The sequence below is a fragment of the Meleagris gallopavo genome, chromosome 15, assembly GCF_905368555.1.
Source record: "Meleagris gallopavo chromosome 15, MGAL_WU_HG_1.1, whole genome shotgun sequence".
Lineage (NCBI taxonomy): Eukaryota > Metazoa > Chordata > Aves > Galliformes > Phasianidae > Meleagris > Meleagris gallopavo.
The window spans coordinates 9,588,236-9,710,131 of record NC_139418.1 but is presented as its reverse complement, the minus strand read 5'-3'; the positions used below and the strand labels follow the sequence as shown (position 1 = coordinate 9,710,131).

Below are 121,896 nucleotides of genomic sequence, written 5' to 3'. Positions count from 1 at the left end.
GACCCCTGCGTGTCTGTGTGGAGCAGCAGGGCTGGCCTGCCCTGCCCGGCTCTGGGGCTGTGGTTGCCCTCGGTCTTCACCTTACAGTTGCCCCCTGCCCCCTCGTGCCCTGTGTTTCCGTGTGGAAACATCTCCTACACTCTCTCAGGAGAGAACAACCTCTCCTCTTGAAGCCCCAAGCAGGCTACAGGGCATCCATGGTACCTGCAGCATGGCATAGATTATGCTGGGGGGCATAGCCCGGAGAGCCCCAGCAAAGGCACTGGGCTGTGCTGCAGTGCTGCACAGCACAGGCAGCTCAGCCCAGTGGCCACAATATTGCCATCTGGGACTTTGGTCCTGCAGCAGCTGCAGGGTCTGTCTCTGTGCTTTGTGCAAGAAGTTACTCACGTGCATGCAGGGGAATTAGCATTTGCTCGATCTCTAGCAAATCCAGCCAGGGTGAGGTGGCACAGATTGCTGGTACTCACCACTGAGAAGTCACCCATGGCTGTAAGAAACAGTGGGGATAGATGGGGTGACCTGGGAGAGGAGCGGAGCTGAGTGCTCCTGGGTTGCAGACACCAGCCCTGGGCGTGCAGTTCTGCCTTTTTTTATTCACCGCCCTGCAAAACCCTGCGCTTCTGGAAGTACCTTGAGTTCAGACCCAGCAGCACAGCCCTCCATCCCCCATCTCTGTCACAGCGCAGTGGGGTGGCTGCCCCGAAGGTCCCTAGGAGCCGTGCCGGATCAGGGCAGCCAGGAGTCTGCGGAACGCAGCGCGGAAGTCCCTGTTGAAGACAGTGTAGATGATGGGGTTGAGGCTGCTGTTGCAGTACCCGATCCAGAAAAAGAAGCTGAAGAGGGGCTTGGAGACGCGACACCCCTCCCCGCACACAGCCTCCAGGCTGTAGGTGAAGAAGAAGGGGAACCAGCAGAGCACGAAGGCCCCCATCACCACAGCCAGCACGATGGTGAAGCGCCGCTCCCGCACCCGCAGTAACCGCCGGCGGCACAGCGACACGCTCTGGTGCTGGCTCCGGTGCCGCCGGCTCGGTGCTGCAGCCCACGATGCCCTCCTGTTGGCATCCCCAGGGCACGGGGCCGAGCCACGGCGGGCGGCGAGCACGGCGGCACTCCGACGTGTGGTGAGGCGGTAGATGCGGCAGTAGACGGTGACCATGACGAGGCACGGGGCGAAGAAGGAGGCGATGCAGGAGGCCAGCACGTACCACGTCTCGTCGATCAGCTCGCATTGCCGTGCCCGCGGCCGGGCCTTGAAGAGGGGTGGCAAGGCCACCAGGGCGGCCGCGGCCCACACCGCCCCGATCATCCCTTTCACTCGGCCAGGGCTGCGCCGCAGGTTGAGCCGTGCCGCCCGCGTGACAGCCCAGTAACGGTCCAGGCTGATGGCACAGAGGTGCCCTATGGAGGCTGTGCACAGCAGCACATCCAGCGCCAGGTAGAGGCTGCACCACAAGCTGCCGAAGTACCAGTAGCCCATCACCTCTTTGGCCAACGAGAAGGGCAGGATGAGGACGGCCACCAGGATGTCCGCTGAAGCCAGGGACACCAGGAAGAGGTTCTGCGGGGCGCGCAGAGCCCGGCTGGTGGAGACGGCTGCCACCACCAGCGCATTGCCCACCAGTGTGGCCAGCAGCACGGCCAGCACGGCCAGCAGGATGAGCCCGGTGGCCGCCGGCGAGTGTGGGGGGCTGCCAGCCTGGCTGCTGTTACTGGAGGCGTTGGGCAGGGTGATGGCAGCCTCCATGCTGCACTGATCCCTCCGATGACCGAATCCCCATGGGGCTGCCCCCCGCGCACGCCCTGCTCACCGCCGCTTCTTGCTGCTCGACCCTTCCATCACCCGACCGCTGCGGCTCCTCCCGAGCTGACCCAGTACCAGTGGGGCCGACCCGGTATCAGTGGTGCCAAGCCGGTGTCTCCCTCGCTGCTGCCTTCGTGCCGTCCCCGCGGCGGCTGCACCGTGGCTCTGCAGCAACCCCGCTCACTCGTCCCAGCCTCAGGGAGGAGGGAGGGCGGGAAGCAGGGAGGGAGGGACGGCCGCTATCGCTGGCAGGAGCCCAAGCATCTGTGGGCAGTGGGAGAAGTGGTTGTAGCCAATGCTTAAAGGGCTCCTGCCGGGGTCACTGGGGCAGGTGAGCTTCCACCGTGGTGTTGGGGCACTGTGGTGCTATGCTGTGCCAACCCAGTATTCTGCTGAGCCCCAGCAATTACACTCTGCCATGACACTGAGTGGAGTGGCACCGACCTCATCCGTGCAGCTCAGCTCTCCAGGGATGAGGGATGCAGTGATACTGCCAGCAGGGCAATGGCAAACTGCAGAGCACAGTACGGGTTTGGCTGTAGCATCGCTGTGCCGCTGTGGTGCCAAGCATTGTGCTTGGTGCTGCCCCAGTGCTGGGCAGCATGGGCTGCGGGGCAGTGCTGCATGGACACACAGCAGTCAGGAGTTGCAGGACAGAGGCTGAAGATGCGCAGCTGGGACACAGGTGCTCAGCCTTTATTAGACACTGGGGAAAGTGGAAATGGCTAAAGGCGGGTAGCACTGTGTGGGGCCAGGTGTGGGGAGCCCACCCGCAACACGGGGCTGGGCATCTCCTCAGGGTAGGAGAGCACAGGGTTGTCCAGCCCCAGCCTGGCCTTGTCACGGGCAGCGGCCTCACGCTCATCCCAGCCTTCAGGGCTGCGGCAGCGGTCGGTGCAGCAGAGCGTGGCACGCGTGATGAGGCTGTCGAGCGGCTGCAGCGAGTGCATCCAGGCTGGGAGGAAGTCCCAGCTCTGTAGCCACTTGGGCAGGCGGCCAGGGCTGCGCGCCTGCAGCACGTTCACCAGCCCCACAAAGAAGAGGAGGCCGAGGAAAGGAGCGCCCACCCCCACCAGCACCCGCCAACCCGCCATGGAGATGCCGAAGATGAGGGAGGGCAGCAGGAGGAAGCAGATGATGAGGTACAGCACGGCAAACCAGCGGTACTTGGCCGTGCGCTCGCCCAGAGCCTTGGCCATGCGGATGGGCAGGCGGGTGAAGGGCAGCGGATACCACAGCAGGATGCCGGAGATGTTGAAGAAGAAGTGGCAGAGGGCAATCTGTGGGGACGGTGGTTGTGTCAAGCTGGGCATGGGGGCACATTGGCTTCTCCATGTCTCCTCACAGCCCCCAGTCCATACCTGGAAGGAGCTAGCCAACTTGTCCCCAGGGCTGGCCAGCGCGGCCAGGATGGCGGTGGTGGTAGTGCCAATGTTGGAGCCCAGGGTCAGCGGGTAGGCACGCTCAATGCTGATCACCCCCAAGCCTGTGAGAGAGGCACCCCTTGGAATCGCAGCCCTCTGCCTTGAGGCACATGTCCGAGCACCCAAGTACCCATGGGCCATTGGGGCAGGGACTGGCACGTGTCTGGGGCTGACCGATCAGGGGTGTGATGGCTGAGGTGAAGACGGAGCTGCTCTGGACCACGAAGGTCATCCCAGCGCCCACCACCATGGCGAAGTACCCGGTGAGCCAGCTGAACGGGTGTGGAAGGTCTGCCATGGCACAAGACAAGGGCACAGACATGGACATGTCAGCTGGGATTGGCCCAGAGCTGCTACCTGGTGCTAGGGAGAGCTGTGGGATCGGGTTCTGGGTATAGGGCCAAGCTTGGAGCTGCAGGAGTCTGCTGGACAGGATGGATGGATGGATGGGAAGGGGGTGTGGACACCAGGAGGATGTGATGGGCATAAATAGAGCAGGGAGCAGGTAGGAATGGGGCCAGGAGTTCATGCAGGACTGGGGGTTAGAGGTAGGGTTAGGATGGGGGATGACAGGGTCAAACAGAGAGGACTGGGGCTGTCAGGGTCCTATCCCACAGTCCCTGTCCCACTCACCAGTGTTGATGACCTTCTGGATGGCTTTGGCCACCTGCCCCTTGAGCAGGGAGTTGAGGATTTTGACCAGGAGGATGAGGCAGGTGCAGAGCACGATGAGGGACCCGGCCAGCAGAACCAGCCCCACGGCCAGATCCGGCAGCGGCGTGTCCGTGAAGAGGTGCTCGCCTGCCCCACAGCACGGCTGGGCAAGGGCCTGGGACCTGCCCAGCCCCGCTCACAAACCTGTCCCCATCAAGCAGCCCCACACAGCCCCACAGCATCACCCGGCCCTCCTTCAGCCCTATGCCCAGGGCTTCCAGACCCACAGCACCCCCAGACCTACAAGCACCCCCTCCAGATCCACTCACACTTTTGCCTGGTGATGTTGTGGAGGATCCCAATGCCATTACTGCTGCAATGTCCAGAAGCCGTGCAGTTTGGAGGCTCCCCTACCTCACTGGCAGCTGTCTGCAGGGAGCGGGCAGGCTGTGGGTGAGTTCATAGCATCCTCACCAGCCTCAGCCCATTGTCCTCCATAGGTTTCTTCTACGGGGGATCTGGCTGTCCAGCCTGCCCCCCCTCAGTGCCATAGCAAGACCATGAGCCCCTCACCTGGGGAGGTGCAGGGTCACACCACATGCGGATGAGGCTGCGGTTGCGCAGGCTCTCATCCCCTGTTGCGATGCCTGTGATCACCGACTTGTCCAGCTGCAACAGCACATTGGAGGGGATGGCACTGTGGGGCTGGCAGCATCCCCAGGCTGGGGATATCTATGTTGTGATGGGGACCTTGCTGCCAGCCTTTGGCAGAACTGCCACTGCAGGGACACTGGTGCTAGGGACATTATTGCTAGCACGGTAACACTGATGCCGGGGGACCACCCCTGGGGACAACACAGCCAACTCAAGGAGACCTGGATGATGAGCTTGGTGAAGGGCTCCGTGATGATTTTCAGCAGGTCAGGGGCATCCTTTCCACTGCGGATGTTGAAAGTGGCTACCACCAGGCGGGTGACGTGGTGCAGGTACCCGCTCACCACCTCCAGTGGCAGCAGGACCAACACCGACAGCCAGTTGAAACAGTCATGCACAGTAGCACCAGCAAAAGCCCTGCATGGAGGAGTCTGCGTGTCAGTGTGGGGCAGCCCTCAGCCCCTCCAAGTCCCTTTGCCCCATCAATGCTCACCTTTTGAACTCACTGCGGTCACCAGCCTGCATGAGGGCCACGATGGTGTTGGTGACTGAGGTGCCAATGTTGGAGCCCATGATGATGGGTATGGCAGAGCGCACCTCCAGCACTGGTGGCAGAGAGATCTGCTAGCCCCACGTCCTCCTCAGCCATCCTGCCCCCAGCCCCAGGGAGCCCCACGGGTGCACTCACACCCCGAGGAGACCATGCTGACAATGATGGAGGTGGAGGTGGAGGAGCTCTGCACCAGCACAGTCACCAGGATGCCCACTACCAGCCCGGCTACAGGGTTGGAGAGGATGGCGTTGTCCTTGAAGATGTCCCCCGCCACTTTGCCTATGAGAGAGTGTGAGGGCAGGGCACTGGAGCCGGGGTGCTGCTGGCTGCCCTCTGCCCACGGCCGTACCTCCGGCCAGCTGGAAAGCAGAGCTGAGCACGTCCAGGGAGCAGACGAAGAGGTACAGGAAGCCAAACATCAGAGGCACCTTGAGAAGGGAGACACAGATGGACTGGACCCTCACCCAGCAGCCCAGCTCTGCGCAAGACAAGAGAGAGTGTTACACGCCAGGCACATGTCCACATGCCCGGCCGTGTTCGTGGGTCCCCTCCACCTCCTTCTGCCCTGCCTGCAGCACCACAGGGCACTGAGCATCTTCCACACCCGCTGCCCTCCTTGCTGGGTGCAGTGCTTAAGGACCTCACCTGGCTTCTGCAGCTCCTCCAAGCCCAGGCGAGGCCCCTGCCAGGGCAGTGCATCCAGCTCGTAGCGCTCCCGACTCTCCACCAGCCGCCCCGGGGAGCCAGGGCACAGGAAGCCATGGTCAGGGCAGGTCACTGCTCCCACGGTGAAGGGGCAGGCGTGGGCACCCGGCAGCCTGTGCAGAGCTGGATACAGGCATATCCAACAAGCATTATGGCCCTGTCCTCTCAAGGTGCTGGGCATGGAGCCCGCTTGGCTTGGGAAAGCAGAGCTGAGCTCTGCATGGAGAAGAGGGTGGTGAAGAGGAGGGCTGGGAGACCTACCTTGGGGGCTGGGGCAGTAGGCAAACGGGGTCCCATGCACCATCCTTCCTCCCCGCACCGGGCAGCGGGGCATGGCCGGGCTCTCCCTCCGGTATGGCAGCATCGCTCCGGCTGAGTCTGAGCAGAGGCAGCCACACGTCACTGTGCTGGGGCCACGTCTGCACTGCTCCAACCACTGCCACCCCAAACCAGGCAGTGGTGGCACCACTGAGGAGCACTGTCCCAGTGGTCCCCTTGGCCACCCGGGAGCCTGTCCTGCCCTGGGATGCTGCTCACCTGGTGCTGGCCAAGCACTCAGAGCAGTGCCATGTCCTCATGCCAAATCCACGCGTTCCTCCAGCAAAGTCGCCCACGGGGCACCAGGGCCCTTTATATGCACGTCAAGAGCAAAGTCTAAGGAGCCCAGCGTTGCCCCTCGCCTCTGCTCACTGCTCACCTCCTCCCCAGAAATTCCTGCAGTTAATGGGTAACCCCACAGCATCCCACGTCAGCTGCAGTCCTGGGGGTGGCATGGGGCACACATCCCAGGGTATGGTGCCTTGCACAACCTGTGCACCCCACCTTGCCTGCCTGAGGCTCTGCATCATCACTTCTAAGGCAGCCTCTCACCATATGCTTTATCCCCTGCAGGAAAGGAAGAGGATGTCTCACTGTTGGATATTCCTGAACTGGAGGTGAGGCTATACACGCACCCACTGGCCTCACAACCCCAAGGGGACAGCTCTGCTGGCCTGGCCCAAGGGTGGTTGCAGTGGTTGCATCAGCACTGCAGCAGGATGCTGCCAGCAGGACAGGCACTGGTGTGGTCCCCATGTCATCAGTGATGGTGGCATGTCACCCATGCAGTGTACCACAAAGAATGCTTTATCTCAGCATGCACGATGCCAGGTCGAGTGGAAGGGGAGCAGTGCCAGTGTGCTTGTCACTGTGCCTCAATGCTGTTTATTATTACCCCTCATTTACACACCTCCGCCAAGTTTCCATCCACCCACGTGGTGCCTGGCCAGCTCATGCCTGAGGCAGCCAAGGGCAGAGCTGGGGCCAAAGGCCCCTCCAGTACAGCTGCAAGGGAGCGGGCACAGAGGGGCTGCAAGGCCATGCTGCTTCTGTTCCTCTGGAACTGGGTCCAGCTGGTGCCAATGGCTGCTGCCCACGAGTGCGTCAGGGCATCCACTGTGTCCTGGACTGTGCCTACTGGGGCATGGAGCACTGCATGACCTGTGCTTGGGTCACCCTGGCGGCACGTGCTGCTCCCTTGGCGCAGCAGGGTCCTGGGGACACGTGTGGTGCTGGACGAGATACCCTGGGCCAAGCAGGGCACCCAGCTGGGGAGTAGAGCTTCGTCTCCACCAGTCCATGGGTTCTTGCCATGGCAGATCTGGAGGGGACAGTGACGCCATGCACCAGTGCTAGCAGTGGGATAAGGTTGTGTGGGGAAGTCATTATTTGCAGAGAAACATGGCAGCTCCATAAGCACAAATAAGCTAGATGCAATGGCTTGTATGGGGACAAGGGCACCCAAGGTGCTGCCTGTGCTTGGGGGCAGCCTGTGGGTAAGTCTGCAAGGGACCTACTGCCCCTTACCAGGCTGTGGTATGCCTCTCCAGAACAGCAGGGGCATGGAAGTCCCTTGGCCAGGGGCTGCAGTCAGGGAGCACCCGTGGCCCCTGTGCCCAGCTCTGTCAGTGGGGGAGACTGGTGGCCGCATGTGCCCCGTGCCCAGAGGATGCGGTGGCTGCTGCCTGGCTGTCCCCACAATCATTAACTTGCAAAGGCCCTGGCAGCTGGGCTGTCACTCATTGACAGCCTTGGGGCTGAAGTCCTACCAGCCCCACAGTTTCCCCTGCACCATTAGCAGTACAGGGAAAACAGGCTACTGGTGCTGTCCCTTCCTGCAAGAGCAGGATGGGCACTGGGCAGAGTTGTGGGGAACAACTCTAGTGGGCTGTGTGGGTACTGGGGTTCAGGAGAGGGGATGCTGCCAGAAGCTACCCCAACATCCCTCAAGAGCTGAGCACAGTATGGATCCCCAGCAGATAAGGAAGGGAGGAGAGGGAAGCGATTCCAGGCAATGCTCTTTATTTCCCCTGGTTTCACACCACAGACAGGACTGAGCAGCACCACGGAGACACATGGGGGCTCTGAGCCAGCCCTGGGGGCTGTGACACCTGCCTGGGGGAGCAGGAGTCTGCCCTGGGCCACCCCTCTGCCTGTGGCTGGGCAGTGGGGACTGAGCAGTGGCCCAGGGCACTGCTGGACACGCCTAGGGCAGGCTGAGATGCTGAACACTCAGAGGCGCCACACTGATCCAGCACCTCTAGCACAGGACAGACTTATCCCCAAGGGCTGAATGTCCGCAGCTCCAGCAGGGACGGGGCAGGGGCTGTGGGTGTATGCCCTGAGGGCCGTCTCTGCAGCCTCCCATGCAGAGTCTCACACTGCTGCCGCTGGGACAGGGCTGGATCTGGGCCAATGCACTCTCCTGTCTCTGCCTGTCTACAGCACTGGGGCCGAGGGCTGGCGCCTGCTCTGCCACCCAGTCTGGCCACGTCCTCTCTATCCTGTCCTCCCTTGGGCCAAAGGCTGTTTCCTGTGGGTCTGCACCAGACTGGTGCAGGCAGGATTCTCCCAGGGGCAGGATTTGCCTAGGGGCAGCCCTGCTCCAGGGCAGAGGCACCAGGCAGGAATAGCGCCAGATGCATGTGGGATGCTGCAAAGTACTTTGCAACAGGGGTTTGACCTATATACAGGACTCCCTTGACGTGTACTGGGGTATGGCCCCACCAAAGGGCATGGCAGCTGTTGAACCACTCACAGCAACACAACATGAGGCTGGGACAGGACACGGACGGATCTGTGGTCTGGGCAGTGTTGGCAGCTCCACACGCTGGCGCAGGTGTGGAGCAGGGCTCACCGGGGCTCACGGTCAACGGCAGGCTGAGCCGGTGCAGGTTTAGCAGGAATGGGGTGGCCGTTCCCTGGGAGAAGGGCACTGGGTGGCTCTGGCCCCCGGCAGGTACCATCATCCTGCCCTGGCAGCTGGAGGAAGTCAGGCAGGACCAGGTCCTCCTTGGAGAGTAGCCCACGCTGGTCATTGGCCCGGCAGCTCTGCGCACGGTTCAGCAGCTCTACCAGACCTGGAGAAAAAGAATGACATGGGCATCAGCCACCCCATGGGGATACTGCACCCATGGGACCTCACATCCATCCCTGGTGCAGAAAGGACCCGCCTCCCCTCAGCCCATGTTTTGCCCCAGTCCAGAGGATTTGCGGTATGCCAGCTTTCACCTTCCAGGTCGTATGTGCGGCGGTTCAGGTTGCTGGCAGCTGATGACCGTGGCCTGGAGGTTGTCCCCCATGGTGTGTCAGGCTCTGCTCCCATCGGGCTTTCCTCCTGCAGGAAGCAGCCATGCCTCAGCACAGGGGCAAGTAAGTAGTGCTCTCTCTGCCTCTGCCTCCTCCCATGGCCCACAGTGGGATACAACTTCCCCACAGGCACTCCTGCAGTGCGATCTTGGACTCACCTCACTCTGGAGAGGGGAAGGGGCGGCCGCAGCCTCAGCACTCTCTGTCATTCGCACATCTGCAACACAGAGAAGAGCAATGCTCTGTGCTCACCTAGGGAGCAGAAGCTACCGCCAGCAGAAAGCAGCAGGAGGGGCTGGGGACACTTCTGGGGGCAGTGACATAGCTCATGGGAGTGACAGTGCTTGGGAGGAGACAGCAGACGTTACCTGCTGGCATTTCCAGGATGAGTTTCTGTGCGGCCACTGTGCTAACCAGCTTGTCCATGTCCAGGGATGCCTGCTCACCTTGCTGCAATGGGGAACACCAGTGTCATACATGGCACGTAGCAAAGGTGGCCGGGCGGAGGACCTGTGACTATAACATCAGCACTCACCAGGTCGGGGGCTACCCAACATGGAGCACCCCCCAATGCTGCTGCCCACTCTGGCCCTATACAGATCACTGCCCCACCACCCTCACCCGCCGCAACAGTGCCAGCTCCATGTTTATGCTGTATTTCCCCAGCACAGGCTGCAGCGCTTCCCGAATACGCTTGGTGGACTTGGCCGTGATGCGGATGGTCTTGTTGAGGGAGGAGATTTCCAGACTGCAGAGAGAAAGACGACACTGGGGATCTGGGTACTGTGTGGAAGTTGGGATGGATGATGTGGAACAGATATAAAAAGGAATCAGTCCTGAAAATGACACTCACTCAAAACTTATCCTGTTCTCCAACTTCACCTCCTGGTCTGCCAGCACACAGCACTCCTGGTCCAACACCAGTGCTTTCTGCAAGAGCCAAAGTATCATGATGCTCCCGGCACGGACACATCCATGCCACACCAGCCTTGCTGCCAGGAGCTCCCCTGCCCCATACCTGCTCGTTCCCCACCAGATAGACCTTGATGTCGGAGGGGCTGAAGCCGCGCTTCTCGCATATCCCAGCCAGCATGTCGCGGATGGAGAGACCGGGCCGTACGGAGGCCAGTGAGGCCGTGCCATCAGGCAGGTAGACGCAGCAGTACTTCATGGGCTTGGCCTCAGCCTCGCTGCCCCCCAGGCTCTTGCGGTGGCCCTGTGGGACAGGAGAGCCACCATCAGCGTGGGCAGTGGCGGTGTGGGGCTGGCACAGCGAGGACTCACCTCTGCCCAGGGGCTGGGAGCTGTGCTGGCCGAGGAGAGGAAGCCCAGGTCCAGGCTGGCAGAGGAGTTCAGGGAGCCCTGGGACTCCCTCCATAGCACAGCGCTTCCGCCACCTTCTCCCCCATCTAGGACAGACAGACAGACATGGTGGAGATGGCACGAGGACAGGGACACCCAGAGCTGCCCTGCATGTCCCCTACCTGCCCAGGAGGGCTCCCGTCGCTCGCCCTTGCGGAAGGAACGGCGAGGGCTGCGGTTTGCACCACTGCCAGCTGTCTCCACGCCCAGTGGTAGAGACTTCCCCAGCTTCAGCTTTGACTTCTGGGGAAAAGAGAGGAGGAAGCTCAGCATGGGGGCTGCCCTGTCCCCCACTATGTCTCCATCCCTCGGGCTTATGACCGGCCCCGGATGGGTCTGTGTCTCCTTGACACCCCACGCACCTTGCTGAGGTCTGGGGGGGGGCTGCTGCTGCGGGAGTGGGGCCGCAGGTCTGGCAGGGGCTGCCCCTGGCTCTCAGCCGTCAGGCAGGCTTGGTAGAGTGGGGACTTGACAAAACGTGTGTAGCTGTCGAACTTCATCAGATTAAAGATCTGAGGAGGGAAAAGCTACCTGCTCAGCATCCCAGCCTGGGGGTCTGGCTCCTGCCTCACTGCTGGAGTGGGATTGAGGGTTTTTGTCTCACTTGAAGCTGCTGGAGGCGGAACATATCTGGTGAAGGAGTTGCCAGCATGTCCTCCCCGATCCAGGCCTGCCGGTCGATGTTGACGGGGCTCACCGAGTGGCTGGAGAGGAACTCATCGTAGATCCGCCGCGCCTCCTGCGCCAGCTAGGAACAGGACTCAGGATGGGGCCACAGGCCCCACCTGTCTGAGCCCCTGAGGTCTGGGGGCTGAGTCCCACCCAAGGCAGGACAGGCACTGGCCTCACACCCAGTACATCTCAGTGGAGGAGTTACCCGGCCCTGGCCCCTCCTGTCCTATTCCCTGTATCTCTTTTCCCATCCTTGCCCCTGGCAGCAACACCCTCCATCCTCTTGCTGCCCCAGAGATGGAGAAGCACAGCCTGCCCTGCGCCCACTTTCTTGTACCAACGAGACCCCATCCTCCCTACTAGCAGCCATATAAGCACCCAGGAACACAGTGACATGATTGCCACCTCCACATCTCAGACCACATCTTCTGCATGGGGTCAGTACCTGCTGCGTGTTGCTGGCTGGGATCTGCTGGAAGCGCTCACATGCCTGCCAGAAGTAGACATTTTCGGCACTAAACTCCTTCTTGAGGAACTCCTGTGGGGCAGAGAGCTGCTGGCCTGGCTGCACCCAGGGCATGGGGTGCTTGAGGCCAGGACTGCAGCTGTAGTCACCACAGAGTGTGGGCTGAAGCACTCACAGTGAAGTAGGTGACAGCCACGCGGTCTTGCAGCAATGTCTCAAAGGACTCGGCCCAGCTGACAACAGAGCTGTGCGTATTGCTGCTGAGGGACTGCACTGCAGGCAGGCTGTTCACGCTGTGGTTGCTGCCCCTGGCTCTGGAAGCATTTAATTCTGAAAGAGAGAGAAAAGGTCAGGTCCGAGACCCTGGGCACCATGGCCACTCTGTGCATGGGCATTCAGCTGGAGCTGAGTCAGCCCCCAAAGAGTTGCTGTCTGCAGCCCCCATTATCTGCCCCAAGTCTATCTGTCCCATCCTGGCTGCTCCACTGGGCCACTGCTCTGCGCATCACATCAGCGTCACCATTGGACTGAGCACAGCGATGGATGGCACAAGCTGACACCTTCCGGCGTGACAACACTCCCTCCCGGGGCTGTCACCTCACTCTGCGTGTGACTCATCTCCCGGGAAACAAAGCTGGTGTGCGGGGAAGGCACCCAGTGGGGAGGGGAAGCAGGATGGCAGGAGTAAATGGGGGGCATGTTTCATGGAGAGAGCATGGAGGATGGCTGGCAGTACTCCCCAAAAACCATGCCTCTGCAGTGTGCTTCAATTTACCTTCTCCATCCCTCCATCCCTCCATCCCCTAATCCTGCAGTTACCCCTGGTGAGCACAGCTGTTGGACTGGGAGAACCAGCAGCAGGAGGACAGGGCATGCAGGCAGGAGCAGCAGCATCCCGGCTGCTCCCCAGCAGGGAGGAGGCAGCTTGCTGCTCTGCCGGGCCCTGCTGTTCTCGATCAGTCCAAATCAAGGCATGACTTGGCAAACAGGCAGCATCCCCTCAGAGCACTGGGTTCAGCACGCCCCAGCCAGTGTTGCAGCTCCCAGCACCCAGGGGCCCAGTGGAGAGAGGGATGGGTGGGACTGTGGGGCTCCCCGTCCCCTGAAGATGCCACCAACCTCGTCCCAGCACAGCAAACAGCCTTACCTCCATCTGACACAGCCGGGCCCTGCAGGGTGGAGAAGAGAGGTGAGGGAAGGCAAACAGCTAGAGATACCGCCCCAGTGTTATCTACTACAGCTGGAGCTCTTGCCCCATGGTGGGGGCAGGACGTGGGACCCCCTCAGCACAGCAAGCAGGGCTGTGGGTCTGCAGCGAGCACACTGCTGTTCTCCCACCTGCGTGCCTCTGCCGCCCTGGGCTCGGCAATTAGGAAAGGGCAAATGCTGTCAGATGTGACTCTGCCACTACGCAAGGAGAAGCAGCTTCCCCAAACACAGGAAGAGCAGGGGAGGAAGGAGAACCACAGCCCCAGGCAGGCACAGTGCCCGCTGCCTCCTGCTTTGGGGGCCGGGGCTACTGGAAATCCAGCACCAAGGGGCTGGAGTCAGTCCGCGCCCGAGCTGCTGGCCCAGGGCGTCCTGCAGCATCCCCCAGGCCGCCCCGGGCAGCTCCCGCAGGGACGTGGCACCCAGGAGGATGGGCAGGGCCTCACGCTCATCCCCAGCACAGGGGTGGGCAAAGCGCCGCACCGCTTGGCGCGGTTCCCCGGGCCCGGTGCCCCCTGCCAGCCCCACACCCACGGAGCCGCCCTGTGACCCCCAGCCCCAAAAGCCCCACAGCATCCCCCTGCCCGGCCCCGCCGCAACCCCGCACTTCCCACTCCCGCACCCACAACCCTTCTCCACCCATCCCCGACGCCCACCCCTCGTCGCCCACCCCGCACACCCCATCTCCGCACGCCCCAGGCTCGCACCACACCCCAGCCCCACCCCTCCTTCTCCCGCATCTCCCGAGCTCGGTACCCAGCCGGACCCCGCTCACCATCCGCCCGTTGAGGACCGGCAGCAGCTTGCCCTTGCCCTGCATGCCTGGCACGGCCCGGCCCGGCCCGCCGGGCTACCCGCCGCCCCGCAGCATCGCGGCCCGGCCCGGCCCTCCCGGCACCCCCGGCCCCGCCGGCACTGCCGCTTTCGGCTGCCACAGGAAGTGTCGCCATGGGAACCGAGACCGCAGCCGGGGGGAGCGGAGCCGCCCTCCCTCCCTCCGCCACCGCCGGTAGCGGCTGCCCCGGGTCCGCTCAGCGCCGGGCGCCGGGAGGGCGGCGCTGCCCCGGGTTGGCCCCGCGGCGTTGGGGTGCCGCGTCCCGGCGGTTCAGCCCAGAGCGCGGGGCTCCGACAACCGCAGGGAAAGGGTGTTTTGGGGAGGGTGTTTTGAGACGGGCCGGGAAATGTGAACGAGTGCCGGGCGGACGGCAGGGCGCCGCGGTAACGGCGGGGCGGATAACGGGATGCGAGCGGGGCCGGTGAGCGCGGTGCTGAGCCGGGCGGAGATCCACGCGTGGCGATGGCATCGAGGTGCTCGCAGCTCCCCCTCCCTTTGTCGCCGCGCTGTTTGCCTTGGCTCCGCACTGCGAGTTATAAATAAAAACTGCTCACCCAGAGCGCGTGAGTCACCGTCCTCCCCGCAGGGATAACTGCGTGGAAACACGAGCCGGGCGTGTGAGAAGCGAGCGCATGGCTTGGTTAACCTCATCCGATTGGCTTTGGGACGAGCACTGGCCCCGTGTGGGGCAGGGTGGGCTGCGGGGTGCCCACTCCCTGGAGGTGCCCAGTGCCATGAATGGGCCCCATGCTCCTGATCTGGTCTGGGGCAGCCAACCTGGGGCAGGCGTTGGGGCTGGGGGGCTTTAAGGTCCCTTCCAACACAGGCCATTCTATGACTCCATGATTCTATGAACATCCCTGTCCTGCTCCACAGCCCGTGTCTCCCTTAGGGTGACGTGGCTCGGAGCAGCCATACCTCAGTGTCACCTCCTGTCATGCTCTAGGTTGAAGGGTGAGGAATCCTGGCCACACTTTGCCCCCTGCACAGCCAGCCCTCAGCTGCCCTCTTTTGTGTGTCTGACCTTGCCCACGGCATCCCTTGCTGGTGACTCCAACACAGTGCTTGTGGTGCCTAGGTACTGCGTCCTCCTGCTGTGCTAGCATCCCCATGAGTTGGGGAGAGGGATGTTCTGTGCCCCCCATTTTACCTTGGGGGTCGGGAGCGGGAAGAGGTAGTGGATGGGTGACAGCTGGCTGGGGGATTTACTGAGGGCATTACTTAATGCTGTGAGTAAATGGAGAAACAGTAGCTAATTCGGGAGCCCATAATCTTCTTCCTCCCCCAGGGATGGAGTGTGCCAGTCACGCAGATGCCAGTGCCCCAGGGATGAGCCCCCAGCCTCTCCCCGGGTCTGCTGTGAGCTGCAGCTATTCCCAGACCGTGGGTGATGTGCAAGAGGTGGGGGGGAGGGTCTGGCTACATCCCTCCTGCCCTGAGCAGCTGCACTGGCACCAGTGCCCGGCTGGCAGAGCAGCACCAGGGCTTGTCCCCTAGCCTGCCAGGAGCTGCCTGGGCTCCCAACGAGGGGGACAGACTGGGCGGATCTTCGGTGGGGCCACCCTGAACCTGTGCACCTTGGAACAAAGTCCCAGACTTTGCTCAGGCCACAGACATAGGGCACCCATGGACAGCAGGGCACCCAGCTCCCCACTGCAAAATGAGGGTGCTCTGCAGCAACCCAGCACCCTGCAGGACTCTCCCAGCTCTCCGCATCCTCGGGGGCTGCTCTCTGTCATCCAGAGGCTGAGAGGTTCCCCAGGGCAGGAGCTCCGCATCGTGCTGCTGGGGCTGGACAATGCAGGCAAGACCACGCTGCTGAAGCGCCTGGCATCTGAGGAGGTCAGCACCATCACTCCCACCCAGGTACACGCTGCTCTGAAGCACGCGCATTGGGAGGGAAACGGGTCCTGTCTTTCTTCCCCTGGGGTGATGCCAGAGTTTGTTTCCCCACACAGGGGTTCAACATCAAGAGCGTCCACTCGCATGGCTTCAAGCTGAACATCTGGGACATCGGCGGGCAGCGCGCCGTCCGACCCTACTGGAGGAAGTACCTGGGCAGCACTGACCTGCTGGTGAGCCAGGGGCCATGCCCTAACAGAGCTCTGCAGCAAGCAGAGGGCTGTGATATGTGAGGAGGGGCTGCCTGCTGTTCCTTTTGTCCCCTCTGGCAGATTTATGTCATCGACAGTGCAGACCAGAAGCGCTTTGAGGAGACAGGGCAGGTATGAATGGTCTGGGAAAGGGGCGGTGGTGAGGTCCTGGGGACAGAAGTGGGGAACAAGGCTGTTTTCTGTGGGCTATTCCCCATGGAAGTTGAGTTGTTCCCCAAGCTGTGTGGGAAGGGTTTATGACCAGGGCCTCAGCATGCAGGTCTGTCCCACCCCACAGCAGACCTGCCCCAAGCAGCTCTGCCCATCCTACCCTGCTGGGGATGATGCCCCAGGGACATCTGACACAGGGTGCCTGTCTCTGATACAACCATATGAGAAAGCCATTTACTCAGGTAGTGAACTGGGAGATGTAAAAGCTGGAAGGCAAAGCAGAGAATGGAAGGTGAGACAGAGTCAGCTGAGGCCGTGCTGACACCAGACTGCCAGGAACAGAGGCGTGGGTGCCAGACAGTGTGGGCTGGCAGCAGCTGCCCTTTGCCCAAGGTGCTCCGGGTGCCAGGAGTGTTCTGTCCCTCAGGCAGTGCTGAGTGTGGCTCCAGTTCTCCTCAGGATAGATGTAGCTTCAAGGGTTCCCATCTCCCCCTTGGGTCATGGAGACCTCATGGCAAATTGAGACTCACTGGTGCCTGAGAGAGGAACACAGCTCTGTGGGAGCAGAAGCATCCTAGGAAGGGGTCCTCTCTTGGCAGGAACTGGCGGAACTCACTGAGGAGGAATCTCTGATGGGGGTCCCACTGCTGGTATTTGCCAACAAGCAGGACCTGGTGACAGCAGCACCTGCAGCTGAGATCGCAGAAGGGCTGAGCCTCCACAGCTACCGGGACCGAGAGTGGCAGATCCAGGCCTGCTCAGCCCTGTCTGGAGAAGGTGTGCAGGTATGGAGTGAGCGGCTGCCAGCGCTGTGGGTGTGTAGCAGCAGGCTGTGCTCATACCTCTCTTCCCCTCAGGATGGAATGAACTGGATTTCCAAGCACATCATGAGCAGGAAGAAGTGAGAGCTGCAGAGTGACAGAGCTGCGGGTCACTAAGCCACAGCCAACCTCTCCTTCAGTCCCCACACACCCCAAAGGCCTGACCAGGCCCTGAGCCTCCAGCTCACTCTCTGAGGGGTTTTCCACATGGTTGTTCACCACTCATCCTCCCTTCTCTCCTCATCTTCTGGACCTCCATGTATCCTGGGTCCTCCCTGGTGGAGAGAAGCAGGGCCCACAGCGTTACGGCCTCTCACACCTCCCAGATGGGCACCGCTGCGCCTGTGGGCACAGCCCACGCACAGACAGCGCGGGATGTGGCAGTGAGGGATGTGGTTCAGCGATGAGACCCAGCGAGCTAACGTGATGCGGGGACATTGTGCTGGACCGGCAGGTCGGGCAACACTCAATAAAGCAGCCCCTGAGCTCCGCACTGACCCTGCCGCCCTTCTGTGCTGCGCTCCTCTGTCCTCCGCGCGGCACGGCCCGCGACACCCCCCACCATCTTGTGAGACGTTACCGTGGCAACGAGCTGCCGGAGGGCGGGGCGGGTCACGTGCCCCGCGGGCGGCACGAAGCGGGGCGGAGCGGACTGCAGCTCCCAACAGGCCTCGCGCTCGCGCGGCGCACGCCGGGAGGCGCTACGCTGCCGCTCCCGGATCCGGACTGCCGCACGGTGGAAGTTGCGGCCTCGCTGGTCCCGCCCCCTCCCCTCCCATAGGCGGGCTGGAGTGACGTCACCCCGCGGGGGCGGGAGCGCAGCGGTCTGGAGGCCCGTGATTGGCAGAGAGGGCCGCCGCTGCGGGGTGAGCGCGGCGCGGCGGAAGGCGGAAACGGAGGATGGCGGCAGGCGCGCAGCTGGTGGCGGTCGCGCTGTTGCTGCTGGCGGGGGTCGGCCCACGGCCGGCCCCCGCCGAGCTTACGGATGGCAACAGCGAGCACCTGAAGCGCGAGCACTCGCTGATGAAGCCGTACCAGGGTGAGCGCGGGGCGCGGCGGGCGGGGGCCGGGGCCTGGCCGGAGCTGCGCTTCGAACCACGCTCTCTGCCCCCGTCGCAGGCGCAGGCTCCGCCGCGATGCCGCTGTGGGACTTCCAGGGCAGCACCATGGTTACCAGCCAGTACGTGCGTCTGACGCCTGATGAACGCAGCCGGGAGGGCTCCATCTGGAACCGCGTGGTGAGCCCCGGGGCGGGTGGCTGGCTGGCCGTTCCCCGTGCCGGGCTGACACTGAGTCTGTTCCGCAGCCCTGCTTTCTGAAGGACTGGGAGCTGCACGTCCACTTCAAGATCCACGGCGCTGGCAAGAAGAACCTGCACGGGGATGGCCTGGCCCTGTGGTACACGCAGGAGCGCCTAGTGCCAGGTAGGTGGCAGCCCAGAACGGCGGCCATATCCTGGGCTGCATCAAAGGAAGCGTGGTCAGTAGGGTGAGGGAGGTGGTCCTGCCCTTCTGCTCTGTGCAGGTGAGACCGTATCTGGATTACTGCATCCAGGTTTGGAGCCCTTAGCACAGAAGAGATGTGGACCTGTCAGAATGTCACTGCAGGAGGGCCATAGAAATGATCCAGGGGATGGAATGCCTCCCTTGTGAGGACAATCTGGGAAAGCTGGGGCTGTTCAGCCTGAAGAAGAGAAGGCTCTGGGGAGACCTGACAGCAGCCCTTCAGTATCTAAAAGGGGGGCCATAAGAAAGAAGGGGACAGACTCTTTAACAGGGTCTGTTACGTTAGGACAAGGAGAAATGGTTTCAGACTAAAAGAGGGGAGATTGAAAGTGGATTTAAGAAAAAATAAAGTGTTTTACACAAAGCATGGTGAGGCACCGGCACAGCTTGCCCAGAGAGGTGATGTGTGTCCTGTCCCTGGAGACATCAGAGGGATGGGAGTAGATGACTTTTAGGAGTCCTTTCAAACTCAAACAATTCTATGACTCTAGATGTTCAGCATGAGCCCCATGCACAACCTGGGTTCAGCAGTGCTTGCACGTGTCCTGGAACAGCCTTAGAGCTAGCTCTCTGCAGAGCAGGTTTTGAGCTCCTCTTGGCCACCCCAGTTTAGAGAGGAGTGCTCTGCTCTGTCCATCCTGACCTGAGAGCCTGCAGCAATGCTCCAGATGAGCGGTGCTTCTCAGTAGCCATTGTGTTCTTCCCCTGGGGGTTGTGCGTAGTCTGCATGGGCAGGCCTGGTCCTGTCTGCTGTTCTAGTGCAGATTCTGCCTCTTTGGGCTGTGCTTTGAGGTGAAGTAGGGCTGTGCTGCTTGTGCCAGGTGGAAGAAATCTCAGACCTACAAACCAGGGCTTCAGGATGAGGGTACGGAACAGAGCCATCCGTTTACTGTGTTCTGCCCTATTCCAGGTCCTGTTTTTGGCAGCAGGGACAATTTTCATGGGCTGGCTATTTTCCTCGATACGTATCCCAATGATGAAGCAACAGAGGTGAGTAGTTTAGGGAGCTCACTCAGTGCCCAGGAGGCTGTTTCCTCGTGGCTTTGTGCTGCAAGTGCTTCATACCTGGACTGAGGAAAACTTTCTTTATGCAAGAACAGATTGTTGTTCTTCCTGTCCTGTGAGCTGGTAAAGAGCAGAGGATGTATGTACATTAATGGGGACAGGTGCTTGCTCCATCTCATGGTGCCTCAGCCTTTCCCCTGCTTCTGATAGGACAGTAGACATTGAATGTGAAATCCATCTGAAAATATATTAATCCCAGGTGTCATTTCCTGAACTTCTCTGACCGTCTCACATTGTTTCTGGCCTTATTCTCCATCTCCAGCCTGTTTTTCTAAAAGAGAAACTCCTGTGCTGGCTTTCTTCTCCAGAATTTCCCCACAGCGGTTGTTGTTAGGCAGAACAAGCTCTTGTTCATTTTAGGGCCAGCTTTACATGGGAAAGGAGCTTTGATTTAATAGTTCAGCTCTCTGTACTCACTTTGTTGCCATGCAGTTGCCTTGCTGTTGTTCTGGTCTCACTGAGGTTTCTGAGCTGACAGGGGAAGCTGGCTCTTGGGTCTGCAGCTGAAAGGCTGCTGCAGACTGAAGGCACTAACATTCTCCCTGCAGCGTGTGTTCCCCTACATCTCTGCTATGGTGAACAACGGCTCCCTGACTTATGACCACAGTAAAGATGGGCGCTGGACGGAGCTGGCAGGATGCACTGCTGAGATTCGGAACCAGAATCATGACACTTTCCTGGCAGTTCGGTACTCCCGAGGTCGCCTGACGGTGAGATGTGCAGGGAGCCTTGTGCCTTCTGCAGGGCACCTCGTGCACGTACAGCAGGGTGGTACTGGTGGGTGGGTGGTGCTGTGGCAGTGTGTGGTTTGTCACGTTCAGCCTCCAACCTCTGGCTCCAAAAGAAGTGCTGGCTGGGCAGAGGGGCAGCCAGTGTTCTTGGTGTGACTCCCCTGGTCCTACAGGTGATGACAGATGTAGAAGACAAGAACGAATGGAAGAACTGCATTGACATAGCAGGGGTACAGCTGCCCACTGGCTACTTTTTCGGTGCTTCTGCAGGCACTGGAGACTTATCTGGTGAGTGGGCTTTGCTTGGAGGATTATGCAAGCTTGGTGCTTGGAGTATAATGCAATGGATGCAGTAGATGGTGGCTTCTTGTTCATGGGGCTTTTGAAACTGTATTGAATCAGGACATGTGGCCTGAGAAAGGAGGCACCTAAAAGCATCTCACATTATACCTGGGATGTGAGGGTTGCTTGAGAGGGAAGGAGACCTGCACCTGGCAGAGCACAGAGCTGGGGATGCCAGCGTGGGCATTTCTCAAGGCTTCTGACAGTCCTCAGTGCTGACGATTGCTTCCTAGACAATCATGACATTATTTCAATGAAGCTATTCCAGCTCATGGTGGAGCATCCCCTAGAAGATGACACTGTTGATTGGACAAAGATTGAGCCTAGCGTCAGTCTCCTTAAATCTCCCAAAGGTGAGTGTCTGGGCTTCCCAAACCTTCGGTGAAGGATTAGGATCTTGGGGCTGGGCACCTAAAAATCTGGAAAAGTCTGCCACAGTGTGCCTGCCAAGAGGCAGGTGCCTGCATTATGCATTGGCATTCGGTGGTTGCTGCCAGCAGCAGCAGAAAAGTGCACTTTGTGGGGAAAATATCCATCTATCACTTGAGCACTGTGATCTCCCTGTTCTTAGCAGTGCTCCAGCGTTGGTTTTTCCAGCAGCTTCCTGCTCAGCAGCAGGGCAGTGTTAGAACTGAGATTCCCCCACTCTCAGGCAGTGGTGGAGCTGAGGCTTGGTTAGTCTCTTACTACTTCTCCTTGCAGACAACGTGGATGACCCGACGGGGAATTTCCGCAGTGGGCCCCTGACAGGCTGGAAGGTTTTCCTGCTCCTGCTCTGCGCGCTGCTGGGCATCATTGTGTGTGCTGTGGTGGGAGCTGTGGTCTTCCAGAAACGCCAGGAGCGGAACAAGCGTTTTTACTGATGGAAGAACCGGGCTGCGGTGCCCGACCCGTCCCTTTTCTATGGGGAGCTGTACAAACTGTGGTTTCTAAAAGCTGTTTCCGAGAAATACAAGAAGTATTTTCTTAACTGTCCCTGTGGCTGTAATCCTGCTGGACACTTGCTGTCTAGCGGGCTGGACTTGGGGGTTGGGGATGGGGGGCGGGGGGAGGGAAGGTTTTTAATTAGAGCCCACAGCTGCTGCAGAGGCACTGCTCACCCCGACAGCCGCGGTGCTTCCTCTGGGCACCCCCAGGACCCGCTGCGCTGCCCGGGGCGGTGGGTATGAATGTAGGGGTTTGTTGGGGCTGGGGCTGTGAGTGGGGCATTAAAGGACTGACACCATCCGCGGCTCTGCCTGTGACTGGGGCTCTGCTGGGGAGGGGTCGGGTGGAAGGCTGGGGGGGAGGGCTGAGCTACGTGACGGGAACGGAGAATGGAGGGGAGAAGAAAAGGGGGGGGAATGGGTCCTAGCAGGGGGGGCAGCGGGCGCGGGAGGGTTCCAGCACGGTTCCGCCCCCGCCGGGCGGAAGGAGCGGAGCGGAACGCCGGTGCCGTGGCTTTGTTTCCGGGGGAACGGCACGGCACGGCACGGCCCGGCCAGCGTGTCCCGGCGGCGGGACCCGGGTCCGCCATGGGGCCGGGCCGCCGGAGAGCCGCGCTGCGCCTGCGGGGCGGCGGGTGAGCGGGGGCGGTGCGGGGGGACGGGACGTGGGGTGGGGAGGGGGAAGGGGGACGGGAAGGAGCCCCGCTGACCGCCCGCTGTGCCCCAGCTCCCCGCAGCTCCTGGGTTTCCTGGCCGGCAAGTTCTCCATCTTCCAGCTCTTCTTCCTCGCGCTGCTGCTGGGCTTCGCCTCGCTGCTCTGGCTGCAGCTCAGCTGCTCGGGCGAAGCGGCTCCCCCCCGGCGCGGGGCCCCCCGGCCGCCCTGCCCGCCCGAACCCCCCGCCCCGCCGGCCGACGACCCTTCGTGGGGGCCGCACCGCCTGGCAGTGCTCGTGCCCTTCCGCGAGCGCTTCGAGGAGCTGCTGGCCTTCGTACCCTACATGCACCGCTTCCTCAGCAAGAAGAGGATCCGCCACCACATCCTGGTGCTCAACCAGGTGGACCACTTCAGGTACAGGAGCTGCAAAGCCAGGGGGTTCCGTGTGGTGCGCATGCAGAGGGCGGCGATGTGAACCCGGTTCCATTGCAGGTTTAACAGAGCGTCGCTGATCAACGTGGGCTTCCTGGAGAGTGGCAATGACACGGACTACATCGCCATGCACGACGTCGACCTGCTGCCCCTCAACGAGCAGCTGGACTATGGCTTCCCCGAGGCCGGGCCCTTCCATGTGGCATCCCCAGAGCTGCACCCGCTGTACCACTACAAAACCTACGTGGGAGGGATCCTGCTGCTCACCAAGCAGCATTATGAGATGGTGAGCTTAACCCCCCTCCTGCTTTGCGGTTGGGTGTACAGTGAAATCTTGGCATGTGTATTGTGCCCAACGCTTTGAAAGAGAGAAAAGGAATCTGTGGTTTGAGCTGATGGCACAGTGCAGGCTGCAGCCGTGCTCGGGGCTGGGGGTGGTGGTGGTGTTTGGCTGCTGCAGGAGAGCAGTGCGGTGCCGCTCTTGTTGCAGTGCAATGGCATGTCCAACCGCTTCTGGGGCTGGGGACGGGAGGACGATGAGTTTTATCGACGCATCAAAGGAGCTGGTCTCCAGGTGAGTGTGCTCGGGGGCCTCCTTGGCTGAAGATGCCCTTCTTCTCATCCTCCTTCCTGTCCCCTGCTGCAGCCACCAGGGCTGGCACGAGGGGCAGGTGGCTTTCCCACATGCGGGCAGGCTTTCAGGAGCCGTGTGGAAGCGTTTTTCTCCTCCCAGGTTCACCGTCCCTCCGGAATCACAACTGGGTATGAGACATTCCAGCACCTTCACGATCCAGCCTGGAGGAAGAGAGACCAGAAGCGCATTGCTGCACAGAAGCAGGTGAGCTGTGAGAGATGCAGGCTGTGATTGCCACGTGCTCTGAGTCCTTCCCTGCCCACTCTGCTGTCTATCTCAGCAACAGATGCTTTGCCCTGAATGCTCTTTCTTCTCCTCAGGAGCAGTTTAAGGTGGATCGGGAGGGAGGTCTGAACAACGTGAGATACCGGATTGAGTCACGGACTGCTCTGACTGTGGCAGGAGCCCCCTGCACTGTCCTTAACATCTTGTTGGACTGCGACATGAGTGAGACACCGTGGTGCACGTTTGGCTGAGCTGTGTCTCATGCGCCAGCATGTGCTGTGCTCATGTCAAGACGCCAGGGCTGCGCCGAGCTGCTTTGGAGCAAGGCAGAGTTTTGCAGCAGGCCAGCACGGTGCTGCTGGCAGGACCCAGAGGAGCAGAAAGGGCTGAGTGCTTGAATTTGCTGGGATCAGCAGAAGAGGCCAAGAGCAGGACTCCATGGCATTGCTGTGAGTGATGCTGCTGTCTCCCAGGGCAGGTGCAGGAGGCGTTTTTCCTGTGCTGGGTATGGCTGAGCTGCCACCCAGTTCAGAGGACAATAAAGAACTATCAAGGCATCTGCTCGCAGTGGCTCGGGGACCTGCTGCAGGCAGCCACAGGGAACAGAAGCAGGAGCAGCCCGTGGGAGGCAGCAGATGCACTGCCACTGTTTGCTGGGAGAGTATCCTGGGGCAGGAGGTAGGGAGTGAGGGGGAACATCCCTCCCTGGCTGCTGGGAAGGCACCCGGGGCACCCCAGATTGGATCCAGGAGTGGGGATGCTAGGAAGGTCTCTCTACCCCCTGCCAGCTCTGGGTTCCTCCTGCATCCTGGCCTGACCTCTGCTTGTGCTGCAAGGTGAATTGCTGCCATGCTGCTTGTGCTGGCACACAGGTGGTGTGGGGCCGCTCTGGGGCACTGGCACGTTTCAGGTGCTGCTGTCTCCTAGAGCACTTCCTTTGCTGGGTGCCTGCAGATGGAAGCTGTCGCCATCCCAGGAAGCCAAGTGGTTCCTGTCTCACGGAGACATGGCAGCTCCTGGTAGGAGCCCTGGGTTGAGGGAAGTGGCAATGCTGGATCTGAGTGCAGGGATTGTGAACCACAGGGAGCAGATTCTGGTGGCTCCTGCCATCATCTGCTGCTGCAGAGGAGGAGTTGGTGTTGCACACACCAGTGTGGTGCCTTCATGGAAGGGTCAAAGCTGTGATGAGGACCAGCCCTTGCTCCTTGCATCATCCCACGCGCAGGCAGTATGAGCTCCTCCCCAGCTCCAGGCCTGTCCTTGCCCCAGGGCAGAAGGGGATGTGCCATCCCAGAGCCTCGAAGGCCTCTCCACCTGGCAAATCAGTCTTGACACCCAGTCGCAGCCATTTTTGTTCTGCATGTAGCGCACAGGTTGTTTCCAATGCATGCATGCAGGCATCCCCAACCCCCACAGTGTCCTTTGCTGAGGGGAGGGAAGGGGAAGATGCCAGCCCATCATCACCTCTAGAAGGTCCATGGCATTGCAGCTGCCCCAGCCACTTTCCATCGCTCAGATTTTGGGATCGGCTGGTGTCCATCAGCTGTGTGCCATGCCAGAGCACAGATAAAAGTGTCTCTCCACGCTGTTCGAAATAGATGGCACAGTTTCACAGAGCTGTGCAGAAAGCAGCGAGCATATGTGCAGCTCGTACTTCGCTCAGCGCTGCAGGCTCCTCTCCCGCTGCCTGGCAGTTATTTCGCAGCTCTGCTCGCAGCCCCCTCATCCGCCGGGTGCTTTTGTGGCAGAGGCACCTCGCTGGGGACCCGGCTTCCTTTTATAGCCCTGAATGCGTTTCGGAGGTCGCTCGGGGCCGCTCTCCCCACGCACCGGGCTCTTAGCAAAGGCGCAGCGGGAAAGGCCGAGGCCGTTCCCCACCGCGTTTTACAGATGGATGACACCCCGCTCGGAGCTGCCCGCCCGGGAGCAGCGCCTGGCTGCGCTCCCAGCAGCCCCGGGGGGGTCGGGGCCGCAGCCCCGCACCTCGGAGGCCACGTGGCTGCAGGGAACGCGGCGAGAGCCTCGCCACCGCACCGAGCGTGCGGGGACGGCGTGTGCGTGTGGGTGAGCGCTGGCAGCACGCACCGAGGGGGAGCTGGCAGAGAGCAGGGCGGATGTGGGCGGCCCCGAACCTCGGCTGGGGACGCCGCGAGCGCCAACCCTCCGCGGGAGGGCGGGCACCGAGGCGCCGGGATGCGGCACGCCGCAGCGCTGCGGGTCACCCAGCCGGAAGGCCGAGGGACGCTCCGTGGCCTCGCGGTGCCGCACGGACACCTCGGCGGCGGCCGGGGCACGCGGCGGCACGCGGGGTCGAACCTCGGAGCTCCGCTCCCGGGGAGGCCGCGGGGGACCGCGTCCGCGCCGCCAGGCTCCGCCGCCCCTCCCCGCAGCCGCCCCGCCCCGGCGCCTCCCGCCTCCGCGCCGCGATTTGCCGCTGCCGGCTCCGCCCGCTCCCCGCGCGGCCGCGGCCGAGGGGCGCGTTCAAACGCGGCGAGGGAAGGAGCGGAGCCGCGCGTGGACCGCAGCGCCGCCGGCATGGTGAGTGCGGCCCGGCCCCGCCGCCGGTTCCCGCTCCGGTGACCCCCCAGAGCCCCCGGACGGTGCCCCGGTGCCCCGGTGCCGCCCCCCCGCCCCTCCGCGCGGCCGCGGCGCTTTGTCCTCGGGCTGCGGCGCGCCTCGGCCGAGCGCGGCCCCGGATTCCCGCGGGATCCGCCGAGCATCGCCCCGTGCGCTACGCCGCGCTCCGCTCCCCGCTCCCGGGGCCGATGGCGCTGCCGCCGCCGAGCGCCCGGGGCGCGGAAAGGGGCCTCGGCGGTGCCGTGCTCCGGGCCGGGGCCCGCGCCCCCCCGGGTTCTCCCCGCCCGGTTCCCCCCTCTCCGCGCCGGCGGTGCCCGGAGCAGGTGCTGAGCCGAGGGAGGGAGGTGACAGCGCAGGCCGGGAGCTGTCAGACAGGTTTGTGCGTGGCAGCAATTAAAAGCGGGGTGTTTGTTTACCCGGCGTGTGTGCTGAGAACCAGGGCAGCTTCCTGGGTGAGGCCCGACAGACGGGGCCTGGCGGGGAGCCTCGGGCCCCCCGGCCCTCATTCCAGAACCGAGGTTCCCCCTCAGGCTGTAATTTGAGGGTCGGGGGCCTGAAGATCCCCAGCAAGCCCTCCCCGCTGCTCGAGGATGAGGCACTGAGGCCGAACTCTTGCTGCCCGCCTTCCTCCCCCAGGGTCCGGCCACCTGTGCAGGAAGCCTGCATTGTCCCATCTGCGTCCTTCCCCTTCCCGTCCCATGTCCGGCTGTGCTGGGCTGCGGGCTGATGTGCACGTCTCAGGGAGAGGTTGAGCCAAAAGGCTGGGACCACCTCAGGGTCATTTGTAGCAGCATCCTCCTCCAGCCCTTGAGAAGGGATGGACCGGGGGTCTTGGGCAGCCCTAAGGCCGGTGCTGGCCCTTGGTAGCCACGGGTATGGGGAGGGGGAAGACCGGTGCCATATAGGGGTTCCCGGGAAGGGGCGGCTGGGTGCCGCCGGGCCGAGGCTGGCGCCAGGCCCAGGCAGGTGCTGCCGGCTGCTGAACTCGCCCTCCCGAACAGGCTGGGCGGCAGGTGCCTGTTCTGGTGGCAGCCCCGGCCGCGGGCGGGAGGTGGGGCTGGGTGTGGGAGGGAGGCGCTGAGCCATGGGGGGTGGCAGCGGGGAGCCCCCACCCCTGCGCTGCCCCGTGCACGACAGAGCCCTGCTTGCTTGGCCGCCAAGGGGGGCCCTTTGGGGTCCCCCTCATTTGAGTGCTAGGATGTGGGGCTGAATGGTCATCTCCACACCTCTGCTGCAAGCAGGGTATCTGTGATGGGCCTGCGGTCCTGTTTACACCGCTGTGCTGACTTTGTCTCTCCTTCGGCAGTGCTGGTACCGGGCTTTTCTCTGATTCTCCATGGCAGCAGCACAAGGCCCTGTGAGCTGTGAGCCCGACACCCGCGTCCTCGGCACCTACCTCTCCTCTGTGCCCGTTGGCAGCATGGGCAGCGTGGGCAGCCTGGTGGAGAAGCAGGACCTGTCCCCCCTGGAGCTGCGGGCCCCGCTGGGGGGCACACGGGGGCTTCGGCAGCCTGATGGCTTGCTGCGAAAGGGGCCGAGCCAGCGGGAGCTCTTCGGATACCTGCACGGAGCCAAAAAGGAGACACGGTCGGAACGGAAGCACCAGGCATCAGGAGCGTGCTACAAGCGGGACTACGAGAGTGACCGCGAGAACCGATCCCCTGAGCGCTGCTCCCGGGAGCATCACCGCGGAGCTGACTTCTCCAAAAGCTCGCTGCCTGAGAGGGGCCGCTTCGACAAGGTGAAATATGAGACTTGTCCCTAAAGCGTGTCCTGCTCTGGGGTGGATGGGGCTGGAGGATGAGCTGAATGTGCCAAGAATGGGAGGTGGGACGTGGGGATTTGGATATTTGGGTGAAGGGATGAGGCTGTGAGCGTGTATTTTCTCTGAGTGGAGCTGGGCATGGTGTGTGCTGGTGGGGCCCAGCCTGATTTCGCTTGTGTTTTCCAGTGCCGCATCAGGCCCTCGGCCTTCAAGGCAGTGACTGGGAAGGGGCTGGTCTCCATGCAAGGCCTCTCCTCATCCAAGGGGCAGAAGCTGTCCAAGAGCAACGGGAGCCTGCACACGCTGCTGTCACAGAGCACCACGGCGGCCCCACAGCATGGCCCACTCCGCACCCACCTGCTCCACGCCATCAGCCTGGATGAAGCCTCTGACTCCAGCCACAACTCCATCCAGAGCTTCCCCTCCTATGGCTCCCGCCTCAAGCCTGCCCAGAGCCAGTTCAGCGCCTCCATGGGCCACATCAACCACATTGGGGGTTCCCTGGACAGGGTGTCCCGGAGCCCCAGGGACCCCCTGGCTCCTGAAAAGGCACCCTTGTCCTGCAAGAGCATGGCCACATTGAGCCGGCTGCAGAGCCCTGGGGAGCCCCCACCGCCCTATGAGTTCACCTACTCCCTGGAAGATGCGGTGAAGCAGCTGGAGGATCGGCTGAAGGAGACTGGGGGAGAGCTGCGGCAGCTCAAGAGGAGCCTCAGTGAGACCGAGGACCCCTTCGCGCAGGTGAGAAGTGGGGCGGGCGGCTATGGGGAGGTGGTGACTGGGTGGAAGGAGCTGTGAAGGACCTGGTGCCCTGCCATGATGGCTGGTGGGTGCTCAAACATGAGAGAATCCACTGTCATGGCCCGTGGGGCAGGAGCATCTGCAAAATCAGGCTGGGAACCTGTTACTGAAGCTCTGTTCCTTGGGTCTAGCTGGGGACGTCCTGGCAGTAGGACCTCCTGGGATCCTTCCAGGCACTGTCCCACACAGGGGCAGGATGTGGACCCTCACCAGTGTCTCTCTGTGCTGGCAGGCGTTTGAGGACAAGCAGCGGCTGTGGCTGGACGAGCTGGAGGACCTGAAACAGATGTATGTGGCCAGGCTGCAGCAGGTCACACAGCAGGCACAGCGCGGCCAGCGGGCGCTGCAGCTGCAGCTCTACAAGGCACAGCAAGAGAAGAAGCGGCTGCAGGAGGAGCTGAGCATGCAGCAGTGCCAGTGCGAGGAGACCAAGCTCCGGCAGTCCCAGGGTGAGCGTGTCAGCCCCAAACTGGAGGAGACCAAGTGGGAGGTGAGTCCCCTTCTGTCCCTCTCTGTTGCCGCCCTTCAGGCTGTGCGGCCAGGATGGGGCAGTGGTTCTCTGCTCTATCACTTGTGGATGCAAGATGGGGGGAAGAGCCAGGCATGATTCTCATGGTCTCCCAGTGACGCTGTGTTGACAGTCGGGGGTGCTGCCTCCCCTGAGATTCCACTCCTTCCTCATTGTTCACCTGTGCCTTGCAGGTGTGTCAGAAGGCAGCAGAAATCTCCCTGCTGAAGCAGCAGCTCCGGGACACCCAGGAAGAGATGGCTCAGAAGCTGGGTGAGATCTTCAGCCTGAAGACGCAGCTGCGGGAGGCCAAGGCGGAGGTCCAGGCCAGGGACTCCCAGCTGGCACAACTGGCTGATTCCCTCCAGAGCCCCGCGGAGCCTGGCACCTCGCTGCCGCTGGGCGATGACCCCATGCCGGCATGCCAGGACTTCCCTGGCTGTGAAACGGATGACTCCAAGTGCCGGGGCCTCCACAGCGACTCAGCGGAGCCCCTGGAGCGGCAGGTGGAGTGGCTATGGGCAGAGTTGCTACGGGAGCGGCGCCAGGGCCAGCTGCAGGCTGTGAACTTTGAGCTGGAGAGGAAAACCTGGCAGGAGGAGAAGGAGAAGGTGCTGCGGTACCAGCGGGAGCTCCAGGCCAGCTACATGGAGATGTACCACCGGAGCCAGGTGTTGGAGCGGGAGCTGCGGCAGCTGCGTTCGGAGCCCAGGGATGTTGGGGCTGACTCGCCATGGATTGAGCGGGTGGAGTCCTCCAAGATCTGAGCAGCACGATGCCTGTGGGACCGTGAAGGGGGGTCTCTTGCTGCTGCAATGGATGATCTCAGGGGCTGCACAAGGACTCGCCACTCATTGCCGCCCTGGGGAGAAGGACTGATCACCACAAGGGAACTTTTCCTTCTTACAGTGCTTCGGGCCCATCAGGGGTGTTCGCTGGAGGGGGGATCATCTGTACCAGGGGTCTTGCATGTGCCCCGTGCTCTGACTCCGGGATCATTTGCCCTGCACTCCCTTCTACCATTGGGGGCATAAGACCGAATGCCCTGTGAGCCATTCCCCATCCCTCCCGCTCTGTTCCCCTTTTCCCTTCAACCCGTAACTTAATAATCATGCTAAGGGAGAGGCTCGAGCCCTGTCCCCATCCCCACGGCCCTTTTGTGGGTTCCAACGGGGTCCTGGGAGCTCTCAGTGCCCTGGGTCTGGCCGAGGTGGTGCTGCTGCTGCTGGGAAGGCCCCGGAGGAGCTGCATGCAGGGAGAGGGGGAGCTGCTCCAGCGCTGCAGCTGGGCTCTTTCCGTGTCGTGGGGCTGCTGGGGTAAGGGATGGTTAATGCAGCTCCCCCGCACGGAGTCCTTGGGCTGGGAGGAGGCAGCGCCACGGGAGAGATGGGAGCAGGGATGGGGCACCCCCGTATCTCCTCCGAGGGCACGGGGAGAGGCGTAGAAGCAGCCCTGGGCCGTGCTTGTAACGTCCTCGGCCTTTCCTGCAATAAACCTAGATTTCGCTCCTCCGGCTTCTGCTTCCTTTGAAAGCCGCGGCTCTGCAGCCCGGGCTTCGGGCCCCGCTCCCGGTGGTCGCCCCCGCTCCGCGGCTCCCGCCCGGCTCAGCCGGCGCGGCAAGGAGGGAGGCGGCGCGGAGCGAGCGGCACAACCGGTTCGGGCATCGCACAGCGTTGACTCACGGCGGGGCCGGGGCCCGAGGGACCGACCGAGCCCCGCGGGGCGGCTCCGGGGCCCCGCCGTCGGGACGGGCCTCACCCCCCGCCCCCAGCAGCGGCCCGCGACGCGCGCGCGCGACGCCGCAGGGAACAACAGCCGCCCCCAACTCCCGCAGCGCAGCAGCCGGCCCCGGCACCACCCCCTCACGCCGAGCGCCCCCTTGCGTGTGGCGGACCGGCACCCCAAAGAGCACCGGGAGCGGTCCTACAAACATCCCAACAGCTTTATTCACATTCAATCAGCGCTCCCCACCACAACGGTGACCCCCCCCCCACTCCCCAACCGTAGAGATGGCGCCCCCGGAGGTCACAAGGGCAGCGGCAGGGATTCCACCTCCCCCAGGCACTCATCGTAGGCCTCCTGGTACTCCTCGTGTGGCTTCAGCAGGATGACGCAGGTGGGTCGCTTTGAGCCGGCTGCGGCCCCGAGGTCCTGCAGAAGCAGAAGGCTGTAGATAGACACACCCTGCTGGGACACGGGAAGGTGGCCCCGCAAGCTCCTGAGAGCAGGCAACTCAGAATAGTTGCATTGGAAGGGACCTTAAAGCTGATCCAGTCCCAACCCCTGCCCTGTGCTGGCTGCCTCCACCAGCTCAGGCTGCGCAGGGCCCCATCCCACCTGGTCCTGAGCACCTCCAGGGATGGGGCACCTGCAGCTCTGGGCAGCAGTGCTGGTGCCACACCAACCTCTGAGTAACGAATTTCTTCCTAACATCTCACCCAAACCTTCCCTCCTTAGTAGAAAGCCATTACCCCTTGTGCTATCACTGTTAAATCATGTTAAAAGTTGGTCCTCCTCCTGCTTATAAATCTCCTTTCAGGTACTGCAACAAGGCCACCCCAGAGCCTTCACCAAGTGAAATAAGCCCAGCTCCTTCAACCTTTTTTCATAGGAGAGGTGCTTCAGCCCTTTGAGCATCTTTGTGGTCCCCCTCTGGACAAACTCCAACAGCTCAAAACCCTTCTTGTGCTGAGCGCCCCAGGTCTGGATGCAGCATGTGATGCCTAATGAGGGGAGGGCAGAGCAGAGGAAGACAATCACGTCCCTTGCCCTGATACCACCCTTCTGCTGATGCAGCCCAAGAAGCCATTTCCTAGTTTTGCCCAGCAGGGCTGCCATGTGCCATTAAGTGCCTGACATCGGCCTCTTGTGTCCCACTCCTCACCCGGAGCAGAGAAGGCAGTGACCACCTCTAACCCTTGGTCTGAGCAGGGAGGGACATCTCCCAAAACCACACCTTGGCCAGTGCTTCCTTTCTGTATGCATCCAGGTCCCAGTTCAGAACTAAAGGAGAAAGAAGAGATCTGTCCTGGCTCTGCCCCAGAGAGCTCCACTGGGGCAAACAGTTCTGGGGTCCTGTCGCAAAACAGCTCTACATCTGGGCTGTGGCTGTTCGCCCCCCTTATGCTCTGGCACGACCCAAGCACCGGGTGCTTTGCTAGGCACCCCACGTATGCCTCCTTCCCCAGCACAGCCCTGGCACAGAGCAGCCGAGCTGCAGCCAACCAGCACGGGCTCCTCCTTACCGACTTGGAGGGGACGTAAGCGTAGGGCAGATTCCTGTCTTCGCACATGATGGGGATATGGCAGTACACGTCGATGGGCAGCGTGTCGCCGGCCAGCACCGTGATCCTGCAGATAGAACCCGTGTCAGCGGCCGCCCCGCGCCGTGCCATAGGGTGAAGGCGTGGCTTACCCCTTTTCGCCTTTGTTGATAAACTTCTGCACCTCCTTCACGCCCCGGCGGATCTGCTTGTGCTTGGCCGCTGCAAGAGAGGCACCGCGTGAGGAGCTGCGCGGCCCCGGCCAGCCCCTCCGCCCCGCTCCCGGCACCCACCACACCTTTCCTGATACACTTGTAGAGCTTGCGCGTCAGCTTGCGAGAGGCGAGCGGCTGCGCGATGGGGTTCAGGTGCTCGAGCTGTTCCCGGTACGAGAACTCGGGAGCGGCCTCCGCCGCCGCCTCCTCCTGCTTCTCGCGCGCCATGCTCACGACCCGCCGGCGGCCGCTTCCACTTCCGGGGCACGCAAGGCCCGGCAGAGCGATTTACAACCGCTGCGTGACCGCCAGCCAATGAGCGCCGTTCCCCGTGCCGCCTTAACCAATGACGAGCGGCGCCCGGCCCCGCGCCCCGCCCCTCGGCCCGCCCCGACGCCGAGCGCTGGCCGCTGCCCGGCCCCGCGGCGCCCCGCTACCTGCGGTGCTCCGAGCGGAGCAGGGCCTCGCCCAGCATCTGCATCTGCTCCAGCACCTCGCGGCGCATCTCCAGCGCCATGCGGTGCACGTGGTGGTTGGCGGCGTTATACATGATGGCGTTCTGGAACATGAGCATCAGGCTGCACTGGAATTGCGCCAAGGAACGGATGTGGCCCTTGGCCAGACCCCTCTTGATGCTGGTCAGGTCCATGGGCCTGCAGGAGGGACATGGAAGGAGAGCTGAAGGCACTGTTTGCGTCACGGCCCTGACAGCACAGCTCTCTGCAAGCAGTTTTAGCGCCTGGGGCTAAGCGGGGCAGTGAGGAGTGTTTGTTTCATTTCAGTTAGACAGAGTTCCGCCAGCGTGGTACTTGTCATCGGGCAGCCTGGCAGGCCATCAGCTGTCACTTCTAACAAATGTGATGAGGAGCTGCGGGGAATTCAAGAGCGAGCCCATTAGTTCTCATGAAGTCAGCCCAGGTCTTGGTGGAGAAAGAAAAGTTGCTAAAATAGGGATCTATTAAAACCCCTTAAAATCAAATGGTGCCGCTAGCCAAAATAGCACTGCTGATAGGGGAACGTGACGGGGAATAAATATGACTTCTCTTATTTTGACACAATGAGAAAATGAATGGCTGCAGAGAGGATGACTGTGACCAGAATAGAACATGATTCAGCTCTGAAAAATGCCCTTAATCTATCTGGGAAATATTCTTATAACCTACTTCTCCACTGAGACTACATTTGGGGAAAAAGCAGAATGGATACTGACAGAGACACCGGTTTCCAACATGGAAACTGCTGGGCTGCAGAGGCTGAATCCCCAGCTCAGGCAGGGGGCACAGCTGCAGACCTGATCTGCAGTACATCAGTCCATGCAAGGCCAGCAAAGGGCAGGCACAGTGCATGTTAGCACCATGGTCACTGCAGACTTCCAGGTCCTGGTCACCTGGAAGGGAGTTTTGATAACAGAAGTCAGTCAGTGGGAGATGCTGATGGCAGCCAGAGTCGGTGGGACAGAAGGAAGGAAGCAGTCCCATTAGTGTTTTGGAACCAGAGATGACCCGAACCAGTTGTTGGGTGCCAGAGAAGGCAGAGAAAACAGAGAGAAATCAGCTAGTGAATAGTTCTTCCACAAACTTACCTCTTCACCACCTCACTGTACCCAGGAGCTTGTTTGTCTGACACTGCCTTCAGGAACGGGCCACTGCATCTACAGGGACAAGCACAAAAAATGACCTCTGTCTGCCCTTGAGCAGGGGCTAAAGACAACATGGCAGCAGGACCAATGCTTGCCTCTTACTCATGGCCATGAGGGCCACAGCTCATCAGCAGCTTCTGGTGTTCAGCAGCCGGCACAGCCAGGCATGGGAGGAGGCTGAGCCCCTTGCTGAAGCTGTCTTTGCCAGCTGTGTAGGAAGCAACACTTGGACTCTGGCATGTTACACAGAGGAAATAAATATGCAGTGTTCTCTCAATCTTTGCAGCACACAGCTGTTCTTGTTGCAAGAGCAGCCAGAAGCAAAGCCATGGAGAGACACACCATCCTGTGGCGGCTGTTGTGGAAGGGAGGACAAGGTGACATGGGAACTGGCACATAATATAATGTCAATTTGACCCTTTGCCCCTACATACCTGTGACTGGCTATCATCTTCCAGATGGACAGGACAGTTCTTTTGAAATGAGAATGCTGCATGGGGTTATCCCAGCTCAGTTGCATCCTGTGGAGAGTATATAATGCCAGATTGTTACGTTTGAGACAAAGCATGAATTGGTGCACCCACCACATCCAGATGGATAAAGCCCAGAGATCTTTTTTCTTTAGCTACACAAAGCAATGGTGGAAGTGTTCTGCATCTGAACACACAACTAAGCATCCAGAATGCAGGAAGATGCAGGGTGACATGCTGGAACAAGGATAGAGCTGCCCAGCTTTAAGGGGCAAGCTGGACAGAAAAGCTCACACTACTCTGAAGTTCAGAGCTTTACATTTTTAAACTCAGATTCCTATCCCATGAAATTACGGTATTCCTTCTAAAGACAGCCCAGGTAATCATACAAGTGGTAAAGCCCATGTGTGACTGACAAGCCTGTGCTTGCTTAAAGGTAATGCCTCTCTTAAGAGCTGGACTGGACATTACCTAATAAAGCACAATGCCAAGCTCACACAAAGCCTCGCTGCCTTGAAGAAACATGTATTTTCCAGTTAACCTTATTTAACCACTATTCTTATTACTTACTTTTGGGATAAGTGCTAAAAAATACTGGCAGACCCATAGGGACAGTACAAATTAGCTCCTTCCCTCCTGCTCTCCACGGGTATTTCACCTTCTTAGAGGTGACCTGTGCCACATACATCTTCTCATGTGAATCAAAGGAAACAGTTGTTCTGGTACACCTGCCAGAGTGCAGACAGACTTACAGCTGCGGGTTGGCAGGGCTTGTGGAGCCCAACATGGGGTCTGCAGAAGTGCAGTCGCTATCATCTTGGTCCTGGGCTTGGTTAATCTCCTGTGAATCTGGCTCACACAGAGTTTTTTCTCCAGGTGCCTCTTGAGTCTTGTCCTGAAGAGCACAGAGGAAAATGGAGATCTGGTTAAAATGGCAGCCCACCATTTGAATCCCTTAAGCAGAAACCAGCCTGCAGCATATGCTCTTAGTGCATCCAATTTCAGATAGGAGCTACTTCTCTCTATATTATTCTAGAAGATGATGTTTGACCTTATTCAGATCTTCATTGTGCTGGCCAAGACTCCAGTAACAGTTGGGTTTGATCTCTTGGATCATAACCACCTCCAGCTAACACAAACACTGTGGAGATGACTGGTGCCCAGAGGTGTGTCTGTCTTCTTTTCTGGGAAGAGTCATGGATATACAGAGGGCAATCAGGAGCTGAGGTAAGACTGCCTCAGGCTTGTTAAACCTCAAGACACAGAAAACAGGATCCCCAGGAGTGCACAGAGTTGTTTCCTCAAAAACTCCCACATGAAAATGACAGAGAATAGACTCAGCCAAGAAGGAGAGTTGTGCTGTTGGCGCAGTGATTTTCCAATAAAATGGAAAAGGAGATGCAAGGAAAGAGGATTTCTGGAGTCCAGAAGTGGGACTCTTGAGAATTGCCTAACATGAGATCTGAAGCACAGAGCAGACTCCTCAGAAGGAACACAGACACTGCTATGTATGGCTTTGACCACTGGGCAGATCACAAGGGAACTGTTCAGAATAACCCTGTTCAGGCTTAACAGGTGAAATGTGAAACCCTTAGTACAGAATCACAGAACCACCAAGGTTGGAAAAAAACCTCCCACATCATCTAGTCCAACCATCCACCTATCACCAATACTTTCCCATTAAACGAAGTCCCTTGGTACAGAATCACAGAAAAACCCTGGAAATAATTTCTGCCTCCAGTGTCTAAGTGTGCAAGGCAACAAACTGAGTACTGGATTGAAAAACTGGGCACTGTTCTTCCACTGCTGTGGTATTATAGCTTGTTCCAGCAACACCTCGCAGACTGGTGAGAGCTGAGTGTCCCCCAGACGCAGGATTAGTGCAAACACAGGCTAGACAGTGCCTGCTTCCAAGACATGATGGTCTCCTGGGGCAGATGGTTATTGGTATTGCTTGTACATCCACGTGGGCCTGAAACCAGCCAAGCTGTGTGCTGCATAACACAGTAATTAGAACAAACCAAGTATTCCAGTCTTGCATTAAACCTGGGAGCAGACTGCCAGCTCTCATGAGTCACCTTTGTATTGCCAAGGAGCAATTCCTCCAACTCACATCTGAGGGTTTGATCTGTAACAAGCTTCCTGTTCATAAAGATGCACATCCATACACAAAAACCATCCTTCCCCTCATACATTTCCTTTGCATTCACCTCCCTGCTGTCTCCTTGTCTGCGTTCCTCTCTCCCCAGCTGGAACATGGGACTTCCCCATCTCTGCTAGAGATGATTTCCTTCACCATCTCATCTCTCTTAGGACCACCTGTCCCCTACCTCTCTTCCTGGGAAGTGTTCTTTTTCATCTTCTGCTAGGACATGTGGCTGACTTTCCTCTGCTCTTGAGACAACTGTCCTGGTGGTCTCTTCCTGGCATCTTAGATCTTCCCCATCATCCTGCTTCCCAGAGCCAGAATAATCCCATAGAGTCTCTGCTGAATCTGTGCAGCTGACACGGAGAGGTTCCAGCAACTGGGTTATCTGTAATGCAGAGATTTATTGCTTCAAATTGTGAAGGCAAAGGGAAGAAAAAATAAGCAGCACAAATACTATTTTTGCTTTCGCTCACTCACGTCTTTCCATTTTTAGGAATCCTTGCAAAATCTTCTGATGAAGCCCTGTGTTGTTATTTCAATGTCAGCTCAGTGACATCTCTGTGCTTTAGGGTGAGCTGTGTTTTGGCAAAGCAGCTGCCTGGCTGCTGTGCCAGCTTTAAACGAGAGCAAGGACTAGGCTTGGAATAGGGAGCAAATTAACTCTGGGCACCTGTATTTCCCCCAAAATATTTCTGTTGTCAGAATGGTGGAGAGACTGAAAACTCTACTTATTTCAAGGCCAGAACTACGCAGCCCACTTTGCTGTCATCCAAACAGCTGTACCTCTGAGAAGAACTGGAGAAGACTGTCATCTTCGTATTGCCTCTCTGCCTTTTGGAAGTCTTCGCTATCATCCTCCCAGAGAGGATCACTGAACTCCAGCCTGCTGTCTGTCTCTTGGCTGCTTTCCTCCGGCTTCCCTATAGCCACCTCTTCGGTATCCCTCCAGTTTCCCACTTCCAGATCCAAACTTGAATGCCAGCTGAGAAGAGATTGTAAGTCACTGTCCTCTGACTCCGACTCAGAACTGCACCACACCCAGGGATGGCCCATCTGCAAACAAACACAAAGAGAGAAACAGCAATTTCTTTGTACCCTGATCCAGAACTACGAAGTCCAGTTCATTTCCTTACTCAGAGAGCCAAAACACAGCAAGAACTTTGCGAGGCGAGCAGCCTACTCCTAAGCCCACACTTAACAACACATGGCAGGGCTGTAGCTCTGCAACACAAACTGACATTTCAGAGCAAGTGAATTATGATTTTCCAGTGCTTTTGCTGTGCTCTCCCCCAGCTGGTGCTCAGGGAATGCTAAGTTTCTTTGGAGCATTTGGCTTTGTCTGATGCTACACGTTTGGGCACTGATAACAGGCAGCAGCAAGTTCAAAACCAAGTCATGCTGCTGACAGCCGTGAGCCAGCGGTGACTCCAAGGGTCATCCACTCACTGGAAGTTCCCTCACTGTACCATAAGAACTTTTTACGTTGGAAATAACTTATTACAAACACTACAGAACCTTTGTGCTGAAAACGACAGCTGTGATTTAACTGGATGGTGGTGACTGGTGTACCTGAGCCAGAACTGGAACCAAACACACTCATCCACTGATGGATCAGTTCTACACACGTTTCATAAAGTTAGCATTTCTTGTAAGATGGAAGAAACCATTCCTTTCATCTCCACTCATTAATCCACGCCTAAGTCTCTTCCAGAGTATGAGTCCAACATGATTTCTCTGCAGTCAGGGGAACTGGTTGCAGAATCACTCTAACAACAGTAAATGGCTCTTAGAAAAATCTGTATCTTGCTAGTGAACTCAGCTGCCTGGATGAGAATGCCATGGAGAATTCTACATATTCATTAGCAATCTCTTTAGAGTTTTCAGTTAATTATGTACAACCTAATCTTTCCAGGGTCTTGAACAAGCACATTTCTCACTGACTTCCTTTCGCATTCTCAGGACTGCTACCACAGCAGCAAACGCAGCCTACGGTGCATAACTGGGAGAAATAAAGAATCCGATGGGTTTGGGATGAGCATATTTGTTTTTCTTTTATGCACTTACAGTGAGAGCTGGGATCTCACTGGCCTCCCTTCCGAAACCTATTTCAAAGTTAACAGCAGCAGGAGCAGATAAAATTTGATGAGGCAGGAGATAATACTACCTGCTCTCAGCTTCCAGCTAAAGGAGTTGGGCAAACTGTGATTTCATCTGACGACTACCAGTGCCCAAAGCACTGCACTGTGGGCAGAGCTGGCTGCACACGCATAACCAGTCACCACAGCTCTGCCAAGGAACAGAAAAGCCTTAGGCTAGGGTAATCCAATCGCTTGTGATCATCTTTCTGTACTCCAGTCCAGAGGGATAACCATCTAAAACCAGGAAGCCTAGGTAACTTGGGCTTAAGCACTGATTAAAAAGATCTTCGGCCTTATGTTCAGCTGCACTAAATCTTGGAAGACTCAAGATGCCGGAGAGCTGAACAGCAGCATTAGTGTGAGACAAGCGGGATGAGTGAAGTAATTACAGCCTGCTTAGTTCCACACCAGTTTGATACAAAAATAAGGGATGAAAGATTGGGAATTCAACCTCTAATTAAGGACTGCCTTGCGGACTTTACATAAGTTGCCAACAGGGAATCGTTATCAAACGGGAAAGTTTTAGTTCACTTTGCAGAGATCAGACGCTGCGCAACGCCTGCTGATATAAGAAAAAGCTGTTAGATATAAAGAAGATGGACTTTGAAAGGAATTTACATGTCAAAACAAGGAAAATGATAAAAGCCCGCTCTCCAGCAAATGAAACGTAGAATCCACAATAAAGCAGGCAAAAAAAGAAAGAAAAAAAAAGAACAATTTGCTGAAGACATAAAAGCAAATAACAACAACAAACATCAGAAGCAGAAAGCTGCCAGATGATCAGTGGGGGTGACGCACCATCAGTGCCAAACACCTCAGTGGGAAAACAGGGTCAGTTGGAAAACCTGCATTAATCGTAATTATCAGCTGTTGCCACAGAGGAAATCACAGAAGTCCCAGAGAGACTTTCTCTTGAGATAGAGACTATTTCTAATTAAAATGTCAGCAGAGGAGGTTTTAAAACAGTTGGAGGGGGGGAGTAAGCCACAGAATGACTTGGACTCGTGAGTCCCTAAGAAGCTTAAATATAAAGTGACCAAACCTATACGCTGTAGCTTGCAGTTTGAATTAGCCATAGCACTAGGAAAACAAAAGAGCAGTTGTTATTTCTGTCTGTAGAAAGGTGGATTAAGGAGATGCAGCATGGGCTTTGTATTTAGAGTAGTACAAAACACTGCAAAGTACAAAATGAGGAGTCAGAGCATGAGAAGGTGAATTGGGAAAGAGGCAACAGGGCTATAGAGGGGAAAGCTGCATTTCAGATTTTTGAAGTTATTAAACAACATCATTACAGGTTATTAAAATGTCACGGGCTCTCTGAGTAGGAAAAAACCTCTAATGGTTAAAGGAAGAAACCAAGGGTAAGAATGAAGACCAACTTTCCACAATGAAAGCAAGTTACCAGTGGGCATGACAGAGGTCCTCCCACGTGCTGGAATTTCCATTGCCCAACACAAACAAACAGAGGCAGAGGTGCTACAGAGGAGCCAGAGCCAGACTCTTCTCAACAGCCAGCGTCGAAAGGAGAGGAGGCAGTGATGACAAGCTGCATCAGGGAAATTCAGCCTATGTTTACTCTATGGGGGTGGGTAAGCACTGAAACAAGCTGTCCAAAAAGATGATGAAATCTGCATCCTTGCAGATTTTCAGAACTTGACAAGGCTCCGAGCAATCTGCTCTAGCTTTCAAGCTGGCCCTGCTCTGAGCAGCAGGTTGGACTAGATGATCCTCAGAAATCTTTGCCAGCTTATATTATTCCACAAAATACCAAAAAGTAAAAGAACCCTCTGACTTTTTGTGCCATGAGAGTCTCTAGAGATCGAGGCCATAAAAATTCGAATGAGAAATTTGTTCCCAAGTTCAGCAGTGAGGGACAGTGAATCAGTAAGTAAAGGACTGTACATTGCTAGCACCAAGTACAAAGCAACCCTTGCTGGAAATATACCTTACATTAATCAAGCATGGTATACAACACAGCAGGCACAACAAACTTCAACACAAAACTTGGGAAAGTCAAGACCTCTTATTAATTAAGGTAACAATCCCTCTATATTAATTGTAATGACTGTTTCCTGCAACTGGTGTGACAGAAAGCTGAGTCCTGCACACATGCAAACACACACATACATGCAAACACATACACACACACACACACACACACACACACAAACACCTCCTAGCTGCTGCGAACATCAGGACCATGAGATTTTTTTTGTTGTTCTTTTCTCCTGTAAATGTAAATGGGCAAAAAATTGCACAAAAGTTAGCAGAAAATCAGGTAACTTGAGCACTGTCAGGAGTTTAAACTCAGTCATCTATGTTGCTAAGAACTGTAATAACCAGCTGAAAAAAAAAAAGTTAAAAGTTTCTGCTGTGAAACCAGATACAGGCAAGCCTGCAGCTGTGAGAAACAGATTTTCACCACAACTCACATACTCTTCTCAAATTTCTAGGCAAATAACATGGCATTCAATATACTGGTCTCTTAAGGAAAGCTCCAGTAAGACTGTAGCATTTCCACTTTTCATGGTCAGATGTCCCATTTCATAACAAGAGTGCCATATCCTTACACCCAGGCAGGAAACCTTCCCTTCCATCCAAGCACTATGCAGCATTCTAATGATTAATGTACTGCCTCTAACGTCAAAGCACTGCAGTGCTTATGTGCTTTTAAAGGGTAACTGGAAGTGAGCTGTACCTGCAGAAATTCAAGGTTTGTATGCACACTCGTACAAGAGCAGGGTTCCTCACTGAAGAGAGCTGTGATGCTCAGAAAACTGAACACTGTATACTGGATATTTTTTTTCCCCAGACTTTAATATACATACACATTTACACATCACTAGTAAAAATCTGTACACTTCACATTACAGTACATACGAGCCACCAGTTGCTAGCTAACACCAGAACACTGATGAAGCCCAAGACGACTGCCCTAGAACAGGCAGGGGGGCCAGTCTTCCCCTCCAAGGAAGTTTCTTTGGGTAACACATTCTGATGAGATGTCGCTTCCCAGACTCAAGCCAAGAAGGTGGAACAGGTCCCAGAAATGGACCTGCAGCTCTTCTTCCTCTAACAGCTTTAACAGCATCTTGCTTGCACTCCAGCTCTGGGTGTTAGGTGCTGGGTTTTCCCCTCTTTCTCCGGCGTCATTTCTTCATCTTCATGTCTGCCTCAATGGCACAGCGACGCCCTCTGGTGCCTCCATCCTAGTCACAAGGCAAACAAAAAGACTGGCATTAGCAGAAACCAGTTATGCAACCTTAAGCACAAAACATTTCCTCCAGCGCATGGAGGTAAGAAACTGTACATTTGGCAACAACTTTTCATGCCTTCCAAACAGGAGAAAAAGGGAAGCTCTGCTATGAAGGCCTGAGGAGGCCTGCTAGCAGACCTACCTAGAATTCATTCTGGATACAGCACCGGTGCTGGGATTTGCAGCATCTCTGCGCATTAGCAGTGGCCAGGACAGAGATGGGCAAAAAGGTTCTCACCCAGACAGATGCTTTTGGAGCCTGCAGTGTGCAGGCTTTCTCCAAAGTGATAGATTCTAGCTTGGCTCTTAAGATGGAAAGAAAAAATTGCTGACTAACCTACCTTATCAGCTGCTGATCCCTACAGGAAGTGCTCCTCCAGTTGAGTGACCCTGGCACTAGCTCCCTAGCTTCTCCGTACAGCTCCTTTCCATGAGCAGAAGGCGAGCTGAGAGCTTCCTTTGATCCGCTGCCCTCTCCCTCTGGCTGACATGCTGACTCTCCTGGAGTACTCCTCTGTCTTTAGATATATGTGAGAGAAAAAATAAACTCTCCATCTTCCTCCCCTCTCTCCTCCCTGCAACTCAGAGGCTCAGGAACACTTTGCAAACACTTCCAGATCACCATGGACAAAGAGCAAGGTATTTCTGTGAAGTCTGTTATTTGTTTTCTGGTCCATGAACAACAAAGAGAATGCAGCTGAATCCTCACTTTCTCCAGGCCCTTTTGTATGGCCTTGAATGTGAAGAAGGGGCAGCTGTGTAAGCGTGAGAAATGTCAGAACTATAGTAATGCATTATTTGGTGTGTCTTCCCATTTACATGGAAAGAAAAAGCAGGAGAGCAGTTGTGGAAAAAAGCAAGGCAGATGACAAAATAAGAACACTTGGAACCAGAAGAAGGACTGAAGACCCACCCACTCACCCAAGCCAAGAGGAAGGATCTGAAACGATTAGTCTCTACAGTTCATGGTTGTACAGACCCGAAGTTAAACACATGTTGTTGTAATGCAAAGGACGCTGTGACAGTGCAGTGATCACCCAGACAAGGAGCAGAGGACAATGACAGCAGTACTGCAGTACCTGCTGGAGCCTTTCAATACTTACAAAGAGAGAGAGAAGGAAGGCAGGAGAGCCCATTGGGACACTGTCCTGTTAAAAGGCCAAACAGAAGGACTTATCAGATATCAGATAGGGAAACGCACACACCACACAGAAGCAATAAGCCCACACATGAGCATGGAGAAACATGTGCCCCACTCCCCTTCCCGCATGGCTTCAGTCTTACATGGCAGGAACATAAAAATGCACAGAAGAGGAATAAGGCAAGAGCAAGAATGCTAGGAAAGGGATATTTATTCCCTCACCAGCTATGGCAAGGCCTGTACCACCAAAAGAACAGCTGCACTCTGCAGTCTGCCACACTCTCTACTTGAACTAAGCAGGGAATCCTTGCTGACACAATGTTATGTGTACCAGCTGAGAGCAGCTGAGGTCATGTAATCAAGTCTGGGTATCTCAGATCGGTGTGGAAGTGGAAAGTTCCATGGTGTGTTTTAAACAGCAAACCAGACTCAAGTAACTCTTTGGTTCTGAACACCTGACTTGGAAGTGAAGAACATGGCAGAGGCTAGTCTTCAATTTGTTACTCCTTCACCTTCCTGCCATACCACACCTCCTCCAATATTCTACTCATTTCACAACACTTTTCATCACTTGCTCTTGAAATCATGAAATCAAGAAACAGGGGTTGCAGAAATAACTCACGATTCTCAGACCCATTTTTGGGTTGATGTACAGCTTCAAAGCTGAAGTCTAATCAATGGACTTAGTTAAAGAAAAATAATAACAATAAATTGTTCACATGAAGATGCAGGAGCTATTTCAGTCTAAAAACACATTCTGCACATCTTTGGTACTGGAACTTTGTGCAGTATCTTGAGATTCTCCAAAAGACACCAGGCACCCTTCTGCAGGGTGCAGCATTCTCACCTTCTCTGAAGCATCTTGCTTGCGAGTGGAATCTCGCCCACGCAGGCTCTTTGCACTGATCCCCGACTCTGATGTTTGCATGATCAGTTGTGTAGCCAGAAATTGCTGCAGGAAAACCATGCTGTGTTCAGACTCTCAAGCAAAACAAGCTCAGTTAGAGCTTGTCAGCTAACCATCACAGACCACAGGGCTGGGAACGACTGGGTCAGAGACAGTTTCAGTTCCTTGTTTGCTACACAGAATAAGTTCCCCCATTCACCTCAGAAGCCGCAAGTCCGGAGGGACTATAAAAATCCAGTTCAAACTATGACAGCTGGGACTTTCCACTTCAGAAGAAATTCTAAATGACACACATTCACAGGACAGTCTCAAGACAGTTTTGTATATGCCTCAAGCCAGCACAGACTGACAGTCACCAAAAGCAGCAGTTGCGTCCCTTGTCATTCACTGATCTTGTTGCTTGTTTCTGTTCCTGAACCACACCCTAGTTCCTGCTGGCCTAAGCATATGTGCACCCCCAAAGGAAATTAGGTTTGAAATTAGCCTGGGCTAAACCAAACAAACAGTTTGCTGTGTTAGTTTTAACAATCCAGTTCACCACAAACACCTAAGCTAGTACAAGCAGGCAAAGATGGGACTTCATTTGAAGACACTGTGAGTGAAACTTTGTTTTCACTTCCAGAAGTCTTTCCTGTACCTGTGAACCAATGCAGACACTCTGTTCTGAAACAGCCTCAGCTCAGTACTTTACCTGGATCTGCTCCAGGACATCTCGCTGCATCTCCACAGCCATATGGTATACATCGTGGTCAGAGCTATTGTACATAACTGCATTTTGAAACATCAGCATAATATCACGCTGGAACTCAGCTGTGGTTCGTATCAGCCCATTCTCGATGTTCTTCTTGATGGTAGATAAATCCATTGGCCTGTAAAATATGTTCAAAACAGCAACGCAAATATGTAACTCTCCCTTCTCGTTTGCAAGCACTCTAAGGACTATGACATATCTAATTAAACCATCTATTTAATTTAGCAGAATATGTTCTCCACATAGGCTGCATTCCTGAGTTCCAAGGCCTCAGATCAGGAGTCACAGGCTGCTCAGCAGTCAACAGGAATGGTAACAATGCAGAACAGCTGCCTCAAGAGAGGCATTTGCTTTCCTGGGAGACATAAGGGAGCCAGAGCTACAGCCACTGGAACTATTTAGGCATATTTTGGTAACTCTTCCAGAATCTGGACTTTCTGAGACAATAAAAGAGCTGATCAAGGAATCCAGGTCTTTGGAATGTCAAACCTTAAATTCAACCCTTGGACAGAAACAGAGATAATCACATACCACTTCACTGATAAAAAACATTCTGGTCAAGTCTGCACTTCATTCTAGGGCAGGGCTGTGTATAGACTTGTATATATTACTGAAGATGACTCTCTTTCTTGGGGAAATAGACCGAATGATGTCAGAAGAAAAGTATTTTCCAAGTTTTGCAGTCTGAACAGCAGATGAAATCTAGACTTTTCCTGCCAGAAATTCTTGCACAAATACACCAGAGTTCTCATGAAATAAGAATGCTGAGACTCACCTCTGCACAATACTGTGGTAGCCCGGTGCTATATCGTCAGTCACAGGCTGTAAGAAGACATTGGCATACCTAAAGAGAGAAAGACTCCACTGAATGTCTTGTCCTTGCCCATGGAGGAATAATTCTCAAATACTTGTGTCATGCTCTCATGTTTATTTGCCTGCTATCACTAACAGTATGATTCACCCTGTAACAAGGCAGGTAAGCCTCAGAGTTGGGAAAGGACAGGCTTGCCTGAGATTAGTCACTTCTTTCTGCCAGTTCTCAAGACATCAAACTCACCTGTGATTAGCTGCTGCTCTCCAAACCAGCATGATGGCTTTCTTCCAGATCTTCTGAGCCTGTATTGCTTCCTGATCCTCACTGCACACTGAGCTGAGAAAAAACGATATGATTTCCTTTGTGAATCTCCATACTGTCTTGGAGTAGAACCTTACAGTTCATTTTGCCTTTGTCATGCTTGCAGTAAACCAAGCCGGAGAGAGATATAAAAAATGGGACCTGGCACTACAGCATTGTGCAAACACCTGCACTTCTGAGTAAGGACAATCTAGTGCCAGACAAATCATCAACAAATTCACCCACTGCACCCACTCAGCAAAACAGAAATGAGAATCCTACACTCCCTCCAGGAAACAGCCTGGGATTTGCACCTGTGTGACAGAGAGCTTCACTGATACTCACAACTGCGAGGAGGCTGGGCTGCTGGGGATGGAGTCAGCCAGTGTGTGAGACTGTAAAGGTGCGTTGTGGACACTGAAGCCATCATCGCTCTCACTCACAGGGGGTTCGTTATCCATCTCTGACAGATATCCCTCACCCTGATCTTCTTCTTTGGGCTCCTCCAAACTGGCAGCCTCACTGGCACCATCCTCATCATCCTCTTCACCCTGCCCATCCTGAAACACAAAGAGTTCATAAGTCCACACGGCCAACTACAGCAGCAACTCAAAGCCTCCAAAGCACTGTGGTTCAGCAAGCAAAGTGATATTCTTACTACAGCTGTTGACAACTGTGCAGGCATTTCCACAAAATTCTGGTTACTATCCTGCCTTACTTCCCACTGTCAACAACTTAAATATAGAAAAACATACACTCAGCTGTACAGGGCCTGAAGCAATCTCCCCTTTAGTTCCCAACTTCATGCTGACTATTTCTCAATGCAGAAAGCTGAACACAGGCTTTGCTTTTTAGTAGGTGGGAGCCAGAAAGCAGCAGCAGCGAGGTCTTATTAGTGAAACCAAGAGGACTACAGCCAATTCAGAATTACCTTCATCTGACTCCTAAAGAGGGCTTGGGCTTCCTCCTTCATTGAGTCTGCGAAAGAAAGAGAAGCAGAAAGGTTATGGTTCTCTAATGCAGTCCTTTCTACAAAAGCTCCTGAACCAAAGCCTACTGTCCTGCAGTAATTACCCCTGTTCCTACATATACTTTTCTCCCTCCACCCCAAAACACCTGAACCAGATCACTGACATCTATCCAGCTAATAATGTTGCATGTAAAAGATTTCCTAGCTGTATTAAGTTACCTGACAGCTCAAATTTGTGCTGAACATCAGCCTGTGAGGAGTCTTCACTCACATTTGGGACTTGTGGAGGGGATGAATCATCATCAGGTGGGGTCTGGAGGGAAGAGAAATGCACAAATCTAGACGTTTGTGTCAGCTTACTTCAGTGAAGGTGTGGGCACAACTAATCTCACTCTAACCTAGCTCAAGGCAATGAATTTCACTGAGCACCTTCCCAACAGCAATTCTGCACATGGGCCAAGGGAGTTACATCAAAGTACTGCCTAAAGCAGAGAAGTTCCCTGCAGATCGAACGGATCAGCAGTATGACTCCCAAGGAAACAGTCAGTCACATTCATTGATGCGTCACCTTCAACCCAGCACTCATCTTTCCTCTAAACTTCTTTCCTGCCTACTACAGCTGCTCCTCTTTCCCCACATCAGTTTCAGGCCTCTCAGCTCACGTACCTCAGTCTTCACCGCATTGTGCATTGTGTCTTCTCCCTTGCTCGATTCTATTTCAATTTCAGAACTCTCTCCTGCTGCCACAGCTGCTCTTTGATCCTCCTCAATCTCTTGACTCCTAAGCTCTGGCGTTTCTGTTACTCTTGCCGTTGCTGACATGGTTTCTTCAGCACCCAGCTGATTCTGCTCTTGCTCTGCAGGTTCTGTCTTTATTTCTGATCCCAGCTCTCCAATGCCCATTAGCTCTCGAATCCCCTTTGCCTCTGGCTCCTCACACTCCAGTCTCTCCTGCTTCACAGTCACAGACACTTGGGGTATCTGGGCCTGTTTCTCATGTTCCTGATGAATTGGGTGTTCCCATGGGCCAGGCAAAGCCTGAGGGTCATCAGTATCTTCACAGAAAGAGGACAGAGCAGCTTCCACAACTGCCGCATCCAGAACTTCGGGGTTGTCATCTACCTTTATTACCAAAATAAACACAGAGAAATGCAGATGAAGGTCAGAAAGAGGGACTAAAAATAATTCACTGTTATTTGGTAGCAAGCTAGCTGTGGAAGAGCTGGCTTTCAGAAAAAGGGCACTGATTCAAACCCTATCCAACACGAGAGAGATTTCTTTCTGTATTCTGAAATGAAGCACCAGGCTAAACATGGCACTGGTGTCACAGTCGCTTTCTACTGACAATGACTGTGAAAACGAACATTTTGAAAAAGTTATTCCTTTCTTGTTTAAGGTAATTAACTTGACAAGCAGTAATCGATTGAGATTAACCTAACTTGATGGGGAAAACAAGCTATCAGCTTTCTGCTTTGCCTGTTTACCTTGTCTTCAATGATGGCTATAATATTTCCAACAGTATCAAAGTCCAGCTCTTCGCCTGTATAGGACACTGCAATATCCATCTTCTCCGCCAAATCCAGGTCTTCTTTCCCATCAATGCAGTGATCTTTGGAAGACCCCGCAGTACTGCCAGCTCCAGAACCCAGGCACTCTTTCTTGATTGAATCAATGATCATGGATATTTCACTGCTGTCCATGGATACTGTCACTGTATGGGAATCAGACACTGCTTCCATGGAAACACAGGCTTCTGGCTGGCTCACTGCACAAGGATGAGAGTGACAATCATAACCAAATACTGCAGTGGCTAAGACCAATCACCAGTCTCAAGTACCCCAGCTCCACCCATAACAGTATAGTATAGAAAAATAAAAGACAAATATGGGAGACGTTTGCTTTCCCACGGCAGAGAGAAAGAGAGATTCCAGGCCTTGAATCAGCCCTTGAATCACAATCCAGCAACTCCCACCCAACAAACCCTGTTTAAATCCCATATTCACCACCTGTTTACTCCATAACCCAGCCATAACCATCCTTTCAGAAAGGAAGGCGAGTCAGATGATAAAACGCCAGCTGAAGGCTTGCTGGGTGCTGAGCCCAAGGCAAGTTCTACGACCTGAGTGCGTAGTTCAGAAACGCACCTGTGACTACGCTTTCTGGAGCTGCAGCTGGTGGCACAACGGATGGTGCTGACAGCGTGGGCATCATGACAATGGTTGCCTGCGACACAGGCTCTACAGGGGGTGGCAGGAGCTTAGCTGGAGGTTCGCTGGCAACAGCGGAGAAGGAAGCAAGAGGTGAGGTGAACTGCGCAGGACCAGCTTCTAAAAGCCGGGAAAGCGTAGGAGCACCTAACAGAGAGTAGAAGGGAAAAGCACATGAGCGAGAAGCAGCCACCACCGGGTTCTTCACTTGTATGGTGGCTTCCTCTGGGAGAATACACCAAATAGTACCTACTAACAGTCCCAAAAAGCTGTAAAGAAAGCCTGCACCAAAAACGCATGATTCCTAGGTGCAGTCAGAGATGAAATCATGCAGACTATGGGACAGTGTTCAAAGTAAGGCCTGGACAGGCTAAGCCACACATGCAGAGAGATCCCCTTCCCACGGTTCATTCCAATATAATTACAGGAAATCTGAAAACCGGTACTGAGAGAGACACACAAGGTAAGCCAAGACAAACAGTCATCACAGGAGGTGGAAGGGAGCAGAGGGAATCTCTTTGCAGGTCTTTCTTGGAGACTTCCTTTGTTATCAGAGGTTGCCACTCAGCCGTAACTTCCAGTCTGAATTTACTGAACCATCTGGACCAAATTAAAAGGTCTTAAAGAACAGGGATGGGTAAGGAAAGTAAGATTATTCATCTGGATTTACGTATGAACAAATGGTGTAAACCCTCAGTTGCAGACAACATTAATAAATCCTTTGTTAGTATGAGCTGAGAAGGAACTTCATCTCAGGCGGGAGGTTCTGAAAGGACTCAGTGCACAGACTCCCACACTGTCCCTTCTCACCTCAGCCTATGGAATTTTCTCTAGAGCTCACAGTCCACTGCAGTCTAATTCTCAGCACACCCCTGAGAAGCAGAGGTAAGGTAAATGAAGTCTGCAGTTTCACAGGCAGCTGTATTTAGACACATTGAGGCTCAAACACTAGATACAATTTTCCCCAACTCCCTGTCAACTAAACCTTCATTTCTAAACTGAAATGCCAGGCATTAGGCCAGCATCAAACCCAGAAAACTAAACTGGATGGACCAGAGCCAGTCAAATCTATCCATTTCAGTCATTTCAGACCAAGACATACATACATAATATATACATATATATATTTTTTCCCATTAAGAATTAGTCTTCTCAGAAGGAAAATGGAGAAAGGGATAAAGGTGCAGAAATAGCAACAGAACTTGTAAAGAAGCCTCCAGATGAGGCAGGTTGAGAAATGCTCTTCATTTCTCTCCAAGGAGAATTCATAAAACAGTCTGTGGAATTATGGCACGTAACAGTAACATTGCTAAGCCTCAGGGACTTTTACAGGGAGAACCATAAAAGGGAAAAAACCCCTTTTGAGTTACCTGAAGCAGCAGGAGATGCAGGAACAGCACCAGGTGCTGACTGCATTTCCCCACTGTGCAGCACTGGAAGGACACTTCCTACCTCCAGCAGGACTCCTGAGCTGTTCATGTGACCAGAAGCCACTGCCATTTCATTTTCACCAACCTGCCAAAGGAGGACACAACTGAAGTTCCTGGAGATACAAACACATCAGCGATTCTCTGCCAGATATGCACCTTTGTGAGTATATCCATCATTTGCTGTCTCAACAATTCTTCTGTGCTTTTTGTCCAGTCTAGTCCCTGCCTAAGTTCCCCTTATGCAAGTTTAAGACTATTCTTCAACTGCAATACAGCTACAGTGCAAACTCCCGTTAAGGTAGGACAAAAACATCGTTTGCTCTACCTCAGTTACTCAGCACAAAGATCACACAATTCCTTACAGATACCAGTAGAGTTAGCCTCTCTACCCTCTAAAATGGCAAGGAATTATCCTTTATTTTGAGTTCAGAGAAACTGACACATAAAGATGGAATCTAACTCTGTCAAGGTCAGATTCTAAACCAATAACAGACTGAATCAACTGCCCTGTTGATACAAAGAAAACCCAAAGACTTCCATAGCCATTCTCTTTCCTTTGTCATATCTTACACTGCAGCCCACTAACACAGAGCATGGAACACCTACGCAAGGTAATGTATAGAAAATACTCCAAATATGATTACCGAAAAATCATCAACAGCAATACATCTACTTCATCACACAAGCACTAATGCAGGGAATCAATGCCATGTGCAGGCTGATGGCTGCTGCTTTCAGACAGTGCTCTGAATAGAGTCACCAATGGCTGCCCTCCTTCCTACGCCTTCCAGTCACTAACACCAGAAGGGCCAAAATGAGCTGTCATCACAACAGTTTTAGTAACTGGCTACAACTAGGAGAAGACTGAAGAACTTCAATATTGGTCATAAATTTAACTGAAGGACTCTCTATTCCTACCCTAAGATCCATTATAAAGACTGAAGCAGAAGATTACATCCTGCCAAGATGTAAGCAAGAATTGTGAGCCCAAAGGAGAACTCAACAAGAACACCTCCATGGAGACAGACCGGGGTGATGTCTACTAACATGCAGCCCCAGTGAGAACCATTTCCTCTACCAAAGCCTGCAACTCCAACTCCTTACAACTAGGGACAGCCAGTTCTGTGTGCTGACACCTGCCACCCTGGACCCACAGTAATGCTGGGAAAGGATCCCACCTTTGTGGCTTCACAAGGATAACCATCTCTCTCAAATTTCTCTTCTGCTGGGATTCTCACAGAACACTATATTTTTTAAAAGCCTTTGCAGCTCCTCCTTTTTCAGTGGAAGAGTCTGGAGCAGATTATTTGTGTGCTTGTATATATGAGCAGAGAGCTCCATACCAGCCTGGGGCTTGTGGGCAGGAGACTGCCCTTCTTCAGCAGCTCTGAGAGCAGAGGGGAAGGAGGCGGAGTTGCTTTTTGTCCTAGCATCTTTTTCTGGGGTGAATCATCAGTGACTGGGGTCATGGGGGCATCCAGGGGAGCAGAGCCTGGAGGGGTGTCAGGGATTCCAATGAAGGAGGCAACTGGGGTGCTGGGCAATGTCCCTGGAGTGACCTGAGAAAGAGAAAAACCACACTGTTCAAAGCCACACTCCACCACACCGACTAGTCCCACTTGCTCCTTCCCCCAAGAGCAGTGATCAAGAGCAGCACACCACAGACACCTACTACATTCACTCACTACACTACTCCAGGCTTTCACCCTTTCCCTGCCCTGTAGTGCCACTTCCCAGGCACACACAGAAGACTGCCTGGTCAACCCACTGCTGCCCCTACACAGCCTTTGGTTCAGGCACCTGATCATCACAGACACGGAAGAAGACACGTCTCTCGAGCAGCACTGTACATCAACCACACTACAGCACTACCACAACGAAAAGTCTGCAGAACAAGCCAAGGGCTCTTCCCCAGGCTCCTTTTCATGAAGGATGCAGAATCCCAGGTCCCAAGCTGGTCTTTCCCTCTTACCATGGGAAGTATTCTTACCCCTGGGCTGGCCTCATCCACAGCAGGCTGAGACAGATCTCCCAGAGCATAGTCTCCCCCTGGAGAAGTTGAACCTGCAGGGGAGCGAACCATCACACCCGTTAATCTTCGTGGTGGATTCTTAATGGCCTGACGAGCTGGAAGAGAACAGAAGAGAATGGGATTCCATGAGTCCATCCATCTTGGACAGCTCCTGAGATACTTCTGACTGTCCTAAAGAACCCTAAGAAAACAATTTATACCGTAGAAAATTCCTGCACCACACCACACTAAGTTCACAGATAACACTAGGAATAGGTAATGCACCTTAATTTCATTTCCCTAGCAATTGGGTATTTACCACATCCCACCATTGCTAGGTTAGCTCTCTGCATTGCCCTAGGAACTATAAATGGATGAAACATTCAGAACAAATTCTTATTCCTCTTACATACGCCCTTTCTACGGAATTTGTTTTCTTATCAGAAGTCTTTGTGTTTTGCTGGAAAGGGAATACAAACTCTCCTACCTTTAGGGCAAAGAATTCACATTAAACAGGTCATAAGACATGGTATTTTCCAGTGGTTCTGAAGAACAGAAGCACATCCTTTGGAGAGCAAAGAAGCAACTGTCCAGCTTACCTTGATAAGCAGCATCCGTAGCCTTTCTCTTGACTTCTGCCTCCTCCTCCTCCAGCTTCTTCTTTCTGTATACAGAATAAAAATCCTGTCATGGTGTTCTACTGCCCCTTAGCTTCTCCCACACAATCAGCTTGCTGGTCCCTACCCCATAATCTCCAGACAACAATGAAGTACCCTGTGCCTTAAATCCAGCCTTAAATCCTTCCAGTAGCATATAAAAACGGTAGAAGCAAGCATGATTTTGCAAGCCATCAACAAACTCTATCCTGAGAACTCTCAAAGATGTTTCACATAAGCTGGTGTCCCACAACCTAAGTTCACCCCAGAGGCCAAAGCATGACCTATCTCTCTCAGTTCAAAAAGGACTGAGCCAAAGATGTCTGCCAAACACAAAAGATCAGGGACTACAATCTCAGAAGAAAACAACATGGAAATAATTAAATAACCCACATCATAATCTCATTGCACAGCTCCTCCAGTCTGTTATCCATGTGTCCAGCCTGGATCAGCTCTGCATCCTTCTTGAGTTGCCTGTAATCAGAAAATCTTCTTACTTACTTATTACCGAACAATAAGCCTGAAAAGCTCCTGTTCCATACGCTTCTGCCCCAAGCATTCTCCCACTGATGCCACTTTTTCAGGACAGATTTTCAGGCACACCACAGCTCTGCCTCTGCCACATACCTGTATTTCTCCTGTGTTTCTTTAATAATTTTCTTCAACTCCTCAACCCGTTCTGCAGTCAGTTTCCGCACAATGACATCTTCCACAGTTTCCACCACCTCTCCTTTCTCACCACGCTTTCTCCTGTAGAACAAGAGAAAAACAAAACAGTCACGAAACTGAGTTCTCCTTTCTTTCATGGCTGCTGCCAGCTATTCCCAGTCTGCATTTGCTTCAGACTTGATACTCACTTAGGGGTCTCTGTAGTCTCCAAGAGCTCTGAATACTGAGATGCACAATGCTGAAAGGAAACAAAGAAAATCAGAGGACATCAAAGAGTCAGACCAGCCTATCTACAAATCTATCTTCAGGGCACCTACTCTTCAGAGGTCTAATGCTTTATGAACAGAATTCTCCTGAGTTTCTCCCAAAGATACAGTTTAGCAGACCTCAAAAGGAGGAAGCAAGTTCACTCTTTCACTCTAGCACTGATCTGGCTGACTCAGAACAAAGAGAAGAAAACAGACATTCCCAAAAAACAAATTAGAAAGAAAAAAAGAAACCAAACAAATAGGATATCTGTAGCTGTAACACTTCTGTCTGTGAACACGAACCAAAAATATTTCAATGAAGAAGACAAGATAGTATTAAATCAAGCTTAACAAAACTACAGAAACAGTAAAAACTACAGACATTAAAACCAAACCAAATCAAAAACGAGACTTCTCCCTTAATTCTCTTAATTTCTTTCTGGCCCTTACCTAACAAAAATTCCAAGTGCTTGTCCAAACATTTGGACACACCAAAATACAAGGGCATTCACAAAATCCCACAGCAAAGAACTCCAGCTCAGTCACGTGCCTCTTTTGGTTTGCTTTGAACCTGCCTCTTGTTAGTCCTACTTAATAGCCTCTAACTCTTCTTCTGGACAAGGCCCTGTTCACCATTGGCATGCTGCTCACAACTGTATGGGCATCTGTTGTTTTTCTTTTCAGTTATCACTTTCTTACGCCAAAAGCTTCTACATTACTTTGTCACCCCTTAGAAGGGAGCTATTTCACGTCTCTGATCATTCTGCTCTTTTTGTTTTTAACCTTATCCAGTTTTACAACAAATCAGTTTTGTTATCTTACTGCCTTCCACACCGCATACAGAATTCATTTTTTTCCAGGACTGCGTTGGCAGCCTCTTACCTTTTGGGAAAACCAATCGGGTGGGCGGCCTGGCTCTGCAAAGGGTTTGATGGCTCTGCTGACTGAGACCCTGCAGAGGAAAAATGGCACATGACTGCCCAGTGAGCCAACCCCGACCAACACACTGCGAAAAGGTCTCTTAATGCTCATCACAAAATAGTCCCCATTAACACAATGGATCTACCAAGATGGAGTTGTTTTTTTTTTTTAAGGAATTATTCAACTATGGTCTCTGGACTCAAAAGTATCCGCCTACTCCTAATGCAACAGCTTCCCTTCCTTGCTTTGAAAATCACCTTCTAGTCAATTAAACAAAAACTTCCCTTTGTGGAGGGGAAACAGGCAGCAAAACCAAGCTAGGAGCGCAGGAATGGCAAACACAGCTCTTATATGTGCTACCTGGACACAACTCTTCCTATTCAAGCTTGCCACGGTTCAGGAAGTGTCTGGATAACACTATCAGACAGAGTCTGAATTTTGGATGGCTGTGTGTAGTGTCAGTAGTTGGACTCAATGAGCCCTGTGTGCCCCTTCCAACTCGGGATGCGTTATGATTCAATCTACAAACACGTGCTCTGCACCAATTAATGCACTTCTGTTTTCACACACTATTCACAAGAAGAAGAGCCGTTTCCAGGCACGTTGTTTAACACTCCAACCCGTAGCACGACGGAACACGAAGCGCACAGGATCAATCGCACAGCACCAGACCCACCCCTTACCAGTTCTGGTCGCCGCTGCGCATGACGGAGGAGGCGAGGCAGAGCTTCTCGCGGATGGACCAGGGCTCGGTGGGGCCGGCGCTCAGCAGCTTGTGCTCTGCAGGGACAACGGGCAGCTCCGCACCGCGGCACCGCACGGCGGGAGCCGCTCCGCGCCAAGCCCTGCCCACACACCCGTTGGCCCCGCCCACTCCAACAGGCCCCGCCCATTCCGACCGTTGGCCCCACCCTCCCCTCAGACCTCCTCGGGTCGCTCCCCCACCCCTTCCCGCCCCAGCACCATGACTGCGAACTGCTGCCGTTCCTCTGCCCCCTGCGAACCGGTTCCCCCACCGGTTCCCCACCGCCTCTACCCACACGCCCCGCACTTACTCCCCGTTCCCGCCGCCATCTTCCCCGCCCGGCCCGAGCGAGATGGGGCGGAGCTTCCCGCACAGCCCGCCGGGAGCCGCGCGCGCCCCTCCCCTCGAGCTCAGGCCCCGCCCATCCGGCCTCAGCACGGCATCTGATTGGTTGGCGCGCGGTCCCGGGCTGCCATTGGCTTAGCGAGCGGGCGGCGAGGTTTGAAACCCCAACAGCAGCGGCCGCGAGGTTAGAGTGGCGTTCGTCCGGTGAGCGGCGCTTGTCGTGCGACCGAGGGCTAGGGAACGGCGGGTGGCGGAGCCCCGTGTAGCGGCCTGCATCGGCGTGTGGGGAAGACCCGTTCGCAGGCCTGCGTGCGTGAGGTGGGCGCGGGATGGGGATATGCGCTCGTGGGAAGCGGGCGTGTCGGCTGGGCCGCTGCTCTGACATCGCCTTGTGCCGCTTTTTCCTCAGCAGCCCCGTGGGACGCCATGGAACAAGCGCTCGCCTCCCCGGGGCTGTTCTCTGATGATGACGGTGCTGCTGCGGCCTCCCCCGTTCTGGAATCCACAGCGACGGGGTTTGGAGCTGACGTGCGCAAGGATCTCCTGTCCGAGTTCTCTGCTATCTCACCCAATCTCGAGGGCTCCCAGCAGGTGAGGCTGGAGCCCTGGTGGCGCGCACCGAGCAGTGCTGTGTCCTGCATGCGGCACAAAATGGTTGCCCTGCACGGTCAGCAGGGGCTCTTAAGAAGAGTCTGCTTTGGGCGGAGCAGCTCTCGTTACCAGCAGCCTTCTGATGAAGGGCACAATAAATGGGTGCCCCTTAACGTGGTGCTCAGTTCTGGGGCTGGGTTTGGTGTCACGGCTTTGGGTTCTTGTTCTGGTTCACTGCATAAACCAAAGATGTGTTGGTGTACGTGGAAATGTATGAAAAGATGTTCTGGTGTTTTGGGGAACCTTGGGAGCACTGAAGTGCTTGTTAATTACTGAGCAAGTCTTCAGGGAGTTGTGTGTTTTCCAAGCATTGATTTCTGTTGGTGTTCTGGGCCTGACAGATAGCTGTGCGTTGCTGCTCTGGCTGCTATGTTTAACTTGTGCAAATTTTGCAGGCTATTGCTGAAGATGTTAATGGAAAACTGAAGGTGTATCTGAGAGTTCGACCCCTGAAACCTACAGAGCTGGAAAAAGGGGAAGACCAGGTGAGATCCTTAATAAGGCAGTTGCCTGTGTTCTTACTGGGAGAACCAATTTTCCTTTGCTGTCATGTCATAACCTCTTGTAAGCCACTGCAATGATAGGATTTTGTTTTCTCTTTCAGGGTTGTGTCTGCATTGAAAATTCAGAGACTCTTCTTCTAAAAGCTCCCAAAGACTCCTTCACCATGCGGAGCACGGAACGTGGAGTGGGACAAGCAGTACATAGGTTCTCTTTCACTCAGGTAGGTAACTGGGACAGACAACCACAATTAACCCAATTAAGAAGGTTTTGAGCTTAAGCCAGTAATACAACTTAAAAAGCTGCCTTAGTAGTAGTAGTACCAGTATTCTGTGTGAACTGTGTTCTCTTGTACTACTCTCTACTCATTTCTGATGTTTTCCTTATTTAGATATGTATTTTGAAGTAGATTCTGCAAGCTTTAGCAGCAAATGCCAAACTCTTATTTTGTTAATAAAGATCTAAACATGCTAAAGGCTGTAGTAATACTGTATGTTACTGGACTAAGCAAGTGAACAGTCTGTTTTTACGGGGCTCTTGGACTGAAATTACTGGTAGTTTTGTGGTGGTGGAGGATGGAGGGATCCATTAAGGACTAAGAAGTATCATTTGAAAAATCAGCTGCAGTCTAATAGTAGGAAAGATCTACATGAGGCTGTTTTGTGTTGTTTTTTTTGCAGATCTTTGGACCAGATGTGGGGCAGAAATTGTTTTTTGATGAAACAATGAAACAGGTGGTAAAGGATGTATTGAATGGGCAGAACTGGCTGGTTTACACTTATGGCAACACCAATTCAGGGAAGACTCACACCATTCAGGGTAATGGGAATATAAAATGGTAGCAGACGTGAAGTAGCTGTGTGCTTCTACATTTCTGTTGAATCCATAGCTTCCTGCTCTTTCTTCAGGTAGCATCAAAGATGGTGGAATTCTGCCTCGTTCCTTAGCTGTTATCTTCAATAGTGTGGGGGACCGCCTGTACCAAGCCATGGACCTGAAGCCTTCACTCTGCAATGAGGTGATCTGGCTAGATAGCAGGCAGGTTCGGCAGGAAGAGACCAAGAAACAGAGCATGCTGCGAGGGGGTTTGTGGGAGGTAAGTATGTTGTTTCCAGGAGGTTTACTAGGGAGTGAATAATGTCAGACCACCTGGTCACGGTTTTTTTGTTTTCTCTCTAGGAGGAGCTGTTAACACCACTGAAAAGGAGTTGCAGTGCTGAATCTCAGCTTCAGGCCGCCATCAGTGGCAGCTTTGACAGTGGAGTTGCTGGCCTCTCTTCATCCAGCCAATTTACCAGCCATTCAGACATCAGCCAAACAGAAGGTATGACTGGAAACCTAATTTGTACCACCTGTTTGTTGGAGGAACAGAGGAAGAAAGGGCAATAGCTATCTAGATACTGTGCTGTTTAGTAAAGAAGCAAAGGTGTTACAGTCTCGCAGATTTTCCCTTTGAAAGATGATGACTCCTGTAGCAGATCTGCTGAGTCGTGGCCTGAAGCAGTGACTGAGCACCTGCTGGGGAGACAGGGCCAGCCCAGGGGAGCCCAGGTGCAGGCAATGTGCCTGAGTGACTGAAAATGATGGAGCCAGGATCGACCCTTTCCCAGACCTCATTTAAGGGTTGGCAGTGGAGGTGAGGGCATCTCTTGCTAGAGATCCCTGCCTACCTGAGGCTTTCCAAAGGCAGGCAGCTCTTTTCCTTCATTTCTGCATCTGTGGCTGCTGCACTTGGGCTTGTTCTCATTTGCTGCAGCTGAAGACTTTGCTACCCTGCTATTATTGTGGTACCTTCCCTCCCATTATATCATTACAGCCCCTCAGCTGAAGAACTCTGTACATTTGTCTCATCAAAATCTGAACATATGGTTATTGAGCAGGTGACTGCTATGCAGTGAGGGGTTGTTGGAAAGCAAGGTGCTGCACTGAGATATCACACTGCCCACTTGTACCCAGATTGTCAAATGGAGGAACTACTAGCTGAGTAGGTATCCAGGGAGTAAGAAGGCTTAAAACACGTCAGAGTTTTTATGAAATATCTTGTGCTTCTTGAGTTGAGATCAAGTATATAGGCAGTCCTTGTGCATAAAGATACTGTTATAGGGAATTTAATACTGTGTGATTGGGCATAGGTAATTGCATATATCCAAACAGCAGGGGGTATGTAGAATAGCTTTGAGTCTGGGATGGTGTTATTACTGAAGAAGGACACTTCAGTCTTTTCCTGAACAACTCAGGTCTGACCTTAGAAAGACTGCAGTCATGATTTTTTTTTTTTTTTTTTCCTCCCCAGAACTGGGCCCTCGTTGGGCTGATTTGGATCGTATTTCACTCAGCACCACAGGAGATGTGCAGTTCTCCATCTGGGTCTCTTTCTTTGAGATTTACAATGAGTTAATCTATGACTTGTTAGAACCAGCCCTCCCTGGCCAGAACCGCAAGAGGCAGACGCTGCGGCTCTGTGAAGACCAGACTGGCAACCCCTATGTGAAAGGTATTTACCTGAAAGATGTTTGTAGTGGGCCCCTAGGGGGATCACACCTGGGGGAGACTTAAGGACAGAGTGGGTGGCTTAGTGGTGATATGCTGGGGAGCACAATGTCCTCTGGCCCCTCAGAAGTTTCTGATGCCTGGATAAAGAGGATGTGAAGCTTACTAATGTCAGGGAAATGCTATGGTTTCTTAACTGCCATGTCCAATGCATGCCTGCTTTTCTAGATCTAAACTGGATCAATGTCCGTGATGCTGATGAGGCCTGGAAGCTCCTGAAACTGGGTCGGAAAAACCAGAGTTTTGCTAGCACCCACATGAACCAGAATTCTAGTCGCAGGTCTGGAGTGAGAGGGGGCATTTCTTAGATATACAGTTCTGAGAAGCTTTTAAATGTTACTTTTCTTTTTTTAAATGCCTGCATGCTCCTTTTACAGTCACAGTATCTTCTCCATTCGGATTCTGCATTTGCAAGGAGGTGGCAGTGAAATTGTTCCCAAAATCAGCGAGTAAGTTTCATGCTTTCTAGGATTTGTGGGTGTTCTCTGGACTTTCTTAAACTGTTACTGTGGATCTGGAAAGTATCTTAAGGAAGATCTTGTGGAAAGCACTTGGAGTGAATGTTTCCACTCTTTAGGCCTGGAACTGACAGCGGGGAGAGCTTTGTTGAGGAGTACTGCAAAATATGACTTGAGATAGTTCTTAAACTCTTTAAAAGTAAACATGAGTAACTGCCCTTGCAGCAGGGCTGATTTAACTGAGGCTGCTGCCTGTTTTTCAGACACAGTTATCTGGATGTGAGTTGGCTCAGCACCTGGGAAGTGGCTGTCTTGAGGATCTTTGAATGTGACACTAAGCTCATGTTGTTCTTATCTCATTTAATCCTTACACTTGGGCTGTTGCTAGATAGAAAGACCCGCCTAATTTATCCTAAAGGAGCTTTCTTTGTCCTCCTGAGGAAGCTGGGAGAGTGAGCAGGGGAAAGTGACTGCAAGGTGTCTGAATCGTAAACCTGGTGAGAACAGCACAAATATGGTGGGTCAAAAGATAACGTCTCCATTTTTTTCAGGCTATCCCTGTGTGACCTTGCGGGATCAGAGCGCTGCAAAGACCAGAAAAGTGGTGATCGAATGAAAGAAGCAAACAACATCAATACTTCCCTGCATACATTGGGTCGCTGCATCACTGCCCTCCGTCAGAAGCAGCAATCCAAGTGAGTATCTGGAGCTTCAGAGGGGAGGGTGTGGGGAGGCTGTCTTTTCCCATGGTCTTACTGTTGTCTCTCCCCGTAGACTGAAGCAGATTGTGGTTCCCTTCCGGGACAGCAAGCTAACCCGTGTGTTCCAGGGCTTCTTCACTGGACGTGGGCGCTCTTGTATGATTGTTAACATTAATCAGTGTGCATCTACATATGATGAAACTCTGTATGTAGCCAAGTTCTCAGCTGTTGCCAGCCAGGTAAGTAACACTTAGTAGCACTGTGACATGCTCAGGATGCCTCCTCCTATGGGAATGGGTCCTTTCCTACCAGAAGGCAGGCATTCCTTCCCTGTGTTTTTGCAGTGGATTGTTAACTTCCCAGTAATTCCAAACTCTACTAAATTCAAAAGTTTGACAGCATACAGAGAACTGCTATGTTTAAAGACTGTAGCTTCCAGGCTTTATGAACCAGTAATGATAATTTTTTTTCCCCTTCAGCTTGTTCAGGCCCCTCCCACAAAGCTGGGACTTCCATCCATACAATCAATTATCAAAGAGCACAGCAGGCGAACCAGCCAGGGTTCAGAGGCTACAGAGAAAGAAGAAGTGAAAACAGAAGACAGTGAAGATGAAGTGGATGTCTCTGTTTATGAGAGAGAGGTGGGTTGTGATTTATTTTGCAGCTTTTATTAATAGAAAAGCAAGAATATGATTAAACATTAATCTAGAAGGTGGGTCCTGGAACTCAGTGCAAAAGATGACAGACATCCTCAAAGATATGATCCTTAGAACACTGTAAATTGAGAATCTATGGAAGATATTCCATCCACAGTTGCTCAAAATCTGAAGCATGTGCTTAAAAACACTTGTCCACTTGTGGAACAAGGACATTAAGAGCTCAGGTGCAGATCTGTAACCTCTCCTCTATAAAGGAAATCTTGATCAGAGAATTAGTAAAACAGTTGGCTAAACTGAGGAAAAATAATCAGACTTTCTGGATACTCAAAGTGGGCAGCTGGAATAGCTGAAAGAGTGGAGTGGAAGAAATACAGATTTGGGTTGTAATGTATCAGAGTAGCAAAGGCATGTGCAGCCTTGGGCAGTGCAGTATAGCAAGCTGCTTACAGAGATAGCTTCAGTTGGAGTGGTGTTTAAACCATCTCATGGGAAAGGAATTGGGAACAAACCTACCAACTTAGTTTTAGTCGCTTGGAAAAACATCCTAAACCTAGAATACCCCAGCCTTACAGATACAGGATCAGCTAGTTTGTTTTTTCTAGGTCTTAATTCTGCTATGCAGTGTGGGCAAGGGAGTTTGTGTCTTCCAGGACTTGTTGCGTGCAGTGGAAGCTGCACGAGAACTGTTGGTGCAAGAGAGGCAGGAGAAGCTACAACTCGAAATACGTCTCCGTACAGAGATCTGCAATGAGATGCTGGAGGGCATGCAGCAGAAGGAGCAATGGTGGAGGTACAGCTGAGGCTGATCAATCTCCCTGTGTTCAGGGTGTGCTGTGGTACCAAGGACTATCAGATCGAGATACAGATAGCTGTTTGCTTTTCTTCGTAGCCAACACATTGATGCCCAGAAAGAACTGCTGGAGGAACTGTATGAAGATAAACTGAATAACCTGAAGGAGTCGCTGACTGACTATTACCAGGAAGAAATCCAGGTTTGTTCAGAGGGAAGGAATGACATCAGGAGGAAGGTGGCAGGAGCCTGGGGGTTCAGGAAGATGTTGTTACACAGACTGAGAATAAATATTTCGGGTTTTTTCTGTGCTATGTTAATACATGATAACTTGATCCACAATTCTTGCTAATTCTCATTTCTTGACTATTTTGTATTAGTTGGACTTCCAGATTTTTCAACCCTTAATCTGGGAATTAATGTGTAATCATTTTTATTCCTCTGTTAGTCCAACATAATCCTTTGTCCCTTTATTATTTTTGCTAGTGGCTTGCCTTGCAATCTTCAAATTAACATCAGTTCTGTGAATTTCGCTTATTAACTGTAGTTGTGAAGGGTACAGGCCTGTCTATAGCTCTCATCATATGAGAGTGGCCCTCTCTGAAGATGCAAATTAACACATGTGGTAGAGAGGCTGGAAAAATGGTTTAGGTTCTCAACAAAGTGGGTTCACTATCTTCACATAAAGGGCATTAAATGCTGTATCCAACGTGTGAAATGGATGATGGAGAATGTCTCGTGGGGAAAAAGACCCGGAAAATCTGAGGTAACAAAGGCTGTATTAAGAAAGTCTTGTTTAATTTTTGAACAAACTTGCTTCAAGGAGCGTGATGAGAAGATTGAAGAGCTCCAAGCTGCTCTGCAAGAGGCAAAACAAAAACTGGATGCTAAGCAAAGGGACTCAGAGCAAGGCTTGCGTCGATCAAAGCGAGTGGCTGCCTCGTGTGCTCTGCAACAGGAGCTGACAGATACTAAGGCCAAACTGGAGCAGTGTCAAATGGAGTTGAATACAACATCATCAGGTAAGGCAGGCTCATCTCCTAGTTCAAAATCTAAAGTTCCTTTGTTTAAACTGGAAGCCTGAGCTCTTCTCAGTTTGTCTGTCTCAAGGGCAGTCCAGGCTTTAAGAAAAACCTAACATTCTGTGAATGAGCTCTTGCTCACTAATTTGTCTGTTCTTAGAGTTGCGCAAGTACCAAAGATTACTGGAGCCACCTCCCTCTGCCAAACCCATTACTGTGGATGTAGACAAGAAACTGGAGGATGGACAGAAGGTAACTCTATCTTTGTTAGAGAAAGAAACTTGCGCAGCAAAATGCTTGCCAGTTAAAACGTGTTTGGAGCTGCTATTTTCAAGGTGTTAAATGGTTGACAGCATTCTGAAAGCAAACCTTGAGTACAGATGTGGAAGATGCTGGTGTTACTGATCCCAGTGTACCTCACTCAGATCTCCCTCAGTACTGCATGTCTGGATTATCTCAGAGCAGCCTTGTTTCTAGAACAGTGTTAATACAACAGCTCACTTTAAATCTCTCTTGTAGAATGTGAGATTGCTACGCTCAGAATTACAAAAACTTGGGGAATCTCTTCAGTCTGCAGAGAGGGCATGCTGCCACAGTACAGGTGCAGGGAAACTTCGAGAAGCCCTTTGTACGTGTGATGACATCCTGGCTAGACAGGTAATGTGTTGTCTTTTGTTGCAGCGTGGTATTTATGTACTTTGATATAAGCAGCAGATAGACCTAGATTCTTGTAGCTGCAAATATAAATGTCTTATTCTCTAGACACATAAATACCTGTTACGTTAAGGGAGCTATACTGCTAACTGTTCAGTGTTTGAGTCATACTGCATATTTAACTCTCCAAAAGGGACCCAACTGTTTCTGTTCAGCCACCTGACAGCTTGCACTTAAAGCAGAATTCAGAGTTCTCATTCCATTATCCACTGTGCTCCATTATCTACTGTGCTCCATCACAGTTGCTATGGCAGCACGTTTACAGCATGGTGGATTCTGTTTTTTTTTTTCTTAGCATAACTGTTTCCTTTTTGTTACTGAACTGCTATACTGCTGACAGTAGGAGCTTTTTCTGTATGCCCTTATTTAGCATGCTGGTTAGTGAAGTTCAGCAGAATCTTCAATTCATAATAACCCAGGAGTTACATTATTGTATCTCTAAATATACTGCTTTCCATTTTTCAGGACCAAACGCTGGCAGAACTGCAGAACAACATGATGCTGGTAAAACTGGATCTGCGGAAGAAAGCAGCTTGCATTGCTGAACAGTATCACACTGTACAGAAGCTCCAGGCTCCTCCAATGTCTACTCTAAAGAAACGGTTCTGTGCTAACAGGGAAAACCTACAACCTAACCAACCTCCTGGCAAAAAGCCCTTCCTGCACAACCTTCTGACACGTTCAGCTCCCCGTCCTGCTGCTACCAGAGGGTGGCAACTTCGATCAGTTGCTCTATGACTTCTTGGAAAGGCATCCCTGCCTCCCCATTACTGGAACAGGTGGCATACCCAGTATCGTAGCTTCTCTTCTTTGTGTGCTTGTTTATTATTGTAGCTGCTTGAGAGCTTATGTAAACATCTCTGCATATGTATGGTTAAAAGTTTTAATCAATACCAAAGTGGTGGACAACGACCTTCTGTAATTTAAACACTACAGTGAGGAAAGATTTTTAAGTATAAAACAGTGCAGTGGTTTAAATGACCAGTTAAAATGAGTTCTCTTCAACTATGTTGGCACATAAAAATAAGTTCACGAGATCCTCCTTGTAAGATATTCTCCCTTCCTTGAATTATAATCCTTTATTAAAGTATACGCGTTCTAGTTCAGGGCTGTTCTCCTGGATCTTTGCTTGTAAGTCTGGCTCCAAGCGTGTTACAGACATAGAACTGAGCAAAAGAAACAAGTAAAATGGTGTTATATACAACAAGCACTTGATTCTAAAATAAGACTGAATCTCTTTAAAATTCCTGGGTTCTGGAAAGTTTATAAAAAAACTGAGAACTCCTCATAAAGGAATCATGCTCCCCAGATCAAGCAAAGGAATCTCCTATTTAAAAGGTGTTAGAGATGTTCCATACCTTACAGGAACAGCTGAGTTCCTACTATTGTGAAGGCAGGAATTTAAGGAGTTGCTTAAGGTTGTGTTTAACTTACTGTCTGATTTTATTCAGTTAATGTTTGAGTCATCACACACAAAAGTGAATTCAGCTGCCAGATCACATAAACAGATGCAATTTTCTAAAGACAGTTTGAGATCTGTGAAGTTGAGAGCACTAGTTAAAATCGAGAGCTACCTCAGTAGAGGGGTGCTGTGAGTTCTGTGCTAGCTTTTTTTGAAGTCAAAAGCTACTTCAATTGCTCGCTATTTTAACCTACTCAGCTCCAGCTTGCATCTTTTAAGCTACATTTGGCAGCTTGTCAACTTGTAGTAGTTCTGACAATCACTAAATAATGATGAGTGATAAGTTGAATACATAAGACCTTGTTTCTACTATATACTGCAATTTGAGTTAACTTCAGTTGGAGGTAACTCATCCAGATTTTATTCTTATCTCAGCTATGAGCTTTTTTTTTAATAGGTTTTCATACTGAGGAGTTTGTATTGATGGGGAAAAAAACCAACCAAGTTGCAAATAAGCACATATAGTCAAGTGCTGTTCTCTATATCCAGTTTCTATCTAAAAAATGAAATGGGATCTGACCATTCTTAATGAAGCCATAACCTTACTGGACATGAACAGATAATTTGGACTACATTAATAACAATGTTACTCATAATTACTTTTCTGAATATTCTCATGTTTATCATGTTATATGAATATTGAGACTGTATACTCTGTGAGGCAATGACAACTTGTGTCTCTTTGCAGTATCTTGCATGTGTTGAATGTAACATTAAAGAAAGAATAACGTAACAGCAATACGTACCTTTTTTGAGGAAACAGTGCACAACACAGAGGAGTTGCAAACACAAGGCTAGAGAAGACAAAAACAGGTTTACAGTATTTAGGGTGCTAAAAGAAAATTTGAAACTTTACTGTCTTCTAAGCACAAAGCTCTTTTTTGTTTTGGTATGGATAGTGAGATAAGGTTCAACAAAAAACAACAACTTTATTTCTCACTGCATTATACTTCTGAAATCCTTTCTGTATTATGTGGTACTTAAACACATAAGCAATACCCTTTCATCTGATGTCCCTGCAGTGCTTTGCACTGGTGTACATGCAACATAAGGTGCTAGACAACAGCAAATGAAACCTTCCATTAACCAGATGTTTCAAGAACTCAAGCCGAGTATTAGTTTACAATTATTGTTTATGGAGGTGGCAGCTAAAGTATCTTTTTAAAAATCAAATTGCTTACACGTTTCCTGGCACTTCCTTTCCTCTTCCCTACCCCCTGCTTTTTTTTTTTTGTCAGCTTCTTTAACTGCTTCCTTTTTTTAATGGTATTATCAGCTTATCAGCCACAGATGTGGAAACGAAGTGCTGTAGTCTCAGTTTCTCAGAACAGTGGAGGAATGTCATTTCTGAAGCTTCTTATCTGTATTGCTTCGACATACATAGTTGTTGATTTTTTTTTTTTACCTTTATACAAAATGCAAATGCTACTTTCCTCAAAAAACAACCCCTAAAGTTATACCTTCAAAATAGCAGCCAGTCCAAAGAAGGCACTCACCAGAATCCGACTAATCCGACTTGAATAGGAGCACTCATCCATGGAAATCTCTGTTTAAAATAAAATATGACACAGTGAGTATGGTATCTTTTATTGCTCTTCCCACCTTGGAAACTTGCATTAGAAGGGACAACCTGCACCTAAAAGTGTTTTACACGATGAAAGGAAAACAATTACCAGCATACCTTAAGCTTGAGCTATGGCTTGAAAGCCTTATCCCAATCTCTTTCAACTAGCAAGAAAACTCTCAGTGATATCAGCATACACTTATTCTGAGCATCCCTTACAAACTACAATAGGTGACCAACTGTTTTAATTTTGAACTGATCCTGACCTGAACCACTGTGAGTCATGTAAGCCCACAGTAGCTAGCAAGTTGGGAGTGGTGCTGGTGGAAAGTGCTGGCAGACCTCCTGAGGGCACGGGGAGTTTGGCTGCAGCTCTCTCTTCCATACCATCAACTGGTTTTAACTCACAACTGCCACTCTGCTTTGTGGGCAACAGCCCATTGCACCTGCTGACCAAAAATAAGGGAGATATCAAGGAACTGATTGCCCTTTCTCCCGTCTTATGATATGTTACAACATGATTTGAAGTGTGGGAATTTAATCATTAAGCACACAGCCTAGTACAGTCCAGTTCTGCAAGTGTTCATCTCTTGTTAAGGAAAAAAAAGAGGGACTAGCTGAGAAAGCACCCCATTATACAGACTCTTTTTCTTTATAGCATACCCTCCAGTACTGTAACTCTTGCTGAACTTGAACATACACCAAGAAGTGACAGTTTTCTTGTAGGTCTTTGAATGGTTTAGGAAACCCCTCCTCTAGTTGAAAACCCCTCTTCTAGTTGAAATTGCTAATGGTATTTGAACAGGTCTGGTGTTATTTCATTTCTACATAGGGCTTTTTCTGTTTTGTTACTGTAAAGTCAGTGTCTTTAATAAGCAGAATGTATACCACAAATGCTATGATAACAGGAAGCTGATTTTTAAACAAATGAGCTAAGAGTAAGGATGTGTTATGGTGGGCGATGTTCTCAACAATGGAGATGCTTTTCTGCAAGAGGCAGTATTCAAGATATAGAAGTTACAGGGGAAACCAGTGAACAAAAGACAGACAGTATTTGACAGGTGAGACAGAAAAATGAAATTTAGAAAGCTCAGTGGGATAAAGCTGCTGCTAAGTAAGGTCTAAGCAGTGGTAACCAAGCCTGTGTATGAAGCTTACTCCAGAGCCTGAGAGAAAGAGGAAATGATGTAAACACACTGTTCCTCTTTTTTCTTCTTCTTCCTGGTGTTAACCTGTAATCCAGAAATGAATGCAGAAAGAACTGCACAATTTACCAATAAATTGCAACAATAGATAATAAACAGAAAAGGCAACAGTAAGAAGTGCTCCATTGTTCTGACAATCCACTAAATACACCTTTGACTCTCACTTGAAATAAATTCACTCAAAATCCTTCAAATTTTATATACTAGGAGAGTTCAAATGGCAAGAGACTCCATGGCCCTCCATGGCAGGGGAAGATCAGAAATTGGACTGTGTGAATCACAGCTCACAGATGAGCAGTTGCCAAAGTCACATCCTGTGTTTAGTTGGAAACACAAAAATTCAGTAAGGTAACTGGCTCCTGTATACAGGGAGAATTAAAGGAGAGGGATGCTGAGAACTGCACTGCAAGACACGTAAAAGAAAAGCCCCAAACATTCTATAACTGAAAAGACTTAAAGGGCATCATGACAGTAACAGATTTTGGTTTCAAGCCTCCATTTGAGTTGGTCATTATCCTGAAAAAGAGAAGTGTCTATGAACATAGGCAATACTAACACCCATTTCATTTGCTGGAACAAATTTAGCCAAGGTGCTTGATCTGAATTATTGCTCTTCTTTTTCAAGAGTTTTTCCAGATGGCACTAATTAAGAGCAATGGTAAGGTAAAACACTGATACTAGAAGGTCAATGGCTGCCTAGAGAAAGATTTAAAACAATAAAGCCAGTCTCAAACGCAGGCTGCACATACTTATAAAGAGAAAACAGAGAAGTACAAGACAGCAAAAGAATTTATTCTGTTAAAAGATGGATTTAAACAGGGAAGAAGGTAATTTCAGATGAATTAGGATTTAAATTCCAGATTGCAAGGCAACTTTGGCAGTTAGTGCAAAGAGAAAGTAGAGAAACAATAGCAAACAAAATGGAGAAATGGAGCAAGCAAACAAAAGCCAAAAAGAAAAATCAGATTTTTTTCTGCTTTTTCTACTGTGGGATCTCCAACTGTGTCAGCTCTCTCAGGGTAGCTATGACTGCTCTCAAGGAACAAGACTAAATGAAACAACAGCTAAAGAAGGAAAGCATGGAATGATCTAAGGCATAAGACATTCAAGAATGATATTTAAAAGAAAAAAGGCTCTGTTCTAGTTTTCTAAGAGCTCTGAATATTTATTGTAGTTACAGACTAAGAGACCTGAAGTTTCTGGAGTCAATATAGTATGCAGAACCAGAGAGAAACAGTTGCTGAAGATGTGAGTGGCAATATAAATTAAAGCTTCAGTTTCCCTTGGGATTTTCAGACATTTCTATGAGATAAATGTTTTATTTCCAATGGGGAAAGGTTATCTGAGACTAAACAAATCTATAAACGCTGTCCCTTAGAGCAAGGTTGCTTATGGATCCTTTTGCTGCAGCGAATGTAGCAATGATTTGGTTCCACGTGGAGCTAGTCAACACGTGCAGCATACAGCCAGCATACAGCCTCACCATCAAGAGTCACTGCATTGCTTAATTCCTCAAAATGCAGTTAAAGCAAATGCTAAAATCAAAGGCAAAAGCAGTGTATATGTAAAATAAACTTTTTTTTTTTATAGAGTTTTCTGGTCAAGAATTAGGATTTTTTGAACCAGCAAGAATCTGTTTGTATTTTAAAAACATTTTTGAATCATTTTCTAGCAATAATTTTTGTGAATACTGTAAGCTATATTAGTGCTATAACTGAAATATCCTCATGCAAAACCATGTCAGAAAATGGAAATGAATAATACTACTGAACCTACATCTTATTTTAAATATCAAAGGATGACTCACTGCTATCACTGAGACCAGCAGTCCAGAAGTATTTACCTCTATCTTACTGCAGAACATCATTTTGTGTTCCTCATCATTTAACAGCCTTTTGACTTTTCTGGCCCTGCATGTTGCTTTAATAGGCTTTGGCAAGCTTACAAGAAGTTTTTTCCAAGAGTGCTGATGACGTGCAAAGCAAAGACTAAGAAAAATGAGTTAGTAAAGCTTGTGTGGATGGTGTTGTAATACTGCAAATGGGATGATGCTTCTGAAACCTCAAGAGAACGTGCAGAAGCTGCTTGTTAGAAATGCAGCTCATTCCTTAAAGGCTTTAATACTAATCTCTACCAAGTGTTACCACTGATGACCTGTAGAGCAGTGTTTCGCCTCTGCTCAGTCTTTGAGGCTGTGGGGGAGGAACAGGTGAGCATGAATGGTCATGATGGTACCAAAGACCACTGAACAGTCACGGAAGAAATCACTCATTTTTGCTGATCTGAAAAATTCACAACACCACACAAACAACAACAGACATTTGTCTTCAAACCCTGAGAATTTTCGCAACTTCTTCACAAATGTCATGTATTTCCAGCTGACTTAATGGCATTTCTGTTAATAACGTTCAATACATTCTCAAGGACACAACAGTATCACAAGCCACTTAAAGTTATTTTGCTAACAGAGAATGGGTCAACAGCTGTGGAGCCCAATCAGTACAGTACAGGGCTCCTTACACTGCAAACAAGTCAGTGTATTTGGATGCACTGCAGTTTCACTTCTTGAATGAGATAAAAGCAACAAAGACTTTAATTCTAAAATTCAAACACCACATTTCCTACTTTTTATTCTGAGCAACAGTGTTTTCTGTTAACAGGAGCAGGGAAAAAAAAACAACAGAAAATCTCTTCAGGAAAACAAAAGTTTTTTTTGCAATTGGGAGACACCTGGGATGTTTTCCTAATGCCCCATTTATCTACTAATACACAAGCACTTTCAAATGATGCATGTAACCAGGTTATCTAACCACACACAGGAAGTGTGAAGATAAGAAATAATAAAATTGCAATATTTTAGAAGGTTTTATCATAGACAAACCAATAGAAATGGGCAATTTCCTCTGCTCTCATTCCCATCTGCTGCCCAAAAGCACTTTTCCAATGGAGGATTCGGAAACTCTGACCTAACAGGGAGGAAGCAGATCCATTTAGGCTATCGCTTCCAGCCTGCCCAGCATGTTTCCCAGGCACAGAGTTTGTCTGGAGCTATGCAAGCAAGTAAATCAGTGACATCAACAATCAAAGATAAAATTCCCTTTACTGCTGAGGAGTGGTTCTGGCTGTATCTCCTCATTTAAAAATTGTTTGTCCAAATTTAAGCAACTATGTAATTAATATCATTTTCGTTCTTATGCACACATAGTACCATGCTGGTTTAGTTTATACATTTACAGCACCAGATTTGACTTCACACTACTTGAGCAGCAATAGAATTCAGGGAAAACGTCATCTGATGGCACACACACATCCCACATCTACCCCATACTCACACACCCAGTTTGTTTTAAAAGATCACTTGAAAAAGGCATTTTTATCATCACTTATTTCCAAACTCAAACCTGCTACTATGGCAGCAAAGCAAAGCCTCCTTCATTGATATCTGGGTGGGGGGGGAGAATTACACAAGCTTTTACTATTTTTCAAATAAGCTGCATTCCAAGTCTTGGTAAGAGGAAAGTGCCTTTACTAGAAAGAACTCTGCGTTTTACACATAATTACCAGAATAACAAAATAAGTAGTGAGTAGTTTCTTCATGTCCTTTAAGATTAAAAGAACTAAGATACCTCTATCTGTGAAAGACAAAGAAAGCAGCAGCTGTGAAGTACACTCTACAACAACATCCTCCAGGAGAGCTCTGGAGAATACCAAGACAAAGTATTTGAAATACATGAAAATATTAACTTAGCATTGAAATACATGCACGCAGTTTATCTAAGACTAACCTTTAAAAAGGCTCTCTTTTCCAGTGTGTTCATTATAAAGGGAGGAATTGCTGCAAATGAGAAAAAAATAACGCATCAAACTTGGAGATAAAGGCACATGGATTTAATCTTCTGTATAGATGAACTAACACTGGAATTCAGTTTTCACAGCTGTCTGTCATTAACTGAGCTTCCATTTCATGCTGCCATTAAGAAATACCAGATTGCTATTTACATAAGTAGACTTCTCCAATATGTGGAACTTCTAATTTCACAGATAAAGGTAACCAAACCTGAGCTCAGTAACTTGGCACATACCTGCAGTAAACCAGCTCCTCTTGAGCAGGATTTGCAACAATTCCTTTGCTAACTGCACAATTTCTACTCAAGCACCCCAGGAACTGTTCTGTTGCACATCGGTGTAACATACTGTGGATGTTTCTCAGTAAGAGATGCAGACTTAAAATTTAACAAATGCAAATACTATGTGCATATCTGTAGGATTATTGGGCCTCTAAGAAAAATCACTTCCATAGAACTTAAGTTCTCTGTCAAAGTAGGAACTTATAATCAGGAGCTGTATATGACTGAACTTATTCTTACCCATGCCAGGAGCAGCCATGAGGATCCTTGATATAACCACCTGAGTAATTGCCTGCTGAGCTGCTTTTGTTGATTCACCCAGTCTGTTTCCATTCTCATCTGTGATGGGGATTCCAAACTTGAGTTCCCTGTTGAATAAAAATAATACAACAGAGACTGACGTGCATTTATCTGCTTTTTTTTTTTGGTCATGTTTCTCCTCTTTAAAACTTTTGATTGGAAGAATTATGCTATTTTATTATTCCTGTTTGGAGCAAAAATTTCGAACAATAAAGATTTGGGGCAAAATATGCTAAAAAGTGAACAACTGAATATTTGTAATATCAGTCTGACATCTGAGCCTGGCCACATGTATTCTGAGACCCGTTGTTTCTGTAGTATACAGAAGAGAGAGGGTTCTTCTTCAAGAACGATCAGAATGAATAGAGTTTTCTGGACTGCTCTTAAAATAGTCTGTCCTTTCCCACTTACAACATAGGGAGTAAAAGCAGATTAGTTTCATTGAATTAAATACAATTCTCTGGCATTCTAGCCTGGGTTTTCATTTTAACCACCAAGAACATATTTAGAAGTATACCAGAATGCACAAAGCAAACTATATTTTTGTATCTGCATTATTGTCTATCAGAGCTTTAACACAATTCTGCACTTGAGCAAAGCTCACACACAGGGAAAAGCCTTTCAGAAAGTGAGAAGCAGACAGAAGGGCAGATATACTGATGACTGCCTTAGTTCTTCTTCCCATCTTTTATAAGAAAAAAATACCACCATAGATTCAACTTCACCATGAACATAAACATGAAGATATTCCCTTTTTTGCTCATAACCTTGTGTTTCTAAGAGGATGTTTTTTCCCCCCCCTCATTTCTATTCTTACTTCTTGCCAAATTAGAATACATATGAAACTTTGTTATTGAGACAGTGCATATTTTTTGTAATCTCAGAAGATTAAATAGAACTCTGACTAACTTCTGTACGTGGGATTTGAAGAGCCATCACTGAAATGATTATGCTTTTCTAAAGTGCAGTTTGTATCGAAAGGGCCCATGTGATCAAGTCTTGAAGAACAGGTACTTGGTTACTGAGATTTAAGGCTGAAGAACTAAATAGATATTTATCTGAAGAGAATGAGAACATTTTATTTTACACATGTCACAGTCAAACAACTATAACAGGTCCATGCCCAAGTTTTTTGCAAGGTTCTGAAACAAACTAAAGATAATATAATGTTCTTTTTTCAGTACCTTGCTGATCTAAGAACTCAATAACATCCTTTCTTTTAGGAATGAGTGATTTTTTTTTTTTTTTGCCTTTCCCTACCTTTGTCTCATTAGTGGAATATTAATGCAGTTAGCAGCAGCAACAGCAGCAAAAGGAACAAACCGTCCTATAAGAGGTGAGACATGCTGTGAAAAGCAGAGAAAGAAGAATTACATAATTATTTTTTCTGAAGGTCACATCAAAATGCTTCACTTGTTAATGACAGATGAGATTTCTTTTAAATTAAAATTCAGTGGAAAAAATCCCTGGTAAGGCAGAGGCAAAAGAGACACAAGCAAGACTTAAGTCATAAATACTTCTATCAGGGTGAACACTGGCAGGAGACTGGCAAAAACCACCTTAATTTAGTAGCACCATTGCAGACAAATGCCAGCTTCCCAGCACACCTGTCAGCTTGATGGCAACACTAAATAGACCTTAGCTTCACTGTCTTTAAAGGCAAGGTTACAGCCAGCAACATCTTGAACAGCTGCTTTGCATCTAAGGACACTCACTGCATGAAGCCATTTATCTAGTCAACATCTCCTATAATCTGAGTTACTCTGCTTAGAATAGTATCTCTCAAATAAGGTGTCAGTGCTGCACCATGCCCAGTATACTAAAGCATAAACTGAGGGATATAAAATATTTGTGGCTTTTTTTGAATGTGCTGCGTTTTTGTTTGAAGAATTTGAGTTTCCATATTTAAGAGAAGCAGCTCTTTACACATTCTTCAACCAGTCCAGAGTAGACTTCCATGTTTCCAGAAGTAATACTGTACATTAAAAACCAGGCAGGCTGCACAGTTGTGTAACTGTTCTATGTCATTGTCATTACATCCATCACAATTAACTTTCAAACGCTGCCAGATACTTTGACACCTTAAAAGAAAAGGCAAGGAGGCACCTTCATTGGGTACATTTTGTGAATGAAAACAGCAAGGATAGGTCATTAAAAAAAAAAATATATATATAATTATTAAAAAAAATTATATTATATATATATAATATAATATAATTTATACCATCTATATGGGGCAAAAATAAGATTGGGAACTAAAGAAGGGAGCTGCCAAGGGTAATTACAGCTCCATGACTGAGCTGTGCACAGCATGACACAGAGCCAGAGGAGGGGAAGCCATTTCATAGAATACCAAAATCTGAATAAGAATGGGAAAAGTATCAGCAATACCTTTGTTAGTGCATTAAGTCCTAAAGCTGTCGCAACAGCACCTGTGGTAGCAGAAACATAGGCTGTTCCCAGCTGGCTAAAACAAAAATAACAACGTTTGTACATGCATAACAATTACATCCATGCCATTTTCAAAAACAAACAACTTTCGCACGTGCAGTAAGTTCCTTCCACCTACAAAAGTTAAAGCATAGCCCTTTCTGTTTTGCTGCAATAAGATAAGGGTGGAATGGTCAAATGAAACCACAAATTAACCCTTTTTCTTCCACTATCAGTAAAAACAACAAGCAATCAACATTTTTTCTGTGAACCAGGCTCCAATGATTCTGCATTGCTGCGTGGCATTTTCTCTTATGTCTGAATGAGCACTTTGAAGGATTTAGTTCTGTATTTAATTTCTAAGGTCAAATCTACAATAGCATTTGAAATCAAAAGTACCAAAACCAATCTGTGTAGACCAGCTATGCTGTAAACACCCAAATCCAACCCAATCAGCCAGTCTATATACCCTCTAATCCACTGCCTTCTGCCAGACATCTACAAGAAAGACAGCCTCAGAACTGATTAAGGTCCTTAATTTCATCTTTAAGGGCAAAAAAGAAGGCCACATCCATCACTCTCAGGCTTCCTCACTATACATACTGTAATGCTATGATGGGGTGATAATAGCAGGGTGGCAAAGTCTTTGGGTGAGAACAAGCCCAAGTGGAGCAGCCATGGATGCAGGAATGAAGGAAAAAAAGCTGCCTGCCTTTGGAAAGCCTCAGGTAGGCAGAGATCTCCAGCAAGAGATGCCCTCACCTCCACTGCCAACCCTTAAATGAGGTCTGGGAAAGGGTCGATCCTGGCTCCATCCCTTCTGATCACTCAGCTGCACTGCATGCACCTGAGCTCTTTTGGGTTGGCCCTGCCTTCCCACCAGGTGCTCAATCACTGCTACAGGCCATGACTGAGCATTTCCACTACACAATACCAAACTGATGATAAATGCAGATGAACAAACTTATCTACCATCTCAAAGACCAATCATACTCCAGTCCATTAGAGAGAACCTGTGAACACATCAGAAGCATCTGGTTCAGTGTCTGACCTGACAGTAATTGGGGCATCACCGCTCCTGTTTGTGTAATTTACTATAGCATTGAAGGACTGGTTAATCCATTGCCAGAAAACCACTGCTGGTGTCGTTCTTGAAAAAAGAAAACAAACTATTAATATTTTTAAAAACAGAGTTGAGTCAACAGCACAGAAAAACGTTGGCAAATCAAGAAAAGTTACTGCAAGCAGTAATCATACAATTCTTGGATACCTGAATAAAGCAATTCAGTCAAGGAGATACTGTCTTAATAACGAAAGTGCAAGTTACTTCTAAGAATAGATTTTAAAAGCATTGCAAATGAATAACAGTTCACTTGGGACAAAGGTTTGTAATAATAGCAAAAGCATTATAGCAAACCTCTCTACAAAAACATACAGAGGAAAAAAATTAAACTACAAGATCTAGAGTACTTTTCCAGAGTTAGTCCTTTGCAGTTCACTTGCTTTCTTTGGAGACTCCATAAGTGACTGAGAAATGGATTTTAGAGGCAGGGTTTACTTTCTCAGTCTTCAAGAAGTTACTATGCTCCTAATTGTTCTAATAAATCTCTGAGACATTATAAGAAGGAAAAGTGGGATATATGGATTAGGAGAAGCATCCAAGAGCTTATATCACAGCTGCTTCCAGAGGAAACCAATAATCTATGAGGCTAAGAGGGAACACAGAGAAAACAGAAAAGGAAGGAAAATTTTATATTTTAGAATATGTATTATACATCTTCTAAAATGCTCTTTTGACAATAACACTGACTTTCACTTATCTAATTCATAGGGAAATGTTTCGTGTGTTATGTTGCCACTGCTTACCTATAAAAGGTCATCATACAACCTGTGATAGTCATGTTCATGGGTACCTGAGCTGACATTCGGCCAATCAAGACCATCTTTTCACCGGTGTCTGGATGAAAGGCTGAATCATAGATATACTTTGCTCTCCACAGTTCATTTTCCGTCAATCCAGGTGCTACAATACCTTGTCTTGGAACAAATTGAAACCAACAAAACGAGACAACAGCAAAAAGCACAGCTGTTATAAACATAAAATGCTGCAACTTCCAGTGAAAAGACTTAGCATCAGAGGAGGCTAATTTAATCTAGCCTTATAGTCAGCTTGTAGATCTTCAACTACTAAATAAATTGGTGAAATAAGAATTAAAACTCCCAGCAGCGGTTGTGTAGGCTGAGTTGACAACCAGCAAAATTCTCTTGACTCAAGCCAGTACTGGGTCTGAGCTGAAATGGACAGCTAAAATCCCTCAGCATGAAACTTTGGAAATTTAACTTGATTTAATAAATTATATGCCCCAAAAATACATTTGAAAGGCTATTTTAAACTGTTGTTCTATTGACTATTTTCAGAACTAGATACTCCCACTAAATAGTTTTTCTCAGATGAAAATTTCCCCGTTCATTAGTACTCTGATAGAGTTTAAGCTCTGAAACAAGACAAAAGAGTGGTGCAATAAATACATGGTCTTAAATATTTCCTTTTAGAACTATAACAGTGATATTCTTATTCGCTTTTTTTGGGCCAGCATTAGAAATGACTGCCATACCTGTAATCATGCACAATTTTTCTTGCACTTTCCAGCTGGGCATCAGATAACAAAATATTTCGGGGGTCTGTTACAGTGAAGAAGTGACTGGCTCGTCCAATGAAAGTGCTTTGATCCCATCGGGGCTCCTTGATATTAATATTTAACGGTATATCTGCCGACATCTTCAAAAACTCTGCGAAGAAAACATGGACATTTGCAATTCAGAATTCTTATTTCTTAACATGTCTCAAACTGGTAAGACCCCACAATGAAAAATAGCTTTAGTTGCAGCAGGAAAAAAAAAAAAAAAAAAAAAAGACATCTTACAGAACTGGGCTTTAAGGGAGTACAGAAAGTAGATGATGTCAGACATCATCATAGTTTTAATAAGATTGGTATTCATGAAAGAAAAACTAACTTAAAGAACTTAAACATCGACATTTTTGGGCTTGCTTCCCAAAACATTTATACATTTCATGGTTTCCTGTAAGACTATGATTATCTGAGGATGAGTGGAATGCAAAGTATAGTAGCTCACTAAGGGGTAGATGTACTAATTAACAAGATCTTAAACAGAAATCTGCTTTACTCGAGTGATGAATTAGTGTTAACTGAACACGTTGTCATAAAGGGAAATTAAACTTTTCAAGAGATGCCTGAAGCAGCAGCGCAGTAGCATTTAACAAAATCCACTTAGCACCTCTGGCATTGCAAAGCAAGAACAAAAATAAGGTTTACAAACACCAAATATTTTCAGTCAATGCTGTTTCCCCAAATCCATGTTCTATAGAAACAAAGATTACATAACGCAACAGTTTGCCACATTGTGAACAGATGAACAGTTCTTCTAATGACACTTCAAGGATGGCAACAGAACCACAGTGACAGGCACCAAACTAACACAGCTCTGCATTTAGAGGGCTTGAAGCCCAGAAAATTAAAGATTTACTTCAAAATGACTAAAAGTACTCTGACATCTGATCTTTACCTCCCACCAACAAACCTAAGGAACACTGTAAAGCTCCTGAGCTATTGGTGTAAATTTGGTGAAACTTGTATGGTGGAGAACGTAAAAAGGAATTATCAGAAGAAAGGAACTAAGGATGCAGAGCATCTTCATCATAAAAACAAAACAAAACAGGGAAAAAAGGAGAGACTATTCGTGAAACTTGAAGAAGTTGTTGTCCATCCCTCAAATGTAATTATGATCCCCTACACTAAGTGGAAAAATCTTAGTCACAGGAGAAGAGAATTCTACAGAAATAAGGGCCTAAATGCCTCTGTTTTGCTGTATGCCATACGCCTATTCTGTAAAGCACTGGGTTTTCCAATATCCTTGGATCACAGAATGGCGTGGGTTGGAAGGGCCCCCGAGGACCAACAAGTTCCAACCCCCCTGCCACCACCAACCTCCAGATCTGGCACTAGACCAGGCTGCCCAGGGCCCCATCCAACCTGGGCTTGAACACCTCCAGAACAAAGATACAGCATGACAAAAAGCAAGCAAACCAGACCATCTTCTGGACTAAAATGGTGACAGCTGCAAAGGGCAGGGAAATCATTCTGAGAATACTTCCCTACCAGTTAAGTATTTGTGGGACAGTCTGTTTCAATATCCTTATAATTAAATTATCAGTTTCATTAGGAAAGATTAAACCTGCTTAGGACAGCTTATGTCAGTCTGTTTAAAACTGTCCAACGAATGCTTAAAAAAGCACTTCATAAATAGAGGCTCTTTGCTTTCCTTTCACACTGATCAGCAAGTGCTGAAAACTGCTTTGTACATATTACTGGGTTGTCTGTGATTTGTTTTTATTGCATACAAAACTTCCGCCATGAACCCCAAATCTAAACAACAAAGATCAATTCAGTATAATTTCACTCCAAGCCACTCAGCCTGCCCTGATGGAGGTGGATCTACAGAGAACAGAACCACAGCTACATCCTATCCTTACCCCCAGTTAAACTGACAGGAGCAGGTACAACCTTGCTACCAACACACTTCCACCTTCCTGTGCGGGCATATCCCAAGGAAAAAGATAGACTTTCATGTGGATGCATGGCAAGGGATAGCGTGGCAGCAGCAAAAAGCAAAGCAGCAGGAAAATGGAAAACACTTTGACAAAGGCGTTTGGCATGTGCCTCTGCAAAAGTTTATGCTTGAAATCACTGTGTCTGTTTAAAAAGATGACAACAGGAACAAAAACTCCTGACTTTGATAGGACGGGTCTTGACAAAGGTAAAGCAGAGCACATGGACTCCAGTCTCGCTGGCATTCACCCAATAAAAGATTTGCTCTTGTGCAAAAAGAGATCAAAGCCTTGGGTGCCTACTATCCAAGAACACAACATTTTCTTCTCAATCACGTGATTGACATAACTGACTTGCACTTTAATACCATCAGTAGGCACAGTGCTTTTCTAAGTGAGTTTCAAGTCATAAAGACTCTGTGCCCGGACAGACAGTGCACACACAAAGGAGCGGATGCTGTCCATGCAAGGAAGCATAACGAGTTCCAGACACTGGAAAAATACAGGTTGGTGGCACACAAAACTTGTACTGAAAGAGAAAGGTTGCTGGGTTTGTTGGTCTCGGGACTCTGAGTCATTGCTCCACTACAGTGCTCCTTGTCTAGGAGAGCCAGGGAAGTTCTGCATTGAAAATGTGCACAATTTCCAGCAAAATGCTTTTAGAATACCATCACTTGTGTCAAATAGTTCTCAATATAAGTTAAGCATGTCCAAGATTTAAGCTCAAATTACCCAAACGTTCATAATAAAATTGTGATAAGAACTAGTACGGGGCTCTGAGGTTAAATCAAATTAAAATAAACCCAAGTGAACCGTGAGATAAGTGGAAGGTTTGCAGAAGGGGAAAGTAAATGCACAAATCTTCCTGAATGAAAGTGAAAAGGTTTACTTTGTTTTATATATGCAATTGAGCGCCAGGGGGCTGCTGCAGTCCACCTCTTCATCAGTTGACTAATAATTTGAATTTATTGTTCCCACACCTATCGCTATTTGTAAGTGGTGACAGAGGGGAGAACACCTGCAAAAATAAGAAAACTGAATTAGCAGCACCTGAGATTTTAAGGTGGAAAGGTAAACAACACAATCACCCAATCTGGTCTGAATGCTCCTCTTCCTCAAGCAACTCCATTAGCAGAGGATTTGAGGCGGCATTCATTAAATCACTGAAATAATTCACACTTCAGCAGCACCCTGTGGTCACATTCACAACGCAGGAGGATCAGCACTACATGAGTGGATAAATGACAAGGATGACAACGTAGCACAGAATCATGGAAAATGCACAGTAAGAAAGAAATAACATCTCTGCTGTTTCAAACAACTGACTAAATGGGGAAGTATTGAACAGAATCACATATATTTGCAAACCTCAATGTTAGCAACACCTCATACTAGCAAATTAAACCAATAATAAAGCACTGAGCGTCCTCTGGCACATTCATACTACTGCATTCCCCATTTCTCAATGCCACAGAGAATGGCTGCACTGTGGGATTGTTGCAGCTGCTGTGGGCAGAGCTGTGCTCCTGCAGTTTGGCACTGCAGCTCCCCAGCACCAACACAGCGACCATCCATGTTTCACAGTGCAGCCATTTGTACATATCAAGGCATGTTTTCAGAATGCTAACTGCAATCACGTGCTTCATCAGCTTCCCACATGTGAATGGTTGTGGCTTGCTGGAACGTGCTGCCAGGAGTTCAGCTGCAGGACCAGTAAGATGATTACAGACTCTTTTGATTACAAACTCATCAAAATATTGAAGCTTTATTTATCCACAGCCAAAAATAAGGTTTTCCTTCATCTGCAGAGAAATTTTCAACTCTGTATTCTGAATAACCTTCTACAAATATCTTTCTTTTAAACTGAATCACTTCTTGACTGTGTCTTTCAACTCCTCTTTCCAATCAGAAAGCGACCTTGAACAGAATGTCCCAGTGCTAAGCACACCTCAACCTGCTGTCCTCTGATGAGATGAAACTGCCTGCGAGTTCCCATTGTAAACTGACATTAATGGGAAGGAAAAAGGGCTTGGAACTAAGTGAGATTGGCCTCTCTTAAAAAATAATTACATAAAACCCACACAAAGCCTGATCAACAATTTTAGTACAAAGGCTGCATTTAGATTTGCTGCAGAATCAGCAGCAATAGCAGAAGACTTTAAACCTTGTTTAAAAGGTCAACAGAAGCAGTTGCAACAATTCTAAAAAATGCCGATTCAGGAGTTGTCAGTTCAACTCTCCAGTGTCCTATTTCCAAACTGCACTTCAGACAGCACGCTGACTGCCATAGGTCGCTTCTCACACTGCAGCAACAGCCAGAAGAGTAGCAAGGACCACCTGAGACAGTTCTGAGCAACCCAGACATTTGAGTATTCATTTTGACATGGATGAAAAGAAACACGGTTGCAAACAAAATATGAGGTTCTATAAAATGTGAAGCCTATTTGTTACTAACAGTGCACTTGAAGGACTCAAACTAGGGGGTGAATTCAAGCTGGGCAACCCACACTCAGGCAGCAGTGCTTGAATGAGGAAACTGGATTTGCTACTTTCCTTGCAACAATATATGCTTTCTTATGTTACTTACATCCTGCATTTTAACCCAAATCTTGAAAAAATCCATTTTGCAAGTAAAAAAACTTCACCAGACACAACACTGCTTTTTTCCAATATCCAAGCTAAAGCTCAAAGTAGAGCTCTGACAAAGGAAATTTCTTGATGACACAACTGTGTATCCTGATGTTTCTGAAAGCTGTAGTCACTGTTCTGAGTCAAGAAGCATCCCGAGTATCAAAATATCCATTCCTTGAGTGATGCAGAGAGCTTCTGCCACTCCTCGGAAGAGCAGGGAGGTGATTCTGACAAGGGCTAAAAGATAAGAACTCCCTGCAGGTTGCTGAGAAGTGTTATATTGTCTGAGAGAATATTTTGAGAGTTATTAGCCCGGAAACTCACCCAGAAATAGGCTTTCCTGAATAGATACAAAGGCCTGGATTTTCTTGAAGGCGGATCCTTTGGCAAACGTCCTCAGACTGGATAGGATACTGCTTCACTATACAGAATTTTCTGTTCCTTTTTGGTTTTGTGGGGGCCAGAGTCCAGATTATCAGCTCCAGTACCTTCCCTTATTTTAGTGGACTCTGAGAGCGGCCTTTCACCTCCCTTGCATGCAGACCAGAAAGCAAGCAAACACTGAGCTGGGGAGGACAACAGCTAGCCAAGAGAAAAGAAGACCGTGTCTAAAGCAGTGCAGATGTGATAACGAACACTGCAACATTTCACATCTCAGCTCCTCAGACCAAATCATTTATAACATTACTTATACATCATTGGACACATGATACTCACAGAACTCAGAGCAGCCTTCGTAGAGGAAGAGAATAAACTAGCCAACATAAATGCTGAATGAAAGATGGAACTTTCATGGTACCCTTTACCAGGACTGACTTAGATCCCTCACTTCAGGCATTTGGGTTAGATCATGATTCACAAAATCTCCTAGGAGCTAAGTGTTCTTTTTTCAGAAAAGGAGAACAAAATCACTTTTCTTTCCCTCTCTGAAAACCGATTAAAAATAGAAGGTATCAGCAGTACCCACTTCTTATCAGAATCCTAGCACTACAGAATAACTCTAAAGTTGGAGCCATGTGCTGCTGAAATCATTTGATGTGCAGATTCATGGAGAGAGAGAGACAAGGTGCGACACATTTAGGCTCCTAGATCTCTATCCTTCAAAGCACTCCCCCAGCAGCTGGCTGTGCAAATGTCCTGTTCTGGGAAACAAGAGACGTAGGCTGGAAAAAGCCTTAGGCTCAGAAAAGTACTCACTGCTACAAAATGGGGAGAGGAACAGCTCTCTTCTTCCTCTGCCTCATTTATAAATCAAAGCAACCACAGCCACTTGCTTGTTACTCCAGAGCTCAGTTCTCCTGAAGCACCTCTCACGGTGCTTTGATAGAAACTATAGAAAGATTCTGTTAGGCACTTTTATTCCTCCAGTAACATACTGGCCCTTTTTAGGCCTTTTTTGCCCAAACAAACTCAGTATTTTTGTTTTCCAGAAGGAACTCCATGAGAACAGTGGCTAGCTGGTTTAGGAGAAAAACAAAACAAAACAAAACAGGAAATGTATTTCCTCCTGATCAGTAAAAGGTAACCCATTCTACTTTAATATTACAATACTCTGGTAAAGCAACAGCAAAAATGCAAACCCAGCTACTACCCATATTTCAATTGTTCTGGCAAAGGAACGAACACAATGAATGCATTCTCCAGGGATGTCAATCAAGGCAGGATAGTTGGAAAGCACTTCTACTTGATGACAAAACAGCAGCTCTCAGACTTACCAGGGTCATTAAGCAGCGGTATTCCTCTATTTGCACTGTGCTTGCTATCACAGTTGGAAAGAAGCAGCACTGAGAGAAGTATGATGCAATATGCACCAAATGCTAACAAGCACACTTGCAAAGTGTTCCTTCTCCCAAAGCCTTTCCATCCACTAAATACTTATTTAGATTACAAAAAAAAAAAAAAAAAAAAAAAAAAAAAAAAAAAAAAAAAAAATCTTTACACTACATTTTTTCCTTTTGCAATCACAAGAACAAATTGAGTGCTGGAGAAAGCAAATCGTGGCAACACTGCAAGATACTTTTTTGCTTATAAATGTACATCCTGTTTGTAGCCTAGCAACAGAAGCCTGCTGCTGGGGCTCCCTCCTCAAAGCAGCAGCCATCTTTGGTGTGTCACTTTGTGGCAGATTTCATCATTCTGTATTGAAGCTGTTTCCAGATGTCCGAGCTGCAGCAGCACGTGCCTGCAGTTTGCCATCTCTGCTCACACCGCGGGATGGGTAATGCAGGGATGCATCACACACCGACCTCTCCTTGTCATTAAGAGAGAAAAAGCTAAGAAGGGTTAACTCAAGGTCTGATTTTGTGTCATTGCTGATTGCTGCGAGCTTGTCTCTACAGCCCTACGGTAAGCTGAGGTAGGATTATCAGGCCGTACCCAGACACGTTCATGACCTTCTTCAATAGTTTTTTTTTTTTTTTTTTTTACTACTGGATATATATATTTCTGATAGGAACCATACAGCCAATTTTAAACTGGTACAAAGCCAGCTGTCGCTCCCTCCTGCTTTATCATTACAGCAATAAAATAAACACTCCTACTGAGAACCCCCGGCTCCCAGCCCTGTGTCACGGCACCCCGCTCTGCGGGCAGCTCGGGGGTGCTGAGAAGGCGCGGAAGCCGAGGATCCTCTTTCAGGAAACAGGGGCGAATTCAGGCTTGGGATCCTCCCCGAGGAGGACGGGGGTGGCAGAGCGGGCAGGGCGACAACCTCCACCCGCGGCCCAACCCCGCGCACCGCGCTGCCGGTACTCACCGCGCCCCGCGCGCTGCCGGCTCCGCGCCGCCCCGCCGCCCGGAAGAGACTCGCGTTGCGCGGGGCCGGCTTGAAGAGCGGCCGCCCCGCTCCGCTCCGCCCCGCTCCGCCCCAGCGGGGCCGGGCGGAGAGGCGGGGGTCGGCCGGCTGAGCGGTCATTTTGGACGGTAAAATAAAGTGTACGGCTTTACACAGCTTTGTACTGGAAACAAAGTGTAGTAGGAGGGCTGCAGGGATGCTCTTTGCCTTTGTAGGGAGAGCGTGTGCGCAGGCTGAGGGGAAGGTTTGGCACCCTGCAGCTCCTCATGGCACCTCACGTGGAGCGGAGGGCAGCGCCGAGCTCTGCTCTCTGTGGCAGCAACAGGGCTGGAAGCAACGGCGTGGAGCTGTGTCGGGGGAGGGCGGGTGGGGTGAGGGAAAGGTTCTGCACCAGAGGGCGGTGGGCATGGAACCGGCTGCACGGGACAGCGGGCACGGCCCTGAGCTGCTGGAGGTCAGGGAGTGTTTGGACAATGCCCTCAGACACAGGGTTTGAGTTTTGAGTGGTCCTGTGTATGGACAGAGGTTTGATTCGATGGTCCCTGTGGGTCCCTTCCATCTTGGGATATTCTATGATTTTGTGATTTTGGGTTATTTGTGGCATTACGGTGTCCAGCTTGCTCAGCTCCCTGATGGACAGGCCTGTCGTGGGCTGCTGGCAGCTCGTGGCAGAAGCTTGTGGCCTCAAGTTTTGCAGGCAGGTCAGGCTGTGAAATTACTTTCATAATTAACGGAATAAAAGCTGATGGAAGGGTTACAAGAAATATTATTGGCCACCTCTGTAGCAAGATGGCAGTACTCGGTTGGTGAACAAATTGGATCATCAGTCAGTTTAATAGGAACAACTTCAGAGGCAAAAGAACCATTGGCCCGAAGGCAACCTTGACAACAAAGATGGATGTTTATGGACTTTCTCATTTTCGTTACTCCAGCTTTAATAAGTATTGCAGAAAACAGCCAGCAGCAGGGAAATGCTCATAGGAAACCACAGTAACTGAACCCTTAGAAAAATAATTCACCCTCAGATCCCTAAAAAATAAAAATAGGAAAAAAAGAAAAAAGAAACTATTACTATGAAATTTCTTCCAGCTGATGAAAACTTTCTTGCATGTGGTGCCTTAAAAATGTCAAATAAATGTGGATTTAAATAAATAAAAGGCTGAGGAATGGATCACAGAGCGTCTCATTCTTTTTGGTAATTATGGTCACTCCTCGTTTTCTCTTTGTACCATCTGATAGCTTCTCTGATGGTTACAAGATGTGCAGTCATTTGAGATTAAAAAAAAGGCTAGGGATACTCAATTAGGCTGTTCCCATTCCTTCTGCATCCCAGCTTCTACATGAACACGGTGATAGATGCACAAAATAGATTGCTAGCTCATTTCACAAATCAATTAAAGCTCATTAAAGTCTCAGTTCGATAGTGTTATGATAATTTGATAAGTCAGCAACATGTGAGCTGGTGTCATCCCGTATCTCATATTGAGTCTTTTGGGAATGGGAAAAGCGTGCTGCAATGAAGCTGTGTTACATCCCATGAATATTCTGCAGACAGTGCTAGGTTACCAGTGCCAGAATAGCTCACCAACATGCAGAGGCCAAAAAACAGACACTCCATGCTCATAGACTCTTTGAAGTAAGATAAGATGGGCTGGAAGAGGCTGTGGTGGCTCCCGGGCAGCTCTGCCTTAGAGGACTGGGAGGGGAAGACCCCATGATGTAGTATGCAGTATATTGATCTGCAGCTGGGTAATACAGCTTTGTTCTTCTGAAGTCCTCATTCCCTCCCAAAACCCTCACACAGACAGTCCTATAGACTGAATCCACACAGTTTGGTCAGTAAACTCAAGCATGTGTTTTCTTACAGGTTTTCATATGGAGTGGGGTTAAATTACAGTGTAAGTACTAGTAGTACTTACAGGAAGCACATCTCTAGAGACTGAAATGGATGCATGAAGTAAGTGCTACCTTAGTTCCTGTTGAAGTGTTCCTTTCAGTCATCTTATTTTCAGAAGACCCCGCTAATAAGACTCCTGCAAGCTTTCAGGTGTACATTCAGTCCTTTGTCCTTGTTGAACTAGACATGAATTTAACCCTCTTAGTGTTTCACCTGAAAGAATTTCTAGACAGCTGCAGAGCAAACCTTTCCCTATGCAAATTAGAGCAGGAACATTTCTGCTTTTGTACAGCTACTGCTTCATCTAAGAAATGAGCTTTACTGTATTCACTCTCTTCAAGCTTCGCTGCATTCATAATATTTACATTGGACGCTAATAATTTTATATTTTTTGCCATTTCAAATTGGTGCTGGGATTCAAACAACAAAAACTGAGAGCTGCTGTGCACTGCAATTATTAACACAGATATCCAGTAAGTGGCACTACAGGACTAGGTTTTCTGCAGCCCTGTATCACAGACAGCAAGCATGGAATGTATCAAGACTTTTCTACTTCCACGAGAAAGGCAGTTGTACAGCGGGTGGGAAACGATGTGTGATGACGGCTCTGAAGGTGCAGAGCAAGGAGCTGGAGTGTGTTCAGCAGCTGGCTCTTGGGATGGTGTTAGGAACTAGCCTTGGCACCAAGCTGACTGTTATCAGAGGTTTGCCAGAAGAACCCAGCCACATTTCTGGGAACTGTTTTTAGCACTCACTTGATAGGAGGTGCGTGTGAAAGCTTTGTGCTGCGTTTTACTATCAGGAGCGCAATGTGGCACTGGGTGAACCATATATATAAAGCATTTTTTCTGCTCTGCTGACTTACTGTGCATTAATGTTATGCAGGAAATCCAAACCTCAGACTGGAAGGCATGTCAGTAAAGTCTCCTGAATTCAAAGTCTGTTTCTGAACTAGAGATTTCTGTGAGTCCATGTCAGTATATCAAAAACCTCCACCCTATTTTCCAGCAGTCTCAGCTGCCAAAGAATAAACTATTAACCAGGGAAAAATGGTCTAACAGATGAGCAACACAACACTTTTTGATAACATAAATTGTAATAAGCCCTTATATAAGCTCTAGTAGAGAATTACTGGCAAAGTCTGTTAAAGATTTTGGCTCCATTTGCAGTATCTGAACCTAACTTCAGCTTACTCATGCTGTATTGTGCCAAATGCTAAATTGACGCATACCAAATTTTCCCCTTTATCTAGATGAAAACATCCACAGTTACAGCAAGCAAGACTTGAAGAGGAAGAACGTGAAAAGCCATCCTGCATTTAGAAGGGGCATTGCACTACATTTAAAGGGATAAACCAGAATTTCAAGAGGATTAGGGACCATTTCCCCTGTGATGTGGCTATTCCAAAAATGTCTCCTGTGGAATTGTACAGAGCCTGAAGCACTGCTGGCAGCAAGGCTCTCAGCCAGGCAGGCTGATGGATGGAGTATGGAGCAAGAGGAGGTGTAGGTTCCTCCTGCTTCAGCACCATCCCATGGGGTGTCACAGCTGCTTCAGCTGTGCTGGACAAATTTTTTCACCATCCTTTAGGGACCAGGTATGCAGCAGCAGCGGTTGACATGCACGGGAGCATGCCAGAACATGGAGAGGCATGCAGAAATGTGAGTAAAGAACAAAATGTGACAACACAACGTGGGACAAAATAAGACATCACCAGACAACTCTGAATAGCATGCCACATGCCATCGCAGATCATAGGATCATTATGGTTAGAAAAGACTGCTGGGATCATCTGGGATATCCCCAACCCTACCCACCATGCTCACTGACCATGTCCCTCACTGCCACATCTACTTATTTCTTCAATACCTCCAGGGATGGTGACTCACCCACCTTCCTGGACAGCCTGTGCCAATACCTGATCACTCTGAGAAGAAATTTTTCCTAAGATCCAGCCTGATAGCATGCAACAGCATTAACAGCATGGATCAACATGTCACAGCATGATAAATGTACCTAGAAAGCTGGTAGAAATATCGAGAGAGCAGTGAGAAATTCCTAGCAGCAGGAAAATTCCTGGGAACATATAGAAAGTGTCAAGAGAACCATAGGAAACTCCTAGAAAGATTTTGGGAATTCCTAGAAAATTATAGGAAACTCTTAAAACACAAATTTCATTCCTAGAAAGCAATGGGGAGAATCCTAGGAAGCAAAAAGTGAATTCCTAGAAAGCTGGCTACAAATTTTTGAAAAACTAGAAGGCAATTTCTAAAAGAGAAGGGAGAATTTCTGAAAAACAGTAGAGGAGTCCTAGAAAGAAATGCACAATTCCTAGAAAGCCATGAGAAATTCCTAAATAGTGGAAGAAAACTCCTGGAAAACAGACCAGAATTACTATAAGTAGAGTACAGTTACTAGAAATCATTGGGATTTTTCTAGAAAAGCATTAGGAAATGAGAATAGCTGTGCTGGTGCAGCCAAACCCTGATGTGTTCCAAGCCCAGAGCTGCTGAGCCTCGCAGGGCAGGAGCATGAGCAGCTCACTGGCTTTGAGGCCCCTGACCCTGAGATGGATTTTGACAAATGGATGATAGGAAGCAGGGAACATTTCCAGTCAGGGGAAGCACTGCTTCTTAGACACTGCTCTGGGAGCTGCTGTCGCAGCAACTTCTTTCTTTGCAACACAGGGCAGGGAAAAGCCAAGGACACAGAGGCAGGCTGCAAAGAGCCAGATATTACTGAATTATTGAGATGAACCAGTTCTACCTGGTGTGGTCAGACTGGCACAAAAGCTGGAACAGAAAAAGTATGCAGACAGGGTAGGGTGAAAATGAATTTGGGATTGTATCACGGTTTGGGGTAATCCAGTCTGATCCCTGGCTGTTTCAAAAGCTCTGGCTGAAACTGTGGCAGGAGGAATGAAGAAACTAAAACCAGAACCTTGGTTTGGATTCTTATTTTTCTACTGGCACCAGGGAAGGTTCAGACTGGATGTTAGGACAAATTTCTTCATTGTGAGGACAGTCAAACACAGATCAAACACTACCCGAGTGCCTGTCAGTGCTAAGAGCTATTTGGATAATGCTCTTCTAATAAGCTTTAACTTTTGGTTAGCCCTGAAAAGGTCAGGCAGTTGGACTGGATGTTCTTTCAAGGTCCCTTCCAACCAACCTATTCCATTCCATTCCATTCCATTTCATTCCATTCCATTCCATTCCATTCCATTCCATTCCATTCCATTTCTTATTTTTTATTTTTCATATTTCCTTTAATTCTCATTAATTCAAGGATTTTTATAGCCTGCCTATAGAAGAGCCATAGAGCATAACCATATTGGATGTGCAGTAATGTGCACTTATATATACATCATCAGCCGTAGGGTAATAGTCTGACTTTTCTTACCTACTCTGCTAACCTTCAGAGGCACTGTGCTTAGGTTCGTGCCAACAATACTTTTCATCATCACATGTTCTGCACGATGGAGAAAGAACAAAAGTGCTCTGATGGAAGAGGAGCAGTTCTCCATCCACTGTTCAGGGGCTATGCTGGAATATGGGAGAAAGATCCATTTTGTGCTGCTGGCTGGCACGCAGCTCAGGAGTAAATCTGCAGCTTAAGAGTGGAGTGCCACCTACCAAGCCATCTGCTAAGAAAATTATGTTATCTGTAGCTTGATCTACTGCTGCTAAAAATCACTGTAACACTCAGCTGTGAAGAGTTTTGCTGCTAATATATCCATTCGTACTCTTTTTATTTATCCACTCAGAATTAATTATTTCTCAGATTAATTTCATTCTAATGAATCATTCCGTATCGCTGGCTTTATTTCATTTCTGAGGTACTAATTAATATGTCAAAGCCATCTTTGACATTAAAAGCACTGTCATTTTTGCCATGACTTCTCTTTTGATTCATATATTCAATTTTTCTGCCCATCCATGGAGTGAAAGAAAAAATGCAAGCCATACACTATAAAAAAAAATGGTGCATGTGCAAATAAAGCATACATCAGTGGAGAGGGGACAGTCTATATTTTCGTGTTGACATGCTGGTTTATGTGCTGTTTCATACCTCAGCAATCAGCTGTGGAGGGATCCTGCTGGTGGGGGTATGGGTTGTTCAGTTCCTGCCCTGTCCCAGGGTGGATATTTCCCTTTCATTTCTGTCTTCTTCTTCTGTCCAAAAAGAGCTTGTAAAATCTCAGAGGCTGCAGCTGAAACCAGCCAGCTTTGGTTTGGGTTTTACACTAGAAATGTAAGGAAGGATTGGTGACGTGGGAAGGGGATGTATGAACAGACCTGGACTGACTGCTCAGGGCACGTGGGGAATGGAGCATTGTTCCTTTTCTTTTATAGATTATGGTACTCCAAAAGAAAAAATATATATATATATCCACACAGTAGTGAATATTTAGGCCTTGTTATCAGTGTTTGGGGACGAGTAATCCCTTCTCTCACTGACTCTTTCTCCCTCCTGATGGGTCTTCATTATACAAGAAGGAGTTTGAGACCTTGATGTGTGGGTTGGTTTTATTATTTTCTGCCTCTCATCTTTCCTCCGTGCTTTGTACTCACTGCCGTGCTTTTCCCATGGAATGCCCAACCATGACACTACCAATTCAGCCACGTGCTTCGCTGATCCTCTAAGAGAGTTCATACCTGCTGCTCCATTTCCAGAATCTCTTGATTTTTCCGAGAAGGTAAATTGAGGCTGAAGTTATCTTGGCTTATTAGTATAACCAGTTATTTAGAAACTTGACAGCTCTTTCAGACGTTATTTCTGCTAACCCGCCTCAGCTGATTTGATGTTTAATACATCCCATGCATGCAGACTCAAGAAGTCATCCTGAGAGTGACGTGAGTACAGTTTGTATCCGCAGATTGTAATATTATTTTGTAAATCAAGCCGCCTTTCTCCAGCTTTTGTGTGTGTGCTGTTTGGTAGATTAAAGCACGTTTATCTCTGAATGCAAGCTTTGGATTTTGCTCAGCTTTGGCTCAGTCTTCTAATAGCTAATTACTGTTTGGATTAAGATCATTTGGATCAAGGTGCTACTCTATGTGTATTTTCAAATCTTCATGCCAACCCAATGGGCGTTTCTCCAAAAAGAGTCTCAGAGGAGCAACAGATGTTTTGTAGGGTGGTAGCAGAGACACATGAGATTTCCTTTCCTGGGTATTCCTCTGATTTCAGCATCGGTCAGCAGTGGTTGAAAAGCATTAAACAAAATCAAGCAGCTGTTATATGTGGGGGCATAGGGAAAATTAAACCAATTTTCTGTTTATTTCTGGGTTTCTCTCACCCGCACCATTGTCCCATTGCTGGCAGCTTTGGGCAAGCTCTGATCTGGACATGAACTGATCCTTCAGTGCTGTCTGAGGGCACATCAGCTGGAGAGCAGCAAAAAGCAAATTCAACCCATCCTTTGCAGAAATGTCTCCCAGAACTGTGCCGATTGGCTGCCTAATCCCACTGCTACATTTACCTGAACAGTAATAAGGGTTTAATGGATCTCACTTTTGTGCCTCACCTGGGTATGACTATTAAGTCGTGCAAGTTTTAAAAGCTCACAAATTAGCTGAAGTGGCAAATGAGCACAGCAGGGTGCCCTGTTTGAAGGGGAAGGCTTTGAAACCTGCAGAGCTGTTTAAGGGGCTTTGCTGTGCTGTTACGGCCTCAGCTCAGCCAGACCTGAATTTCATCCACAAAATGATCACATGAAATTAGGGATGAGATATGAGAAAGACTGGCTGCTGGAATGAATATTGGATTAAATGAATGAAGAATGTGCGAATGTTCTCAGTGTCTTCTTACGAAGGCGATGTTCCCCCTCATCCCAGGGTTTCTGCTCCAAAGCAGCAATGTGCTGCATTTTCAGAAGATAAGTACATGCAGTAAATCTCACCTGTGCTGTGCTTTGAGGAGAAAAGAAGAAAAAAAACCTGCTCAAAATTATAAAAAGAAAGCTCAGAATGAGTTTCATTAGGCATCACTATTACTGAAAAACAAACAATTCACTTTTTGTCTTTTTCATCCTCCTTTGGGGATGAATGATGATTAAAGAACAGGATCATAAGAAGGAGGGATGAGACCTGCTGAGAAGGAATTAAAAATGAGAGAAAGAGAGAGGGGAAGGGAAAGCAAGCATCTTAGTTAGCTAGTCAGGATTAGTTTAGCACTGTATCCACACTAACTGACATTATGAAAAATTATAGCTGGCATATAAGCAACTTCAGTAATGCTGAAACCCAGGAAATGCATCCTGACAACTTAGTGAACTTATTTGTTCTTCTCGGAGGTTTTAACCCCCCCACCCCGTGATGTTTATCTTCATTTTCTGATACATTTGTTTGAGGTGAGGTTATGACACAAAGGTAGCAACTTGCAAATCATTGTGTTCATCTGCTTTCGCTGACTCTCGTGGCTCAGGTAAGACAGAAAAATCCCTTCTGTAGAATGAAAGGGCTCGAGATGTAACCGCTCTGCTTTCAGTCCTTACTGCTGAACAGGAGTGATTTCTGTAAAGAAGAAAACACGATCTGAAACGACACATTTTTGCGGGCAGGTGAACGACCGGAGTTTTCTCTCGCAGACAGAAGAGGATCTGCCCAGAGCTGACATCTGCTGTCAGGAGGTGCAGCTCCGGGGCTGTCGGCAGCTCCCAGAGCCGCGGTTCTGCTGTCCGCACTCCTGTCTGGGACGTCTGGTCAGGACCCGGCCCCTCAGAACGCCCTGGGAAAACCGCCCTTGGGGTTTTTCCCTGCCGATATGTAGGGACAGCGATGCCCTCCGTCTGCTACAGAGATCCAGGTATGAAGTTTGCTCGTGGATCTTCTCCGAACCTCTTCAGCGGTGATCTCAAGGACCCGTTTCCCGGAGCCGCTTCCTGCGGTTCCTCCCGGTCCTCTCCCCGCCGAACCGGCCGAGCCGTCCGGGGGAAGCGGCGAGGCGGGACACGCGGAGCATCCCTGCCCCGCGCCCCTTGGGGCTGCCGTGCGCTCCGCTCCGGCGGGGGGGCGCGGGGCCGCGGCCGCCCAGGAGAGGGAGCCCGGTGGCCGCGGCTGCGCCGGGAGCCGCGGGGGCGCGGGGCGGCGGGGAGGTGGCGCGGAGCGGAGCGGGGGGAGCGGAGCGGAGGGGAGCGAAGCGCTGCCCCGGCTGCCGATCGCCGTCACCCCGGACCGACCCGAGCATCCCGCTCCGGTGAGTACCTTGCTTTGCCGGGTGCCGAGCGTGCCCCGGGCTATCGGTGCTCCCCGGGCTATCGGTCCTCGCCGGGGGTGCCTCGGCCTGCAGCCCGCCGCCTGCACCGCTGCGAGCATCGCCCAGCCGTAAGTTGGGTGCCGGTACTTACTTTACGCGTCAATGAATGGGACTCGGCTGGCTCGCAGCGCCGAGGCATCGCGCAGCGTCCCGCAGCTCGGCGGGGCAAAGTGATCCCGTGTGCGCTCAACTCCCGCAGCCCGGCTTTGCTCGGCGTCCTGCTTATTTCCCGAGAAAGAGGAAAAATTGGGGAGAACCGGCCCAGGGGAAGCTGCGTCCGACCGACGATGTGAAAGCAGGAGAAGGGGGGCTGCTCTGTGCCCTCTGCGTGCCTTCACCCCGTCTTTCTCTTGTCTTAATCCTTTAGGAAGGAGACGCCGGACGGACAGAGCTCTCTCAGGGGCGATGCTGCCGAGCCCTGCCCCCGGCAGGAGGAAGTCTGTGCCGCCGGGGCCGCCCTCCCGGGCGAACGGAGGAAAAGCCCCCGGCACCGGAGATGCGTGGCCCGGGAGAGCGTGAAGAGCTGCTCCGCCTGCGCTGTTATTAAAGGGAAAAGCATGCTAGAGCCGGCTGCTCCGACGGCCGGAGCGCAGCCCCTCTGAGCAGGAGGTGAGATTATCCCGTGCTGTCATGGAGAGCTATAATCTAGCAAAGAAGCACTAAAGCCACTCTTCCCTGCTGGAAGAGGAACCACTCTTGGCACCACCACCTTCGTGCAGAGGGGAGCTCACTCAGGTCCTTCCTCCTCCTCTCTCCCTCCTTTCACCCTTCAGAGAACAACGGAAGAAAGAAAGAAACAACTGCGACTTGGCCCTTGCTGGTGCTGGGAATACCGTGCCTTTTGCCTGGGATGACTCCCTCTGACGGGATGTACAAAGCACCACCGGGACCGAGCCAGCCAACAAAGTTTGTGGAGCAATCTATGGGGTCTATGGGATGGAGGTAGCCTGGCACATACTGACGGGGTCCGTCGCACACTGCCCACCAACGCTGCCCCTCTGCTCGCTGCAGGACTAACTCCTGGGGACTAAACTTTGGCAGCTCCTGCTTTGCCGATTGACGCTTTCAGGGAACAACACATGCCTGCACCTGATGCAATGTTGGGTTTGTTTGTAAGATTTGCTATGCAATTCCAAACTTAAATGAGGAGAAGAGACGGCCCTGCGTCCCAGAGCAAACAGAAACGAAGCTGAAAGGTAGGAGCCAGAATTTCTCATTTCAATAAAACTAAATAACCTGAGCTACTTCTTACTGAAAACCTTTAAAACACACCTGCTGTATGCTTATTTCCTTTGTATCTGGAAGTGTAAAACTTGAAACGAAGCGAAGAATTGCTCACTGATTCTGCCCAGAAGCAGAGAACTGGTGGATTTTGTAAAGGAGTGTGCTGAGGAGGAAGGATGGGGTGCTTAATCAGTGAGACATTTAGGGAGCCAAAGCAGAGGAAAAGCACCTCATACAGCACGCATCAGTAAATATGAAGGGCTAGTGCAATGGACGCTGGAAACACTCGATCAATAGTCTATTTAAGTGGGAATATATGCAAGCATGAAAAAGTGATTGCTTTCCTGTCTGAGGGGTATATTCGCAGAGGACAGCAGCAGAACATTTGCAGGTGAGCTGTCTGAATTAGGCTGCTTCATGCTGGGGTGGTGCAGTGTGTTCTTGAAGGAATTGCTTAAAAACCCCTCTGTGGAGGTGACCGTATTTGTGCATTTTCAGTTCCTGCTCATAGAGCTTTCAATGTCGTTCAGGGAGATTCAGAGTGGATGAAGTCCATCTGGGCTTGAGGGGACCGTAACCAAGAGCCTTTGGTCTGTTCGGACGTCTCATGTTTGCTATCTGGAAGGAAAGGAGCTGATGTCGTCATGAAAATCATGATGTGATTTTCCCTCAGGAGAAACTATGACTTGGAACGACACCACTATGGATGGGGAAGGGTTGCTTGTTGAAAGGGACTCTTCCTTTCGGATCCTCACGGGCTGCTTCCTCTCGCTGCTGATCCTCTCCACACTGCTGGGAAACACGCTGGTCTGCGCAGCTGTCATTAGGTTTCGCCACCTCAGGTCCAAAGTGACCAACTTCTTTGTCATCTCCTTGGCCGTGTCAGACCTCCTGGTGGCGGTTTTGGTCATGCCTTGGAAAGCCGTGTCTGAGATCGCTGGTTTCTGGCCTTTTGGTTCATTTTGCAACATCTGGGTGGCCTTTGATATTATGTGCTCAACAGCCTCCATCTTAAATCTCTGTGTCATTAGTGTGGACAGATACTGGGCCATCTCCAGCCCATTCAGGTACGAGAGGAAAATGACCCCCAAAGCAGCCTTCATCATGATCAGTGTGGCGTGGACTTTGTCTGTGTTGATTTCCTTCATCCCTGTGCAGCTGAACTGGCACAAGGCTACAACCACGAGCTTTTTGGACCTGAATGCCAGTTTACAAGGTATAAGCATGGACAATTGTGATTCTAGCCTAAACAGGATGTATGCCATCTCCTCTTCTCTAATTAGCTTCTATATACCTGTGGCCATCATGATAGTAACCTACACAAGGATATACCGGATTGCTCAGAAGCAAATACGACGAATTTCAGCTCTGGAGAGAGCAGCAGTGCATGCCAAGAACTGCCAGAACACAAGTGGCAACAGAAGCAGCATGGACTGTCAGCAACCTGAGAGCAACTTCAAAATGTCCTTCAAGAGGGAAACAAAGGTTCTAAAGACTTTGTCAGTGATCATGGGGGTGTTTGTGTGCTGCTGGTTGCCATTTTTCGTGTTGAACTGCATGATTCCCTTCTGCGAGCCCACCCAACCGTCCAAGGGAGCAGAAGCTTTCTGCATTAACTCCACCACCTTTAATGTTTTTATTTGGTTTGGATGGGCTAATTCTTCCCTAAACCCCATCATTTATGCCTTCAATGCTGATTTCCGTAAGGCATTTTCCACCCTGCTAGGATGCTACAGGCTCTGCCCGATGTCCGGCAATGCTATAGAGACTGTTAGCATTAACAACAATGGAGCAGTTGTTTTTTCAAGCCAACATGAGCCCAAAGGGTCCAGCCCCAAAGAGTCAAATCTGGTTTATCTGATCCCACATGCAATCATCTGTCCGGAAGAAGAACCTCTAAAAAAGGAAGAAGAAGGTGAACTATCTAAGACCTTGGAGAAAATGTCTCCAGCATTGTCGGGTATTTTGGATTATGAAGCTGACGTTTCTTTGGAAAAGATCAATCCCATTACACAAAATGGACAGCATAAAACCTGAACAGTAAGGTGTACCCAGCAAAACATAATAGTGTACAATGTGATAATCTTAAAAAAAAAAAAGGTATGATTTTTTGTATGAAACTAAGCTCTAGGGAGAAGTACACATTTACATAAAGCCCTGAATGAACTTTCCTGGCATTAAATTTAATATTTAAAACACTAAACAGCAAAAGGGTACTGAAAATTGGTTAAAAAAATGGATGTTAAACTGTGCTGTTCATACTGAGGAATATACACAAATTTGGATACAGTGCAGTGATAAAATACTGCTTCTCCTCTGCACCTAGAGAGACCAATTTCTTGCTTGAAGTGAGGCAAAAGATAAATGTTAAGTATTTAAAGATTCATGTTTACTAGAATATAAAGGATTGCTGTGTCTTGTGACAGTGGGTGTTAACAGGTCCTAATTAAAGGCTGAGGGGTTGTAAAGGGAGGTAGAGGCCTTCTTAAATTTATTTCTGAAAAAATAATTGAGCCTTATAGTGAGAATGGTTATTTTTAAAGCTTTGGGAGTTAACATGTTGATACTGGTTTTATTTATTTATTGTTTTAAATTGATATTTTTCATATGTTATTACAGATCTAGCTTTATTTATGTTATTTAAGATGTCTAAATAATGGGATATTTTTGGAGTGTCATTACTGCATTGTGGCCAGACAACCAGTCAGCACTTTATGAAAGCCCCGATGGCCTCGAGAGCTGTGAGGGATGGAAGGAGGCTGAGAAGCTCAGTGAGAGACCAAGGAATCAACAGAACTGATGTGGAGTGGAGCTCGTTTCCTTATGGGCTTTGGTTTTTAAGTGGGATTTCTTTCAAAAGATAGGATCAGCGTTGACTGAGTTGTGAATTCTCTTCCCTTTTACAAATAACAAGAAATTGCTGCTATTTATTTTTTAAAGAGTTTCACGTTACAAAGACTTTGCTAGAATGTCAAGTTTGTGGATCTGTACAGACCTTAAGTACGACTACAACCTTAAGGAGAATCCAATCTGAGAAGAAAAGCTACTTAGGTAACAATTCGTAGTATATAACGTTTTGTATTTATGTAAGATAAACAGCTTTCTCAGACTTTTCTTATTCCAAGTCTTGGATATCTTTTCCAAACAAACACAATTGGTTTTATGGTAGTAAACATGCCAAATCTCGTTATCATCTGTATTATTTCTGCTCTCAGTCTGAGTTCAAGTGGGTACGCAGTGCTTTACTTTGGAGGCCAGGAGGACGTTACATTTTAGTAATTCCCACATCAGTAGTCCGTTCAAATAAGGAATAGTGCCTCATTACTGATTTGAATTAAGACTTTCCTAACTACGGATGGAACTGCAGCCCCCACCTCAAAAAATGCCCTGTGAGCTCCAAAACAAAGACGCCAGTGTTTAATTCAAAAACTGCCATGGTCCTTCCCTGCTGCTTTCCCTCTGTAATGCCCAAAGTGAGCAGTGAACTTTAGCGACAGGAACACTGGGAGTCAACATTCAGCAGCACTCCAAGACAGAGCTCTGCTTTCTGAATGGGCACAGATACCCTTTGGAGAAACTTTTCATAATATATCAAAAAAACAAGCAAACAAACAAACCAAAACAAAAATGTTGTCAGGAAAAGAGAACTGAGAGGAAAATCTCAAAGTCTAATGAACTATATACATCCTGCATCAGGTCTGTGTATTTATGTATCGTGAATGTTTTCATAACTTTATTGCCTGTAAGCTGCTTTCATACATACAATAAAATTATTTTGTGAAGAGAGGGTCAAATAAAGCAATCTACATGGCATTTGTTAAATACATGCAGTTGTATCGATCATGTTAAAGGCGGGGATGGTTTCTGCTTTTCTGTTTGCCCTCATTTGGGATCACACCAGGGAGGCAGATGGGAATTCTTATTAGAAGCAGGAGAAAGTCCTCAGTGCTGTGGGAACTCCCAGTCCTTCTCTCAGCTGGGGTCTGAAACAACTACGTCCTGCTTGAATGTGACCAGGTGAAATGTGCAACGGTAGATTTATTGGTGACTCTTACTTTGGTCCATTTGCCTTGGCTTAGTAGACTGGGGGACTTTGTTTATAATGCACTCTTATTGTTGCTTTTTGAATTATTTTTTCTTTCTGAGATGCTTGATAGAATCCCACCACTAGTATTGTTTTGGGTCAAAATGAGTCATTTTTGGAGTGATGAGCTGGTGGTGCTCAGCAAAAGGACAGAAGCATCAATTTGTTAACAGCAGCCTGGCACTTTGCTTTCAGCTTTGTCAGCAGATTCATTTTGAAATGAAGAAAAAAACCCAAACCTACAGAAAAAACCTGTGGTTGCTTCTGCATTACCAACATGATGCAGCTGGGATTGGACTGAGTGCAGGGGCTGCAGTCATGTCCCTCCCTGGTGCAGAAACATGATTTAAGAAGAGCATGTAAAGCAAGATGCTGGTTTCATTCTAGATGGTTCAGGGCTGATGTATGCTCTGTGGTGTGAGCAGTGGCCATCCCAGCACCTTCCTGCCTGTGGCTGGAGCAGAGGGACAGATCTGTGGGGAACATTCTTGTTCCTCTCAGTACTATGAGCCAGGCAGGATAGACTCTTGGCTTATTTCTTTCTGTCCCTCTATTTGAACAGTATTTGCTTCCAACTCCTGCATGTATTTTACAGTACCAATAATACGTTTGGATCTTCATTTATCATCATACCCCCCTTTTCCTGCTCCTTTTCAGGTCTCTTTACCTGTCACCTCCTTTCCTCCCACTCCTACCAGAGCCCTCCTGCCGCCCTCCATTGGCTCCGTAACACTTTGCTGGGAGAAAGTCCATCCCCACGCCCTTCCCCAGGACTCCCCTTGCTGCACCCAGCAGTGCCTCCTACCTGCTGTGGAGCCGGAGATCAGGGCCAGGACCGGCAAGAAGGACCAACCTGCTGCCACCCTATTTATGTGTGCTCTCACCCTTGTTAACTGCCCCACAGCTGTAACCTGCTGCTTGGAACCAGTGTAACCTTCCCTTCTGCACCACTTCCTCGTGACTGAAGGTATTTTTCTGTTTGTAGATGGAAGAGGTTAATGATTAACCCCATGGCCTTGATGAAGGAGCTGTTAGCAGTGAGTGAGCCAGAATCGCTAGATTAAATCTGAATACATTTCTCCCATCCCTTGGCAAGTGTGCTATGCTAATTTGGATCTCTGACTTCACAAACTGTACAAAAGATAGGAGATGGGAGAGTAAATGCCTTTGCTGATGAACAGCTTTAATAACATAGTTACTGGGAGACGGTGCTGGATTATTTCAAATGAATAATTTTCAGAAGCACCCAAATCTGATTGCAATCTCAAACAACCGCTTCGAATCTTGACAGGCAGCTCTTTACAATAATACTTTGGATTTTAGCATAATGACAGTACAACATGTTCTCGGTGATGTCACTTATGTGGCCACACAGCAACTGTAACTTGAAGAATAAGAACAGTGCCATTCCATAACTGTTCCATTCCAGCACAATCCCATAACTCTTGAAGGATGGAAGCACATTGTGTGGGGTGTCCCAGGTTTCCATCAGATTTCTTGTATCTGTCAAGTCAGCAATTTCCCCTTAAACCCGCTGGATTAAAAGAGAACTCACCCCACACGAATGAAACCGCTTCTGGGTTTTGAAATTGCTGAGTGAAAGGTGTTCTAAAATTAAAGGTGTTCAAAATTAATTTATTGCACCGGGCTGGATGGGCCCTGGGCAGCCTGATCTGGTGGGGGGCACCCAGCCCAGGGCTGTGGGCTGTGTAGGGTCCCCTCCAACACAAAGCTTCCTGTGATTCTATGATTTTGCTCATGTAAAAAGTTTTCCACAATAAGAGGACGAATTCTGCCGAGAAAAATGTCATGCAAAAACTTTCAGCCCTATTTCTTTCTTGCTTGAGGGGATGTAACGTAGCAAAACGCAGCCTGGGAAGCACGTAGCAGTGGTAAAAGCACCTCCCTGCAAACAGCGGGGTGCAGATGCAGATGTACTCCCAAAAACCTTGAAACTTCAGCAGTTTAAACCTGGGTTTTTCACTGACCTGTGTTGAGAAGAGCAGTTTTCTGTATCCAGGCTGCAGCGCTTTCCTTCCTACCTGCTGGAGCCTCCTGCTACTTTTCAGCAAATTCCTTCTTCCTCTTTCCACAGCACTCTATACAAGTTTTGTCTGTTCTGCCTCATTTTCCCTTTCAGATTGGGACAAACTGTAGGGATGTGGTTTGATCTGAAATAACAAACACTTTTCACCCCCCTAGCAGCTCCATTCCTTGTTCTCCACCCCCCACCTGTCCCAGTGCAGTCATGCTTCAGCAAATAGAACACAAACAGTAGTTACCAAGGTTGGCATCTGGGGGGAGAAATGCCACAGGGGCCGGATTCCCACCCTCTCTCAGAGTGTAGCCCAGGACAGGAGTGGTGTAGGGGTGGGCAAGGGGCCCTGCAGAGCCCCATTGCTGCTGCTTTGCACGTTCCACATGCCACAGGCAGCAATCAATGGAGCGCTCAATATTTCAGTCACTTTCTTTTGCAAAATGACTGTTGATTCCTTCCCACCCCCATTGGCTGGCCATGCTCAGAATTAAACACAGGAGGAGATCACCAGTGAAACCCTGGGTGCTGGCAGCAGCCAAGTGCAGCCGAGGGCTGGGTTGGGTTGGGTTGGGATGGCTGAGGAGAAGTTTCTCTCTTCCCCCAGCTGGAAGGGTTTCTGTCATTCTGGACAAGCTATTTCTGGGCTCTGAGGTGAGGGTTTCCTTTCTTTGGACCTAATTTCTTGCAAAGGGCTCCCTTAGTTTGAGCCTGTTGTGCTTTCCCTCAGCTGGCAGTAACTGGGCTGGATGAGGCTCTCAGCACCTGATCGAGCTGTAGACGTCCCTGTTCATTGCAGGTGCGTTGCATCAGATAACCATTAAAGATCCTTTCAGCTCAAACTATTCTACAAATTTGGCATCTTCTTGCTGTGCTGCTTCTTCAAATAGATGCTTAGCTGGATCCATAACTCCAGTACACTAAGCAGAGTAAATGTGTCAGCAGTTAAGTTAATCAAAATAACACTTACACCTTTACTCCTTAAGGAAGGTAAGAGAATGATTTGTGATACTGCAGAGCAGTTTCTCAGTGTTGAAGTTATCTGAGGTGGTTATGAGCCACACCTGCTGTCTGCAGCGATGCACGGTTCCACTGCTGTCATGGCTTGTGTATGCAGTGCATGGAAGTGCTGTGCAGGAAAAAGAAACGAGTGAATGGGTCTCGTGATGCACGGTCTGCTTTGGGTAGACCTGAATATTCACAGTGCTAAGGCAAACTTAAATGCCAGGTTTCTTCCTGGCGTTGTCTCCCTGGATGACACGAGCTATAGCAGGAGCTGATGCTGGAATATCACTGCAAGCTCTGATTTTATTCCTTCTGCAGCCAAAATGAGGCCATGGAGGCTGCCAAGAGGCATACTTTTTGGGTTTGACACACAGAGATTGCATTTTTAATGCTGTAAGTGCTGTTCCTTACCATTGGACTCCCATGTGATAGATAACTGCAGTCAGAGCCTTGCAGTAAAACATTTGCTTTCAAGGAGGACAGAATAAAATACAACAGTATTTTTTGTTAGAACAGAAAAATATTCCTTTTAATTGGCCAATCTCTGACTTTTCTCAGATCTGAGCTGACAAGCAGTAATTATGTAATTAAGTATGGAACTGGAGAATAATTTTCTAATCTAAACCAATGTTTACCACTGCAGGACAAGTTGTGTGTTGAGGCACAGACCGGAGCATTCAGGTGGAGCTAAAGACAATTTGGCAGAGATGAAGATCAGCTTTTCCTCTCATCCTGACCATCCCGTGGACTGCTCTGATTGTAGAAGAGAGCTGTGACTGTGACTAACTGTACAGGTTTTGTGAATTTGAGTTTAGAGCTGGGTAGAATAGACTGAATACAGTAAACTACCCCCAATATTCCACCATCATGGGAATCACAGAGTGAGGAGAACCATATTTGAATCTTGGATGTATGGGTCTTTTTGCAGCCATCCTATGAAGACTAAGATAATAACTGCAATAATTTGAGAAAGAAAAGATTAAAGGTGATATTCCTGCATAAATATCCAGATGGAAGAGCAATTCTTTCCTTCTTACCCTACAGAATGAATCTTTCTGGGGCACGGCCTGTGTCCAGCTCCCATGCAGAAGGATTAGGGAGCACGAAACCATTGCACTTGGCTTTGCTTCTCCATTTGAAATGGGACCTGGGACCAGAGGTGTTGAGGGGCTTGCATGAGCAAGGGGAGCAGCAATGTGACTGGGACACTAGGTCCAATCTTGCTGCTGTCCCTGGCTTCTGGAGGACACTGCTGATGACAATGAGTTACAAGTAATGAAGTGCTCAGCTGTGTTGTTGTACCCCTTGCTTTCCATTGCCATGTGAGGTAGTGAGTTCTTGCAGAATATGGACAACTGATCCCTTTCAGGAATAACACAACAAAGTCTTTTCAGGAGATATAAATACAGAGGTATGAATCCTCTTGAGCCACGAGGAGTTTTTGTTCCAGATCTTGAATTCTAGTTTAACACTTCTTTCCATATAGGGGCATGGTTACATATCTGCATTCATCTGAGATATGAAGCCTTGTCATGAAGCAATTGTACACATTAAGTGCTTGAAATTCTGCCATTGAGCAAAAGGCATGGGTTGCTTCCCCATTTCCTGCTTACAGAAGTGTTCCCTCCTGTGGGGATGCATTAGCAGGGAAGAGGCTGTGCACAGAGGAAAGAAAATTTGGAGTCGCTCAGGGACAAATGTTGATCTATCACAGCTGAATAAATCCACAGTAATATAATTTATTCCCTGGGATATGCATTAGATTTATCCTGGCGTATATGAGATCACGAACTTCTGCATGCATGGTTCCCCAGCTGATACTGGCACAGTGTGATTCTGATGAAATTCCAGACTACCTTAAGTTTGATGTTTCCCTTAGAAAACCCTTTTCTTTTTCTTTTTTTTTTTTTTTTTCAGTTGCTTATCTCTTTGGCTAACCTCAACCATTTTGATAGAGGTTTTTCTATGCTGAAAACGTGCCTCAGGCAAATCTGCAAACTTTTAAAGTGTCAGTCAGAACAGTGAAATCAGCTCAGCGTGAGACAACACGAGAAACAGAAAGTTGCTTTTCCCACATGAAAATTTATGGCTTTTTTAGGGAGAAACTCCAAAGTTGCTGTGCTTTGGAGCAGCGCTGGCTGGATCCTTGCTGCCATTGGTTGTGGTAAGGAATCCTCACAGCTCCTCGTAAGGAGTACAGGGATATGGACACAAAACCTAACAAAATTGCTGAATACCCAAGTCCTCAGCACTCCACAGCCTGCCAGGGTTACCAGTGTGTTTTGTCCACCCATCTTCTTCCATCCTGCTTGGCTCCAAGCCTGCTCTCCTGGCCTACCAATGACAACCACAGCCACCAGCTCCTCCCTGCCAGGGCTAATGGCTAATGGGGTCTGCTTATTTACCCCTGGATCTTATCATAGAATATCTGAGTTGGAATGGATTTGTAAGGGTTGCTGAGTCCAACTCCTGGCTCCACACAGGACCACCCAAAAAGGAGACCATAATGGACAGCTTGGAAACAAAGGGAAAGGAAGGGAGCCAGGCTAAAGCAGAAGCTTCAGTCTCAAACAGAGAGAAAGAAAAGGAAGAAGAGAATAAGACGAGCCTTTGTGTTCCTCCAAATCACATTCCCTCACTCATTTTCAATGAATACAATATTTCTTACTGCTATTTACTCACCTTCTTGCCGTGCAATGGGAATATTTCTATAAGTGAGAATATGCAAAGCTCCAGCCTGCTCATGCAGGGAGCAGTAGGATATGTTTGTTTATGCATAGGTGTCATAAAATCATAGAATAGCTTGTGTTGGAAGGGATCTCAAAGGTTACCTTATTCCAAGCTCTGTGCCATGGGCAGTTTTGCCACCAACTAAATCACACACCAGATCAGGCTGCCCAAGGCTCCATCCAACCTGTCCTCAAATGCCACCAGAGAAGCATTTCCCAGGTGTGTGAAGGACCAAATTCCATCCCCACCTGTGTGCAGCCAATTGAGGCTGCAACAGCTGCAGGAGGTCTTGGTGATGAGAAGCTTGGGGGAAGGAGGGAGGTATTCACTTCTCCCTGCTCCCAGCTCAGCAGATACAGCCCTGGGTTGTTGGCTCCGCGCTGTCCTGCTGTGTTGGCCCAGTGGGGTTATGGGCACTGGAGACAGCCAGCAGGCACCAGATGGTGAGCATGGTACCTCGCAGGGGAGTCAAATCACAATTAAAAAAAGCTTCATCAGTGATTTGGAGGGTAATAAGATAATGCTTCTGTAACATGAGAGAGCTGGGATCATAAAAGCAATCACTTTTGGATAAGTCCTTCAGCCATTTAACCTTCTTAGCATCTGAGAAATCCCTGATAATGGACTCATGCTGGGCAGTGCCTCCTGCCCATGGAGCAGACACAGCAATAGCACTGTGTCAGCCCTCCCTGCACTGCAGCCAGTTAACCACTGTTTTCTCTGTTAGATAATAACAAAGCTGATGTGCGTTTATTGTGTTCAGACAGATTGCTCTGTAAATGAGAGGAAATAATTTCAGTTTAATGTCAGGCTCCAGTGAAGGAAGAAATGAACATGGAAAGCAAGTACCCCCTTGAAGGATTTGTTCCAAAAGCAAAATTTATTACTGCATGCGGCATGTTTGCTTTTCACCAATGTTTTTGCACAGTCACACTGACTACACGTCAATTGTCATGGCTTCACTGGTTTTATAGCACTGCACTTACAACCAGTGCCTGATGTTGGAACAATCATTGGGAATTAATGATATTTAAATACGGGCATGAACATGAAGAACCTGCGAAACGGAACTTCTTGCTGGAGCCCATTAATACCAGCTTGCTACCTCATTTCTTTCACTTTTCTCCTATTTTTCTAAAGGAGGGAAGATCTGCAGAGAGCTGCTCCATTGCCAAGCCACCCCCACAGGCAGTGTTATCTTCCCTTCCATATTGTGTTACCCATCATCTGACTTTTTTCTCTCTTATCCCTGCAGCAGCTCTGTACAGCATGTGGGTGCAAATGAAGAGAGGGTGCCAGCTTGGCTCAGGGCCCGGCTATCTGCGTGCAGTTCCCTTTCTCCCCAACTCTTTTGCCTCTGCTCTGGCTTGGGGGATGCTCAGAGAAAACATCAGGGAAAGCATAGCAAATGCCAGTGGTCTCTTTCAATGGGACCTTTCCCACTGAAGGACACACAAAGGGCTGTGCTTGTTCCCACTTACCACAAAGAGTTTGTATGGGCACGGCTGTGTAGACAGTGTAACATACATAATCACTTCGTGCTGTTGCAAGCCCAAATTCCTTAAGCTTTCCCAATCAGGTGTTACGTGCACCTTTCACTTTTGTTATAATTATTTTTCACTTTCCAAACAGCAATGCCTGTAACTCTTCAGTATCTTTTTGAAAGCAAAAAAACTCAACCCATATTCTCTTCCAGTCAGCTGCTTGTTGTTTATTTCCTCAAGAAATGGCTGTTTTCAGTTTTGAAATATAAATCTTAGCATATGTAGACTATGGTAAACATCTAGAGAAAAAGGCGAGCAGCTTGTGGTTGAGAGCAAGCCATAAAACAAATTCCCTATCTGGCATCCCGTTGTCTGCAACACACTGCTGCCCTTCGGGCGGGCTGTGATCCATCCTGGGGGCTGCATGCTGGGATAACACAGAGGGAATCTTTCATTCTGAATGTCCAACATCTCTGATCAGAGGCGTATTTAGCACTGTCTGCTCAGGTGGGACCGCAAGGTGATTTGTTTCCACTACACTCTCTTCTCAAGGCTTTCCTTCATGCTGACAGCCGATGAGGCAGGCATGTCTGATGGATGGCTGTCTTCAGATGGGACCAAGAGCTTAAGAAGCTGAACATGATGCCTGCTGGAAAGTGTACTCCAAAAAAAAAAAAAAAAAGCAGCAATTTGTCTCCTGAAAAGCCTGATATTTGCAGTGATGTCTGCTTAGTCCTGGAAGGCATAGTATGAGAGAGAAAGGGCTGAATGGTGCATAATAAATATCCTCTCATATGTGTACATGTATGATGGGGCTCACTGTGTGCTTAAGACATGGAGAATGGCAACCTCAGGGAAGGCATTCAGGAAGAAGTGAACTGAGACAAAAAATTAACTCTGTTTTCAAAAATAGGTCATGGACGGTGCATCTTTACTGTATCATGGAGAGAAATTAAGAAGCAGCCCAAAGTCAAAGGAGAACAAGACTATAATGTGTGACTCACAGGAACTCAAACACATGCCTGAGAGGTAAAAAATGAGCTCAGCTACTCAATCATCCTCTCCAGGCAGGAATGAGTCAGGCAAGCCGACATTTGATGATGCTCATTCCAGGCAGGAATGGGGAGGTTGGCTTGGCAATGGGAGCAATACAGGCAGCGTATCAGTTCTGCTGCTTTGTGGAGTACCAGACCTAGTGCAGGGAAGTGCTGGTGGGTGGCTGAGGGCAGAGCAGTGGCTGCTCCAGCCCCATGGTGCTGCTGTTACAAGGGCTGGGACAGAACCCTCATCCATCCATAGAACTTGTTGTTCTGGCCCTTATACTGTGCAGCCCTGTCCTGCAAAAATAAAAACCATTCCTCTGTTGTCCTATTGTCTGAGCCATGCTTCACTGCAGACCTTCAGGTACAGGCTTTAGGGCTGACTTACCTCTGCACTGCCTGCTTGGGGAGGCTTACAACAGGAGATCAGCTCTGCCACCGAGCATCCCGCCCAGCCCCATGGCAGTCCCACAGGGAGGCTGGATTGCTGCAGATCAGAGCTGCACACCCTGCCCTGTGTTGCACAAAGGATGTTGGGGGTGGATTTGCTATTCAAATGCAGTAACTATTACACACGTTGTTGATGAAGGACTTTAACAGGGGAGGTTACTTGGGAAAATGAAAGGTTAGAGACCCACACAAACACATGGAGCAGGTTGGCTTGTCCCCGTGCTTGCTTTGAGCAGGATTTGGGGGAGGTTTTTGCATAGGGTGAGCCAACTCTTCTTTTGGCTCCATGCTGGTCATCCCTGCATAGCATGGGATGGGCTGCACAGGATGCACCAGGACTGGGTGCTCTGGGTTGAGGGCATCAAAACTGCATATTCCTGGGAAGATTGAGGTGGAAGAGAAACCCATGCTCCAGTCTCCCATCTGCTGCTGGGGCTCAGTGCTCATACCCCAGGCCCTGCTCCCACCCTCCTGCAGTGCAGGGACAGGAAGCACCACCTTGAGGTGAGCGTCTTGCTTTTCCCCATCTCTAGGAACATGAGGTTGAAGCAGAATCACAGTCGCACTAATGCTGGACCACAGAAACCACTTGTTAATACAAAGTGAATTCTTTCAGTCTGAGCCCTTTCAAAAAATTTTCCCGCTATCAAAACCCTTTTACAGCAAAAACTTTTTTTCCTCTTCTTTTTTTATTTTTTTTCCCCCTCTCTTTTTAAGTGGTTCAAAGAGAAGATGCTATATTACATAACTCCTGCTATTTTTTTTGAAATATTAAAAGCCACCAGCGAGAGAGATGCTGCTGAGTCGGTGCTGGTACAGGTGGCTGTGAATCAGGTGGTGCAGTTTGTACCCTGGGCGAGAAGGTGAGCGTGCGTCCAGATGTGGGCTATGGTGGGGAAAAGATGCTCTCTGCCCCAGGTGCTAAAGGAGCTGAGGCATTTTCCGCTCCTTTCACATCTGTCCCTTCCTTCTGCTAAAGTGTCCTCTGTTAGGGATGTGTTATATGTAGCTGGACAGGCAAAGGACACTCTCAGCAATCAGTGTTTTTCTTCTTCTATAAGCAAAGTGTGCACGTGAGGCATCATCTTCTATGTACCCTGCCCCTGCCTTGGGAAATTTTTATGTGATTTCAGGCTCTGAGTTTGGATGAAGAAATTCACCTCCCACAGGAATTGTAAAGATAAATCATTTGGCTTTAAAAGCGTGAATTCTTATTTTGTGTGAATATTCCCCTGTAATAGAAGAGAGAATTATAAAACCTTTTTGCCTTAAAACATGGAGCTCTTTCACAAAAGGAGAAAAAGAGCATTAATTCATTCAAAAGCCTTAGGACTGTTTCTTAAGCATCTCTTGGAATGCATACAACAAAATACCTGAGATGGGAGTGTTTTTGAATGAATGTCCCCAGACACTCAGAGTAGGGCTGCTTTGGTGACATTTTCACCTGGAAGGTGCTATTTCCCAAGCAATGTTTTCACAGGACGTTTTCTAACCTGCTTATGTGTGAGAGTGGCTATATGCCCAGAGTGCAAATTCAAAGCTGTAGCAAGTAAAACTACAGCCTCCAATGGCTTTAAATATATATCTAAAAATAAAGGAAAAGAGTCAAAAAATAGAAAGAAAATTTTGCATTCCAGTTTATCAGTCAGATGAAGGAGGGGCTGCACAATTTGCAGAGACTTTCAGCTTTCATAACCCCCAAGCTCAGTTCTCCCTCATTCCACTCCTCCTCTGCTGCACACACAGCTTCCCTCCCCTCTGCCTCCCCCACTTCCAATGCCTGTATTTTCCTTTACCACAAGGGAGCTCTACTGCTGTGCTCTGCGTGCTAACGGGGACACTTTGTTGTGGATTTCACTGGGAATCCTCACTGTGAGATGGAGCTGCCACAGAGAATTGCTCCCTTTCTGAGGCTTGAACAACCACAGAACCCCAGCACCTGGTGGCAACCTCACTCCTTGGGCACACATCCCTGACCTCTGCCACGCACAGAGGTCACATCTTCCATTCCATGAAAGCCCAGGCTGTGTGATAATCATGTTAGCAAACCCACACTGTAACTGGAGCAGTGTATTTGCTCGACTGCTGGGTACAGTCAGGACACAGAACTGCCTGCATCCCTATCGCTTCTCAGTTCTGTCACCAACACTTCCAGGGCTGATTAAAACCTTTGTTGAAGCAAACAGCTCAGACAAAAACCAGGATTTTTAGTGGCATTGATCATTAAATTTAGGTAAGATGCAGCTCGTTTAGGGCTATTCATTTCTAAGAAGTGAATCAGTTGCAGTGATTCCTGAGTGTATTATTTGTGACTTGGTCAATTTTATCTAAACCACTATACATTCAAAATATGTATATTTTTTCTCAGAACTCTGAATGTCTTGAGGATAAATTTCATATTAAAGTCCCTATTTATTGTCCTTTCCACACAGTTTTCGAAGAAACTGTCTGTAGACTGATCCTTTTATCCTTCCCCTTCTGGGCTGAAGTTATGCTTCTTACAATGTACATCATTCGGTGCAAACCTGCTTGGGGCAAGAAGGGAGAAATTATCCCATGTCTATTTAATTTGAAGGAGAATCTGAGGCACAAGGCGTTTAACTGCTCATACTGAAATTCAGATGGGAGATATACTCTTTACTAGCAGTTGGATCTTCACTAAGACATATCTTTGCTGTTCTGTTCACACAATGGAACCTAACACAATCTAACATAATGATCAAGAGCATGACTGCAACTGATTCAAACAATGACCTAGCAGTGGACATTTTATATTTCCTAAACTGCAGCTACATAATTTTCTTTAAACTTATTTAAACATGAGAGTTCTGCCAAGATCTTGCTTAAGGTGCACTGATAGAATGGGATCAGAGCCTGTTAGGCATGCATGGATGTGTGGGTTTGTAATCTAATATTCAAGTTTGCCAATAGCCAGTGATGCCAATGATGGCAATGATGTAGCTGAAGTGACAGTGTAGGAATGAATCCTGCAATCTAGCAAATACAAATTAAAGCTTGATTGCATCCTAGCAACATTCATGAAGTTGCTTTGATGTGTATATTAGTTTTTCCACTAAAAAATTACATGTATTCCTTTGCCTGCAGTTCTCTAACTCTTGCTGTGAAGTCTTTCAAGACGCCATATTTTGGAATTTTATCCTGGTAAGACAATTTGCAAATGAAAACATGAATTACTATGCCTACAAACTTCTTGAGATGGGCAGTCTGGAGGAAAATAGCAGACTCGTAACAGAAGAGCCCTCATGAAGAAAGATGCCAACCCACGAACATTTCATGTCTGCTGTGTGTTCAAATGTATTCCTCAGCAGTAGAATTGAGACAGAAATATGAGCTTGCCAGTAAGGCCATCTCAGTACATCTTTACCACACAAAACTACCCCTATATTAAGAAGTGATCTTGCTCATGTCCACTTATCTCACCTTGTATCAATGGCTGTGGTGCTGCCTGTAATGTAAGGTAGCATAACTGCTGTCAGCAGTTGTGTTAATAAACACACTGCCCTGTATGGAGCGATGCTGTCAGATTTCAATATTGCAGCACAGATTGATTTTGTACATTTTCTTTTCAAGGCAAAATTCTGCAAAAAATATCTCAAGAATTGAATGTTTCTTGCACAGAAGACTGGCTGGTTGGGACCAGGTAGTTCCCAGAGCCTCCATGGGTTCATTGCTGGGGGGATGCTGCTCTTCACCCTACAGATTACGGCTGCCCCATCAGTGTGTGCTTGTGAGTGGATCTGGATCGTGGTGGACCATGGCTGTGGTTATGAGATCCACTCAGCTCTTGCCCAGATACTCAGGGGTTGCATCCCCAATCCCACTGTCTGTCCCTCACAGAACAGCTCGCCCTGTCTTCTTCCCAGTCCCCTGTCCCCTGAACCAAGTCCTCAGACCTGGGGGAAAAAGTGAGGAATGGTAATAACTATTTTCCAAATGCATAGTTCCTCTTAAGTGCAGCTCTTTTGTCAGCACATATGGCTGGAAGAGATAGCTACAGAAATCAGTGAGAAAGCACAGGTTAGGAATGTGTTAGTCCTGAAATGTGTTAGCCAGTTTATAGCCAGGAAGAAGAAAATCTCCAGCTCTTGTCTCATTAACAGTGCTCTCTTGGCAAGAAAAAAATGCAATTCAGAAATTCCATTTTTAAAAGCTGGCCCTTGGGAAAGAGAAAAGACAGAGAGACTCAGAGAAAGCACGCAGCTACCAAGCTGGTTTTCTCTGCTTTGAGAAACATAACACCTTATCCAAAGCATTTGGATGTTCCTACCCCACCTCAGCCCTTGCTTCTCTCCCTCCTTGGGGTTTGCCATTGGTTGCCTCAAGCACCATCTTCCAGCAGAACTGAATGTTTCAGGCAACGCTGCCAAAAAGATCCCCACCACCAAAAGCCCAAATGAGGGGCTTATCAGCACTGCCCTAAGGTTTGAGAATTCAGGTTTGCCCTAAGGAGAGAATTCTTGACCCACAGAAAAGGTGTGAGGTGCTGAAGGCCTGCTGGAAGAGATGCAGGGATGGAAAGCCATGGGGACCTGGAGAGCAGAGAAAGCCTTACAAATCTGCCTCATTCCTGATGTGGGAGGAGGGTTGGCTGCCTGGGATTAAACACCCAGGGAAGGGAAGGGGAAAAGAAATTTACTTCAGATATAAGTTCACTTGTGTGAAAAGAAAAGAAAAGAAAAGAAAAGAAAAGAAAAGAAAAGAAAAGAAAAGAAAAGAAAAGAAAAGAAAAGAAAAGAAAAGAAAAGAAAAGAAAAGAAAAGAAAAGAAAAGAAAAGAAAAGAAAAGAAAAGAAAAGAAAAGAAAAGAAAGAGAAAAAAGAATGTAAGATAAATACTGGCACCATCACTGTCAGAAATGTTCTTTTTCCCCAAAGCTGCCATGAATCCATTCTGAGCCTATTTTGCATTCATTTTTGAAACATCTGCATTCAAAAACTATGCTTCATCTCAATTCTGTCAACTTGTCTATTATATGCAAATCATTTGCATGCTGAAGTGCTAACATACAATAACTTTGTTTCATCATAGCTGTAACTCTTTTTCTTTTTTCTTTTTTAAATTTCTATTTGGATTCTTTATTTTGGGAAAAAGGAATGTGATGGAAAGACATAAAACAATGCCTGATTGGTGAGATAAGTTGATGAGAAACTATTCTGTATGTCATGGCATGTGAGCAAAGGGTCTCTGGGAGGTGGGAAGCTGCTGGAGTAATTCCCAGGGAATAATTTCACAAAACTTGCACTGCAGTAACAGCCATTGAAAAAGAGAATTTAGACAAGAATTTCAAAATCTGACGCTTGTAGGAATATCAAGAATATTTCGTTCTCATCACTGATCACCATCAGAATTTTGGAAAAATGATCTGACTTTGTGCATTTCATTGCTTATGAGCACCTTCAAACAGTAAACCACTGCCTTAGTTATAAACTGACATTAAAACCAGATAGATGCTGCCTGAAGCCATTTAAATTGCTGAATAATAGACATTTCAGTAGATGAATGGTTTCATTTCTCTCCTTGGTGGCCACATCTGGATGTGTAAGTAAAAAGACTGAGGTGGAGTCATTGTGGAGACACATTAGAACTCTTCCTGCTGCTTCTGTGGTATTGCTATCTTAGAGAGCACGGATCTTCTGTCTTATTCTGAAACAGGAAAAAAAAAGAAAAACATTTGCAATATCCCCAGAGATCACTTGTCACTTTAAATTCTCACATGATTCTTTTCTGCTGTCAATCTACTTACAGCTATCCCTGAGGAAGAATTAAGGGCTGAAACTCCAATAGCTCCTCAAATAATACTGAGACAAGCCTCAAATAACAAGGGGACAGAAAAGGAACAAGGGCAAGCCACCCTGCTACTACAGAGCTGGTGAAAACTCAAAAAATTCTAAGAACATGAAATGCTAAAATTTTGAGTTGTTTTTGTTCTGATTTGGAAAGAAAACCATTTTTTAGGGAAAAATAAAAGTAAAATATGGAAAGCATCTTCTGCAAAAATCTTTTATCCAAGAGTAGTGTTTCAAATCTGATTAGAGCAGTTTGCATTCTCTGTTTTTCATGTTAGTCTCATTATATTTTTACCATTACGTCAATAACCGAGTGTGATATGAAATATTTTGAAGGCACCTTAAGAATCCGGCATGAAATAGAAAGTCAAATAGTCCACAATGCTCATAGGATCATAGAATCACAGAATGGCTTGGGTTGGAAGACCAATTACAGATCAAAGATCATTCTCTCCTGCTGCAGGCAGGGTTGCCAAGCACTAGATCACGCACTACTTCTGGTTGCATAGGGCCCCATCCAACATGGCCTTGAACAACTCCTTTTCAGGAGAGATGATGGTAGCTTGGTGCTTTGACCACCTGCTTCCTGGATACCTACTGGAGGCATTTTTTCATACTTTCATATAATTTGAAGATCACTATTTCAAACAACATAAATAAACATAAATAAAATATGGTAAGCAATTTTTGTGCACTTCTACTTGGGGGTAATGATCTTCACCTCCTGTTACTGCACATTTAAATCTCCTGCTTGACCATATTGAAAAACTGAGCTTTGAAAACTGTCAGCTTCTGGAAGAACTTGTAATGTGTGACGTAGAAAAATATGTAGTAAAACATCCCAGCCTGCTCTTACTGTAATCAGCTGAAGCAGAAAGAACTGCAGGAGCAGTGCTCTGACCTTGATTTTGGGAGTGGACCCTTTGTAACCCTACCAGCACTGACTCTTGTTAGAAAACTTACATCTCATTAAACTAGCAGAAAACTTGTAATCAAAATGGGAGTGTCGTAAATGCACTTTTTTGTAGCTCAAATTTGATTCTCACTTGTTACAAACGTGCTTACAACTTTATATACTTAATGTAAATGAATATGAAACCATCTGTTGAATGGCTTCCCACTACAGAACAACAGATGCATAAAATGTGTTATAAACGGTGCTGGTGGCTTTGAACCTACTGTGGGAGTCCCAGATTGTTTTCAATCTTCTCCCACAGTGACTGATTACCCTCTGGATATTACTCAAGTGGCATGTTCCACTTTTTAGCTAGCATGAGGCAAAACTGAGAAAACTGATAAATGTTATAAGGATGTATTGCACAGAGTTCAGCATCTCCTGGACTTCCCCTCTAATACAGCCCATGGAACCATATGCAGTGGTTCCTGATAAATGATTTTTCAGCTCAAAGAGTTTGATAATTTACCTTTGGAAATGTGAAATTTAAGCCATAACATGGCAGGGTTATTTTAACAGCTCTCTTGCCCATTTCCTTCACACAAAACACGTAATAGATAGGATGGGGAACAGTCAGCCTCTGGTGTATCTCAGTGGAGTCTTAGTTCTCTCATTGTCACACACAATTAGTTCTTGAACAAATTTAGTTTAATGACATTTTGTGTTGGGATAGACAAGTATTCCTCAAGAGCTCCATAGCAGGATTTCTTTCAATGTACATCACTCCCCCAATCTCATCGTCCTTCTTTGTTCCTCACTGAAAGTACTGTTTGCTGTAAAACATTTCACTAGTTGCGGATGTGCAGAAATTCAGATAATATTTCTTACAAAGAAACTCCTAGGGCCTTTTAAATATGTGAATACAAGTAACTGAGTTCTTTGAAAATGATTTTTGGTCTGCCGAGGCTCATGAAAATCACTGAATATTTATAACAACCAGCACAACAAAAGGAAAGAAGAAAGGTGTCAAGTATAAACTAGAAGAACTGCTTTAAGAGGATCATCTCTTTGGGAACGATTTTGAATGTAGTTGTCAAAGGAACTTTGAGGAATTAGGTGCTCAAATTTCATTAAACTTCATAAGGATGTTGTCATCCCCTTGGTCTTTTAAGTAGATCCAAATGATGATCTGAATATAGTTACAGGAAAAGCTCTTTTAGAAATTAATATTTTTTTGTATCTTTAAAAAATATAAGATCATTTGATCTCCTCTTCATTGGGAAGATTAATTGCAGTTTTAATTTTTAGATGAAGAGCTTAATAAATCGTAGCTGGGCTATGATAGTTGGCCACGATACCCTCTTTCCTTACTGCAAATTGCACTGGGGAATAATTCATAGGATTTTTACATTTATCCAGTAGAAGCCCAGCTGAAATGCTGAGGAAGAGTGCAGAGGCTGTGGTACATCCAGGGTCCAGGATGAGTTTAAGATTCTTGGCTTTTAAGCAGGGGAATGACCACGTGGGTGACCAGATGGCAAATAAGTAACTTTAGCCTGGAGGATAGCAAGAACCAATGGATCTGGTAAAAGGCAACTGTGGGTCTCACTGCTAAAATCATTTGGGATAAATCACAGCCTGAAAAGACCACGCTAGTACAAAATTAGGTTTGGTTTAGGAGCATGATTGGCAGGCTGTTTGCTTCTGACCCTGAATTCTCCAAGAGAAGTGAACTGGTTTTTGAACTGGAGCTTATTATTGTGCCGGGCCATCAGTCTGGCTAAATAAATTAATTAATTACATTCAAAATCTGATTTGAGTGGAAGAAAAAACACAGGGAAAAAAAAAGTTTGGATCAAAAAATTATATTGGATTAAACTCTTAAACAATGCACTGATGTTTTTATTTCATTTGGGAATGATTCAATCTTTAAAAATGCATTTAGTTTAATATCAATATAGTGCTATTTAACAGAAAAGAAAAGCCAAGCTTTTCAGTAGGAAAACTTTAGAACATTTTTTTTCAGTTTTGAGCATTTCTATCTGAGGGTTTTTTTTAGTCAAACTGGGTCAATGATTTCTGCTCACATATTTGTGAATGGTTTCAATTGATGACATGGTACCACACATTTGTCTCAAAGCTCAGTACTTTGTGAACACACCATTTTCAGCTTCCTTATAATCTTCCAAGATCATTAAGAAGACCAATCCTTATCTCCTATAAAACCAAACAACCCAAAGGAACTGTATTCATATAAATATTAATCATAATTATTATACGTTCCCATATTACATTTGGCGATGCTATTATTGTTAATGCTCAGACACTTGGTACTCCTGTGTCTTTGAAGAACTGCTCAATGGAGGTGTTACCAGCATCATGACTTCAAGGTGAACGATTTCTGTTGACATTATTTGCATAAATATTTATAAGTATAAACATTACAGATTTTATATGCATATTGCAAAAACCTCTAGGCAGTTAATGTACTCTTGATACACATACATATATATGCATAAAATATTTATGTAAAGGTGATAAACGAATAGTTGCATTAATCTTCTATTTTGGATTTGCAGGAGGCTGGTATGTGAGATCCTAACAAACGTGTCAATTAGTAAGATCTCATACTAGGATTTAAGTGCTTTCACTCATCATATATCTAAAGGCACTGAATCCTTTCACATTAAAGCCAGGAAAGTTTTGAAAATTAATTTAATGGAAGTTTTTCACTTCAGATTAAGATATTTAATATCCAAAAAGTGCAGCCTCAAAAAAACTGCTTGTTGAAGTAAAAAGGGATCAGTCTCCTATTTGCCCTTCTGCAGATTTATCCCTGCATACAGGCGTTACACTTTTCAGAAATTTCAAATTCTTTCTTTATCATCCTCTCCTTTTCATCCCTGTCACTGAATTCGTTGTTCTTTTTCCTGACATATCTACTGTGTTAAGTCCTATTATGATTAACTTCAAATCACACTAATCAAAAATCTTACATCCTCCTCAGATCCTTATCTTAGCTTTGTGAGTATCTCAGTTCCTCATATTCTCATCAATAAACATAAATTTCCTTTGATCCATTGGCTAGAAGAGATTCTGAGCCTTTTCTTTTCTCATATTTTGGCATTTGGGGTTGCCCTGCTCTGGACAGAAAGGAGGAAAACTGGTTGTCATTTCACTTGAGCTCTTGTCCTAACACTAAAGGAGAAAACTTCTGTAGGAAAAGGTTTTCTGCATCCCTCGCTGCTGTAAATCAACGTATGGTGTAGCTAATAGGAAAGTTTCATTTACATCAAATTACATCCTTGAAATCCCTTAGGAACTACCATTACTGCCCACACACTCATAACTGATTAATGGAACAGTTTATCATGTCCTTTTGGTCTGGTGTATAAGCCTGTGATGTGTTAATTCATGCAAGGCCGAATTCTCTGCTTCTTCCGGGATGGTTTCATCTACTAAAGTAGAAATGTCAGCTTCCTGAGACTGCCCTGAAATACACACACAGGCTTCTTCCATTAAATAAGCCCCAAAGTTTAAATGAATCTTTTTCAAGATACACTCTATACCTTGTGGTATATCCATATCTTACACATTCTATAACATTACAATCTTGTGCAAGAGTAAAGAACCACGTATCCAACACTGTGACATGACGGAGCAAAGAATCCCACATCCCTGCCAATCTGAAATAAAAATATGCACAGTGTGAAAATACCAGCAATCAATAATTCCCAAACTGGCTTCCATCAGTGCCATCCAAACGTATTGTACTGCCTGAGGTCAATTTCCTGCTGGAAACCCGGCCTGAAACAAGTGATGAAGTGAACAAGTGATGATAATGTGCTCTGAAAGTTAAGCCAGGGGTGATTAAATATCCGTGGGTAATAAACAGATTTATAAGCATTTAGGAAACAAAGCTCAGCAGCAAACAAAACTCGAGCATGGTGTGTCAATGCAAGCAAAAGATTTGCATTTGTCAGACTGCTGGCTGGGACAAGATAATGGCTGGATGTGAGGATCTGTCTGTTCAGCTGAGTGCTGTTTTCCGCACTCTTTCAAAAGCCTCCTGTAAGCTGAGTGCTCTGGTAGAACAATTTAGCCTGCCAGATGATACCTTCATACATCTCATATTGCAGCTCTGCTTTCCTGCCCTCCAAAGTCTTTTTGATGAGTGCTATTTTGAAAGGGATAGCTTAATAAGGAGAGAATTTGGCTCTTTTGAAAGAGAGCTTGCTCTGTCACATGCACTGTGATAGATTTGGCTTGGAGAAGCCCTTGGGTGTAGAACTAAAACATACCCGCTCACATTTTGAGCCATTCACCTGTATCATATTTTCAGAAAGTAAATGATAATAATTCAGGATGTAAACTTTGATGGCTTCAATTGCTTAGCAACAGATTCAGCAAGCTCAGATTGTTTCAGCCATGAAATTGAAAGAACTACTGGGATCTGGAAACAAATGATGTTGTAATCTGGCTAATTTCACTCTTCTTTCCCTTCCTCTTGATTGCAGAATTACAGATTAGCTAAAATCTAGTACAAGCTGCCACTGTAGGCTTAAGAAGCAAAGTGGTTTGCCCCTTAAGGAGGCTGTTGGCAAAAATGTCTCTTTTGGGAACACAGAAGTGATAGCACAGAGTTTTCAGGAAATGATCTTGGAGACTGGTGTAGCTCTGCACAGCAAAAGGTCTGAATCAACAGGTCCTTATTGTTGTCAAACAGATTTCCTGATTAGTGCTAAAACAAAATCTATTCCGTGCTACTAGATAGAGTCAGCTGAAGCCTGAGGATTTTTGCTATAAATATTGACACACCCCCGCAATTGCTATTCTGACTCATTCTGTTTCCTGTTCCCCTCTTTGGCTTCAGTTTCACGCTAACGTTACACTTCTTACTCACCAAGTGGCGGAGTCACTGCTGCCTTCAGCACAACCTGAAAGCCCTGACTTTCCAATCAGAAGATGCAGTCCGACTGATCACCTTCTATTTTGTCTGCTTGGGAAATAGGGCTTGGCTGTATGCAGAGCATACTTGGAGGAAAGCTCCCTGCATCCTAGCGTGGGGTCTGAAAATGCCTGGGTTGAGGAATGGGAAGAATCCCATATGGCACAATTTACCTTTTTCTTCTTTTCTTTAAGTGGTTTGCCTCCAAAAGAGCCAAAAGCCAAAAGAAGCCACAAGTGGATAAAGCAGTTTTTAACGGAGAGTGTAGTGGCCCTGCTTGTGGCTGAAGGATGCCAGCTGAAGCACAAAAAGCATGGCAGGGAACGCTGAACACTGTGTGAAGAGATGAATGCATTTCATGGCGTTTCATGGCTCCTCTAGATCTGCATTTGGAGATTTGCAAAACTACTGTCCATTCACTTTTCCGGCCTTAAATTTAAGCCAGCAGGTTTTCAAGGTGCTACAGCTAGATGCTGCATCTAGTCTAACTGTCCACCTATCACCAATACTGCCCACTGAACTCAGTGCCAGATCACCATGTTTCTTGAACACCTCGAGGGCTGGTGACTCCCCCACCTCTCTGGGCAGCCTGTGCCAACACCTCACCAACCAGAGACCTTCAGACTGAATTCTAGGAACCTAATTCCCTTCCCTTCCTGTCTATAGCCTGGAACCAGCTCACTCTAGCCTGTTTTCAGAGCATTATTCTGGAAGAAGTATCCTGACCTTCGCTACTCGTTTCTCATTGCCTACATGTTGATGGCCATGTGCTGTTTGATTGCGCAGACATGCTGGGTGGTGGCATCTGCCCTGTCTTGTCATGTCTATGTGGGTGGGTGGTTGCCCTGCTCTTCTCGTTGCTTTCCTTGTTCTTTGCCTACAAATGGAGATGTCAGTTTCCAGAGCTGACAGCCGTGCATCCTCCAGCCTTGTGAAAGTAACTTTTTAAAAGTGACATGGATCGAACAAGTAAAATGTTAATAATTTTCATGTAAATTCCATCTCTACTCTCCTGAGTCTGGAGGTGTCCAAAATTTGAGAAGCAAAAAATAGAAGATTCTAAAAGAAACATCAAGCTATTTGGTAGCTTCTCTGTTTAAAAGGCATTTAAACGTGCAGTGTTCTGAGTCTTTAAATACTGTGATTTGGATTTTATATTCGTATCTTTTAAGCTTTGCTCGTGATTCATATGTCAATAAGTTGAGCTGTATTTGTTGTCTGAGTACTTTTCCTTTCTGTTCCTCAGAGTGAGTGCTGTTACATGGCTCTGCCATTCCCCTGTGTTTGCCAGCTGACCAGGCAATGACGGTGCTGGCTCTCAGAACACAGGGCTGTTCCATCTCAGCGGTGCTTACACTTATTCACATACTCCTGGTTAAAAAAAATGA

At 48.6% G+C, this 121,896-nt stretch overlaps 13 protein-coding genes across 27 annotated transcripts; 6 read left to right on the top strand and 7 right to left on the bottom strand.

Annotated features, from left to right (window-relative positions):
- Positions 1–589: 589 nt before the first annotated feature.
- On the bottom strand, positions 590–2,225 carry LOC100550610 (alpha-2Db adrenergic receptor-like). Its single transcript, XM_010718981.4, has one exon. It carries the CDS (start codon positions 1,748–1,750, stop codon positions 713–715), a length of 1,038 nt encoding a protein of 345 aa, XP_010717283.1. The 5' UTR covers positions 1,751–2,225; the 3' UTR covers positions 590–712.
- Positions 2,226–2,294: 69 nt separating this feature from the next.
- SLC34A1 (solute carrier family 34 member 1) lies at positions 2,295–8,006 on the bottom strand. The gene is made up of 12 exons (XM_085236608.1): positions 6,059–8,006; positions 5,738–5,920; positions 5,442–5,570; positions 5,228–5,371; positions 5,033–5,144; positions 4,761–4,956; positions 4,459–4,554; positions 4,215–4,314; positions 3,865–4,032; positions 3,406–3,522; positions 3,169–3,293; positions 2,295–3,087 (listed from the first exon to the last, which is right to left on the bottom strand). The coding sequence occupies exons 1-12, from the start codon at positions 6,159–6,161 to the stop codon at positions 2,533–2,535; spliced, it is 2,028 nt and encodes a 675-aa protein (XP_085092734.1). The 5' UTR covers positions 6,162–8,006; the 3' UTR covers positions 2,295–2,532.
- Positions 8,007–8,120: 114 nt separating this feature from the next.
- RGS14 (regulator of G protein signaling 14) lies at positions 8,121–14,095 on the bottom strand. Its single transcript, XM_085236606.1, has 15 exons — positions 13,909–14,095; positions 13,072–13,093; positions 12,100–12,254; positions 11,904–11,996; positions 11,391–11,534; positions 11,149–11,298; positions 10,909–11,029; positions 10,709–10,833; positions 10,443–10,640; positions 10,278–10,354; positions 10,046–10,172; positions 9,793–9,874; positions 9,583–9,641; positions 9,347–9,452; positions 8,121–9,195 (listed from the first exon to the last, which is right to left on the bottom strand). Exons 1-15 carry the CDS (start codon positions 13,951–13,953, stop codon positions 8,969–8,971), a joined length of 1,731 nt encoding a protein of 576 aa, XP_085092732.1. The 5' UTR covers positions 13,954–14,095; the 3' UTR covers positions 8,121–8,968.
- A 134-nt stretch (positions 14,096–14,229) lies between these two features.
- LOC100549687 (ADP-ribosylation factor-like protein 3) lies at positions 14,230–18,063 on the top strand. Of its 2 annotated transcripts, XM_085236607.1 has the most exons (5): positions 14,230–15,834; positions 15,927–16,043; positions 16,143–16,193; positions 16,832–17,017; positions 17,090–18,063. In XM_085236607.1, the coding sequence occupies exons 1-5, from the start codon at positions 15,595–15,597 to the stop codon at positions 17,135–17,137; spliced, it is 642 nt and encodes a 213-aa protein (XP_085092733.1). In that variant the 5' UTR covers positions 14,230–15,594; the 3' UTR covers positions 17,138–18,063. The 2 variants fall into 2 exon arrangements, with proteins under 2 accessions (XP_085092733.1, XP_019475962.1); XM_019620417.2 differs by having other exon boundaries at positions 16,832–18,063.
- LMAN2 (lectin, mannose binding 2) lies at positions 17,893–21,921 on the top strand. The gene is made up of 8 exons (XM_010718978.4): positions 17,893–18,092; positions 18,173–18,291; positions 18,360–18,477; positions 19,469–19,548; positions 20,172–20,333; positions 20,528–20,642; positions 20,930–21,049; positions 21,399–21,921. The coding sequence occupies exons 1-8, from the start codon at positions 17,954–17,956 to the stop codon at positions 21,557–21,559; spliced, it is 1,014 nt and encodes a 337-aa protein (XP_010717280.3). The 5' UTR covers positions 17,893–17,953; the 3' UTR covers positions 21,560–21,921.
- Positions 21,922–22,110: 189 nt separating this feature from the next.
- Positions 22,111–24,125, top strand: B4GALT7 (beta-1,4-galactosyltransferase 7). The gene is made up of 6 exons (XM_085236980.1): positions 22,111–22,257; positions 22,350–22,691; positions 22,770–22,995; positions 23,200–23,283; positions 23,443–23,547; positions 23,664–24,125. The coding sequence occupies exons 1-6, from the start codon at positions 22,211–22,213 to the stop codon at positions 23,817–23,819; spliced, it is 960 nt and encodes a 319-aa protein (XP_085093106.1). The 5' UTR covers positions 22,111–22,210; the 3' UTR covers positions 23,820–24,125.
- A 1,585-nt stretch (positions 24,126–25,710) lies between these two features.
- On the top strand, positions 25,711–30,727 carry N4BP3 (NEDD4 binding protein 3). The gene is made up of 5 exons (XM_085236976.1): positions 25,711–26,106; positions 27,452–27,886; positions 28,097–28,651; positions 28,944–29,201; positions 29,414–30,727. The coding sequence occupies exons 2-5, from the start codon at positions 27,482–27,484 to the stop codon at positions 29,984–29,986; spliced, it is 1,791 nt and encodes a 596-aa protein (XP_085093102.1). The 5' UTR covers positions 25,711–26,106; positions 27,452–27,481; the 3' UTR covers positions 29,987–30,727.
- A 416-nt stretch (positions 30,728–31,143) lies between these two features.
- NHP2 (NHP2 ribonucleoprotein) lies at positions 31,144–32,983 on the bottom strand. 2 transcript variants are annotated; one of them, XM_085236983.1, is made up of 4 exons: positions 32,781–32,983; positions 32,635–32,704; positions 32,465–32,570; positions 31,144–31,386 (listed from the first exon to the last, which is right to left on the bottom strand). In XM_085236983.1, the coding sequence occupies exons 1-4, from the start codon at positions 32,923–32,925 to the stop codon at positions 31,285–31,287; spliced, it is 423 nt and encodes a 140-aa protein (XP_085093109.1). In that variant the 5' UTR covers positions 32,926–32,983; the 3' UTR covers positions 31,144–31,284. The 2 variants fall into 2 exon arrangements, with proteins under 2 accessions (XP_085093109.1, XP_010725180.2); XM_010726878.2 differs by having other exon boundaries at positions 31,144–31,370; positions 32,781–32,982.
- A 12-nt stretch (positions 32,984–32,995) lies between these two features.
- On the bottom strand, positions 32,996–41,736 carry LOC146543334 (bromodomain-containing protein 8-like). The gene is made up of 6 exons (XM_085236982.1): positions 37,739–41,736; positions 37,137–37,340; positions 35,559–35,701; positions 34,771–34,857; positions 34,280–34,348; positions 32,996–33,350 (listed from the first exon to the last, which is right to left on the bottom strand). The coding sequence occupies exons 1-6, from the start codon at positions 38,006–38,008 to the stop codon at positions 33,131–33,133; spliced, it is 993 nt and encodes a 330-aa protein (XP_085093108.1). The 5' UTR covers positions 38,009–41,736; the 3' UTR covers positions 32,996–33,130.
- Positions 41,737–41,896: 160 nt separating this feature from the next.
- On the bottom strand, positions 41,897–56,535 carry BRD8 (bromodomain containing 8). 5 transcript variants are annotated; one of them, XR_014886693.1, is made up of 23 exons: positions 56,430–56,535; positions 56,058–56,154; positions 55,336–55,405; positions 54,394–54,443; positions 54,164–54,286; positions 53,930–54,010; positions 53,480–53,544; positions 52,860–52,996; positions 52,213–52,428; positions 50,810–50,954; positions 49,377–49,586; positions 48,717–48,997; positions 47,899–48,354; positions 47,452–47,545; positions 47,194–47,240; positions 46,608–46,822; positions 46,206–46,298; positions 45,924–45,992; positions 45,089–45,266; positions 44,338–44,442; positions 43,453–43,497; positions 42,687–42,867; positions 41,897–42,302 (listed from the first exon to the last, which is right to left on the bottom strand). XR_014886693.1 is itself a non-coding variant. In XM_010718973.3 (22 exons), exons 1-22 carry the CDS (start codon positions 56,446–56,448, stop codon positions 42,243–42,245), a joined length of 2,856 nt encoding a protein of 951 aa, XP_010717275.1. In that variant the 5' UTR covers positions 56,449–56,534; the 3' UTR covers positions 41,899–42,242. The 5 variants fall into 5 exon arrangements, 2 of the variants coding, with proteins under 2 accessions (XP_003210373.1, XP_010717275.1); XR_795251.3 differs by having other exon boundaries at positions 42,691–42,867; XR_014886694.1 differs by lacking the exon at positions 49,377–49,586 and having other exon boundaries at positions 41,898–42,302; positions 42,691–42,867.
- A 72-nt stretch (positions 56,536–56,607) lies between these two features.
- KIF20A (kinesin family member 20A) lies at positions 56,608–67,546 on the top strand. Of its 5 annotated transcripts, none has more exons than XM_019620415.3 (19): positions 56,608–56,668; positions 56,874–57,055; positions 57,511–57,600; positions 57,720–57,839; positions 58,297–58,435; positions 58,525–58,712; positions 58,796–58,940; positions 59,910–60,110; positions 60,335–60,446; positions 60,544–60,615; positions 61,176–61,319; positions 61,399–61,564; positions 61,805–61,966; positions 62,635–62,774; positions 62,874–62,976; positions 63,598–63,796; positions 63,957–64,048; positions 64,316–64,453; positions 64,976–67,546. In XM_019620415.3, the coding sequence occupies exons 2-19, from the start codon at positions 56,891–56,893 to the stop codon at positions 65,246–65,248; spliced, it is 2,649 nt and encodes an 882-aa protein (XP_019475960.1). In that variant the 5' UTR covers positions 56,608–56,668; positions 56,874–56,890; the 3' UTR covers positions 65,249–67,546. The 5 variants fall into 5 exon arrangements, with proteins under 5 accessions (XP_019475960.1, XP_010717274.1, XP_085093101.1 ...); XM_010718972.4 differs by having other exon boundaries at positions 56,623–56,782; XM_085236975.1 differs by having other exon boundaries at positions 56,627–56,782; positions 56,877–57,055.
- SFXN1 (sideroflexin 1) lies at positions 65,554–100,940 on the bottom strand. 5 transcript variants are annotated; one of them, XR_014886696.1, is made up of 12 exons: positions 84,572–84,731; positions 78,214–78,388; positions 77,465–77,635; positions 76,650–76,748; positions 75,560–75,635; positions 74,429–74,514; positions 73,109–73,236; positions 72,527–72,576; positions 67,803–71,023; positions 67,469–67,518; positions 66,719–66,766; positions 65,554–65,676 (listed from the first exon to the last, which is right to left on the bottom strand). XR_014886696.1 is itself a non-coding variant. In XM_010718966.4 (11 exons), the coding sequence occupies exons 2-11, from the start codon at positions 78,375–78,377 to the stop codon at positions 65,580–65,582; spliced, it is 969 nt and encodes a 322-aa protein (XP_010717268.1). In that variant the 5' UTR covers positions 78,378–78,388; positions 100,921–100,940; the 3' UTR covers positions 65,554–65,579. The 5 variants fall into 5 exon arrangements, 4 of the variants coding, with proteins under 4 accessions (XP_010717268.1, XP_085093105.1, XP_010717267.1 ...); XM_010718966.4 differs by lacking the exons at positions 67,803–71,023; positions 84,572–84,731 and adding an exon at positions 100,921–100,940; XM_085236979.1 differs by lacking the exons at positions 67,803–71,023; positions 84,572–84,731 and adding an exon at positions 85,612–85,731.
- On the top strand, positions 94,097–99,853 carry DRD1 (dopamine receptor D1). The gene is made up of 2 exons (XM_085236977.1): positions 94,097–94,747; positions 95,175–99,853. Exon 2 carries the CDS (start codon positions 96,713–96,715, stop codon positions 98,066–98,068), a length of 1,356 nt encoding a protein of 451 aa, XP_085093103.1. The 5' UTR covers positions 94,097–94,747; positions 95,175–96,712; the 3' UTR covers positions 98,069–99,853.
- Positions 100,941–121,896: the final 20,956 nt, after the last annotated feature.

Bases quoted from the DNA above. Each gene is read 5' to 3' on its own strand.
- RGS14 (XM_085236606.1), bottom strand. From the start codon at position 13,953: ATGCAGGGCAAGGGCAAGCTGCTGCCGGTCCTCAACGGGCGGATG. The intron at 12,255-13,071 runs GTAAGGCTGTTT...TCTCTCTTTCAG, and splicing joins CCCGGCTGTGTCAGATGGAG to AATTAAATGCTTCCAGAGCC. The intron at 11,030-11,148 runs GTGCGTGGGGTG...TCTTTTCCCCAG, and splicing joins CCCCCCCAGACCTCAGCAAG to AAGTCAAAGCTGAAGCTGGG.
- NHP2 (XM_010726878.2), bottom strand. From the start codon at position 32,925: ATGGCGCGCGAGAAGCAGGAGGAGGCGGCGGCGGAGGCCGCTCCCGAG. The intron at 32,705-32,780 runs GTGTGGTGGGTG...CCTCTCTTGCAG, and splicing joins CTACAAGTGTATCAGGAAAG to CGGCCAAGCACAAGCAGATC. The intron at 31,371-32,464 runs GTAAGGAGGAGC...CTGCTTCTGCAG, and splicing joins CTTACGTCCCCTCCAAGTCG to GACCTCGGGGCCGCAGCCGG.
- N4BP3 (XM_085236976.1), top strand. From the start codon at position 27,482: ATGGCAGCAGCACAAGGCCCTGTGAGCTGTGAGCCCGACACCCGCGTC. The intron at 27,887-28,096 runs GTGAAATATGAG...TGTGTTTTCCAG, and splicing joins AGAGGGGCCGCTTCGACAAG to TGCCGCATCAGGCCCTCGGC. The intron at 29,202-29,413 runs GTGAGTCCCCTT...TGTGCCTTGCAG, and splicing joins TGGAGGAGACCAAGTGGGAG to GTGTGTCAGAAGGCAGCAGA.
- LOC100549687 (XM_019620417.2), top strand. From the start codon at position 15,595: ATGGACAGCAGGGCACCCAGCTCCCCACTGCAAAATGAGGGTGCTCTG. The intron at 15,835-15,926 runs GTACACGCTGCT...TTCCCCACACAG, and splicing joins GCACCATCACTCCCACCCAG to GGGTTCAACATCAAGAGCGT. The intron at 16,044-16,142 runs GTGAGCCAGGGG...CCCCTCTGGCAG, and splicing joins TGGGCAGCACTGACCTGCTG to ATTTATGTCATCGACAGTGC.
- BRD8 (XM_010718973.3), bottom strand. The intron at 48,998-49,376 runs GTGCGTTTCTGA...ATCCTTGTGCAG, and splicing joins TCCAGAAAGCGTAGTCACAG to TGAGCCAGCCAGAAGCCTGT. The intron at 48,355-48,716 runs GTAAACAGGCAA...TTGGTAATAAAG, and splicing joins TAGCCATCATTGAAGACAAG to GTAGATGACAACCCCGAAGT.
- KIF20A (XM_019620415.3), top strand. From the start codon at position 56,891: ATGGAACAAGCGCTCGCCTCCCCGGGGCTGTTCTCTGATGATGACGGT. The intron at 57,056-57,510 runs GTGAGGCTGGAG...CAAATTTTGCAG, and splicing joins ATCTCGAGGGCTCCCAGCAG to GCTATTGCTGAAGATGTTAA. The intron at 60,111-60,334 runs GTATTTACCTGA...CTGCTTTTCTAG, and splicing joins TGGCAACCCCTATGTGAAAG to ATCTAAACTGGATCAATGTC.
- SLC34A1 (XM_085236608.1), bottom strand. From the start codon at position 6,161: ATGCTGCCATACCGGAGGGAGAGCCCGGCCATGCCCCGCTGCCCGGTG. The intron at 5,145-5,227 runs GTGAGTGCACCC...CTCTGCCACCAG, and splicing joins CAGCATGGTCTCCTCGGGGT to TGCTGGAGGTGCGCTCTGCC. The intron at 4,555-4,760 runs GTCTCCTTGAGT...GTGCTGTTGCAG, and splicing joins TCACCAAGCTCATCATCCAG to CTGGACAAGTCGGTGATCAC.
- B4GALT7 (XM_085236980.1), top strand. From the start codon at position 22,211: ATGGGGCCGGGCCGCCGGAGAGCCGCGCTGCGCCTGCGGGGCGGCGG. The intron at 22,258-22,349 runs GTGAGCGGGGGC...GCTGTGCCCCAG, and splicing joins CTGCGCCTGCGGGGCGGCGG to CTCCCCGCAGCTCCTGGGTT. The intron at 22,692-22,769 runs GTACAGGAGCTG...GTTCCATTGCAG, and splicing joins AACCAGGTGGACCACTTCAG to GTTTAACAGAGCGTCGCTGA.
- SFXN1 (XM_010718966.4), bottom strand. From the start codon at position 78,377: ATGTCGGCAGATATACCGTTAAATATTAATATCAAGGAGCCCCGATGG. The intron at 76,749-77,464 runs GTAAGCAGTGGC...TCTTTTTTCAAG, and splicing joins TGTATGATGACCTTTTATAG to AACGACACCAGCAGTGGTTT. The intron at 67,519-72,526 runs GTTAGTCTTAGA...TATTTTAAACAG, and splicing joins AAAAGAGAGCCTTTTTAAAG to AGATTTCCATGGATGAGTGC.
- LOC100550610 (XM_010718981.4), bottom strand. From the start codon at position 1,750: ATGGAGGCTGCCATCACCCTGCCCAACGCCTCCAGTAACAGCAGCCAG.
- LOC146543334 (XM_085236982.1), bottom strand. From the start codon at position 38,008: ATGGGCCATCCCTGGGTGTGGTGCAGTTCTGAGTCGGAGTCAGAGGAC. The intron at 37,341-37,738 runs GTACAGCTGTTT...TCTGCATTACAG, and splicing joins TTCTCCAGTTCTTCTCAGAG to ATAACCCAGTTGCTGGAACC. The intron at 34,349-34,770 runs GTATGTAGGGGC...TTGTCCCTGTAG, and splicing joins AAGATGATAGCCAGTCACAG to ATGCAGTGGCCCGTTCCTGA.
- DRD1 (XM_085236977.1), top strand. From the start codon at position 96,713: ATGACTTGGAACGACACCACTATGGATGGGGAAGGGTTGCTTGTTGAA.
- LMAN2 (XM_010718978.4), top strand. From the start codon at position 17,954: ATGGCGGCAGGCGCGCAGCTGGTGGCGGTCGCGCTGTTGCTGCTGGCG. The intron at 18,292-18,359 runs GTGAGCCCCGGG...TCTGTTCCGCAG, and splicing joins GCTCCATCTGGAACCGCGTG to CCCTGCTTTCTGAAGGACTG. The intron at 20,643-20,929 runs GTGAGTGGGCTT...ATTGCTTCCTAG, and splicing joins AGGCACTGGAGACTTATCTG to ACAATCATGACATTATTTCA.